The 144,179-nt window shown below is 45.1% G+C and overlaps 5 protein-coding genes across 5 annotated transcripts in view; 3 read left to right on the plus strand and 2 right to left on the minus strand.

The window, feature by feature from the left end:
* Positions 1 to 789: 789 nt before the first annotated feature.
* Positions 790 to 19,912, minus strand: csnk1e (casein kinase 1, epsilon; the record flags this gene model as incomplete). Its single annotated transcript, XM_083634738.1, has 9 exons — positions 790 to 822; positions 1,820 to 1,959; positions 6,885 to 7,077; positions 7,728 to 7,876; positions 9,685 to 9,855; positions 11,662 to 11,890; positions 15,695 to 15,843; positions 17,206 to 17,316; positions 19,837 to 19,912. 9 exons carry the CDS (start codon positions 19,910 to 19,912, stop codon positions 790 to 792), a joined length of 1,251 nt encoding a protein of 416 aa, XP_083490864.1.
* Positions 19,913 to 25,168: 5,256 nt separating this feature from the next.
* aco2 (aconitase 2, mitochondrial) lies at positions 25,169 to 51,648 on the plus strand. The gene is made up of 17 exons (XM_083635236.1): positions 25,169 to 25,208; positions 26,679 to 26,821; positions 27,968 to 28,226; positions 28,855 to 28,947; positions 29,053 to 29,211; positions 30,005 to 30,155; positions 30,637 to 30,741; positions 31,518 to 31,609; positions 33,041 to 33,146; positions 33,659 to 33,816; positions 35,018 to 35,091; positions 38,546 to 38,657; positions 42,014 to 42,292; positions 44,507 to 44,698; positions 46,692 to 46,824; positions 47,415 to 47,536; positions 50,025 to 51,648. The coding sequence occupies exons 1-17, from the start codon at positions 25,173 to 25,175 to the stop codon at positions 50,154 to 50,156; spliced, it is 2,346 nt and encodes a 781-aa protein (XP_083491362.1). The 5' UTR covers positions 25,169 to 25,172; the 3' UTR covers positions 50,157 to 51,648.
* A 6,602-nt stretch (positions 51,649 to 58,250) lies between these two features.
* On the plus strand, positions 58,251 to 106,542 carry tnrc6ba (trinucleotide repeat containing adaptor 6Ba; the record flags this gene model as incomplete). Its single annotated transcript, XM_083636164.1, has 21 exons — positions 58,251 to 58,436; positions 60,823 to 60,909; positions 68,964 to 68,985; positions 70,200 to 70,637; positions 72,611 to 75,730; positions 81,306 to 81,470; positions 82,045 to 82,208; positions 82,442 to 82,516; positions 83,816 to 84,016; positions 84,553 to 84,678; positions 87,812 to 87,967; positions 90,561 to 90,677; positions 91,082 to 91,241; positions 91,455 to 91,622; positions 91,825 to 91,971; positions 94,042 to 94,185; positions 97,120 to 97,212; positions 98,894 to 99,109; positions 99,436 to 99,503; positions 103,443 to 103,582; positions 106,098 to 106,542. Exons 2-21 carry the CDS (start codon positions 60,853 to 60,855, stop codon positions 106,540 to 106,542), a joined length of 6,222 nt encoding a protein of 2,073 aa, XP_083492290.1. The 5' UTR covers positions 58,251 to 58,436; positions 60,823 to 60,852.
* Positions 106,543 to 111,423: 4,881 nt separating this feature from the next.
* On the plus strand, positions 111,424 to 118,915 carry phf5a (PHD finger protein 5A). The gene is made up of 4 exons (XM_083634663.1): positions 111,424 to 111,557; positions 111,897 to 111,920; positions 114,310 to 114,476; positions 118,731 to 118,915. The coding sequence occupies exons 1-4, from the start codon at positions 111,506 to 111,508 to the stop codon at positions 118,818 to 118,820; spliced, it is 333 nt and encodes a 110-aa protein (XP_083490789.1). The 5' UTR covers positions 111,424 to 111,505; the 3' UTR covers positions 118,821 to 118,915.
* Positions 118,916 to 135,301: 16,386 nt separating this feature from the next.
* The window catches only part of fam20cb (FAM20C golgi associated secretory pathway kinase b), a 98,136-nt gene continuing 89,258 nt past the window's right edge, over positions 135,302 to 144,179 (minus strand). Inside the window, exons 7-11 of the mRNA XM_083634622.1 lie at positions 141,430 to 141,539; positions 141,020 to 141,101; positions 140,557 to 140,616; positions 138,813 to 138,963; positions 135,302 to 137,945 (exon numbers count right to left, since the gene is read on the minus strand). Of these exons, the coding sequence (XP_083490748.1) occupies positions 137,829 to 137,945; positions 138,813 to 138,963; positions 140,557 to 140,616; positions 141,020 to 141,101; positions 141,430 to 141,539 (520 nt within the window). The 3' untranslated portion in view covers positions 135,302 to 137,828. The remainder of the gene's footprint in view (positions 137,946 to 138,812; positions 138,964 to 140,556; positions 140,617 to 141,019; positions 141,102 to 141,429; positions 141,540 to 144,179) is intronic.

Here is a 144,179-nt window from a genome sequence, read left to right on the forward strand (position 1 = left end):
CTCCTGCTGGTTTCCATCTCTGGTCACCAGTGTTCACAAAGCATACTGACACTGATGCCTCGATGCCTCTTCAAAGGGCCTGACATACTGACACTGATGCCTGCAGGCCTGCACTCTGGCTTCTTTTCTCTTCGTCCATTCATTCATGTTTTCATCCAAGCGTCCAAGTAGGTGAAGCTGCTGAAGCATAAACAAGGAAACAAGAGAGAGAAACGTCACTTCCCACCTTCCACAAAACAGTGGTGGGCTAAACATGAGACTCAGGGTTCCTTCACATTGTCAGTCAAACTAAATCCAGACCTTGATTTCTTTTCAAGATTTTGTCTGGTGTTCAATATGATTGGAAATATTAGCTGCTTTGCAGGCTCGTTTCTAGCGTGCCTCACACACATCGCTCTGAAGTTGAGCACCTGAGCAATTGTTGAGCAAAAATGATACTAGTGAGATATTATAATGCAGTGTTGGGCAAGTTACTTTCAAAATGTAATATCCGACATATTACTAGTTACTTTCATTTGAAAGTAATAAGTTACTTTACAATATTACTCTCTGTGTAGAGTAACTCGTTACTCATTACACTACTTTTGCATTACTTTTACCAAAACAACAGCAGCAGCAGAATGACATTCGGAACCATCCCGAAAAATTATTTCAACCGCCTTGAAGTCAGTGTAAACAGACAGACCCTTCCAGACTTTCCAGACCTACATAGGAACCCTGTAGACATGTAGACATGTACTGTAGACGTGTCCATACCTGCCAGTGAGCTGCAGGCCAGCCAGGAGGAGCTCACTTGGCCAGATGTTCAAACGGCACACTGACCTGCATGTGGAGGGGAGATGAGAGTGTTAGGAGACAAGGAGGGAAGGAGGCTACCTGGCTGGAGGAGACAGAGAGGGAAGAAGGACACTTCCCCATCCAAACACTGAGTGATACATGTGTGATCATCGGTTTGGTCTTTTATGCAGAAACTCCATCCACCATCAGTGGAGGACAGGGACGTGCAGAGACCTTTAGAGGGGCAGGTGCTCAATGTTAAAAAGGGGCACATGCAGACCTGCCAAACTTGCGAAATTATTTTTCAGTCCCACAATAGTATAAGACTTCGTTCACATGCTTTCACAGCACTTTCGTTAGTTTGAACACGGTCATTATCCCACCATATCATCATGTTATTCAACATATGAAGTGGCTATGAAGAAAACAATACAATCATATATTCTTGAGAAGAATTCCTTTAACCTCTTCTACTCCACCCCTCTGACTCCTTCTACCCTCTTTTTTGTGTGTGGGGGAGGGGGGGTGACTGTTGATCCATAAACATGACTTAATTTACAAAAAGATCAAGATAAAAATTGGCGGCGACCTCAAACTATCCAATCAGAGAAAAGTTGACATTTCCTGGGAAACGGAAGGTCAGATCGCGATGCCTATAAAGGACTATACTGTATGTACTGCGAGTTATGGTTGCGGAGATACGTCCGCCCTGCCTGCAGGACTACAGAAGAGAGAGAGAGAGGACAGTGGGGGGTTGGGGGTTTCAAGTCACTGACCAAATACTCTATTTCAGTGATTGCTGTCAGAATATAGAGCCATTTAACACTTATTTGAACACAAAGACATTGCTGAATGCAGCTTTAGAATTGATGATGATTGGACTATTTGCTCCTCCTTTTTTTCTCTCTTTTACAGGCTTGTTTGTCTCACAACTTGAAATGAACCAATTATTGAGTGAAGAAGACAAAAAAACTCAACTGCATTGAAATCACCCTAGCAACGTAATCTCAGTAAATCTGGACCTCAGTCTTTGTTGACCTACCTGTGATGCAGTGACACGTGATTGGTCGAGCCGTGTGGTGATGTCAGAGGAGGAGACGTTGGCGGGCGCTCCACGGTGCAGCCGCATGGCCACCTTTCTCTCTCGCTCGGCACGGGACGCCGCCTGGGGGGAGCGGTTACCTGCGCACACACACCCACGCACGCGCACACACACACACACACACACACACACACACACACACACACACACACACACACACACCATATGTAAGCCAAAACCCTGCTGAGGACGCGAATAATTATACTTTTCCTCGACTTCCAGTCAAGGATTATTGTTTGTGAATATTTCCAAACTGTCTCACATCAGATTGTGTCATAGCAACATTAGTCCACACTCCACAGCGCAAACAAAACGTAGTTTCACAATAACGGCAGTCAAATTGTTAGATGTTTTTTTTTGCCTACAACCCAGTTGCCAAAATAAAACGTTGGCATTTTACGTTTCTGCAAACCACGGATTATGTAGAATCAACGTAAATTTGAAACAAAACATCAGTTAATTTGTGAATGTCGTGCCTTTCCAATGTTACATTTTAAAACGTTATGCAAATAAAACAACTTTGGTTATGGTTAGGCAACTAAAACAACTTGGTTAAGGTTAGGCAATTAAAACAGCTTGGTTAAGGTTAGGCAACTAAAACAACTTGGTTAAGGTTTAGGCAACTAAAACAACTTGGTTAAGGTTAGGCAACTAAAACAACTTGCTTAAGGTTAGGCAACTAAAACAACTTGGTAAAGGTTAGGCAACTAAAACAACTTGGTAAAGGTTAGGGTTGTGGTTTGGGTTAGGCGAACTGTGGCCGGGGGTGGCGGAAGCCGTAAACATTTGCACTTGGACACCGCAGACCACAGTTCTCCGCTGTGATTTTATGGTAGAAATGTAGACTGGGAAACGCTGGGAATCAAACTGCCCTCCGCCACCGAACGCAAATATTTCCGAGGCGGAGGTTCCGTGTTGAGTCTGAGTTGTCATGAATGCGGTATAAGTGTTGATACACATACACGTGAAAGAAGAGGCCAAAAAACATCAAGGCCATCTAACAATCTTATAGCCGTTGTTTGATTTGATTTGATTAGAAGTTTTGGTCAAAAGAAAACATGAGGAGAGAACACGCCTCTCAGAGGACACGCCTCTCAGAGGACACGCCTCTCAGAAACAACATCAAGGATAAAACACAATCAAGTCAAATACTTGTTTCCATTGTGGTCCTTGGTCTCAGACAGACAAGTCAAATCAACAAAGAACATAAAGTTACAAAGCTACAAAATTAATGACAATACTAAAAACTGTAAGAATTTACAATTTACAATTGGTTATCGGCCAATATCGGCCGATAATATCGGCAAACCGATATATCGGTCGGCTCTAAAGCACACAAACTTTGCTATGCTGTCCCATTTTCTAGGACCCAGGATTTGACCTTTAACTGACTGCTAGTCCTCTTAATGAACATCTTCCAGTTAGCAGCTCCACCAAACCTACACCGTTTTGCACTGTGGACCAACGTTGCTATTGCAACATTTGATGTGAGCATGGACTGATATACCAGCACCAGCACCAGCACCAGCATCAAGGAGCAGGTTTAAAGAGCCTGCCGTCTTTCAGAGGTGGCCTTTGCTTCCACCCCTATGTTCCCACACTTCCTGTGTCTGACTATGTTCCCACACTTCCTGTGTGTCTGACTATGTTCCCACACTTCCTGTGTCTGACTATGTTCCCACACTTCCTGTGTGTCTGACTATGTTCCCACACTTCCTGTGTGTCTGACTATGTTCTGTAGAGATTTGTGATATTGGGGTTACTATAGTAGGCCCTTGGTACTGCTTTTATATGCTAACTCGTTAAACGCTTGTTATGGTCCAAAGTTTAGTTTAAATCAATGCGCCCTACACTTATTTGGTACATGAGAAGAAGAGATATAACCGGGCTTGTTTATCCTTTTGTTCCAATACAATTACTTATTTTATTCTGGTGTGCTATTCGTGCTATGTTTGCTTATAAAAATTGGGCTAAAAGTATAGCATTGGCTTTTATATAATAACCTTCGAATATCATGCTGTATTGGTTTATATCTGCTCCAAACACTGTGGCCTATTACTGTTCAGCTGGGGGAGATGTATTTCAAGTCAAAAAAATGGCATTAGAACTGCTTTGCTGCTCTGCTCTGCTCTGCTCTGCTCTGAGAACGGACAGTGGGTTCCCCTTCTTGCCAAGTGCGGGAAGAGGAAAGAGGTTACTTGAGGTCACTTTCGTTTTCAGCGTTAGTGGGTGCAAGAGATGCTGTAAGGATGAGATCATGGTTCTTGCCTGGGCGCTTTGCTAGGGTGCTTTTCATCTACTGTCCAACCTCTAGGTGTACAACCAGAGGAGGGGGGATGGTGAGATGGGGGGGCACCTATGCGGAGCGACCTAGCACACAATTTAAGAGTATATGCTTGCTTAGGTAATGTTTTTTGAGAAACTACACTGTTTGTTTAGCCTTTGTATTTCTTTGTTTACCCTTATCTTCTGTTGTTCAAAGTAGGTAGAGGAGGGGCGGATAAACAGAGCAGTCCACAAGGCCCTTATACGGGTCTACCGAACACCTGCCCACACTTTTTTAAAGAAAATGTATCGTTGCTTTGCGCTGTTTGTGAGAGAGTCCATTGTATTCCCCCGCTGCACGAAGAGTAATGATGCGACCTGTCAGATAACAGGGGGAGTGACGTGTGTCAATTAAGGTCAAGGCCATATTAGCTATGTACACCAAGGTCCCCGGAGAGATGGATGAACTTAAGAAACCTCAGAATAGGTGGAGTTATAAATCCCGGGCTGGCTATTGGATGAAACAAGTCACATTTCTCTGGGAGGGGGGCAATTAGTCATTATAACCAGAAAAACCCCTAACTAGCTTACTAGTAGGCAGAAAGCCAGAGCTGAACACCTGCTCCAGCCATCATCTGATCAAAATGAGCTCATGGGAAGCCGGCCTCATGTATGGGGAGGGTTTTAGCATATTGGGACGGGGTGAAGCCTGTATAAATATGGGAGAGCCACACAGAGAGACAATTCATCATTCTTGATCACTTTTTGGAACACTCCTTGGGAAGACTGCTTCAGAGCTTTTTCATATTTTAGGACTTCTTGTCTTGAACGAAAAACTTTGTTTTATATCTTGTAAAACTTTTATTTTTTGATTTTGAAATAAATATTTTTTTAAACCTATTTTCACTCCTTTTTCCTGCCGGTACCATTTTGAGGTTCTCCTCGCTTCAAGAGCAGTGAGTATTTCCACCAGAGGCACCTTTTAGCCTTGGGTATAATACCTGGCCCAATAAGGGCCGCGGGCACACGCTAAGCGTGACCCCCTCCCTTGAGTGTGTTGAATGTAATGAGGGTGACTAGTCGCAGTGGAAAAATGGACGTAGCATTTTTCCGCCCGGTTTAAGGTAGAACATCTCTCTAAGGCGTGTGATTGCTTTTGTAACAATTGTGCTTAAGCAGGAGAGAGTGCCCTGGATAGCTGGGACCGGTTGGTGACAGACTTTTTAAGTCTGACACGGCTGGAAGTGGTTATCGTAGCCGGGGTTTGTGTTTGAGTTTTAATCCTGACAAAACAGAGCTCTGGTCTAAATACTGGTGATTGCTAATCGAAGAATATTTGTTGTGTGAATCAGCGGGTATAAAAAGAAGAGTGATTAACCCCTACTATCTGTGAATGATAAATTTATCGATAGAAAGATTAACTATATACTCTGAACTCCGGAGCTTCCATAGGCTAGTAAAAGTGGAAAACCACGTCTGACCGATTCGAGCTAGATTAGAGAAGCCGGAGTCTAAATATAAAGGGTTATAAGGTCAGGACCTGGAGGGACGTAATATATGGTGGCTTGTAGGGAACTCTCGTATACCGGATGAGGGTTTTTCTCCTCAGGCATCAAAAGTGTGTGAGGAGATAATATTTTGGTATCGCTCAGGCTATATTATTACGTTAATATAGTTTGGATATTTTAAAATATTCCATAAGCGACCTGAAAGGTCAGCTCTAGGGGTTTTTCCGCTACAGTTCCCACACTTCCTGTGTCTGACTATGTTCCCACACTTCCTGTGTGTCTGACTATTTTCCCACACTTCCTGTGTCTGACTATGTTCCCACGCTTCCTGTGTGTCTGACTATGTTCCCACACTTCCTGTGTGTCTGATTATGTTCCCACACTTCCTGTGTCTGACTATGTTCCCACACTTCCTGTGTCTGACTATGTTCCCACACTTCCTGTGTGTCTGACTATGTTTCCACACTTCCTGTGTGTCTGACTATGTTCCCACACTTCTGTGTGTCTGACTATGTTCCCACACTTCCTGTGTGTCTGACTATGTTTCCACACTTCCTGTGTGTCTGACTATGTTCCCACACTTCCTGTGTGTCTGACTATGTTCCCACACTTCCTGTCTGTCTGACTATGTTCCCACACTTCCTGTGTGTCTGACTATGTTCCCACACTTCCTGTGTCTGACTATGTTCCCACACTTCCTGTGTCTGACTATGTTCCCACACTTCCTGTGTGTCTGACTATGTTCCCACACTTCCTGTGTCTGACTATGTTCCCATGCTTCCTGTGTGTCTGACTATGTTTCCATACTTCCTGTGTGTCTGACTATGTTCCCACACTTCCTGTCTGTCTGACTATGTTTCCATACTTCCTGTCTGTCTGACTATGTTTCCATACTTCCTGTCTGTCTGACTATGTTTCCATACTTCCTGTCTGTCTGACTATGTTTCCATACTTCCTGTCTGTCTGACTATGTTCCCACGCTTCCTGTGTGTCTGACTGTTTCCACGCTTCCTGTGTGTCTGACTATGTTCCCACACTTCCTGTGTGTCTGACTGTTTCCACGCTTCCTGTGTGTCTGACTATGTTCCCACACTTCCTGTGTGTCTGACTATGTTCCCACACTTCCTGTGTGTCTGACTATGTTTCCACACTTCCTGTGTGTCTGACTGTTTCCACGCTTCCTGTGTGTCTGACTATGTTCCCACACTTCCTGTGTGTCTGACTGGACTGACCTGACGGCTGGACACCGCGGGAGGACGCGTTGGCGGCAGCTTGGTCCGGTCCGTTCCTGACCCTGTTGGCGGGGTTCGGCACGGGAGGCATCGCCCGGCCTCCGCCTCCTCTCTGGCCTCCTCCTGCTCGCTCCTCCCCCTCTTTCCCCTCCCGTCTCTCTCTTTCTCCATCCTCTGCTGTCCTGCTGGCTCCCTGAAACACAGAGGGAGGGTCAAGATGTAAGTGTCCACCCACTTTCTCTAGATACAGGCAGATTATCTCCAGTCACAAAGGTGTTTGGAGGCTCTCCTTTTTCTACAATTTTCTCCCCAATTCTACTTGGCCAATTCTCCCTGCTGTGCTGTCCCGCTCGTTTCTAAGCTAGAAAGCATCAGGAATCTCATCACAAATGGTTTGTTTTCTTTGCTCTGATCCAAAATGGAAAATCAGGCTGAACGAGGGCTTCAAAAGGAAAGTCATATAGTAGCTTTGTTTATTAGAAAACAAATCTGATGAATGAATGAATGAATTAATTTATTTATTCGACAAATTAAACAAATACAATACACCAACAGACATACAGTATCAAATAACTCATCAAGGATATCACAATAAAGTCCTTACACTTTATCTTGACCATTGTGGTCCTGATTTACATGATGTGAATGAACGCATGTGAACGTACCCTTACATGATGTGAACGCACCCTTACATGATGTGAACGCACCCTTACATGATGTGAACGCATGTGAACTTTTTGAAAAAGTATTACTCTCATGGTGTCATGCTGGTTAACTATCACTGTTCACATTGTGCAGGACAGTTTGAGTGTGACAGGAGTGAATTCTAGACAAGCCACTCACAAACTTGAGCATGTTCCAGTCAAACACATAGTCGTAGGAGAAGCCTTGTCGGTGGAACAGGTTCCTGAACAGCTGCCTCAGGTACGAGTAGTCTGGCTTGTCGTCGAACCGCAGCGAGCGACAGAAGTTCAGGTAGGTGGAGAACTCAGCTGGGAGGTGAACACAGACAGGTAAGTTCAGGTAGGTGGAAAACTCAGCTGGGAGGTGAACACAGACAGGTAAGTTGCAGTGTCAAGCCGTATGGGAAGAAAAAACGTATGATACTATATATCATATGATACAATACAATACATAGATACTGTATATCATATATGATACAATACAATGATACTATATCATATATGATACAATACAATACATAGATACTATATATCATATCATATGATACAATACATGATACTATATCATATCATATGATACAATACAATACATAGATACTATATATCATATCATATGATACAATACATATGATACTATTTATCATATCATATGATACAATACAATACTGTAGAAGCCCACAAATTCAAAGCTAAGTTACATGAAAGCAATGAACTGGTCCATAGAGCAGCGGCACCGATGTTACTGTCCACGAGGAAACCAAATCTTCCATCTACTCATCTCATCATCTACTCTCACTTTAATTCATCTACTCTCATTAGTTATTAAGTAGTGGTGGTAGCAGTAGTAGTAGTAGTAGTAATAGTAGTAGTAGTAGTAGTGGTAATACATTGGGCCACATAGGGCCAAAACGTAAAATGGGCTGTTATAGTGCCAAAATCTGGTAGATTGGTGTATTTTCTGAGTAGTTTTTTTGACGGCTGAAATTATAATTATTTTATTATAGCCTAGTTAATTATCAATAGCCTACATATACATATGTAGTCTAATTATTATTGTGTGCATCGTTGTAGGATGCATATTTGGCATTCATAAGCGATTGTGTGTGTGTGTGTGTGTGTGTGTGTGTGTGTGTGTGTGTGTGATGGGGGGTGTAAACCTGAATGTAGGCTATCTGAACAGAGCTCTTTCACACACACCCACTGTCTATCTCTCTGTCCCTCTATCTCTCCGTGCATAATTATGAACAGCTGCAGCGCACGGGTCAAGTCAAGTTTATTTGTGGTCTATTTATTATATGGTCATGAATAGTAAAAGGGACAGTAAAAACAGGGAACAGGGGAATGTGTGTGTGTGTGGGGGGGGGGGGGCAGGGAAAGGAAGAAGGTGGGGAGGGAGCAGGGAAAGAGAGGGCTGGAATGTGGGGGAGGAGAGAGCAGGGAAAGGGAGGAGGTGGGGGGGAGCAGGGGAAGCCGGGAAGAGGAGAGCAGAACAGATAGAATATACAGCAGCTACTCAATCCACCCGGCCATCTCGCTGCAGCGGCACACTGGATCCAGCAGCAGAGCGGCCAGGCCAAATGAGAAGCAGCTCAGACAATCTGACTACTCTAACCATGAACCTGAACTAACTAGCACACAAGGAGTCTAGCTAATCTACAGCCTAGTCTGCCCTGTCTTACTCTACTGTCGTTCACAGCAACCCTTACGGACTGCACCAAAGAGGAAGGTTCAGATAAACCGGACTAAACAAGGCTGGTGTGAACACGACCTTAGCCTGGGGCTAAGAGAGCTGTTAGCCCAGGGCTAAGAAACCCTGGCCCACTCCAAAGTGAGCTAACGCCGACTTCAGCCCCGGCTAGCTGGCCCTGCTCTGGAGCAGGCTTAACCCCGACTTGACTTGAGACTTGTGCCTCAAGACTTGAGACTGACTTGGGACAGCGAAGTTGACTTGGTCACACCTCTGGTTGTGATGGGTTGTGATGGTGTTTAGCAGCTCCCCTTTTGCTCTATTCTTATTCATGTTCTTTTTTGTCTTTATTGCATCTTGCTACTATCTGCTGCAGCAGCCATCAGACTCCCATCACTACAGTCTGATGTGTTCCGGTCTGCTTACTCACATGGGTATCCCTTACACAGCACCTCGATGGGCGTAGACATCTTCTTCTCGCTGATGCGTTCGTACTTCTGTCTCTTGGTGGCGGCCTTCAGGCCCTGCCAGGGCAGAGAGCCCAGGTTGAAGTACATGAGGACGTAACCCAGAGACTCCAGGTCATCCCGCCTGGACTGTTCTGTAGAGAGAGAGGGGGGGGGGGGGAGGGAGAGAGAGGGGGGGGGGATGGAGGGAGAGAGAGGGGGAGGGAGAGAGAGAGTGAGAGGGGGAGGGAGGGAGAGAGAGGGGGAGGGAGAGAGAGAGTGAGAGGGGGAAGGGAGAGAGAGGGGGGAGGGGGGGAGAGAGAGGGGGCAGGGAGAGAGAGTGAGAGGGGGGAGAGAGTGAGAGCGAGGGAGAGAGAGAGTGAGGGGGGGAGGGAGAGAGAGAGGGGGGGAGAGAGAGAGTGAGAGGGGGAGGGAGAGAGAGAGAGGGGGAGGGAGAGAGAGAGTGAGAGGGAGAGAGAGAGAGAGAGAGAGAGAGGGGGGAGGGAGAGAGAGAGAGAGAGAGGGGGAGGGAGAGAGAGAGAGAGGGGGGGAGGGAGAGAGAGAGAGGGGGGAGGGACAGAGGGAAAGGAAAGGAAAATGAAGGCTGCAGCAGTTCTCCAGTCTTGATCAATATATGCAAAAAAGTCAAGTGTATTGACTTTGGAAGACACACACAAGCCAAAATCGGGTTAGAAGAACACACACACACACACACACACACACACACACACACACACACACACACACACACACACACACACACACACACACACACACACACACACACACACACACACACACACACACACACACACACACACACACAACCTCCATGCCAAATTTCAGCCTTCTGCCATCTGTACTGTCTTAGTGAGGACCAGGGTAGGAAATTAACTTCTCTTTTCTTTTCTTTTTTAACAATATTTGGAAATCTTGTGAAATATGTTTCGTGGCATTTTTTGGGATAATTTCCAAGGCAGTTATTTATCAAACTAGCAGAATACCCGTGCAGTGTATACTACTGTATATATATAGTGTAAATGTTGCATTCTCTGCACACCCAACCCGTATGGACTGTGCTGGCAGGCTGGCCAGGCAGTGGGACAGACATTTCCGCATTCCCAAGGCCCATAAATGTCATAGAAATAGTCAAAATTAGCCCACCAACAGATACACAAACATGTTTCATGTTTAAGGTAGGCAACATACAAAGAACTGCAACGATTCGATTCTCTCCCTGGAGCTCGGTCAGCTCTGAGTCCTCAACTATCTCAATGGCTCTGGTCTGGAGCCTGACTGGCTCCACTCCGCCCGGCTAATTCATGCCATTGTGCAGCAAGGCCAAGTTCGCTCATTAATCTGCGCATTCGGCAATTAATCTGCCCTAATGACCTCATTCAAAAATCCCGCTCCGTTAGGTCAGGTGACCCGCAGGAGTGCGCTTTACACTTCAGCACGATCGCAAGTAAAATGGCATAGCTGTGGCCGAACACAATTCTGCTCACTCATTCACTCATAGACACAGACAGATACACAGACAGGCAGACAGACACACACAGACAGACAGACAGACAGACAGACAGACAGACAGACAGACAGACACACACACACACACACACACACACACACACACACACACACACACACACACACACACACACAGACAGACACAGACAGACAGACAGACAGACAGACAGACAGACACACACAGACAGACAGACAGACAGACAGACAGACAGACAGACAGACAGACACCAACAGACAGGACAGACAGACAGACAGACAGACAGACAGACAGACACACACACACACACACACACACACACACACACACACACACACACACAGACAGACAGACAGACAGACACAGACAGACAGACAGACAGACAGACAGGCAGATAGACAGACAGACAGACACACACACACACACACACACACACACACACACACACACGCCTCACCGATGCCCAGGTGTGTGTTGATGGAGGCGTAGCGGGCGGTGCCGGTCAGGTTCTTGTTCTCGCGGTAGGGGATGTGCTGGTGCGTGCGCGCGTCCCGGTACTTCTTGGCCAGGCCAAAGTCAATGATGTAGACCAGGTTGCCCTTCTTGCCCAGCCCCATGAGGAAGTTGTCGGGCTTCACATCTCTGTGGATGAAGTTCTTGGAGTGGATGTACTCGATCCTGCTGATCTGCATCGGACAGACGGTGAGTCGCTTTTAAAGGAGCATTGCGTAATCTAACACAGTGCTCCCCAACTCTTTTCGTCTTATGTAGCCCTTGAGCTGTTTTGCCATGCCAATAGTATCACTCACTTAGAATGATTCTCCTACATTTGTTCTATTAAACTAATATTAATCTTTTATCTGCAGACATACAAGTAAATCCATACAAAACATATTTTTCACTGAACTGCCATGGCCTCTCTTTTCTTTTTGCCACCGAGCTCCCCTAAAGCTGAATCTGAAGTGACAGCATCTGGATGTTTTTGAGCCATCCATCCATCTTTGCTAATGCTAGCTAGCTGGTTTGCGTGCAGTTTTGTAGTGTCATAGTTGACACCTGCGGCGCACATGTACCATTTTAGCAATGGACTTATGAAATGACTTCCATGTACCCCCCTGCATGCTGCTCCAGTACCCACGAGCAGTACGCGTAGTCACGTACCCCTGGCTGGCAATCACTGATCTAATACACCTTTCAGGTGTGTTAAGTAAAGGTAAGATAAGTCATCAGTCATTTTACTTTTACTTACATACGCTTTACTGAAGTATTTACTTTTCTACATTTTACACTCATTTAGAAGTGCACTCAGAGAGTGCAAACCTCCGCCAATACCAACAGTTCTGTCTGCGATATGCAAATTTTGCGAAAATGTAATGGGTTCTTCCTTGGCCCATGCTGCACCCTCCCACCAAGTTTCATGAAAATCGGCCCAGTAGTTTTTCCATAATCCTGCTAATAAACAGACAAACAAACAGACGGCACTGAAAACATAGCCTCCTTGGCGGAGGAGTGAAATAATAGTTATATATAGCAATTTTGTAGAATGAATCATAGATGTTTGTGTGTTTAGAACACACATGGGCAAAATGCGGCCCCAGGGCCGGACCTCGACCTGGCCCCTAGACCATCTCAATCCAGCCCCCAAGGTCCTAAAAGAAAAGCAAAACGACCCCCAAAAACTCAATAAAAGGCAGAATTATGTTCCAAAATCTCATCTGCTACAGCCATTGGATTTGTATCACTATTATATCAGGAGATTAATAAGAAATTACCAATCACAATGGGAGAGAGAGTTAAAAATAGGGAGACTCCAGTGTTGGCAGGTATAGGGCCCTATTCTCCCACAGGCCTTCGGGAAGATATCAACATGGCTTTAGGCCCCCAAATGCGCTTTACGCGAAATAGGCGTGGCACAGTCCCAGAATGGGCGAGAATGGGCGTTTCGGCCTTAAATACCGGCCTAATGATATCTTCCCACCTGCCGTTAATTTAGCGCTTTGCGCTTTTGAAAACCAGGCCTATTCAGTGCGCCGATTGCGCGGAGCGCTCCTCTGCCTCTCCTCTGTCGCCCTTCTCTGTGTCACTCCCTCTCTCTCTTGCTCATCAGTCTGACAGGCACAATACTTGAAAAAAAGTTTGCCGGTTCTCTCTCTCTCTGACTCCCTCGCTCAGACAGACACAACACAAGTCCGATAGAAAGAAGAAGTTGTTATACCGTACATAGTGTAACAACATGACCGTTTTTTCTAACATGACAGTTTTGAGCCCGTGACATTCAGAGGGTGTTGCATCATCCTACCTGTGCAGTGAAGGCGAGAGAAAACGAGATCATTCTGGCCAAACATTCACTGCCTGGCGTCCCTGCAACAGTCACACGTGAAATCTCCCAGCATGCATTGGGCTAATCCATTTCGCTAATAAATAGCAACCAAATGAGCCGAAATAGATATAAAGGTAGATCTAAATAATGTGTAATGTGAACACAACCTGCAATTGTAGAACATTTCAATATTGGAGCAAATAAAACATCGAAATGAAAACACCACCCTATGTGAAACATATATGTCATTTTGGGGCTATATATATCCCTTGTAGATTTAACGTGATTTAGATGAGTGACAGTGTAACGCGGTTCTACTGGCATGTCCTACTGTGATGTCCGCTCCAATAAATTGGCTCTACTTCACATTTTAGTTTTACAATAAAAACACATTTATGCAATGACTTTACATAATGTAGGCTATATTTATGTGCATCATCCTACCTGTGCAGCAGAGGAGAAGAAAAGGTAGCAAAACTATATCTTTCTGGACAAACTTTCACCAATCTAATCATCATAGGGATAGGCTATATTTTTCTAGCTGATGTGTTTAGGACATTCTTTTCACTTTGATCTTGCTATAGTGTAGTGTATTTACATGCTTGCAGTATTTAAACTGCTGTTAGATTGGTTTGAGAATAATATGGAATAATAGCCTATATATGGAGACAGACAGAGGGGATAAAAGGGAGGGGGGGAGATCAGAGCCCTCGGCTTTTCTGAAGCCGGACTGGATCGCTCCGTGGAATTGGAGCTGAAAAGTGAAGCATGTGATTCGTTTACTGCAGTTCCCCAATGAGCAGATAGTGCATAATTTTACGCTTAAAAGGCGTGGTTATAATGATTAAGGCCACCTGTTGCGCCGACACCAAGATATCAAGTGCACTGGTCCACACCTACTAATCTGGGCTGTGCCTGGCTGGCACTAAACGCAGTTTATAGGCCGATGCAATAGAGCCCATAATCTCCAATGTGTGGCCCTTCGCTTACTTGATGTAAGTCAGTGAGACTGCGTTTGGGGATTCTCCTGGTGAAATCTCTTGTAATGTGTGATCCCCTGTCTCAGCTCAGTCATATCACAACTACCCAAAGACTCCTGATTACAAAACAGTAAGTTGTGTAGTGTGAAAAGAACAGAGACTGACGACTGGTAGTGTGTACGAGCCATTAGAGTGAATTGTGACCTCACGCACTCAAGGCTGGATCCATAGGATCCCATTCAGGCCCATAGCCAGGGTTTGAGAAATACCGAGATCATTTTAGCGTGACGTGTGGGGCCCAGGGGGGGCTGTGCCCCCCTGGATAAAAAATGTTGTCCATTTTAAAGTAAAATGCTTCAATCTGGTGCACTTTGAGAGCAAAATTAAGAGGCTAGATATATAAAGAACTACAGACATCATGTTAGATTAATATCCTCTTTACTGTGCTGTTGCTTTAAAATGATACAAAAAATAAATGTCTCCCAATATAATATAATTTATATTCTGCATACAGGTCACATGGCAGAATACTGCTCAATTAAATACAATGGGCCATCTACACAAACATCACTTACAGGGGAGTTACTTACCCATTCACTTCAATAGAACTGTCCCCAAAGTCTAGCCTCAATCTAGCCTCAACGCAAAATCTGAATGTTGTGGTGAGTTATCTCTCTTCCTTCTATAGCACACACAGAGGAAGCAAATTGTTGCATTTCTGATCAACTGTCACATTAGAACATCAATGACAGATGAATAGATCTGGGGGCCGGGGCTATTTAAAAAAAAAAAAAAAAACAACAAAAAAGTAGTCCTCAATGGTAGCTACGTGCCTGATCCCATTGTAAGGTTTGAGAAAAGTATAACTTAAACTGCAATTTCTCCAAAAGTGCAAAATGTATCAAAAAGCTCAATAAGAGTAAATAAAAAAAAAAATTAAATAAAAAGTGTCAAAGAGCAGTTAAAATTCAAAGAGGGCATGTTTTGAACAGTCCTCCCAACGGTACTCAAAAGTTGTGTGCAGCATTCGGTCCTCAAGATGGACCACAACAAAAACGTTGAAAACGTTGAAACCCATGAATAGAGGAACCCTTGTTTCTTTTTCCATAAAGTGTTATTGGCTCTGACAGGATCTCAGAGGAATCTTTGAGGAAGCTTTGGGTTTTTAGGGTGTGATTGATCTGTCTCACCATCTGGTCTGCGAGCAGCAGGACAGTTTTCAGGCTGAACTTGCGGGAGCAGAAGTTGAACAGGTCCTCCAGACTGGGCCCCAGCAGCTCCATCACCATCACGTTGTAGTCGCCCTCCGCTCCGCACCACTTGATGGACGGGATTCCCACTGGAGAGAGAGAGGAGGGGGCGGGAGGGGGGAGGAGGGGCGGGAGGGGGGAGGGTTAGAGGAAACTTGTTTGCCTATTGCTTAATTATGTAGAAAAACAATACATCACCCGTTTTCATTGATGTGCTGTGTTTTCACTGCAATATATAACTGTGTTTGTTTGCTGTCAAATCAAATTAGTTTCATTTTTAACAACCAACATCTCAAAGTAAAACTGCTGCCAAATGGTTTGTTACACAGAACCATCTGCGTCTTTGTCTTTGGAAACAGTTTGGAAAAGCGCAGGCATTTTCAAAAAATACCTGACAGGTGATTGGATGAGCCACCTGTCTATTACCGTCTGTCACGGGCTCGCTTCTCGCAGGCGGCACACCTAAATCCCACCCAGAGCTGCCTCTGGACACTGATTGGTCCGGCCCACTGCTGGGACGGAGTTAAACCAATAGCTTGGAGTGAGACAAGATGGATTTCATGCAGTTGTGACTTTGCGAATCCAGCTGCCTCGCAAGGTTACTCAACGTACCCCACTACCACTAAACGCACCTCAATGCGCCGTCCATACCCTTAAATGTCCCTCAACACCCTTCAACTACGCTCAATGTTCCAGAATGCCACTTAATGCCCCCAAACTAACTAACTTCAAGGTGCATAATAGTCCCTCAACACCCCTCAGTTAACCCCTCTCACCTCCACCCTGCATCATTTTACCCCTCAACACTGCTCAGTTACCCCCTCTCACCTCCACCCTGCGTCATTTTACCCCTCAACACTGCTCAGTTAACCCCTCTCACCTCCACCCTGCGTCATTTTACCCCTCAACACGGCTCAGTTAACCCCTCTCACCTCCACCCTGTATCATTTTACCCCTCAACACCCCTCAGTTAACCCCTCTCACCTCCACCCTGTATCATTTTACCCCTCAACACCCCTCAGTTAACCCCTCTCACCTCCACCCTGTATCATTTTACCCCTCAACACCCCTCAGGTAACCCCTCTCACCTCCACCCTGCATCATTTTACCCCTCAACACCCCTCAGTTAACCCCTCTCACCTCCACCCTGCATCATTTTACCCCTCAACACCCCTCAGTTAACCCCTCTCACCTCCACCCTGCATCATTTTACCCCTCAACACTGCTCAGTTAACCCCTCTCACCTCCACCCTGCATCATTTTACCCCTCAACACCCCTCAGTTAACCCCTCTCACCTCCACCCTGCATCATTTTACCCCTCAACACCCCTCAGTTAACCCCTCTCACCTCCACCCTGCATCATTTTACCCCTCAACACTGCTCAGTTAACCCCTCTCACCTCCATCTCCATCATTTTACCCCTCAACATGGCTCAGTTAACCCCTCTCACCTCCACCCTGCATCATCTTGTAGAACTTGCTCTCGATGTGGAGCTGTGGGTGTTTGGTCTTCACACATTCCAGCTTGATGGCCACTTCCTCTCCTGTAGCGATGTTAGCACCTGAAGACAGCAATACCACACAGCTACAGTGCACCAATCTCTTCAACACAACAGGGATCTCTTTAAGCTTGCAAATGTAAGAGATAAGAGATCTAGGGCCCTTTCGTCGTACGGTGCTATCGTTTGCGCTGCGTTTGCGCGCCTCTTATTGCTATCTTCCCAGCGTCTTAAGCTATCGTCTGCCTCCACCGTCCAGTTTTGCGCTGGGATGACGCAGGTGTAGGCGTGGGCCGTGGGCCTCTAGCCTATCACCTGTCTCGCGCAAGTGTCATTTAGCGCTCTGGCAAGATACCGTCGGTATGTTCTGAGCGCAAAGAGAGGTCTGGGCGTTGCCCGTTCCAAAATAGGCGTTCCAGCGCAATTTGTTAGAAGTAATCGCCTTGGGTGCTCTCAATTTTAACGCCAGGAAATAGCTGGTCTTAGCGCAAACGCAGACGTACGCCTGAGCGCAGACAGTCTCCACATCATCGTGCAGTGCAGGAAATCCTTGCTTGGATCCATTTACGCACAGCATGGATGTCACTCTCCACTCGCGCTTGCACACACTCTTCTCTCCTCGGAATGCCACGTTGATTTTCAACTATAGCCTACATTGCAGAAAAAACACACCTTGATTTAAAAATGAGAATTCGTTTGTCATGGTTTTATTAGGTTACATAATTCCCAACCATACACGTCTGTGGTGTGAGGTAACAATAGATTGCTTTTGAGAAAGTTGTGACGGTGTTGTGCCAAGCTGCCAGGGCAAAACACCCAGGGCACCGACCCACACCCACCCCACCACCAAGCCTGCATACCCGTCCAGCTCCCACCTTCTCGGGGGAGACCCCCCTCCAGCACCCGCCGCACACAGACTCCCGACCCGCCCAAGACCCTTGCAGGGCCGCTGGAAGTCATTTTAAGCAGGGGGTGCTGGGAGGAAGGGACTCTCGGTGGGGCCCGCAAGGGCCCCGCCGAAAAAAATGTGGGCGTTTTTTTTTTACATTTTTTTGCCATATTTAGAGGAATATCTCATTTTAAATCAACATTAGGATACTGTTGTGATGTAATTATTCAGTATTTTCTCCTTTTCTCACTCATTCAGAGCAAAGAGGGAGATATATAGCATGATGATAATGCTCTATATCTCCCTATTTGCTCTGAATACACCAGTTAACATGACACAGACTTAACATGATAGAAATATTATCAGCAAACTTAATGACTAGACTAATTATTCTGATCTGAATGGCATATATCAAGAAACATTGACTCCTCTCTTTGCTGTATAGTGGGAGGTGCATTTTTCAGTAGGCTATTAAAATAGCATGTCAAGTTCACATTTCTTTATTGCCAGATTAAACAATTCGTATTGGTTGTTGGTTGGTTCAACACAACATGTGCGTGCATGCGCGCTTCTTCTTCTTCTCTAGCCTACAAGCATGTAACTTCCTTGATTGTTATTGTTGATAATTCTATTTAAATAGGCTACATTTTCATTTCCCGAAACATTCTTAAACAAGAAAGGAACATAGTGCACTGCAAAATATTTTTAATTACATTTGTAAAAAAAAAAAAATTTTTTTTTTTTTTTTTTGGAAAAAATCTAGGGGGTGCTGCAGCACCTGCAGCACCCCTACTTCCCGCGGGCCTGGACCCTTGTTCCCCTAATCCAATTCAAAACGCATCATTTTTTCGCACAACACCTGTGTCTGGCCAGTACAGTAACCTCTTTCCCTGCAATTGCACGCATGTAAGACCAGCTTCTCCACAGCGCGGATGGCAGCTGAAGTCCCTCTCGCCATCAAGCAGACAGTGACGGAAGCATGTGTCTTTATGTGCGCCAAGGGGACAATGATGGGATTCGATGTATATATATTAATAGAAACTAATAGAAAATAGCTGATTAATAAAATGTGTGCTGATGGAACGAAATTCAACTTCTTCAAAAAGAACAGCATCACTCATCCCGGCTCTCAGTATGCTGCGTAATTACGCATGCAGTATATTACCGCAGCGGAGATAGAAGAGAGATAGAAAGGGATAAGCATACAGACGTTTGGGTAGCAGCCCTTTTACAGCATGTGAAATGGCAATAATACACAGGTGATTCACAGGTGGGCATGAGCACGTTATTTGATTTCTATGCATGACAGCCTCACATCTCTCTCTCCCTCTCTCTCCCTCAGTCCCTCCCTCTCCCCATCTAGGCTATCTTTTCTCTCTCATTCTTTCTCTCTCTCTCACTCTAGTCCCTCTCAGTGAAGGAGGAAGCTGCTGACATGACGCTGTGGTTTCATGGGCATGACCACACCTCCACAATGCTTTTGGGCATAAACACGCCTATACGGAGATGTGCGCCGAGATGACGTGAAGCGCAGCGGGCCGACACACCCACAATTAGGGCTTTGCGCAGCGCTATTCCAGCGCAAAACGGGCGCTAACGCAAAAGTACCGCCGTTGGGAAGATAGAGCCCCTAGTGTTCACAATGTATGGATGCATTTCACAACACAAACCCAAAATAGCCCAAAAAATCTCACCGAGGTAAATGTCTCCAAAGGATCCACTCCCTATCTTCCTCCCGAGGCGGTACTTGTTCCCCACCCTCAACTCCATGACTGCTGGGCTTTTCAACTCACTGACGGGGCAAACAAACACAAGCTGTCATCATCACTGTACTGATCCATGGAGGAGCTGTGGTGCAAAGCTGTCCAGGTCCAACTCAGCTCCGGGCCCTTGGTGCTGCTGTATGGTGGGGAAAAAGAAACTGGAAGCTCAGAGGAAGAAAAGAAAATTGATGAAGTGTTTTCTGACGTGGGTAAGTGTATAGGGGAACAGGTGAGGGCAGAGTATAACAGCATGTGTATGAAGTGTAGGGGAGCAGGTGAGGGCAGAGTATAACAGCGTGTGTATGAAGTGTAGGGGAGCAGGTGAGGGCAGAGTATAACAGCATGTGTATGAAGTGTAGGGGAGCAGGTGAGGGCAGAGTATAACAACGTTAGCCTGGGTAAACCCAGCCCCCACGTGACCTGCTCTCAGACCTGTTCTCAGTCACTACCTTGTGACTAGTGAGCAGGGTCTGTCTGAGAGCAGGTCACTGGGGGCTGGGTTTACCCAGGCTATAACAACGTGTGTATGAAGTGTAGGGGAGCAGGTGAGGGCAGACCAAATAACTGTGTCTATAACTGTGTCACATGATTTATTCAGGGCTGTGAGGGGGTCAGATCAGCCCCTCACATGCTTTTTCAACACACCTGTGTGCAGAGGATTTGCGCAAACTCACAATTTCTCACCGAGTCCCCTGGTTAAAATTAGAATGAGTCACACTTTCCTCCTGCTTCCTCGCTGAGGTTCTATCTGTCCAAGGCATAATGAGTAATAGGTGTTTCATATTAAACATAGAAAAAGCATAATTCAGTCACTTGAGTTTTTTTCTGAATTAACAAGATAATTATCTCAGAATTCTGAGAGGTTTTAATTAAAAAACAAACACTTCTGCTCTGTTTTTCTGAGATAATTAAATTTTTAATTTGGGAAAAACAGGTCAGTCCCCCCCAAGTGAATGCATTACACGTTTGACATTGAATGCAAGTTTGACATGAGTGAAATCATGTTGTCTTCACTGTAGGCAAGACATAATACAGTGTAGGCCTAAATACACACCAGCAATAACACACATACACATACACACCAATAACACACACACACACACACACACACACACACACACACACACACACACACACACACACACACACACACACACACACACACACACACACACACACACACACCAATAACACACATACACACATACACACCAATAACACACATATACACATATACCAGGGTGGGAATTACATGGAGGCCATGGCCTGCGTTGCCCCTCCCTCTGGCCGTGATGCCCTGAGATCCCTACGGCCACCTTGGCAGTGCACTGCTACCAGCCTGCTACTGTCAGCTGCTTTAAAAGCATCAGTGGTCTCAGTTTCTCTATGCAAAGGATGTGTAATTAGCTCATTTTAACACACATTTCAGAAAAATCACTCTTCATGATGTCAATATAGAGCAATGGCCTTTGTGCCTTGAAAAAATCGCGATGCCGAAGGCCACATGGCCTTGCCCCTAAAATGACAAAATTCTCACCCTGATACATACACACCAAAAACACACACACACACACACACACACACACACACACACACACACACACACACACACACACACACACACACACACACACACACACACATACACACCAATAACACACATATACACACACCAATAACACACATATACACACACCAATACCACACATATACACACACCAATAACACACACACACACACACACACACACACACACACACACACACACACACACACACACACACACACACACACACCAATAACACACATATACACACACCAATAACACACATATACACACACCAATAACACAATAACACACATATACACACACCAATAACACACATATACATAACAAACATACACTAACACACAATAAACATACAATGACACATATACACACACATACACACCAATAACACACATACACACACACGCACGCACGCACGCACGCACGCACACACACACACACACACACACACACACACACACACACACACACCCCAATACCACACATGAACGGATAAGCCACTGCTGCAAACAGACTCATCATCACCAAAATGTTTCTCATCTCTCATGCATCTGTCTGTCTCCCTCTCTGTGTCTATCTCTGTCTCTCTCTCTATCTCTCTCTGTCCCTCTCTCTGTCTCTCTCTCTGCCTCTCTCTCTGTCTCTCTCTGTCCCTCTCTCTGTCCCTCTCTCTGTCTCTGTCTCTCTCTGTCCCTCTCTCTGTCTCTCTCTTTGTCTCTTTCTGTCTCTCTCTCTGTCCCTCTCTCTGTCTCTCTCTCTGTCTCTCTCTCTGTCTCTCTCTGTCTCTGTCTCTCTCTGTCCCTCTCTCTGTCTCTCTCTCTCTGTCCCTCTATCTGTCTCTCGCTCTGTCTCTGTCTCTCTCTGTCCCTCTATCTGTCTCTCTCTCTCTCTGTCTCTCTCTGTCCCTCTCTCTGTCTCTGTCTCTCTCTGTCCCTCTCTCTGTCTCTCTCTGTCCCTCTCTCTGTCCCTCTCTCTGTCTCTCTCTGTCCCTCTCTCTGTCTGTCTCTCTCTCTGTCCCTCTCTCTGTCTCTCTCTGTCCCTCTCTCTGTCTGTCTCTCTCTCTGTCTCTCTCTCTGTCTGTCTCTGTCTGTGTCTCTCTCTGTCCCTCTCTCTGTCTCTCTCTGTCTCTCTCTGTCCCTCTCTCTGTCTCTCTCTCTGTCTCTCTCTCTGTCTCTCTCTGTCCCTCTCTCTGTCTCTCTCTCTGTCTCTCTCTCTACTAACAGTAGGCTATAAGAGAAGAGCTCCATGCAGCTCCTGTAATCTGGGTCTCACTCTTGCTGCAGGGTTGCAAACACACACACACACACACACACACACACACACACACACACGCACACACGCACACACGCACACACACGCACGCACGCACGCACGCACACACACGCGCACACACACACACACACACACACACACACACACACACACACACACACACACACACACACACACACACACACACACACACACATACACACACAGGGGCAAAAACGTGATGTTTTCAAATGGAATAGTCTACAGCAGCTATACGCAGCTGCCCCAATTAGGCCTACTCGACCTACCGTAGCCTACATATATATCGCTGTGTAGCACAAGAGGCAAGAGGGGTGGATTGCATGCGTTACGCGTAACCACACCCTCGTACGGTACGGTACGGGAGCTCTCTCCCCATCCAAACCTTACCGCCCTTCGTTTAGCCACCCCCCCCCCCCCCCCCCCCCCCAAATCCCGACTCTCGACTGCTTGTCTACCCCATCGACGAACGAGCCCCCCGCCTCCTCACCAGTTTTTGTGAGGCCTCGGTCCGGGCTGGCTCTCACTCAGGACCCTGGACAGCGACGCACCGACGCGGGTCTGGGCGGCTCATCACCTCGGTAAATTTGACCTGAAACTGAAACGCACCCCCCAAAACGCAGCCGAGCGCCGGTCGGAGATCCGAGTTGAGCCGAACCGAACCGATGAAACTCTGGAGGATTGTCAATGACACAATTTCTTCTTCTTTTTTTGTGGTTGGAAAAACGGTGAAACCCTGCTGAGGTCTTCTCTCCTCTCTCTTCCCCTCCTCGCAGTTTACACTTGACAATATCAATGATGTCATCCGCAGACTTGCAGAGATGCCCGGATTGCCTTAAAGGGGAATGCCCCCCCCCCACCAAAACAATCACAGTGCTGATAAGGATGAGGACTGCTAGCCTGGCTACACCCCGGCCGTTAAGTTTTTGCACAATTTATTCGGCTCCAATATGTTTTTAAATTTAGATTATTTGATTTCTGTTGCACGAAAAGTCTATAAATAAAGCGTCAAATTGCGCAGAACTCGAGTGTTTTTCATAACACTAGGCACTATAGCCGAGATCAGGGGCGGGCAATTATTTTTCCTGGGGGGCTATTGAAAGGCCCCCCCCCCCCATGCCATGACCTCTAATTTTACCACATGATTATAGAAAACATACTCACTTATTCAGGAAGTATAGGCCTAGCACACAGTCATGACACACACACTTCTTTCAAAATAAAAGCCAATTAAGTCATCTCATTTGATTTTTCTAGCTTCATAAAATAGTGTGGTTAGACCTCCCGGGCCGGGCAGAGCCATCATGAGGGCCACATCTGGCCCCTGGGCGGCATTAACGTTGGGGAATTAGGGTTGCTTTAGAATACAGCCCGTGCCCCTGTAGTACCGAAAGTTATGGAATAACTACAGTATAAGTTATCCTAAATTTAAATTAAATTTAAATGATTATTTCTCACAGGTCATACATACCCTGTAACAACAGAATAGGGTACCCAGTAGTTTAAGAATTTGTAGGCTACGGTATAAGTAGGCCTAGCTACTTTATAAGTTTCCTTATTCCATAAATTCAGATTTTGTACCCTACTAAGGGGTATGTACAGATTTTGTTACCCTACCCTGTAAATTCAGATTTTGTTACCCTGTAGGCTACTTAGGCCTACATTGTAAATTGCGGGCTGTATTCTAAATAGCGGGGCAGATTAAAGAAAAATATTTAACTTCTGGAAAGAAGCACCAAAATTGGCACAAATACTCCTTGTGGATTGTTATAGACCCTTCTCACGGGGGCGATTTTGTGTCGAAAAGGCAGGGTAAACACAGGTGCTAGCAAAACACATAAAGTGGCCAAGATTGTGATTTTTGCATGGCTAATAGCTTTTATTATAACAATCCAAAACAAGGAGTATTTTGCCAATTGTGGTGCTTCTTTCCGGAAGTGAACAATTTTACATTAAACGTACTGTAACATATCGCTGATACACCAAGGAACGGAGAGTTGTAGTTGGTACAGGGTCTTTATTCACAGGCTCCTTTAGCTCCTAGCAGCTAGCTTCACACCGCTAGCTCTACACACAGCAACCGTCTCAGCTCGCTCCATAGCTAGACTGACATCCGGCCCACGGCCGCTGGTCCTATATACCCCGTTTCCCCTAGGAACACACCCACACACATTAGTTCCTAGCTGCAGTTGAGACACTTCTATTGCACATCACATTACAGGTAATACCTGGATTACCTGGAACGCTACAGTACATTTAATCTGCCCCACTAAAAGCACCACAAAATCATTATTGATTATTATTTGATTTTCTCCTGCGAGGACTTATGTTTTCCTCCTGCAAGGACCTGCGGCTACTACAAAATATGACGTCACCATTGCGCGACACATCTTTGTCAGTGAACAAAATGGCAACCTACTGTCTGACTGTCGCCCGGCTTCAGGTGAGAGACAAACTCGTCATTTTTACGCATATGTATACACAGTTGAATAATGACATTTAGTATATTGGTTATTTAAGGTCAGTTTGATGTGAAGCTAATGTAATTAAATCGTTTGTCGCGGTTGCGACTGTTAAAAGACACGCTAAACAGTAGTTGACCGGCCAGGTCATCGTGTCCCGACTTCAGGCTCAGCGCATCCAGTGGGCAGAGTTGGTCATAATGCCTCACAAAAGACGGTTTGACCCCTAATGTACAAAGTGTCAACACAGAAAACCATTACCGTCCTTTATATTATAAGGTCAGATCTGTGTGCTTTAAATCAGGCGTTTGAAATATATTAGCAAGGTTAACACAAGGTTAGAGCTGCTCACAGCAACCACACAGTATGACAGGCGACGTTAGCTTTAATAATTCCATGATGCAGACACTGAGACATAGGACTCATTGATCACTGTGCTGTGTCAGTTGTTTATATTGTTGACATTGGAGTGACTGACTGGAAGGTTGCCTGTTCAAATCCCTAACTGCTGTCCAGGTGCCCTTGAATTACATTATCATTACATGCAGTAATGTAGCCTCGACAAGACTCATCAGTCATTCTTCCTTCTTCGTCTCGGATCTGGACCCCCTATATCCACTGCAAGTTCGGCTAAATGGCTGCACGTGATATACATGTTATCAATCACAATAAAGCTGTACTAACCCCCGAGACAATGTTGTTATCCAAGTTTTGGGTGCCATGGCACTCCCAAATAGTGCGTAGTTTCCAATACCGAGCCCTTATTCACATGCCAGTCCCGAAGTTTAGAGCTAAAACACAGCCTTCTTCCGCTCATTGGCTGTCATTTTGGGTTTCAACTGCTCCACAACGCCGGATGTATCGGTTCAGTGCTCAGTGGTTGTGAGTGAGGGTGTACTGCAGTTTACAATTTTGAGCATCGGCTCCCGGCATGTGAGGCTGGCTCAGACTACCCACTATTTGGGAGGTTAAGTGCCTTGCTCAAGGGCACCTGGGCAGTAGTAGCTGATTCCAGGGATTGGAACCGGCAGCCCTTCAGTTCATTCACAAGCTGTTGCCTCTCCATGTCTCTCTCCTAAACTTCTTTCTCTTGTTCATGTTTATTCCAATCAGATTCTAGCCTAGCAGTGGCCAAGTCCAGACACACACTCTCTCTCTCTCTCTCTCACTCACTCACACACACACACACACACACACACACACACACACACACACACACACACACACACACACACACACACACACACTCACTCACTCACTCACTCACTCACTCACTCACTCACACACACTCACAAACACTTTCTCTTTGATATGATATGAATATTTCACATGACTTTCCTTTTGGCAGGAAATGTGCACTACATATATAAAAGGCTGTAAACTGTGTGGATTTGACCACTGTTAGCTGACAGAAGTAACGAGCCTGTGCTGTGTGTTGCCTCTCTCTCCAGATGGCCCTGGGCCACGGCGCACGGCGCCTGCATGTATCAGCAGCGTTCAGTGCTAAAGCCAAAGTGTCTATGAGCCGCTTCGAGCCGTCTTCCTACATCAACTATGAGAGAATGCATTCAAATGTGGAGATTGTACGCAAAAGGTCAGTGCTCCTCTAATCCAGTGGTTCTTCTCAACTGGTCTAGCCTCAGGAGGACACACATTTTTCTTTAGGCATTAAATAAGTCATGACCCAAATTTTTGATTTTTTTCATACCACTAGCAAAACATAGTGCAGTGTACACAATGCTTTCATGCACTGTTAAAACCATGAAGTGCAACAAAATTGCAACTAGCGCTAGCTCTTCCTACCTCGCCACCCCCCCTTTTCTCCACCTCCCTCTCTTCTGTCTGGCCCCTGTCCCTCCCACACACTCCCTCCTTCCCCTCTGTTTCCATATATCCCTGATCCATGTGTTAATTGTTACCTGTAGCCTGTCATTATCTTGTTTTCTATGTACTGTGTCAGCGTCTTTTGGTCATTGAAAAGCGCTTTATAGAATAAATGAATTATTATTATTATTATTATTATTATTAAAACTCAAATTAAATGAAAAGGCAGACTTCTTTTGAATTACAGGCCTATATGTTTTTTCTTAACAAGTTGAAATGGTGATGCTCATCAATTTTTAATTTAATCTGGATTTCTTTCCCCCACGGGCGTCCGCGGCCCACTCTAAAACGCTCCCGACCCACCAGTTGAGAAACCCTGCTCTAATCTAATCCAGTGTTTATTTTTTTACTTTGGCTCACATCACTGTGGCCTCCAGCTAACTCCAATGCTTCCTTATCCCTCTGAATGTTTGAGGTTCTGCGTTTGTTAAATTCCACAAACTAAGGAATCCATCAACTCTAAATCTAAACAATACAATTACTGTTAAGAGATAAAAGAGTAGTGTTTTTATTTTGAAAATAAATTTGAGATTTAGAATGTAAATTGTCTATAAAATATAAATTTTAATGTAACGTAATTTCATAATAACATCAACATTTATTTTTGGCCCTCTACTGTACATCAAACATTTAGGAACAAATAAACACACACACACAGGCAACATGAGGGACATCACATCACACCACACGCAGGTCTGTAACTATTTGCCAGGCTATCTCTTTCTTGTCCCCTGCTGACTCGTCTTTTTCTGCTGCAGTGACCTCATTTACCCACAGGGATCAATAAAGTAATAAATGGATAAAGTAATAATAAATAATAATGATGATAAAGTTTCCTCTTCTCTTCACCCTCCAGACTGAAGCGGCCGCTCACCCTGTCGGAGAAGATCGTGTACGGACACCTGGACGATCCTCACACCCAGGAGATCGAGCGCGGGCGCACCTACCTGCGTCTGCGGCCTGACCGCGTGGCCATGCAGGATGCCACGGCCCAGATGGCCATGCTGCAGTTCATCAGCAGCGGCCTGCCCAAGGTGGCCGTGCCCTCCACCATCCACTGTGACCACCTGATCGAGGCCCAGGCCGGCGGGCCCAGTGACCTTGCCAGGGCCAAGGTGAGGGGTCACAGAGGGGCTGACCCGAGGGTTGATCTACTGATGCTAAAATGCTACATGTTGCACCTTTAAAGGGATAGTTTGCATTTTTTGATGTGGGGTTGTATGAAGCACTTGTTGCCGACAGTCAATGTACTACATGACAGTCGGTGTACTACATGCAGTAGAATGTAGAGCTGTCTGCTGAGTGTGAACAGGGTCATGAGCAAAAACAGAAAAACAACAGAAAAAAAAACACAAGCCCTGAGATGCCAAATCGAATTGAAAAGATGTCACCCACTGTACTTACTGTACTTACTGTAGCCAGGTACTCAAATCATGTGTTATGTTAGCCTGCTACGGGTGTAAGTGACATCTTTTTAAGTCAACTTGGTATCTCAGGGCTTCTGGAGATTTGCAGGTGAGCAGTATGGACTCGGAGGCATTCATGTGTTGTTTTTTTACATTTTTGCTTGTGACCTGTCCACAGCAACAGACAGCTCTACTTGCCTGATGCGGCTGGTCTCCATTTCTCCAAACTGGGACTTCGCCGGCTGCATTCTACTGCATGTAGTACACTGACTGCCGCTGCCACAAAAAAAAGTCAGAACTATCCCTTTAACTGGCCTTTTCATGCTTCTCGTCGTAGGAAGTTAACCAGGAGGTCTACAACTTCCTGGCCAGTGCTGGGGCAAAATACGGAGTTGGCTTCTGGAAACCCGGCTCCGGAATCATCCATCAGGTACAATAGTTAAATCATATTTGGTTTTGATTTTGGCCTGGCTAGTCGTAACAAATGTTACTGTTAATTTTAACATGCTCATGTACGGTTGTCTTATCTAATCAGATCATTCTGGAGAACTACGCCTACCCAGGAGTGATGCTGATCGGCACAGACTCACACACACCCAACGGTGGCGGCCTGGGCTCCATCTGCATCGGAGTGGGAGGAGCCGACGCTGTGGATGTCATGGCGAATATCCCCTGGGAGCTCAAGTGTCCCAAGGTTAGCAGAACACCCAGCTTTCCACATATGAAATGTTGCAGGAGTTAACTGGAATGAAAATAGACGTTTTCTATGTGGATTGTGCACCGATATGACTATGCAAAGGTACGCAGAAGGCTGCTGTTTGAACAAATAACTTTATTAAAGAATATTTTCACATTCACTTATCAACACATCGGCGCAATGCTGCAATTACAAATGACAGAAATCTACAGAGTGCAACGCTTGTTAGAAAATAGTGTTTTCCATGAAATTACCTGTCAGAGCAGCCCAGTCTCATGGAATGCATATGTATGACACGCGGGGTGTTATCTCGTGTCATACATACGCAGAAACGCGTTTTGGCGTGCAGTTTGGCGGCAACAATGGCGGCAAGTAATGTTAACAAACTCGCAACCACTAACCCTAACCCTTAACCTAACCCTGACCCTAACCATAACCCTAAACCTAACCCCCATAACTTCCACGTAAAGTTATTATGCATGTTAGATTTCTAATGTAAGTGGACGAGGCCAAGTTGCGTCTGAACACCCGCGTGTCATACATACGCTCTCCCATGAGACCGGGTTGGTCAGAGAGTGTCAAAAGCTGGATTTTGTACCAATTATGACGGGGGTGGCCGCCTCCAAATTCTCTATGCAGGAGAAACCATGCTTACCTCAGCACGCACTTCTTCTGTGGTCCATGCTTACCTCAGCAAGCTCTTCTTCTGTGGTCCATGCTTACCTCAGCAAGCTCTTCTTCTGTGGTCCATGCTTACCTCAGCAAGCTCTTCTTCTGTGGTCCATGACAGGTGATTGGGGTGAAGCTGACCGGCTCCCTGTCTGGCTGGACGTCTCCTAAAGACGTCATCTTGAAGGTGGCCGGCATCCTGACGGTGAAGGGAGGCACCGGAGCCATCGTAGAGTACCATGGGCCCGGGGTCGACTCCATCTCCTGCACCGGTCAGTGGAAATAACAAGTGTTTGTAAATCTTGTTTGATGTTAGGTAGTGGGATGCATGTGCGGTTAGTATTCAGGGCTTTGGCACTAACAGGATTATGACTCTACTCCAAACAACATCTGTAATGAAGCAGTGATTATTTGTTGCCTCCTTCTTACAATATCAATCTAAACAACCAGAAGCTTATAAAGTCACAGCCAGTGTGGCTTGAAAGACTTGTGATTTTGTAATGAAACACGCTTGTATGGCTTTGCCTTTGTTTAGAACTCACTTTTTTTTAAGTCTAAGTTTGTATGTTTTTATTCTGGCTCCAGGAAACTTGGGCTTGCATAGTTTTTGGGCTGTAAGCTCTTGGGTCACATTTAACGCTCCGCGATGCCGACTTTAAAAGCTGTTATACTTATTTGCAGTATGGTGTCAGAGCCAACGTGTAGAAACGATGTGACAGTGAGCACCGTTGATGTGTCAGTCTTGTGCTTCAGGAATGGCCACCATCTGCAACATGGGAGCTGAGATCGGAGCCACAACCTCCGTGTTTCCCTACAACCACCGCATGAGAACATACCTGGAGAAGACGGGGCGAGGACGTATGTTCAGCCCTCAGAATGCAACATGTCAATGCGTTCTTACTTCCTTTCATTGCTTTGCACGGTGATAGAGGTGAAGTGATGAAGACACAATGATCAAATACAAGGATAAACATGAACACGAGCTATTCACTCTCTGCTAAACATCCATGTCCTGCATTAGAAAAGTACACAGTTAAAACAACCAAAGAGTTGATAGAACAACGGCCGAGCATCAGGGAGAAGAAAACACTGAATTTATCAGAAATAAGCATAATAAGTATAATAGTTAAACAATAAATAATAGAGAATTGTATAAAATGTTCCTAAAAATATCAGGAAAACTAATCTCTGTTGCAATATTCAAATAATATTCTCAATATTAATCCAAATTGCTCATTTTACACAAACTTCCTGCAGTTATTGCCCATTGGGTTAATTGTACAGGTATCAGTTGTTCTGTGCTGTAATTGTTATGAATTGAATATATTATGAAATATATATAAAATATGTCACTTTGTCAGGGTCGTCGGTTTACTCAGTGATAGAACAGGCATCTCTTCAGGAAAAAGGTTGAACCAGTGTCTTATAATCATAACCTGTGCTACATAATGCATTTCACCCATCTCTGGAAGTCTTGCATGCAAAATACCTTTTTTGTACAGTAGGTGGATCCCAAACAAGTAGGTGTGTGGTTTCTATGGGAAGGATCCAGTGTGATGGGGCTTGCTTGCTGAAGATGGGTGCTCACTGCTCATTATGTGTTTTCCTCATGGCTCTGCCTCTGCTCTCCTCAGAGATCTCTGCCCTGGCTGATCAATACTCTGACTTGCTGGTCCCAGACGAAGGCTGCGAGTACGACCAGGTCATCGAGCTCAACCTGGATCAGGTCAGTCTCTCTAGTCTAAACTGTGTTGGTGTTATTCAGCTGTATTACAGATGGGGAAATTCGGGGGATTTGATCAACAGTTTGAGAAAGTTCATTAAATGATGGTTTTCAACCCAGCTGGAAACTAGACGGTTGACCCCTTTAGAAAACAACATTAACAAACGAAGAAGCAATATAATCATTAGGTCATTAAAAGTATACTACGCAATTTCTTAGGGCCCTTCAAACTAGAGCCCGACCAATACTGCATTTTTGAGGCCGATACCGATATTAGGGAGTAAAGAAAATCTGATATCGATATATCGGCCGATATTATATTATATATACACATTAGATTACACAATTTATTTTGCAATGATCCCTCAAATATCAAACACTTGACAAAGATATGACTTGACATGACTTAAGATATGTAATGTAGGCAGGATATTTTTCAGCTTATCAATAAACTTTATTGTCCAAATTGACATCAATGCAATGAAACAGTAAACTTCACTGGGAATTTAATAATGATAAATAACTAGAAATACAAAAACCCAAATAGAACAAATATATATATAACTTGAGTTAAGAAAAACGATCAAATATACACAACATGCTGTCTATAACTTAAAAAAAAAAAAAAAAAAAAAAAAAATATATATATATATATATATATATATATATATATATATATATATATATCGGCCGATGCCGATATATCGGATATCAACCGATAATATCGGTGGACCGATATATCGGTCGGGCTCTACTTCAAACGTAAACAAAAGCCATGAAATGGATTGTTCACGTTTGTAACCATTGGAGCATAACAGGCTTGTGTTTTGAGCTATGGTGAAACAATTAAGAGCACTTCGTCCATCCAGAAGTCCTACTCTTCAAGAATGACTTTGAGATGTCAAAAAAGAAAAATGTTTGTTTACGTTTGAAGGGCCCTAAAAAGTAGCATAGTGTACCGTAATGAACTTTGACATCAGGTCACAGCTGGGAAGCTCATATAGAGTGTAAGGATTTTAACAGAGTTCTTGGGGGCCGCTGTAGCTCAGGAGGTAGAGCGGGTTGTCCACTAATCAGAAGGTTGGTGGTTCACTCCCTGGCTCCTCCAGTCCGCATGTTGAAGTGTCCTTGGGCAAGATACTGAACTCCAAATTGCTCCCAATGGCTGTGCCAGCACCCTGCGTGCTAGCTTGCCACCATCGGTGTGTGGATGTGTGTGAATGGATGGGGCCATGGTAGGCATGTGTTGTAAAGCACTTTGAGTGGTCGGTCAACTATATAAATGCAGTCCATTTAATATGTATTAAACGTAACTGTTATTAGCCATACTGTTATTGCAGATTGTGTGTGAGAGCGGGAGAGCAAAGTTCACAGCATGTACGACGTGTTTGTATTTGCCAACAGTTGATTTACGCTCTGCTGTTTCTTCTCTAGCTGAAGCCGCACATCAACGGACCGTTCACCCCTGACCTGGCCCACCCGGTGTCTGACGTCGGTGCCGTGGCTGAGAAGGCTGGCTGGCCGTTGGAGGTCAAAGTCGGTGAGATCACTCTGCTGCACAGCTGCCTTAATACATAGTTATTACCGAGATGAAATTTAGAATAGAGAAGAGACTTCCAGCTATTGGTTCTCAAGGAGACAGATTAGATATGTCACCTTCAAGTAGTTGATTATTGGTTGCGTAGATCAAGGGTTCCCAAACCTTTCAGCAACCCGACCCCCAAAATAACAGTGCCAGAGGCTCGTGACCCCCACTCTCCCCGGAGGTGGTTGAAGCATACAAACGGTCCACATTTCGTAAACAAAACAAACAATTACGGTTAAAATGTGCTCTATTTAATAGTTTTTAAATGGTATTTCATGACAATGTTTTTTCAAAATCTAGTTTTTCCTCGTAGTTTTAGTTTACTATGATGATAACACACTGTTTGATTTAATTGACAGGTGATGAAACACCACAATAAGTGCTTGGCACCAGAAATGTCCACAAAATCTAAAAGCTAGAAAGTCCTTGATTCCCACTTTAAATCTCGGGCTTCTTTCTCCTCTCAGGTCTGATTGGCAGCTGTACAAACTCCAGCTATGAGGACATGGGCCGGGCCGCTTCTCTGGCCAAGCAGGCTCTGGATAAAGGCCTGAAGTGCAAGGCCCAGTTCACGGTCACCCCCGGCTCGGAGCAGATCCGCGCCACCATTGAGAGAGACGGATACGTGAGTGCCGGCACACTAAAGCCACTTTCAGACGTCTGGACTATTATGTCCTTTCAATCAGGTTTTCGCTGGAGTTGTTCTTGTTTCATACAAGAGGCAATTTTTTCGTGTCATCTGTTTGAGCACATGAGGAAATCCTCAACAGTAGTAGGGGTGGGGGGGGGGGGGGCGGGGTGGAAGGGCATGATGCAGTAAATTGTGTTTAAATATTTTTTCAGAAAGCAATTCTCCACTCCATGAAAAAACCTTCACATTATTCTGATGATAGCGTTAGGAAACATGGGCTAAAACGCTGCCTGCGATGTACTAAAAAGTGGGCTCCCAAATAGTGGCCGCGGCGCGAGACGCGTCAGCTGACGTAATTCATGGGCGTAATTAGCTTTTAGCAGCTGCTAGCTCACTAACCAGCTGGTTAGCTCTGCTATCAGACATTACAGTGTTGTACAACAAGCAAAGAGTGATCAGCTATTTCCAATATGTCCAGTATAATCCATAGTACTGCATTATGATCGCTGTTGCGGTAACGGAAATCCACTGTTACAACGTCCAACTTCTCCACTTTCACGTTATCCATGTTGTTGCCTCTTGCTATGGAAAACAAGCAGTGTCTCTGTCTGTGGTCGTAGCTAACGACTCGTATTGTCTCCAATCCATCACCTTGACCCCACGGCTGAGTTTTAAATGTTTGTTTTGTGCAGTGTATAGCATCACACAATGCGCGCTATGCATACTTGAACAAAGCCGTTATGTAAACAAAGCATAAAACAGAACAGACACTTTTCCTCTCTCCCCTTCTCTGCCTGCCTCAGACCTCAGACCAGCTGACAGACACACACCCCTGCCTCATGCTCCAGAAGATTACTGTAAAAAACTGTGAATTCAGTCTGAGTGCAACACAAAAACATACATGGCTCCTACGTTGTTCTCACCCATTACCCGCCTGCATTTAGTTCATTTAGTTCATTTATTTCCCGTGCTGGACTCTAGTCTGGATATCTTCGACCCGGTGCAGGACTCTAGTCTGGATATCTTCGACCCGGTGCAGGACTCTAATCTGGATATCTTCGACCCGGTGCAGGACTCTAATCTGGATATCTTCGGGAGTTCAATGCATGTCTGAAATCAGTTTATGAGACAGTCACACATCCTTATACAGGTGATTTAGCTTGATAGAAGCTAAAATGTGCTTGTATTTTTCCAGTCAAAGATCTTTAATGATGTTGGAGGTGTGGTCCTGGCTAACGCATGTGGACCCTGCATCGGACAGTGGGACAGGTAACAACACACAACATGCCACACATTTTATATATACCGTAATCTACTTTAATGCCATTTGTTGCAGACTTGTATGTACCATGAAATTAAGCAATAAGCCCCAAGAGGCTGTGGTTTACAGTGATTTGACAACAGCTAAGGCAGTGGTTCCCAACCTTAGGGTCGCGACTTTAAGTGGGGTCGCCTGGAATTCAAATAGGGTTACCTGATTTTTAGATTTTTTTTTTACACCACACACAATTTAAAACTAGCGAAGATGATTTTAAAGTGAAAGTGCTAATCTCTAAGACTTCAGTTTTGTTCTCTTGGGTGACACCTATGGCGATGAGTGGCAATTGCAGGTGAGATCCAAACTGTCAATGGGCTCACTATCAGATAGATGGTGACTTTAAAGTCGAGCTGAACCCAAAAATAATAATAATAATAATAATAAACTTTATTTATATAGCACAATTCAAACATAAGATGCCATTCAAAGTGCTTTACAGAAAGATAAAACAGTTGGATAAAGATAGAACAGTAAAGTAAACAGTTAAAAAAATGAGAACAAATGGGGCCCAGGATAGATATAATAAAACAGGATACAGATTAAAATAAAAAGAAGATAAATGTTAAGAAAATGCCCTTGTAAAAAGATAGCTCTTAAGATTTTTCTTAAAAGCATTAGTGGAAGAGGAGTTCTGCAACTCTAGGGGAAGGGTATTCCACAATTTAGGGGCATAAGAGCTAAAAGCGGCCTCTCCGTATCTTTTTGTTCTAGACCGCGGAATGTGAAGTTGTGACAACTCTGAGGACCTAAGGGCTCTGACAGGAGCGTAAACTGATAAAAGGTCATTAAGATACGGGGGGGCAAGTCCATGTAAAACTTTAAAAACCACTAAGAGCACCTTAAAATCGATTCTAAAATCAACCGGTAGCCAGTGGAGAGACTTTAAAACAGGAGTTATGTGGTCAAATTTCTTAGTGTTTGTCAGCACTCTGGCAGCTGCATTTTGAACCAGTTTCAGCTTATTAATGACTTTTTTTGAAACACCGGTGAGAAGTCCATTGCAGTAGTCTAGACGACTAGAAACAAATGCATGAATTAGTCTCTCGGCATCTTCATGAGAGAGGAAAGGTTTGACTTTGGCAATGTTCTTAAGGTGGTAGAAAGCAGTTTTTGTTACATTTCGTATATGGGCATCAAAGTTTAATTCTGTGTCAAATATGACACCCAGGTTCCTGGCCTGGGAGGTGACATGAAGCCCTCTGCTTTTTAAGTGGGTAACAATGGTTTCCCTTTTTTTCTTGTCACCAATTACCAGGATTTCAGTCTTGTCCTGATTGAGTTGCAGGAAATTATGGCTCATCCACTGATTAATTTCGGAGATGCAGTTCAGGAGGTTGTCGATGGGTATAAGGTTGGGGGGAGTGACGGATAAATAAATCTGCGTGTCGTCAGCATAGCAGTGAAAGTCAATGTTAAATTTTCTAATAATGGCACCTAAAGGAAGGAGATACAGATTGAAGAGGATAGGACCCAGGATGGATCCCTGGGGCACACCACAGGGACTTTGAATTCCCATTGAGGAAAATTCATTTATATAGACTGAGTATTCACGGCCACAGAGATAGGTTCTGAACCAGTTCAGGGTAGTGGGGGAGAGACCAACCCATGAACTGAGCCTAGATAGAAGGATCTGATGATCAATCGTATCAAAGGCGGCGGAGAGGTCTAACAGGACTAGGATAGAGAGGTTGCCTTTATCAAGGTTAACTCTAATGTCATTTACCACTTTTATCAGGGCAGTCTCAGTACTGTGCATGGCACGGAAGCCAGACTGGAATTCATCAAGGATGGAGAATGTGGAGAGATAATCCGATAGTTGCCAGAAAACGAGCTTTTCGATGATTTTACCTAAGAACATAAGGTTAGAGATAGGCCTGTAGTTGTTGAGAATAGAAGGGTCTAGGGTGCTCTTTTTAAGAAGGGGCTTGACTATGGCGCTTTTAAAGGTAGAAGGAAAAATGCCCGTTTGAAGGGAGTGGTTGATTAGAGTTAATAATTCACCAGAAAAACATGTAAAAACATTTTTAAAGAAGCTAGTCGGGATTGGATCAAGAGCACAGGTAGATGATTTAAGACTGTTGATTGCTTTGTTTAATAGCATTTCATCTATAAGGTTAAAAGAACTAAAAGAGCTTGTCGGAGGAGAGACAGGGACTTTTAAAATGACTTTTATTTTATTTTAGTTCAAATACCTGGGTATGCAGTGCACCTATTTAATAATGTATGCCAAAAAAAATCACAACAATCTAATTTCTTTAGTTTTTCACTCTTTTTCACATCAAAAGTTCATTTGTCAAGATTTCATTCATAACAGTAATCTACAGTTTGCTGACGTCACCTAGTACTATCAAATTTCTACCCCATTTCAACCAATCATATCACGACATGCAGCTGTCAATCAAATCTTCATTTTGGGATAATTTTCTCTTCCAAATGAAGGAGAAAATGGCACCTAGTGCCTGTCATCTGGCAGAATTCCTATCCCATAAACTGACTACTAACTTGGCCAATTGTATGTTGATATACACAATAAAGAAAACGGTAACGCCTAAGAATGCAAAGAAATGTAACTGGCTCGTTAAAACTCGCATTCCAGGAATGTTGTGCTTACCGCAATAGCGTTAATGGCGCGTGCCTGAGAGCCTGGTTGTCAGGGGTAGCACCTCGGAGATTCCAGGCCGACGGGCTGCACTCTCCGCTCCGGCAGCTGGCTGCCTGCGGCTCGCCGAGCTCCACTCAGCCACTAAACCTCACGTCACCGGGCTCTTCCCAAGGAGAGTGCCACATGCTGAATCCCACTCGATTTGGGGGTGGAACACGCCAGGATTGGCCAAAGCCCAATCCAGTCCCCAGAATTGTCAAATAAAATCATCAACATGCTACTATGACCCGCCTCTCAACCTGTCATCTCAGACAAGTTATGTTTTCAGTCTGAAACGGACTCCGACCCACGCGCCACCTGGGCTCCGAACGGGTTCAGTTCGACTTTAATTATTTTTTTAGATGAAAATGTTTGAGATTATAACTTTAAATCATGATTCTGCGAATAAAGTCAGAATTCTGAAAATAAAGTCAGAATTTTTAGATTAAAGTCAGAATTCTCAGATTAAAGTCAGAATTCTGAGGGGAAAAAGAAGCATACTGTTACATTTAACATCACTGCGATCACAGATGTGTGTTTATAGAGTCTTTTACAACGGCTTCGAATGCGGCTCAGCCAATCACAATCAAGGACCGGACCTATCCATTTGATAAGAATGTAGAATGTATTTTAACCCCTATGTGTTGGTGCCATCCTCAACACATTTAGCCATACAAAAGAAGTCATACAAATGTGCATGTGTTTATGTAGGTGATGAAGTTGCTGTGCGAGGTTCTCATCAGTGTGGCTGTGTCTGTGTTCAGGCGCGATGTGAAAAAGGGAGAGAAGAACACCATCGTCACTTCCTTCAACAGGAACTTCACTGCCAGGAACGATGCTAACCCCGCAACACACGCCTTCGTTACCTCACCGGAGGTAAACACACACATTCAAAACTATGCCTCTCTGTTATGTTTAACACAACTGTCAAATACAACCTCACCTGAGGTAAACACACACATTCAAAACTATGCCTCTCTGTTATGTTTAACACAACTGTCAAATACAACCTCACCTGAGGTAAACACACACATTCAAAACTATGCCTCTCTGTTATGTTTAACAAAACTGTCAAATACAACCTCACCTGAGGTAAACGCACACATTCAAAACTATGCCTCTGTTATGTTTAACACAACTGTCAAATATAACCTCACCTGAGGTAAACACACACATTCAAAACTATGCCTCTCTGTTATGTTTAACACAACTGTCAAATACAACCTCACCTGAGGTAAACGCTCACATTCAAAACTATGCCTGTTATGTTTAACACAACTGTCAAATACAACCTCACCTGAGGTAAACACACACATTCAAAACTATGCCTCTCTGTTATGTTTAACACAACTGTCAAATACAACCTCACCTGAGGTAAACACACACATTCAAAACTATGCCTCTCTGTTATGTTTAACACAACTGTCAAATACAACCTCACCTGAGGTAAACACACATTCAAAACTATGCCTCTGTTATGTTTAACACAACTGTCAAATACAACCTCACCTGAGGTAAACACACATTCAAAACTATGCCTCTGTTATGTTTAACACAACTGTCAAATACAACCTCACCTGAGGTAAACACACACATTCAAAACTATGCCTCTCTGTTATGTTTAACACAACTGTCAAATACAACCTCACCTGAGGTAAACACACATTCAAAACTATGCCTCTCTGTTATGTTTAACACAACTGTCAAATACAACCTCACCTGAGGTAAACACACATTCAAAACTATGCCTCTGTTATGTTTAACACAACTGTCAAATACAACCTCACCTGAGGTAAACACACACATTCAAAACTATGCCTCTCTGTTATGTTTAACACAACTGTCAAATACAACCTCACCTGAGGTAAACACACATTCAAAACTATGCCTCTGTTATGTTTAACACAACTGTCAAATACAACCTCACCTGAGGTAAACACACATACTTTAAAAACTATGCCTCTCTGTTATGTTTAACACAACTGTCAAATACAACCTCACCTGATGTAAACACACACATTCAAAACAATGCCTCTCTGTTATGTTTAACACAACTGTCAAATACAACCTCACCTGAGGTAAACACAGACATTCAAAACTATGCCTGTTATGTTTAACACAACTGTCAAATACAACCTCACCTGAGGTAAACGCACACATTCAAAACTATGCCTGTTATGTTTAACACAACTGTCAAATACAACCTCACCTGAGGTAAACACACATACATTCAAAACTATGCCTCTCTCTCTGTTACGTTTAACACAACTGTCAAATACAACCTCACCTGAGGTAAACACACACATTCAAAACTATGCCTCTCTGTTACGTTTAACACAACTGTCAAATACACACAAAGGATAGAAGTCCGCTCACTGGAGGCTCCAAGTCAAGGCTTTTATTCTCTATTTTTAGCAACATTTCAATCACTAGGATCTTTTTCAAGCAAGTGTCAGAAGAGAGAAAATGCATGACTTAAATACAGGCACTCATGCGGGTGGTGTAGCGGTAGATTCCCTGCCTACCAACACGAGGGTTCGCGCCCCCACGTTACCTCCGGCTTGGTCGGGCGTCCATACAGGCATGATTGGCTGTGTCTGCGCCTCTGCGGGTGGGAAACGGGATTAGGGGTATGTGTCCTGGTCGCTGATGTGGCACATGCTCATTGCAGCAACACAGTCTGGTGCGTTTGCCCTTGTGCACTTCATTTGTTTGTCCTAGAGTTTGTGTTTTTAAGGTGGATTTGATCAGTTGTATTTTGTATACACAGTTTTAGGAATACTTTGTGCACAAGATGAGGGGGATTACAGCAGCTCTCCTTCTGTTTTTAATTGCACATTTGATGGACGACACAATGCAGGCTGCTGGGCTTTCCACTGGACCACAGCTCAATCAGGTCTGCAACCACACCTCTCCTTCAGGACGCTTTTATTTCCACAACACCACCGACCTCCATGTCGTCAAATTGACACGTTAACCAGAACAAGGAAACATGGTAAGAGAGGAGGTGCCCGGACTCGGTTTAAGAAGCAGCCTTTTAGGCAACCACGTCCATCCAGTCAATAGGAGTGGTGTCTGGGAAATTGGGGAAATCTGAATGAATACCACAGACAAAACTACGGATTTGCAAGTATCTGTGGAAATGTGGCTGTAAAAGTGAATATGTTCACGGTCCCCTCCCTGACCGGCGTTTCCTATATATACAGTAAATCACTGAAAGTTCTGCTGCCCAGAGTGGGCCAGGAGAGAAAGCCTCAGTGCATCAGGGAGAGGGGAGACAGGGTTTGCTGCAATTGGAGCCAAAAATATATATACATTTTTTAAATGTATATATTCTTTTATTTTTACATGTATTACATTTTAAATAAATGTCTGGTAGATACATTTATTTTCAAATGATACACAGGCAAAAAGAAGCCTATACTGTAAGTAGATCATGAAATTTCCAATCAGGAAACTTCCATCTTTAAAAATATAAATAACAATACGTAAATATTCTTTAACCCCCCCCAAAATACACACAATACAGCAAAACAAGTGGGAACAATACTATAGGGTGGGATGGGGGGAATATATAATGTGACAAAACAGCAGCAATGTAAAAACATGCAAACATCCTATAATAAAATTGCCTAAGTGAACAGGTGGGTGGACAGGCGGGTGGGTAGCGGTGTCTATCAGTCACCATTTGCATCACGTTCTGTGCGGCCCGATGTCAATTTTGTGACGTCGGCCGGGCCGACTTCAAACTTAGGGAGTGTGCTTAGGGGGACCTGATGGAGTGCAGTGCTGAATTTCGGGCAATTCGGCATAGGGCCACCTACTGGCAAACACAAAAAGTGGTTTATCTCAAGAACCATTCGCCGGATCGACGTCAAACTCCGGGAGTGCGATTAGGGGGATCTGACAGTGTTCAGTGCCCAATTTCATGCTATTCGTCATAGCGCCACCTACTGGCAAACACAAAAAGCGGTTTATCTTCAGAACCATTTGTCCTATCAACTTCAAACTAAGGAGTGTGCTTAGGGGGACCTGATGGAGTGCAGTGTCAAATTTTGTGCAATTTGCATAGCGCCACCTTCCAATACCTAACACACACAACACAATACCAGGCTGCAGTCCCAGCAAATTAGATTTTAAGGCCGCGTAGCGGCCTGATAACCTAGTCGAGAAAAGGGGCCAAATACACACAAACACAGTTTCAAGCTAAATGTCCCCTTCCTCTTCCTCAGATCGTCACAGCTCTGGCCATCGCCGGCACCCTGAGCTTCAACCCGGAGACCGACTACCTTACGGCCCCCAACGGCGAGAAGTTCAAGCTGGAGCCCCCCAGCGGAGACGAGCTGCCAGCCAAGGACTTCGACCCGGGCCAGGACACCTACCAGCACCCCCCTGCCGACGGCAGCAGCCTCAAGGTGGACGTCAGTCCTGACAGCAACCGGCTGCAACTGCTGGAGCCTTTTGACAAGTGGAGCGGAGGAGATCTGGAGAACCTTCAGGTCCTCATCAAGGTCAGTGGGGCGAGACCTCAAGGCCATGCCAATGTGGCTGGTAGAGTAAACAAATATCCCGAGCACATTCAAAGATTAACCAGCATTAGGGGTGTCACGGTACGGTACGTACCTCGGTTTTGGGGTCACGGTTCGGTACGAATACGGTACGGTACGAAAACGGGGAAAAAAAGCAACAAATCCCGAATTCTGTTTTTTTCCCTTTGAATTTTTCTGAATTCTGCTTTTTACGCTAATTTTACCATCAGAAATAGTGTCTAATAAGTGGGAATGAATAAATGTTTTACTCTAGAGCAGTGATTTCCAAAGTGTGGGGTGCACCGCCCTCTCAGATGTCTGTATTCCAGCTGTTTGACAGGGCAAAGGCATTTCCCCCCACTTTAAATCTTTATTGTACACAAGTTTGTAAGCAGAGCGCATGTGTGGAATAGCCTAATACTCCCACCAACCCCTCCCCCTGTTGTATTTGTTTTATGTAGCATTTGCTATTGATGTGTTTGATTTAAGCACTAATTTGGAATCCTATCTAAAAGTGGCCACTAGGCGGCAGTATTTCTTTAGTCAATGTCAAAATACCTACATGTTCAGTAGAAGAAGAATAAAACGGCAGAAGAAGAACGACGTTAACACGTTCACTGCCATTGACGAGATATCTCGGCTTACAGAATCCAACGGTTCACTGCCAATGACGAGATATCTCGGCTTAAAAAAAAAAAAAAAATTTTGACGGTGGGACGTGGATCAACGCTCCCCACGTCTCCTATAAAAATATTGAAGCCAGCGAACGTGTACAACCCATTCCACGGACCCACTAAGTGGCGACAGTGCTCTCCCAGACTAGAGGAAGGCAAGCAAAAAGCAGTTTGAGGAAGCCATTCTCATGAAAATGGATTGGCGAAAACGCTTTCGTTTTCGCGCTGATTGCTGGCGGTGCGGGATTGCAAATTTGCATAATAGATTACGGGTGGAACACACTTTGAAACACGCAGCATAAATAAGACCAGAATCGCAAAAGCTTCATCAAAGCTCTCAACCGAAATCACAAGAAACGAGCGAGCCCATATCCAGACTTGCCGAGCGGCCGCCAGCAGACAGGCAGCAGCAGCAGAAGCAGTGAGCCTGGTGACGCGAGGTTACAGCAGCAGCAGCAACGAGCTTGTGACATGCCCGCTGCAGCCAAGAAGAACACACACGGAGGGAGGAGTTTGAAGCAGAGGGGTGTTTCCTGCTGTTATGGAGGAAATTACTGTTCAAAACTATTGTTTAGATGTCTGACGTCTTACTGATGCCAAAAATGAATGGTTAAAGTGACTGTTCTATCGAATTTCACAAAAAGCCGTTTATCTCAGAATAATTTTCCAGACGCTGAAACCATGCTGTATTCAACTGCTAATGCTTACATAACTACTAACTCTACAAACTAACTCTTTTAGACAGAGAAAGCACACATTCTATTAGTTCTTTTGAGATATTGTGTGTTCACAAAATCTTAGCAGAAAAGAATCCTCGGGTCTTGAAAGATGAGCCAGAATCCTCAAAAAAACCCTCTGGCAGAACCCACCTACAGTAAAAAAAAAACGGCTGGCAGTGAATGTGTTAAGATTGACAGCAAGCCTGTTACTAGCCTGTTAGCCTACTAGCCTTTTGTTTACCATAATGATTACGTTCGGTCATCTAATGGATTATTGGAACATGACAAGGAGTCATCCCCTCTTCCTCACCGCATCTTGCTTGTCATCCCACGCGATGTAAGTTGCTTGTTTACAAGTTAACAGCTTTGTCAGTGTTATGTAACGTTTAGCCGCTTCTTCTGTGGTATTTAATTCAATTCAATTCAATGGCATTCAAACAGCGTTTAGGTGCTTCTGGATTTTACGTATTCGTCGTGTCGTTTCGTGATGCCCGTACCGTGAACTCACGGGACGAATACATGTACCGTGACACCCCTAATATATAGGTATATAGGTGTATGTATATATATAGGTATATATATATGTGTGTGTGTGTATACACACACACACACACACACACACACATATATATATATATATATATATATATATATATATATATATATATGCCGCACGTCCAGAAACATGAGCTTGCAGGTTCGCAGGCTAATATTGCCCTGTTGCAGTTCCTCAACTTCTCCACTGCTTCTGTGGCAACAGTGGAGATGTATTGACCTCTCTCTCACCGGACCTCTCCTTGCAGGTGAAGGGTAAATGCACCACAGACCACATCAGTGCGGCCGGGCCGTGGCTGAAGTTCCGCGGTCACCTGGACAACATCTCCAACAACATGCTGATCGGCGCGGTCAACATCGAGAACGACGCTGTCAACAAGATCAAGAACCAGCTGACAGGCCAGTTTGGAGGAGTGCCTGATGTCGCCCGTCACTACAAGGTGACCAACCGCATCCATTTTCAACCAGGATTTGTTCATGTGTGCAAAATGGGTCCATTTTGACGAGCATTTTGAGGTCTTATACTATCACAAGACACATTTCCTGTCTGTCTCATTCAACTTGCTCCAATATGATCGTATCTTGTGCTCATTAAAAAATCACACCCGCAGGTTTGCGCAGGTCGTACCCTCCAGTGGCTCCCAAATGGTGTGCCGTGAGGCAAGGCCAGTTGTGCCGTGGGATTTTGTGACAAATTGAGCTGATTAACTAAAAGGGGACTCAGACAGCTATTGGTTTATTATGAAACATATAAAATTGGGTCAGTATTCGATAGATAGATGGATGGATAGATAGATGGATAGATGGATGGATAGATAGATGGATGGATGGATAGATAGATAGATAGATATCAGATGTCATAGATTGGAAATTATTTTTTGTAAGTGTTTTAGACCCTTTTACACATAATTTCGTGGTCTAATCAGTTAGAATCGTTAGTTGTTGTTTAATCAGTTAGAATTGTTAGTTGTTGTCGTTGATATTGCTGCTGTAACGCCAGAATTTCCCCTCTGGGATAAATACAGTATCTATCTATCCCTCTATCGTCATAGATTCATCAGAATATCAGCAAATCTGATATTTGCAGATTAATTTTCTGTTGGTCAACAATGGAGTAATCATCCACTACCTCTTTCCTTTATATTTATTTTCCTTTACTCATCATTCTGGGTCACAGGGTCATTTTTGTGGTTCTGACCCGCCTTGCTCTCCTTTTTGTCAGATGCTTGGAGACGTAAGCAAGCATTGAGGGTTAAGACCCAATTATACTCTACGTTAAAGACTGAGACAGACAGACCCTTCTGTCTGTACTCTGAAGACGGAGACAGACAGTCTTCTGTCTGTACTCTGAAGATGGAGACAGACAGTCTTCTGTCTGTACTCTGAAGACGGAGACAGACAGTCTTCTGTCCGTACTCTGCGTTAAAGACGGAGACAGACAGCCTTCTGTCTGTACTCTGAAGACGGAGACAGACAGTCTTCTGTCCGTACTCTATGTTAAAGACGGAGACAGACAGAGCCTTCTGTCTGTACTCTGAAGACGGAGACAGACAGTCTTCTGTCCGTACTCTACGTTAAAGACGGAGACAGACAGAGCCTTCTGTCTGTACTCTGAAGACAGAGACAGACAGTCTTCTGTCTGTACTCTGAAGATGGAGACAGACAGTCTTCTGTCTGTACTCTGAAGACGGAGACAGACAGTCTTCTGTCCGTACTCTGCGTTAAAGACGGAGACAGACAGCCTTCTGTCTGTACTCTGAAGACGGAGACAGACAGTCTTCCGTCCGTACTCTACGTTAAAGACGGAGACAGACAGAGCCTTCTGTCTGTACTCTGAAGACGGAGACAGACAGTCTTCTGTCCGTACTCTACGTTAAAGACGGAGACAGACAGAGCCTTCTGTCTGTACTCTGAAGACGGAGACAGACAGTCTTCTGTCCGTACTCTACGTTAAAGACGGAGACAGACAGTCTTCTGTCCGTACTCTACGTTAAAGACGGAGACAGACAGAGCCTTCTGTCTGTACTCTGAAGACGGAGACAGACAGAGCCTTCTGTCCGTGCTCTGCGTTCATTTCATGTGTATTTCTGTCCGTCATCTGAAAGCTTACATGAAATGCAGCATGAAACAGCACTCACACATTTGACTCTCTACTGCCCACTGGTGGATGTATTGCTTAAAATGATACCAACGTGAAAGACACATGGAAGTATGTGGGCAGTGACGATTACGCCGCTTGAAATTGACGCATTTATTCTCGTAGGAAAATGGAGTATAAATGAGCCTTTAGTCTGCTTTAGTGAATATATTGCCTCCCGTCTCCTAAGCGTCTTTCCCTGGCAGTGTGCGGTGCGCAGGCTAACTGTGTGTGTGTGTGTGTGGGTGTGTGTGTCGTGGGTGTGTGTGTGTGTGTCGTGGGTGTGCGGCGCGCAGGCTAACGGTGTGTCGTGGGTGGTGGTGGGAGATGACAACTACGGTGAGGGCTCCAGCAGAGAGCACGCCGCCCTGGAGCCCAGGCACCTGGGAGGCAGAGCCATCATCGTCAAGAGCTTCGCCAGGATCCACGGTATGCACCAACACTGCAGAGGAGGGGGGACTGTCTGTCAGTGGTCTTTGCCATGTGACACGGTATGCACCAACACTGCAGAGGAGGGGGGACTGTCTGTCAGTGGTCTTTGCCATGTGATTCCTCATGTCTTCTGTTTATTAAAGGATGGCTTTACCGGTAATCAGCCCACTTTGTATCATATATAATCTCGGTAAATAAGCACATGGCCAGTGTTTTGCAAGTCATTAGGGCTTGTTAAGGCTCTCCATGCAGTGTGCACATACTTAAAAAATAAAGATAAACAATAACAGTTGCCCTCGGAGCAGATTCTGCCTCTCCAGCAGGACTTCAGCAGCTTGCGTCACAACGGAGCGCTTTGGCAGAGGAGGAAATGGGAGATCTCCGTGAGGTAAACACAGAGAGAAGGTAAACACTGCTCATGTGTTTATATTACCCAGATTATTAATGAGACAAAGTGGGTTGATTACCGGTAAAGCCATCCTTTAAGTGAAAATTGGACATCAGCATTTACAAATGTCTTCATACTTATTTCTACACTTTCAGACGTCTTCTCAACTAACAGCTGTTTGTCTCCTTCCTGCTCTCAGAAACCAACCTGAAGAAGCAGGGTGTGCTGCCACTGACCTTCAACAACCCATCAGACTACGACAAGATCCGCCCTGACGACAAGATCTCCGTCAGAGGACTCAAAAGCTTCACTCCTGGAAAGGTGGGTGGCAATCGATTGGCGGGGTCAAACGTATCTAGCCTACGTGGGAGCACAAGAATGAATAAATATAAAAACATAATCCAAAGTGGTAAGCAGGGCTTAATTTAATTATGTAGCCTGCAACAAGTGCAAGGCTTCAGTCCTCGATTAATTCAACAGGAGCAATATGTTTTTTTTCCCTTTTGAGAGTTTTTCATTTGAATGCAATGTATTTTTCATCTGGGGATCCTATATGAATGGTGACTCACTGTTTCCAGAGAGCTGATTGGTCAGATCATGGGTTTTGATCTTATCCTCTGAACTTAACCTGCTCCGGAGCAGGTTAGCCATAGAGCATAAGTTGCTATGGTGATCTATCTCGGTAAGAAGTGAACTAGCGTCGTAGCATGGCAAACCTAGGGTTAAACCTGAAGTGACCTGGCTAAGCCACTAGTCTTGCTTGGTGGTATACGTAGGGTGCAGGGCTCACTGGTCAGGTGGTATATGTAGGGTGCAGGGCTCACTGGTCAGGTGGTATACGTAGGGTGCAGGGCTCACCGGTCAGGTGGTATACGTAGGGTGCAGGGCTCACTGGTCAGGTGGTATATGTAGGGTGCAGGGCTCACCGGTCAGGTGGTATACGTAGGGTGCAGGGCTCACCGGTCAGGTGGTATATGTAGGGTGCAGGGCTCACTGGTCAGGTGGTATACGTAGGTTGCAGGGCTCACTGGTCAGGTGGTATATGTAGGGTGCAGGGCTCACTGGTCAGGTGGTGGTATATGTAGGGTGCAGGGCTCACCGGTCAGGTGGTATACGTAGGGTGCAGGGCTCACCGGTCAGGTGGTATATGTAGGGTGCAGGGCTCACTGGTCAGGTGGTATACGTAGGTTGCAGGGCTCACTGGTCAGGTGGTATATGTAGGGTGCAGGGCTCACTGGTCAGGTGGTATACGTAGGGTGCAGGGCTCACCGGTCAGGTGGTATACGTAGGGTGCAGGGCTCACCGGTCAGGTGGTATACGTAGGGTGCAGGGCTCACCGGTCAGGTGGTATACGTAGGGTGCAGGGCTCACTGGTCAGGTGGTATACGTAGGGTGCAGGGCTCACTGGTCAGGTGGTATACGTAGGGTGCAGGACTCACTGGTCAGGTGGTATACGTAGGGTGCAGGACTCACTGGTCAGGTGGTATACGTAGGGTGCAGGGCTCACTGGTCAGGTGGTATACGTAGGGTGCAGGGCTCACTGGTCAGGTGGTATATGTAGGGTGCAGGGCTCACCGGTCAGGTGGTATATGTAGGGTGCAGGGCTCACTGGTCAGGTGGTATACGTAGGGTGCAGGGCTCACTGGTCAGGTGGTATATGTAGGGTGCAGGGCTCACTGGTCAGGTGGTATATGTAGGGTGCAGGGCTCACTGGTCAGGTGGTATATGTAGGGTGCAGGGCTCACTGGTCAGGTGGTGGTATATGTAGGGTGCAGGGCTCACTGGTCAGGTGGTATATGTAGGGTGCAGGGCTCACTGGTCAGGTGGTATATGTAGGGTGCAGGGCTCACTGGTCAGGTGGTGGTATATGTAGGGTGCAGGGCTCACTGGTCAGGTGGTATATGTAGGGTGCAGGGCTCACTGGTCAGGTGGTATATGTAGGGTGCAGGGCTCACTGGTCAGGTGGTATATGTAGGGTGCAGGGCTCACTGGTCAGGTGGTATATGTAGGGTGCAGGGCTCACTGGTCAGGTGGTATATGTAGGGTGCAGGGCTCACTGGTCAGGTGGTGGTATATGTAGGGTGCAGGGCTCACTGGTCAGGTGGTATATGTAGGGTGCAGGGCTCACTGGTCAGGTGGTATATGTAGGGTGCAGGGCTCACTGGTCAGGTGGTATATGTAGGGTGCAGGGCTCACTGGTCAGGTGGTATATGTAGGGTGCAGGGCTCACTGGTCAGGTGGTGGTATATGTAGGGTGCAGGGCTCACTGGTCAGGTGGTATATGTAGGGTGCAGGGCTCACTGGTCAGGTGGTATATGTAGGGTGCAGGGCTCACTGGTCAGGTGGTGGTATATGTAGGGTGCAGGGCTCACTGGTCAGGTGGTATATGTAGGGTGCAGGGCTCACTGGTCAGGTGGTGGTATATGTAGGGTGCAGGGCTCACTGGTCAGGTGGTGGTATATGTAGGGTGCAGGGCTCACTGGTCAGGTGGTATACGTAGGGTGCAGGGCTCACTGGTCAGGTTGTCCCTCACTCTGGACTCAGAACAAAAGGTGATGGGGCCTGCTCTTCCACTGGACTTGAAAGCAGCTAAAGACACACCTGTTCAGACTGGCCTTTGTCTGTATTTCTGTGTTATGTCCTCTGCTTTTATGTTTTATCGTTTCTTACTAGTAAATTGTGTTCCATTAACAATTCTACTCTTGTGAAGGACTTTGTGGCTCTGCTCTGTGAAAGGTGCTATAAAAATAAACTTTACTTACGTACTCTTCCCCCCCCCCCCCCCCCCCCCCCCCCCCCCCCCCCGCAGCCTCTGACTGCTGTAGTGTGTCACAGCGATGGCAGCGAGGACTCCCTGCAGCTCAACCACACTTTCAACGAGACACAGATCCAATGGTTCCAGGCAGGCTCCGCCCTCAACAGGATGAAGTCAATGCAGTGAGGAAGAGGAAGAGGGGAATGGTGGGGGGGAAGAATGTAGAAGCTGTTGATGATTATTCCATCATGGACAGGGCATACGACTTGGACTGAAGTGCTGCGTCTCCTGTATAAATAATTGTTATATTGCTTCAGACTAAGTGGTAAGCTAGTGTTGATGATGGAACACGTCCACTGCTCTGTGGTCAGATGTTTCTGATAGCCTTCAAACAATCGGTGTGTGTGAGGTTCTGGATCCTGAAACTGGGACTGGGTGAGAGAGTTGGGCATTAGACAAAGGGGATTTTTTGTGTGTGTGTGTGTGTGTGTGTATGAGGTTTCTGCGCTGAAATAACAATGACGCACTATCCATGTAGGTTTAACCCTCCTAGTAGGGATGCACCATATTGGATTTTTTTCTTTTTTCCGATATCGGCAGAAATGTTAGCTTTGGGCCGATGTTGATATTCAATTTGAAAGCCTTTCTTCGCCGATATTGATGGCGTGCAGATATCCTCTTGCATCCCTACCCCCTAGTCTCATTCAGTCCAGTGCAACTCAATCCTCAGCTGCTGTATATGACATTCAGAGATTCATGCTGTGTAGCTGGCCTGCAGACACAAACCTTGTGTTGCTGTGTAAGGAAATATGGGACAGGAAGTCAGCCCAGTACAAAATGGATTCCAGAACAGTCAAATGAGCTGTTGAACATACTGTAAGCTAGTGTTTCAGAGTCAAACAGTCCTAACCAGCGCCGGCCCTGAGCTCAGACTCTGTTGTGAAAAGAAAAGAAAGGACATGGACACACAACACTCATGTTGGAGTGGAGAGCGGTGGCGCGGCGCGGCGCTTCAGCAGCTGCTCAAACACATCAAACTGACCTCATAGCAGAGCTCAGCCAGCTCCACGTAGCCAATCACCTGCTCAGCCAGCTCCATGTAGCCAATCACCTGCTCAGCCAGCTCCACGTAGCCAATCACCTGCTCAGCCAGCTCCACGTAGCCAATCACCTGCTCAGCCAGCTCCACGTAGCTAGCCAATCACCTGCTCAGCCAGCTCCACGTAGCTAGCCAATCACCTGCTCAGCCAGCTCCACATAGCCGATCACCTTGTTGCTTCAGCTCTGCATTTGAGACTGCATGGCAAAACATCTGCTTTAGTCATTTACTGTCATTCAACCTGCCTTTTGTGTGTTTTAGAAAAATACACCTCACTGTTGAACAAAACGGCTATTGGTGTGATATATGTTGCATTTCTGGGCCACCACTCAATTCTAGTAAATTAATGATCACAAAATAACTCTTGGAATGTGTTGAACATCACAGATTGATGGTATCTAACAGTGTGAGAGGATCTGAGTTAGATTTCCATCCATACAGTATCCCATAGGGCAGCATGTTCTCGTCCATCACAATGTCTATAGCTTTGATTATTACAGTGTATCACTGACCCTCTCCTTCCCTGTCTGTCAATGTAAACCTCTTCACACACTGTTATTTATTTTCATAAATCATAAACAATAAGCATGTTTTTCTTTTGTCACGGTGTTCTCTAGACACGGCAGTGATCTCCTGCTTTCCACCTGTATTTTGTCACGGTGTTCTCCAGACACGGTAGTGAACTCCTGCTTTCCACCTGTATTTTGTCACTGTGTTCTCCAGACACGGTAGTGAACTCCTGCTTTCCACCTGTATTTTGTCACGGTGTTCTCCAGACACGGTAGTGAACTCCTGCTTTCCACCTGTATTTTGTCACGGTGTTCTCCAGACACGGTAGTGAACTCCTGCTTTCCACCTGTATTTTGTCACGGTGTTCTCCAGACATGGTAGTGATCTCCTGCTTTCCACCTGTATTTTGTCACGGTGTTCTCTAGACACGGCAGTGAACTCCTGCTTTCCACCTGTATTTTGTCAGTGTTCTCCAGACACGGTAGTGATCTCCTGCTTTCCACCTGTATTTTGTCACGGTGTTCTCTAGACACGGCAGTGAACTCCTGCTTTCCACCTGTATTTTGTCACGGTGTTCTCTAGACACTAGGGGTGTCACAATATATCGTCCCACGAAATTTCGCGATAGTAAAACGTCACGATATGTATCGTTGAGATGAAATCTCATATCGCAAATTTTTTTTTTTTTTTTTTTTTTTTTTTTTTTTTTAATAGACTAAGAAACGTCTTTGTTTGTTGAAGTTCAATGTGTGGAAAGTAGTTCAGTTGAACAAGTCTCTGAAGAGACACATGAGAAGTTATACAGGAGAGAAACCATTCAATTGAGTTTCTGGCAAAACTGTTTACTTGACAGGAAAAACTGAAGATGCATAAAAAATAGATTAAGAAAAGTCTTGTTGTTTGAGTTTGAAGAAAAACTGAAGATGCATAATGAGAATTTATACTGCTGAGAAACCTTTTAGTTCAAAGTAAATCTAAGTGACGGTGTAACTCATTCTATTTCAAGATAAGCCTTATCTCCAATCTCATGTTTTTTCTAGTTGTTATTGTAATAACAATTTCCCACAACAGCATGTTTTGTATTTGTGCATTTCAAATAAAATACTACTTTTCCAGTCATATATTGTCATTATTCAAGTTTAAAAAAATATTGTTAAAATCGTATCGTATCGTATCGTTATCGTGAACCCAGTATCGTGATACGTATCGTATCGTGAACTGAGTGTATCGTGACACCCCTACTAGACACGGCAGTGAACTCCTGCTTTCCACCTGTATTTTGTCAGTGTTCTCCAGACACGGCAGTGATCTCCTGCTTTCCACCTGTATTTTGTCACGGTGTTCTCTAGACACGGCAGTGAACTCCTGCTTTCCACCTGTATTTTGTCACGGTGTTCTCTAGACACGGTAGTGAACTCCTGCTTTCCACCTGTATTTTGTCACGGTGTTCTCTAGACACGGCAGTGAACTCCTGCTTTCCACCTGTATTTTGTCACGGTGTTCTCCAGACATGGTAGTGATCTCCTGCTTTCCACCTGTATTTTGTCACGGTGTTCTCTAGACACGGCAGTGAACTCCTGCTTTCCACCTGTATTTTGTCAGTGTTCTCCAGACACGGTAGTGATCTCCTGCGTTCCACCTGCATTTTGTCACGGTGTTCTCCAGACACGGCAGTGAACTCCTGCTTTCCACCTGTATTTTGTCACGGTGTTCTCCAGACACGGTGAACTCCTGCTTTCCACCTGTATTTTGTCACGGTGTTCTCCAGACACGGCAGTGAACTCCTGCTTTCCACCTGTATTTTGTCACGGTGTTCTCCAGACACGGTAGTGAACTCCTGCTTTCCACCTGTATTTTGTCACGGTGTTCTCCAGACATGGTAGTGATCTCCTGCTTTCCACCTGTATTTTGTCAGTGTTCTCCAGACACGGTGAACTCCTGCTTTCCACCTGTATTTTGTCACGGTGTTCTCCAGACACGGCAGTGAACTCATGCTTTCCACCTGTATTTTGTCACGGTGTTCTCCAGACACGGTAGTGATCTCCTGCTTTCCACCTGTATTTTGTCACGGTGTTCTCCAGACACGGTAGTGAACTCCTGCTTTCCACCTGTATTTTGTCACGGTGTTCTCCAGACACGGTAGTGAACTCCTGCTTTCCACCTGTATTTTGTCACGGTGTTCTCCAGACACGGTAGTGAACTCCTGCTTTCCACCTGTATTTTGTCACAGTGTTCTCCAGACACGGTAGTGATCTCCTGCTTTCCACCTGTATTGTGTCAGTGTTCTCCAGACACGGTAGTGATCTCCTGCTTTCCACCTGTATTTTGTCACGGTGTTCTCCAGACACGGTAGTGATCTCCTGCTTTCCACCTGTATTTTGTCACGGTGTTCTCCAGACACGGTAGTGAACTCCTGCTTTCCACCTGTATTTTGTCACTGTGTTCTCCAGACACGGTAGTGAACTCCTGCTTTCCACCTGTATTTTGTCACGGTGTTCTCCAGACACGGTAGTGATCTCCTGCTTTCCACCTGTATTTTGTCACGGTGTTCTCCAGACACGGTAGTGAACTCCTGCTTTCCACCTGTATTTTGTCACGGTGTTCTCCAGACACGGTAGTGAACTCCTGCTTTCCACCTGTATTTTGTCACGGTGTTCTCCAGACATGGTAGTGATCTCCTGCTTTCCACCTGTATTTTGTCACGGTGTTCTCCAGACACGGCAGTGAACTCCTGCTTTCCACCTGTATTTTTTCAGCAGTGCCCTTTTTTGTGGGGTAATCTTACTTTTCTTTTTTCTCTTCCATATTTAAAACTCCAGTTGCACAGCAGTGATACTCAACTAAATACTGTAGCTAATATGAAATACTTTATGTGTTGATTTTTAATGAGTACACTGTCAGATAATTTTTTTAAAGTAATAGCTCACAATCACAAAACGAATAAGTAGTATTATCTTAACTTGTTACAGCCATTAGTCCATCTTTAGTCAGTGTTTTGCAACCGGAGTAAAGATGCCATGTATATCTTTATTTATTTTTTCTCTCACCCCTCAAAGCACTCTCCAAGAGTTTCAATCACTACATGAAGTTATATATTTCAGACTCAAACCGCTCTCTAACTCTGACACGCTGTATGGTTCTGTGTATATTTAAATGTTTTTGTTCCCTTTTTTTCTTCAGTCGCCAATGGGTTGTAAAATAAAACTTCACAGATCTCATTTGTTTACATGGGCTCTTGTGTCTGGAGTGTGTCATAGGTTGGATTATATAGAAATAGAATAGATTGAGTTAGTTACAGGGGTTTGCAAACGTTTCTATGCCAAGGCCCCGAAATAGCATTAGCCTTTGGCCACGGCCCCCCTCTTGCAAGATGTCTTTAAAAACAGACAATATTGAAAATGCCAAAAATCACTTCCATACAACCTCAGAATATATTTCCTTACTTTTAATAATGTAATAACCTAATAATTACATTTGTATCTCAAATATTTTCTTCTCTGCTTTCCATTCCATTGTTTCACAGTCAGATTACTATATTACCCACATCAGACAGATGGGCATTGCAAATATGATTTTTATGTGTAAGGAAAGGATTCAATTATATTTGTTAATACTACACTAAATATAATTAAAAAAATATATTATTTCTTTATTATACTGTTAACACATATAACTGAATCATTTCCTTCCCCATAAAGTTTTTTTTTTAAAGCATTTCCATGAATTTGCTGAGGCCCCCCTAGCGATCCCCCAGGGGGCCCCGGCCCCCACTTTGAAAATCACTGGGCGAGTCGATTATACCAGTGGTTCTCAAATGGGGGTCCGCGGACCCCCAGGGGTCCGTGGCACTTTGCCAGGGGATCCGCGAAAAGTTTGCAAGTAATTTTTTTTTTTTTTTTTTTTTTTTTTTTTATTAAATGCTACATGTTACTTATTCCTTCTCAAACTACTTCCTACATGGTGCTAGTCTATCAAAATATCTTGGCTGTCATTGATTGTGTTGCATAGTGGTTTTCTGTACTGTTGACAAATTGTGATATTGTAAGTCGCTTTGGACAAAACAAAAGTGTCTGCTAAATGACGTAATGTAAATGTAATGTAATAAAAAAATATATATATATTTTTTTTTGCAAAATCTTCATAGTTCAACGAAAATAGTTTATGCTTTAAATCTAAAATGGTTCATGGATTACATTCTAATAACAAACCTATCAAAATAAAAGTCAAGCACGTTACCGTGGAAACAATTAAGCTTAGCCCAAAATCACAAATCAGAATGAGGGGGTCCCCGGTATATTTTCTATCTTGTAAGGGGTCCTTGGCTGAAAAACATTTGAGAACCTCTGGATTATACTATTAATGAAGGCCTACACAATCCCAGGACACTTTCCATGAAGTAAGTAGTAGGCAAACAGTGTTGGGTGTAACTCATTACATGTACTTTTAGCAGTAACTCTATAACTTATTACCATTAGGATTTCAGTAATATTATACCAGTTGCTTTGTCAAGTAACAAATTACAAATTGAGTTTTTTTTTTTTAAATCAAAGCACATTTAAATAAAGACAATCATTTCTTAATCAAATTGTGCATTTTTATGCAAATAACCACTAACAACAAAGGAAAATTATAACATTTCGAATTTTGGACGGTTTACACTGACTTCAAGACGGTTTAAGTTATTATCCGGGATGGTTCCGGTGGCCGGTGCAGCAAAGACATTCTGCTACTGCTGTTATTTTGGTGAAGGTAATGCAAAAGTAGTGTAATAATAAGTAACGAGTTACTCTACATAGACAGTAATATTATAAAGTAATGTATTACTTTCAAATGAAAGTAACTAGTAATATGTAGTAGCCTATATTATATTTTGAAAGTAACTTGCCCAACACTGTAAGCAAAGTTTATTTATATAGCACCTTTCACAGAGCAAAGTCACAAAGTGCTTCACAAGAGCAATACAGTTAAAACAAGTAGGCTACATAAAATCAAGTACATAAACAACACACACACACACACACACACGCACATGCACACGCACACACACACACACACACACACACACACACACACACATACACACACACGCACACACACACACAGACTGAAATACACAAGAGGCTAGCCAAAGGCCAGTTTGTACAGATCAGTCTTCAGCTTCCAGGTGTGAATGTGAACAGGGCGCTCCTGAAGAAGAGAGCATTGCTCTCAGTGAGACTCCCCTGCATAAAGGTCAAAAGAAACATGTCAACAGAGGCAGCAGATGGTTATAGGACCAGTGGAAGCCAGGGTGTTCCATCCTTTGGGTGTCATAGATTCAAAGCATTTCACCTTTTGTTTTGAGCCTATAGAACGAAGAATAGCTATGTAAGCTCTGTGGTCCAAGACCCCAAGTGACCTGCTGGTGATGTAAACAGGTGCCTGACCATGCGGGACTCTATAAAGTGAAATAACGAATACAAGAACTTTAAAATTTATCCTAAATTTGATTGGAAACCAATGTAGGTGGTGTAAGATGGGAGTGATGAGACATTTCCTACTGGGGAGGCTGGGGCTCAGGAGGTAGAGCACGTTGTCCACCAACCAGAAGGTCGGTGGTTCGATCCCCGACTCCTCCGCATGTCGAAGTGTCCTTGGGCAAGACACTGAACCCCAAATTGCTCCCGATGGCTGTGCCAGCACCCTCCGTGGCAACTGGCCGCCTTCGGTGTGTGAATGGGTGAATGTAGGCACATTGTAAAGCGCTATATAAATGCAGTCCATTTACCATTTACTGGACCTATTCAACAGCGTTGCAGCAGCATTCTGGACCATTTGTAGACTGTCCAGGGATATGAGGTGAAATCAGGTAAAAGCCATTATCCTTCTTGATTTCCTTCATTAAATATATCACTAAGGATTTAGATGAAGAGAAGCAGAAGTTAGGGAAGGATTTTGAAGCTTTGAGAGAACTGAGATGTGGAGTGGACTGCAACTCGATGTCAGTTAGATGTCCCTATTATAGGCTACACATTGTGTGTTTTAGATATACAACACATAGGGTACAAGACGCACAAAGACATGCCTACAATATGGCTCAGCCAGGGTACAGGCAATAAATAACTAATCAATCAGTCTTGTGATGTCACACACTTTTTTATTGAGAATAATTAAACATAGGCCTACAGACAATCAGCTGATACATACAGACATAGCCTACATGGGGAATGTAATGGGCACATTCAAGATTGCAGTGTGCAAATAAAATAATACCTGAAAGAAAGAAAGAAAGAAAGAAAATAATAAAAACACAATAATAAATTATAACATCAATAAAGTCATTACCTTATTCGGGGACTACAGAAAATTATTCTTCATAATATAATTAGTGTGCGATCACTTTTTTGTTCGTCATAAGGGCTTTATGTGACATTTGCCAAGTAAAAGTATAAGATTTGTTATGTAAAATAAACATTTATTGTTAGATTCAAATGTAGTAATAATGATGAACACTTTCTCTCTCCAAAACCCGTCATGTAAACTCCTTTTCTGTGCTGACGTAAGACGTAGGGTCTGACCACGTGAGATTAGCGACGCTTCATGTTGAGCAGCAAAATGGCCGACCGTCAACCGACTTCACAGCGCTTTGAAATTCAAATTCTTCTGCACATTTAGGGTTTACACTATCACAACGTTAGTACTTATTTACAAGGCAGAGTAGCTTATTAGGAGTGTATTTCATTATCTGCCACTTACTTGATTATTCGCTCAGGCGTCGCTGTTCTTGTAGCCTCGACGAATGCCTCAAAAAGCTAAAAAGACAAATTGGCACTGAAGCACTTTAGCAGACTAGCTATTCTTCATATGTGATTCCTGAGGTGAGTAGCCGACCTTTGCGATACGCGGAATAGTTGGCAAGTTTTTCACATGGTGTTGTCATTTAATTGTTTATGCATAACGTACATTGGCGGAAGATCTGTGCTAATGTAACGTCCGCTAATGCAATGAAAAATGTCACTGCGCTAGCTAAGCTAACGCCGTTAGCCAGCAGTAGCTAACGTTGCTTGCCAGTGAATAACGTTAACTAGCTAACGTTAGCACTGTGATAGCAGAATTTGTGGTTGTGCATTAGGTGGGCTAGGGCTCGCTATATTTGCTGTGAATGAACCGATTTGTTACCAAACTCGCTGACAGTTGATGTAACGTAAACGTTAGGATCATAAAGCTTTGTTTTCGTATGCGTATAATGTAACGCTACCTGCTTTTCGGTGCAAGTGATGTTACTACATTAAGGTAACGTTAACTATTTGCACTGCAGACATCAGATGTAACGTTAGCTAACGTGGTAAACAGAACTGCCTGTGCTTGCTAATGTTAACGGTGAAACTGATCATTTCAGTTTGTACGCAGTGCAATTTCAACGTTCATAAGCACGTATGTGGCATCTGATCTGACACATAACGTTAACTAGTTGTAACATAATGTTACCGTGCAGGTTATACTATTGACAAGAGAACAGATAGCTATCTGCAGTGTTTTGAAGGGCAGCCTGGGTCTGACAGCTCGTAACGCTGCTGTGTATCAATGGTTTTCTGATGCGCCAGGCCTGAGCTGAGGTTAGAACATGGCAGCTTCGTTTTCCCTCAATCCTGTCTGAAGCCAAACTGTGCAACAAGACACAGCCACTGTCAGCTACGTGTTTAAAATGTCTGGCCTCTTCGAGGCTTAGAAATCAACATTTTAGTTCTCACAAGCTTTGTTAGGGCTTACTGCACATTTATAAATGATATTGGGTATCCTAATGACGACAGTGCACTATTTTCTGCCATAGGTGTGTTTGTGCTTGTTCCACAGTTCTCATAGCTGATAAATACCCCAGTTCTCAAATATGCTCACCCTCCATTTCAGAAAAAAGAGATGATTAGGTTTCAAAAGTTTAATTTGTGCTTGTTTTGTTTTATATAACTGTATACAGTCAGTCAGTGTGTTGACAATATAAGTTATCTGACCAAAGCGCCCCCACCCCCCATGTAAACTGCCTAAAAGGGTTGAAATAGAGGGTGATCACTAGCTTACATTTTTCTGCATGCTTATAATGAGGATAATTACAGTGTTTGTTGCCGTCATCATGTCCAGCAATACTCTTAGCTGTAGCACCTGATGGCTGGTTCATCCTGTCAAGCATGCAGTCCTTTATAGCTCAAGGAAGCTCAGATCATGGCCACATAGTGACTGTGATGTTGCCTTTTGTTGTCCTAATTTCTGCTGCTTTGCTATGAGTGCTGTTGCCCTGTGTTGTGTGACTGAACAGTGTTTTATGTTGCTAAATGGACTGTATTTATAGAGCGCATTTTTATATAGTCTATCGACTACCCAAAGCGCTTTCACATTCACCCATTCACACTCACACCGATGGCGTCTGCAGCCATGAAAGGCGCTAACTGCTCGTTGACTGCTCAAGGACACTTCGACACACTACCGGGAGGAGCCAGCCTCGAACCGGGAACCTTCTAATTCCCAGGCGACAGCTAGGGATGCCACAGTGTGGACATTTTCCCACCGGGAAATGCTAACTATTACATCAATGTTAGCAGTGGTTTAGCTAACCTATTAGCATCAATGCTAGCGGAGATTTAGCTCTGTTAAAACCACATTTTAGAGATGGCAGTGGCAAGAGAATACACACAGGCTTAGATAAGGGTCTTGCCTACATGTGTATGAGGGGGGATTGTGTTCACAACATGTACAACTAACGTTACTTGCTGGTCTGTCTAACCAGAGATATGATGCACTCAGACAGCCAGGATAGAGGGAGCGCTTGTAATATACACCAGCGCAGCTGCCCGCATGCTGAAACTGTCACGAGCGGGTGGAGTGGAAGGTGTTACTGGTGGGCATGTTATTTAATCGGTGTATGCCTCAACACCGTTTAACACCGGTAACACCTAAGACCGCGGCAAGCCTAGCGACAGCTCTACCTCCTGAACTAATGTTGCACATTAATACTATGTTCAAGACAACTTGGAACGCAGGGAAAAAACAGGCTCTGATCTGTAAAAAATTAATTTAATGGTTGTCGAGGTCGGAATTACAGGTTGGAAATTCGGGTATCATTTCAGAGTCGGAAAAAAATCAGAATTGAAAGTTGTGCTCTGAGTTGTCTTGAATGCAGTATAAGACCATCGGCTATCCAGGATATGCTCAATGATTAAAGGGTGAATGTGTGACCAACTGTTGAAATGTCTGTCTTTTCTCCGCCTCTAGAAAGCAGTATCAGGACAGGAGCAGTAGTTCATGGAAGACAAGAAAAGGAAAAAAGACGACAAAAGGAAAAGGGAAACCTCTCAGAAGGTGAGCATGTTTGGTGTTCATTTGTTTATTGATTAGACTGCCTCAGTAAAAGTCTTCATTTTAGGTGTGCTACTTAACACGTTCACTGCCATTGGCGAGTCAACTCGTCAAGCAGAAACCAACGGTTGACTGCCAATGGCGAGTCAACTCGTCAAAAAAAAAAAAAAATTTGACGGTGGGACGTTGATCTAATCCTTTTACATCTCCTATATAAATATGGGAGCCACCGAACGTGTACAACCCATTCCACCGACCCACTAAGTGGCGACAGTGCTCTCCAGACTAGAAAAAGCCGAGCCAAAACTGCAGGGGAACGCGCGAGGAAACCATTCTCATACTGTAAAATGGATTGGCGAAAACGCTTTCGCTTTCGCGCATTATCGCGCGGGAGCTGGCGGTGGGGGATTGCAAATTTGCATAATAGATTATGGGTGCAACACACTTTGAAACACCGGCAGAAAGCCCACAATCGCACGCAGCTTCATCCCAGCTGAGCTCACAACCGAAACGAACGAGCCCCATGCAGACTCGCCCAAAGAGCAGCCGCCAGCAGCCAGGCAGCACAGACAGGCAGAGCCTCGCTTGTACCGCTGCAGCCACAGAGGGAGAACACACACGGAGGGAGGAGTTTGAAGGAGAGGGGGGTTTCCTGCTGCTATGGAGGAAATTACTGTTCAAAACTATTGTTTAGATGTCTGACGTCTTATGCCAAAAATAAATAGTTAAAGTGACTGTTCTATCGAATTTCACAAAAAGCCATTTATCTCAGCTTAAATTTTCAGACGCTGAAACCATGCTGTATTCTACTGCTAATGCCTACATAACTACTAACTCTACAAACTAACTCTTTTAGACAGAGAAAGCACACATTCTTCTATTAGTTCTTTTGAGATAATTTGTGTTCACAAAATCTTAGCAGAAAAGAATCCTCGGCTCTTGAAAGATGAGCCAGAATCCTCAAAAAAAAACGTTGGCAGAAGCTACCTACAGTATTGAAAAAACGGCTGGAAGTGAATGTGTTAAAGTTGAGCTGAAATGAAAAAATACTTTTTTTCTATTTTAGATCACATCGCGGGTTATACAGTGCACCTATTTAAAAATATATATTTAAAAAGAAAATCAAATTTCTTGGGTTTTTCAAAAATGTTCACATCAAAAGTTCATTCATAACAGTTATCTACAGTTTGCTGACGTCAGGTAGTACTATCAAACTTTTACCCAATTTCAACCTATCATGACAGCTGTCCATCAATCTTCATGCCTCAGAGAAAATTCTGTGCAGGCAAGATGGCTGCCCAGTGCCTACATGGGCAGACTTTTCTAGCCTGTAAATGTTGGCCAATAAGCATGTAACATACAAAATAAAACAAACTGTAATGTCTTCATTTAATGTAGAATAAAAAAAGGACATGTAACTGGCTTGTTAACTTGCATTCCAGGAATATTGTTATTTACCGCGGCTCGTTGAACATTTCAAGGCGGGCAGCTGGCTCTCCCCCTCCGGAAAAAGCACTCTCCCTCCAGCAGAGTGCTGCTGCTGCTCCCGGAGGCAGCCAGCCGCCCTGGAGGCTCACGCAGCCATGTTGGCGGGTGGGGCTTTTTTTTCCCATTAGTGTGCGGCAAGTAATTTAAATGATTTAACTTAGAAAAGTGACTAACGTTATATTAACAAACGTGTTGATACGTTGTGATCACGTGATCACGTTGTGACCACGTGTTGATAATCCTAATATGCGTGATCAAAAAGTGCATTAAAAACCATGGTTAAAAGAGGACTGACTGGTGCTGTCTGTTGCAAATCAACAGGATGCGCGCTCCGTGTGTACATAACATTACGTTTACCTAATTTCCAATTTGCGGAGTTTAACGTTACAGAGCAGCACATTGTTGGGTCTCAGTCTAAAATACTCCCACACTTTAGATGATCGTGGACGATGTTTTGTAGCTTGTCCTGTCCCTGTCACTTGAGAGTTGGGAATAACAAATCCATGTCATAGACGGAGCCAACTTCATTCTACCCGTCGGCCATAATAAATCCATGTGATAGACGGCGCCAACTTCACTTTCACTACCGAAGGTTAGCCGCCTCCGCTACCCGACAACAACAATATGACTTCCTGTCTGATTTCCCCCGAAATTAAAGCCATTCTAATACACACAGAAGCCATTAAAAACTTTTATTTTGAAATCTGATATTGGAGTACATCAGATCGGCAATTAGGCCCCGCCCCCTTTTAGGGCGAAAACACAAGCCTTTCCCCGTTGACTTTAATGTAAAATAGCACTACCCCAGAAAATTCTAGAAAAATAACAGAATCAATCTCGTTTATTAATGACCCCAAAACACCATGACATGACAATATATTACAACTTGCCTGGCCATAGAATGGGCAAGATACATCGGACTTATGTCACATTTACATTACAGCCCTGGCTGGTCGTCATAGCGACCGCACTCCTGCCCTCCCCCCATAGCCCAAGTAGGCTATAACGTTAAAATGTAATCCATACACGGAACTTTTAAACTGGTTAGGAAATCCTGTTGCCTCTATATGACCTACATGGGCAATGAGACCATCGGCCAGGAGAATGGATATCAATTTGTTGTTATTTAGCCTACATGCATACGCTACGGGCAGAAGGGAAGCCACCACCCTGGCTTGCGCTGTGCGGGGACGGGGATTACGCTACGGGGAGAAGGGAAGCCACTATCCCGGCCGCCACTCACCAGGCAAGACCGCGGCTTCACTAAACCCCCGCCTCCGGCCAAGCGGAGCCGACGTTGCACACAACTATAACGGGTTCCTGAGCAGCTGACTTTCTCTCTCTCAAAACAATTGAAAACCGTCATGTTAAGGCTGAGGAAGGAGATCGATTTTATTTCACCAGAGTCGAAGGCAGCAACACAAAATACTGGAAATAACAGAAGAGAATTAGCAACAGGCGGACACTGGAAGTAGGTCAGAGACAGAGATATTTCCGATGTATCTTGCCCATTCTATGGCCAGGCGAGTTGTAATATATTGTCATGTCATGGTTTTTTGGGGTAATTAATAAAGGAGATTGATTGTTATTTTTCTATACTTTTGTTTTGTTTTGGTTGTGCTATTTTACATTCAACGGGGAGAGCCTTGTGTTTTCCCCCTATAAGGGGGCGGGAACATGTGGCGCCTACAAAATGACTACGATCCGCCTACGATCTGACGTAGAGGTTTGTGTTTTCTTGTGATCAGACATAGGTTTATAGATGTTATTTATTTACCTTGACAGTTTCGACAAGTCAACTCTCGTCTTCTTCAGAAGCAGTCGCACTGACAGCTGGGTATGACGTGTCAACCAGTTGCTTTTCAGCAACTGGCGGTGTGCCCAGCTGAGCCGTCAGGTCTGCCAGGCCGGCCACACCCACTATGACGTGTCGTGGCCGGACCGACAGACCCAACAGCCCCGCCGGGCACATCGCGCGGCCCGCCGCCCGTTGTTCTCTGGAGTAGAGTCTCCCAGGTGCGGGAGAGCATGTAGGCCCCCTCGTCCCTGTTGATGGTGCCCTCGGCACGTCTCCTAATTTCCATAGCCTCCTTGACAACAAACAAGCGTTGGATCCGGCCAAAATCACTGGATTGGATATCTGAGGGGAAAAAGAAGTAGAATCCGATCTGATTCATTAGCCTAAACTATCACGTAAATGCTTCACTAAACTTTGAGCAACGCACCGTCACGGTGAAGAGAGATGTGAATGCAGATGATCAACTCTGCAGCATGTGAACAGTGGGTGAGACCTGCGCTAATATTGGTCATGTCAGCTGTGTGTTAAGGATGTTAGATCGTCCCTATTTTCATATCGTCCAATCGTGGTCAATAGAGATTGGTGATAGACGATCAAATCGCCATAATCTATTAACACATTCACTGCCAGCCTTTTTTTTTTTTTACTGTAGGTAGCTTTTGCCAGAGGGTTTTTTTGAGGATTCTGGCTCATTTTACAAGAGCCAAGGATAATTTTCTGCTTGGACTTTGTGAACACAAAGTTCACAAAAGTACTAATAGAATGTGTGCTTTCTCTGTCTAAAAGAGTTCGTTTGTAGAGTTAGTAGTTATGTAGATATTAGCCGTTGAGTACAGCATGGTTTCAGCGTCTGAGACAAAAAGCTGAGATAATCGCAGTTTTGTGAAATTCAATCAAATAGTCACTTTAACCATTTATTTTTGGCATCAGTGAGACATCAGACATAAACAATATAGTTCTGAACAGTAATTTCCTCCATAGCAGCACCCGCACCCCCTCTCCTTACAACTCCTCCCTCCGTGGGCGTGTCTGGTGGATTTCAGCAGCGTTTGTCAGTCACAAGCCAGTCTCTCCTGCCTGTCTGAGCAGTGAGCAGCAGCCCCCCTCTCTGGCGGCCCCTCGTCGGCGAGCGTGGATGTGGCTTAATCCGTTCTTGGATTTTCGGTTGAGAGCTTTGACGAAGCCGTGTGTGACTCTAGGCTTTATGCTGCGCGCTTCAAAGTGTGCTTTCCACCCAGTCCACCTTTGGAACCGCCGTGCGCCCGTGTGAAAGGTTTTCGCCTACAGTATGAGAATGAGGCTCGTTCGCTTCTGGGTCCTCGGTTGAGCTCAGCTGGAATGCGTGCGTTTCTGGCCAAACAACACTCAATAGTCTGAGCACCGTCGCCACTCAGTGGGTCGGCGGAATGGATTGCACACGCCCGGCGGCTCTAACAGTATAATAGAAGATGCAAAAGGGCCAGATCAACGATCCACCGTCAAAAAAAAAAAATCGATTCTGAAAACGTGTTAACACGTTGTTGGCAGTCAACAGCTGGATTCTGAAAACGTGTTTACACGTTGTTGGCAGTGAATGTGTTAATTGGCCATCATTTCAATTTTTCTTTTTAATAAAGAGACATATTCCTATTTATATTTTGGAGGGGGGAAACAATCGATCATAATATTATTGAATCCAGCCTGTAGAAGAACAAAACATAATGTTAGATTATGCATTTCGGATGATTTAACACCGGCAGTAAGGTAATGTAATGGCTGCACTGTTGCACCCTTCATAGAAAGTATCAACACGGAGGCTGCGGAGTAAGAGTCCATACAGAAGTAAAAAGCCATTAGATGAAACAACAATTAGTTATTCAATTAAAAAGAAAGTACTGAATGTAAAGTACTGAATATAATATAACAACTTGCAATTGAAATATATATATAAATAAAAAAATTATTTTTACATTCACCAGTGATTAGTCCTCTGCATCCTAACTATATAGGAGTAGTTATTTGTCTAATTAAAACATTGGTAAAGGGCAGGGCAGTTTGTGTTCTTGCTCCTGCCTGGCACTGCATTTTCTTTCCCGCAAGGTCTTGTCTTATGCTGGCATCTGAAGTCCACCTTAAAAGGACAATACAGGTGTTATTTTACATCAGCTCTTAGGCCTTATAATAGAATACCTACATTTCCCCCACTAAAAATGTGACTTTTCCTCCACCAAAATAGATATATTTTTTATACTAGAACATTAACCTGTAAAAATAGGATTGTAGGATGTTCAATGCAAAGTGTCTTACCTTGTAAAGAACTCTCTTGCCCTTTACTGGATGCGTTGGGTCCACCCTCCAGGTCACTGTGTGAGACCCTTTACTGGACGTGTTGGGTCCACCCTCCAGGTGACTGTGTGAGACCCTTTACTGGACGTGTTGGGTCCACCCTCCAGGTGACTGTGTGAGACCCTTTACTGGACGTGTTGGGTCCACCCTCCAGGTGACTGTGTAAGACACTTTACTGCATGCGTTGGGTCCACCCTCCAGGTGACTGTGTGAGACCCTTTACTGGACGTGTTGGGTCCACCCTCCAGGTGACTGTGTGAGACCCTTTACTGGACGTGTTGGGTCCACCCTCCAGGTGACTGTGTGAGACCCTTTACTGGACATGTTGGGTCCACCCTCCAGGTGACTGTGTGAGACCCTTTACTGGACGTGTTGGGTCCACCCTCCAGGTGACTGTGTGAGACCCTTTACTGGATGTGTTGGGTCCACCCTCCAGGGGACTGTGTGACCCTTTACTGCATGTGTTGGGTCCACCCTCCAGGTGACTGTGTGAGACCCTTTACTGGACATGTTGGGTCCACCCTCCAGGTGACTGTGTGAGACCCTTTACTGGACGTGTTGGGTCCACCCTCCAGGTGACTGTGTGAGACCCTTTACTGGACGTGTTGGGTCCACCCTCCAGGTGACTGTGTGAGACCCTTTACTGGACGTGTTGGGTCCACCCTCCAGGTGACTGTGTGAGACCCTTTACTGCATGTGTTAGGTCCACCCTCCAGGTGACTGTGTGAGACCCTTTACTGGACGTGTTGGGTCCACCCTCCAGGTGACTGTGTGAGACCCTTTACTGGACGTGTTGGGTCCACCCTCCAGGTGACTGTGTGAGACCCTTTACTGGACGTGTTGGGTCCACCCTCCAGGTGACTGTGTGAGACCCTTTGTTGACGAGGCCATCCGAAGAGTGGCCCTGAAGTTCACATGATCAGCTGTCTCACTAAGGGTGTCGTAATTGCAGACGTGATAAAAATAGCCATCTGGCATGGAGGCCTATGAAACACAAGAGTCAAATTTAATCAAATGAAGTCAAATGAAGCATGTGGAAAGACAGGCGTAAACGTCTGTGTACTGTATACCATAATGCAACCTAAGATCTTCTAAATGACATTTAAAATGTATTTACTTCATATTGTGTAATATCAATATTAAAATCAGGCTATTATAGACTATTAGCCTTTTTCACTTCCCACCCAATATACCCATTTTGTGTCTAAGATGCAGGAAGTAACACAGGTCCAAGCAAAACTAAGAGGGCCCTGGCCCTGGACCACCAAATCGATTGTTCTTCTTGCACCTGTGTTACTTCCTGCCTTTTAGACACAAAATGGGTGAATTGGATGGGAATACACGATTGGCTGTATCTGTGCGGGTGGGAAGCCGGATTGAGGGTATGTGTCCTGGTCGCTGCACTAGCGACTCGTCTGGTCTGCCTGTTCAGGGCAGAAGGGAACTGGTGGGAATAGCGTGATCCTCCCATGTGCTACGTCCTGCCGGTGAAGCTCCCTGCAGTCAGGTGAAAAGAAGCGGCTGGCAACTGCGCATGTGTCGGAGGAAGCATGGTGCTACTCTACGGCTCTCCAGATCGGCAGAGGGGGTGGAGCAGCGATGGGGCCGCAGGGGGAAATTGGTCAAGTACAATTGGGGGGGGAAATCTGAAAAAAAGGTGGACAGTATGGATGTAACGATAACCGGTTTTAATGATAACCGTGATAAAATTACTTGCGATAACCGTACCGTTTCAAATTTTCATTATTAAAACCGTGGTACCGTGATTACAGTGCTTTGAAAAACATGGTAAATACTGTCCATCATCAACCAAAGTTGGCAACCGTCTCCCAGATGCAGACACGCAGGCTTGGAGAAATTAGTGTATTCAGTGAGTGTATCAATCCTTTTTGGTGTCTGACTTTTCAATATAAAACTTTGTGAAATGATTTCTGTGAGTGTATTTTTGAAAATTTTCAGCACATTTTAACAAACCGTGATAATACTGATAACTGATCATTTTGGTCACTATAATCGTGATATGAAACTTTCATATCGTTCCATCTCTAGTGGACAGTTTAAAGGTAATATCAGAAATTTGATACCACCCAACCCTACCCAGGACCTTTTTGCTGTGAGACGAGAGTGCCAGGCAAGAACGCTACCACTGCGCCACCGCCGCCCACCGTGCCCCCAATTATGGATCTGGTCTCTGGGTTAGCAGTGAGTCTCGGTAGCTAAGGGATCTTGAATAGAGGACTGATTATTTATTGTACCTGGCTGGCACACCTAGACCACAGATTTTGTCTTTTCTAAACACCATCATGGATTCCTTCCTGTCGTTCTACAATGTTTTACAGAGGTTTGATGTTTTGGATGTACGACATGTCACTTATTCATGCCATTCTGACTTTGATGTCTTAAATGGTGAATTGACAACTGGTGTTTTTTTTCCTGTTCATTTTAGGTTGCAGAGCAAAAAAACAAAGGTAAGCAGCATAGTGATGTCTGTGTTTGCTTGTTGAGTTTGCTGGTTGCTATGTTAACAAAAGCTCTGCTGCCTGTCTACTCATATTTGACTCAATTGCGTTAGTTTGTTGGCTGTGGTGATTGTTGAATTTTGTGCACTGCCACTCCTGTAACATGCTATATATCACTCTTCACGATGCTGTGGCATCGTGAATATCACTCTTCACGAGCTGTGGCCTCGGCTCATGGCTCTTTCCTGGACAGCAGCAGCTCTCTCTCCGCGGCCGAGAAGCAGCTGTCTGCCCGGGGGGAAGCATGCGCCGGTTCCCTGCTCTGGGGCTGCTGCGCGTCGTGAGCCAGCAGGCACTATAACCTGGCTTATATTCAGGGATTCCACTAGACTTTCGATCGATTGGTTGATGAGTAGATCGAATTTCGTTCGAGTCAAGATTTTCTTTGGTAGGAGGACGTGTCGTGAATCAAAATGCTTATCAGATAAAGCCAAATAGGAGCCTACTCCATGGAGGAGCGAGTGAGGAGACTGAAGCCCCTTTTAGATTGTCCAAAAAAGCCACTAATTATCCACAGACTATACTGTCTTTTTCTTCAGTGTAAAATACCTTCTTTACATCAAAAGTACCACTTATAAACATTTTTTTTGTTAGCCAGGAAAGCAGCAGGGGGTGATCGGCTTTTCAACTTTTCGATCGCATCTCAACCCGTTGAGATGCTCCCTCGCACTCTCTCTTCCCCTCCCTTCTCCTGAGCAGTTTGCTCACACGGCTGCAGTGTCAGGTCAGCCAAAACAAAATGGCCGCTCAGCTGGCAGAAAACGGACAGCATTACTGACGGATAACATTAGATTCGTGTAGGCGGTGCTGTTTTGTTAAGGAGAGATAGAAACACGTGTTTCAATCTATCTCAGCAGCCTATGTAATGGAGCGACTTGGGAAACAGGCGAGTTGAATTCACAGTTGAAGACCTGTCATTTGACTCACATTGGGTTGAAAATAGGGAAGAATGTAAAGTTTCTTCTTTCTGAACATTTTCAGTGTTTCCCCTAGGATGGGGTTGTAGGATGGAGTTGTAGGATGGAGTTGTAGGATGGAGTTGTAGCAGCTCTTGCCATGTACCAGGTTATATGGTTCTGATTTGATCCTCTCCCTTCCGCTCTCTGCCCTGCCCTTCCTTCCACGCTCTGCCTTGCCATCTCCCTGCCTTGCCCTTCCGACAGTGCCAGACTTGACCAAGCCGACGTCAGTGCAGCCTCCTGCCACCCAGAGCAGCTCTGCCTCCCCCAGCCCTGGACCCCCCCCCTCTGCCTCCCCCTCCCCAGCCACCCCGGGCACCGGCAGTGCTGCCACCCCATCACAGGGCGGCAACAATGCCAAGCGCCTGGCGGTGGCCAACGGACAGCCCCCCTCCACCCCTGGTCCTTCCTCCACCGCTGGCAGTGCCAGTGCCACTGGGAACGGCAGCACGATCAGCGGTGGCAGTGCCCAGGCGTCTCCGCAGCAGCGCTACATGCCCAGAGAAGTGCCGCCGCGATTCCGCTGCCAGCAGGACCATAAAGTGCTACTGAAGAGGGGGCAGCCACCTCTGTCCTCCATGCTGCTGGGAGGGGGGGGAGGAGGAGGGGATGGCCCCAATGCAAACATGGCTGCTGCCTCAGGTAAATGTCAGGGTTAGTCAATTACATAGTCATAGGTCACATTCACCATACATCAGGCGCGTCGGCAAGGGAGGAGGGGGGGAGGGGGGGGGGGGGGCGCTAAAGGGCGCTCGAGCTATTGCACTCGAGCGCACCCCCTGCAATTCTATTTGGAGAAAAATAATAATTAAAACTTAGGATACATAATGAATATAACACGGCTAATTTACCGGTATATGAAAATATAAAAGTTTATTATTGTTTGCCTCTTGATGAACATTACCAGGGTTCCATACTAACTTTTCCACTAGTAGCACTGGTGCAACCAACTTATTCAGTTGATTTGGTCGCACCATTTTTATGTATTTATTTTAATTTTATTTTATTTGGGGGGGGGGGGGTATCCTTGTATTGTCTTAAATTGTCAATATTTCTTCTAATAAAAGATATGAATATTTTTATTTTAACATAATGGGCATTTGTACACACACACATTTAAATGATTTATTTATGTCCACATAGATACAGCTACTATATAAGCTACCTGTGTCTTGTAATTTATGTGATAGCATTAAATTAACATTAAATTATATAGATTCAGATTCATTCATTTATTATTATTATAAATGCACAACAAAGTCGGCAGAATTTGCTTTCGGTACAGCATATTACAGCACATTAGTTACTGTGTCAGCAACAGCAACATGGACAGTACAGATATGAAACAATACACAGACAGTACAGGTAGCATATAAAGACAAATACAGGACATTCAACATGAACAGAAATTGTGGATGGGGTGAGTGGAGTTCAGTGACCTGATGGCTGTGGGGAAAAGCTGTTTTTAAACCGGGTTGTTTTGGTGGATATAGGCAATTATAATTAACTTATAGAGCATTGTTATTTATCATTTGGCTATAAACAGAAATGAGAATCACGCCTTACATGGGTGTGTTCAACCTCAATATGTCCAATTAGGATATTGGACGTTCTTCCTTTATCAATGACACGGCCATAGAGAGACAATCTCGCATTCTTTGGTGGATACGTCGGTGGCCCTAAAATGGCATTTTTCAGACCGACAGATCAGGAGAAAATTAAACTTGTTCAAGACCTGTCTCTATGCCAGCAACACACTCTCGTGAGATTTGGCAACAGGAACTCATGTTAGCAGGGAGCGATTAGCTAAAGCTACATGTGAGGTTTGTTGATAGTAGCTAAATCTGTGTCTAGAAAAAATATGTTTTTAATGGAATATCTTAAAGTTAAACCTAGGGGTGTCACGATACACTCAGTTCACGATACGATACGTATCACGATACTGGGTTCACGATAACGATACGATACGATACGATTTTAACAATATTTTTTTAAACTTGAATAATGACAATATATGACTGGAAAAGTAGTATTTTATTTGAAATGCACAAATACAAAACATGCTGTTGTGGGAAATTGTTATTACAATAACAACTAGAAAAAACATGAGATTGGAGATAAGGCTTATCTTGAAATAGAATGAGTTACACCGTCACTTAGATTTACTTTGAACTAAAAGGTTTCTCAGCAGTATAAATTCTCATTATGCATCTTCAGTTTTTCTTCAAACTCAAACAACAAGACTTTTCTTAATCTATTTTTTATGCATCTTCAGTTTTTCCTGTCAAGTAAACAGTTTTGCCAGAAACTCAATTGAATGGTTTCTCTCCTGTATAACTTCTCATGTGTCTCTTCAGAGACTTGTTCAACTGAACTACTTTCCACACATTGAACTTCAACAAACAAAGACGTTTCTTAGTCTTTTTTTTTTTTTTTGCGATATGAGATTTCATCTCAACGATACATATCGTGACGTTTTACTATCGCGAAATTTCGTGGGACGATATATTGTGACACCCCTAGTTAAACCTGATGTTGACATGTTAGCATTTTTGGGGGCGGAAGTGCCGCCTTCTTGACCCTTATTGTCTGTGTGTTGTGGGATTTCTTCTCAGATTGCGGTGCAGCTGCCTCTTCACTAGCCCTCACCTCATCATCAGTCGCTGCTTCTACTACTACTTCTAATTATGCAAATTCCATGTGGGGGGCGGGCTCAGGCAGCCAGGCCTCCTCTCAGGGCAGGGAGAAGGTGATTGTCGATGGCAACGACCTGGAGGAGTGGCCTAGCATCGCTGGCGGTGATGGGGGAGGAGCTTCGGTCACCATGGCCAGTGGGGGCAGCGGTAACAACGGAATGCCTGTGAACAGCAGCGTCAGTGCCTCTGGCAACCAATCCTCGCCCACTTCCTCGTTCTCTTTGCCCAATGAATGTATGCAGTTGTCGGGTGGCGTGCCGTGGGGGACGGCTGCCTCCCAGGGTCATCTTGGAGGAGGGAATGCAGCAGCTGCAGCAGCCGGGCCGTTGGTGCAGCAGCAGCAGCCCTCCTCACTTTCCAAAGCCCCCGCTGTGCCAGGGAGCCATGACGCCGGTGGCCCCATCGACGGCGGCAGTGGGATTCCAGGTGCCAACTTCAACCCAAATGCCAACCCTTCAGCCTGGCCAGCCCTGGTGCAGCAGGATGGGCCCGCTGTGGTAGGGGAAGGAAGTCCGTCCTTCCATCACCCGGGCCCTGGAGGGTCTTTGCCTGCCAACAACCCTGCCTCCCTGGGCCTGGGGGTGGGGGTGGGGGTGGGAGCCGGGGCGGTTGGAGTGCTGGGGGGTCACCCACCTTTATCTGTGAATCAATCAAGTGCCCATCAGCACCAACTTCACCAAATGCAATCCAGAGACAGAGAAATGGGAGGGGCAAAGTGGGAGAGCAGATCAGCAGGACCAAAAATGGCAGAGGGGGAGGGGATCGGAGGAGGAATGGACTGTGGTGTTGAAGGAGGTGGGGTCAGCGGGGGAGACCAGACCCTCGCCTCCTCATGGGGAGGCCAGCCTTCTTACCCTGCTGCTAAGTCTAAAACGGGTGCCTCAAGGACTGATGGAGGATGGGAGGAGGGAGGAGGTGGCACAGGGGTACCTGGAGCTGCTGACGGGGATAACGGGACCTCAGGGTGGGGCCAACACATCCAGGGTTCCACGAGTGGGGTCAATGCGTGGGGAGGTGCTGGAAGTGGGGGAAGCAGTGGTCAAACCTCCGGGGTATCTCAGGGAGGGTGGGGGTCATCGGGAGCAGGAGGAGGTAGAGGGGTGTCTCCTGGAGACTGGGGTGGGAACTCCACTGGTATGGGTGGAGCTAATACAGGAGGGGAAGGATTGGGTGGCGCCTGCAGCAGTAACAGCAGCAGTAGTGGGGGGAGCACCGCTGGCAACCCCCCTGCCACCTCCTCTTCGTCCCCGACAGCCACCACTATGACCAGAGCATGGGACAATCAGAAGGCAGAGGGAGAAGCGGGGGAGTGGGGCGGGGGAGCAGGAGGACAGGGAGGAAGAGGAAGATCTTCGTCCAGCGGAGGGAATTCCAGAAGTGGGAGCGGCCCTCAGAACGGTGAACGGACCCAACGGCCGCCACCTAACGCTGAAGCTGCCTTACAGACCCTGCTCAGCCGGTCCGATCTGGACCCCCGGGTCTTGTCCAACACGGGCTGGGGCCAGACCCAGATCCGACAAAACACGTCCTGGGACCTCGACGCGAATGCAGGAGGAAGTAGAGGTGGATCATCATCCGCTACATCCAAACACCCATCTTCTGCCGGTTCCTCTTCTCAGTATTCTGGTAGTCCCAGGGCCCCAATCACTGATCCTGTGGGTCCAAGGGCCAATCCCTCCCTGGCTCCCTCTGGTGGTTTGTCTGGAGAGGGTTGGGAGAGCAGCAGCAACAGTAGCAGTAGCGGGGCCTCTCTGTCCGGGAGGCCCCCGCCGCCTTCAGCCCCCAACACCAGGAATCTTGGCGTCTCACAATCTGGCCCAGTAAGCTCCACTGGATCAGCTCACAGCCAGCAGGGAGCAGGGATGGGATCAGCTCACAGCCAGCAGGGGGCAGCGATGGGATCAGCTCACAGCCAGCAAGGAAAGGCCACAGGCTGGGGAGGACGCATGGGGACTGGGGAAGGCCAGCAGGCCAAAGGGTGGGAGAATGAGGAGTGGAGAGACAATAGAGGAGGAAACGGAGGAGGTTGGAGTGAAGTTGGACAACAGGGTAACTCGACAAGCGGAGGCTGGGCAGGCAGTCAGGAGGAGAAAGGGACGGGGGGGATGAAGGAGAGGGGAAGGGATGGAGGAGGGAGCGGGTGGAGTTCAGGACAGAGACCAGGGGGAGGCGGGAACTGGGGAGAGCAAGAGTCCAAATCAAACAGTGGAGGGGGATGGGAGGATGAGAGGAAAGGTGGAGGAGGAAACTCAGGTGGGGATTCAGATGTGGGTGCATGGGGGAGCTGGGATGAGGGCGCCCCCCGGAGGACTTGGGGGGCAGGAGGCACAGGGGGAGGGGGGAGCGGAGGAGGAGGGGGGATGGGTGGAGTCGGCGACATGGGGTCCAAACCCCATCAGAGTTGGACTGGAGGGAATGGGGGCGGAAACAAAATGCACCAGATGCCAAACAGCCAGTCGGGCTCCATCAAAGGCCCGCCGGCACAACTGCAACAGCAACAATCACAGCCCCGAAATCAGCATCCGCAGCAGCAGCAAGCACTGGACCAAGGGGCTATGCAAGGGAGCTGGGGGCGGAAACCCGTCTCCCAAGCCCAGAATCAGAACCAAAGCTCAGGCTGGACAGCAGGGCCCATCCCCAGCGGCCCTGCAGGAAGTGCAAGTGGATCTGAAGCAAGCGGCTGGGAAGAACCGTCGCCACAGTCCATAAGCAGGAAGAACGAGATCGATGACGGGACGTCAGCATGGGGAGACCCAACCCATTACAACTACAAGCCGGTCAACCTGTGGGATAAGAACAGTGCCCCCACTGGCCAGCAGCCGCATGGCCAGGGTCAAGCTCCACAGCCACAGCCATCGCCGCAGCAGCAGCAGCAGCAGCAGCAGCAGCAGCAGCAGCCGCAGCAGCAGCAGCAGCAGCAGCAGCAGCAGCAGCAGGGACCTCCAGTACAGCAGCAGCCCAGCAGACAGGCTTCAGGACTTGTCGGGAACAGAGACATCAACACTGGGCATGGATCTGGGAAAGCACCTCCAGCTATGGGTAAGAGACATTAAGATGAACCGTTCAATTATTTGTTTCAGTATTTCACAAAATGGAGGAAAAGGACACCTCAAGGTCAAAACCCAGGATCATAGGCCATGTTCACATTACAGGCAAATCCAATTGGCTGATAAAGTCATTAATCATCATTATCTTGATTAGTTTCCCAAATCTGATTTGGGAGTGTGTCGGCACTGCCACAAATCTGATTTTCAAGTCGGATCTGTGTGTCCAGACCTAAACAGCCTATCTGCATGGGTTGCTATGGTAACGACGTGGGCATCAGTAAATACTTACGTTGGTGACGTGGTTTTCCTGCGCAGAAGCATTTGATGACGAGTTGTAGGGCTGGGTTAAAAAAAACGATTCTCCGATTTTTAATCTATTTTTATTTTAATCCTTTCATATCGATTAATATAGCCTATAAACATAGGCTATACTATTATAGGCTGTATGTGGTAGTTGAAACAGTTTCAAGTTAACGTTTATGTTTGTAGTTGAAACAAAAACATAAATATTGTAGGCTACATTAATGGAAATGTTTGATCATTAATATCTACTTTTAGAAATTATATAGGCTGAAATCAAATCACTGTGCATAATTGTGAAAGTGTCTTTATTGACAGATGAAAAGGCTGTTATTTACCCTTTGTTACTACCTGGTGAGTAAATATAATTACGGTATGTGTAACTAAAACCATTAAAATTGACAACCGGTCCGCAACTTTTTTCCCCATGTATCTACCGGTCCTTGGGGCAAAAAAGGTTGGGAACCCCTCTGTTAGATAACTGGACAGTCATGTAATTCAGGTTACAGCAAAAAAAAAATGTTTTAGTATCACTAACCAAATCGATATTGGAATTAATCGAATCGGAATCGAATCGAATCAGGATTAATCGATTCGGAACCTTGTGAATCGGAATCGAATCGATTCTTGAAATTTGAACCAATACCCAGCCCTAACGAGTTGTGAGTGACGTTCAAATCAGATGTGGTGGATCTGCGCGTCCGCACTGATGCACATTTGAAGCAGATTAGAAACTACCGGTACCTCCATATGTGGTTTGGGACAAGTGACACAAATCAGACTTGGAGCGTCCAGACTCATAAAACCAATCTGCATAATGTCATTAATAGGTCACTAAAGTTCACAAATCGGATTTGGCCTCCTAGTCTGAACATGGCCTTAGAGCAGGGGTGTCAGACTCATATTAGGTAGAGGGCCGGATTTGTTCAACTGAGACCTCATGGGGGCCGGATCTTTTTTTTTACTAAAATCAATTCGACTCATTTATCCATTTACTTCACAAAAGAAATACTGCTCTTTCCATTTCTCTTGAAACTGCCTGCATTCCGTGTCAACCTTTCTCTTTTTCGACAGCATCTTGTTGATTCCTTTGTTTTTTGGTAGGTAGCCGAATGCGCGATTCAATTCCAGCGTGGCATCATGGCGGCTTTGTTTACACCTGATGACCTACTGACATACTTCCTTGTAGTGCAGGTTAATTAACTTATGAATGAACTCTTAGCTTGCTTATTAGCCACACGTAGTTCATGATAATGGGGTGCGAATTTAATAATATATATATATATATATATATTTTTTTTTAATATTCCAAAACATCTCGCGGGCCGGATGAAACGATCCGGCCCGCGGGCCGTATCTCTGACATCCCTGCCTTACACATTAACACATTCAGTGCCAGCGACGCCATATGGCGTCATTAGAAATTTACCGTAGAGTGCCAGCGACGCCAAATGGCGTCAGTAAATCCAAATTGTTTTTTTGACGGGGGGGTGTCGATCTAAGCTTCTTACGTCGCCTCTAACAATATTGTAGCTATTGGAGGTCGATAACCTATTTTACAAACCCATTAGGTGGCGACAGCACTCTCCTGATCAGAGAAAAAGGAGCCAAACACACAGAAATAGTCACTGGGGAAAATGAGGAAATCGCATCGCATCCGTCCGTATGCATCGACGTGCCTCCATAAACGAGCACAACGCCAGCTGTGCCCCCAGCAGCAGCATCCGCTGTCACAACTGAGCACCTCCATGTACGCTGCAACAGCACATTCACATAATCAGCCTTATTATTCCGAACTGGAAGCATGCAAGCCCGTGACAAACACACGCGGAACCAAAAAGCTGAATGTCGCGCACCATTCACTGTGTGCGCAGCAAACTCAGCAGAGACTGAGAGCCACCAGACACATAAGACACACCCAGGAGGCGTGTGCAGTTGAGGGGGGGGGGGGGGGGAGCACGGAGAGCAGCAGAGCAGCATACACTTCACCCAGACAGACCCAGACATCAGAAAATTAGCTTCAGAGTCAGTGATGTGCTTGAAATGTTTAATTTCACAAAAGGCTCATTATCTCAGCTCGTAGAAAAAAAGGGATGTTTTTGCTTCAATCAAGCTATCTTCTCCGGCTCATAACTAAAGAACGGAAAATGGGATCAATAAACTTTTTTTTGCAGGTGATAGAAGAGAGTCTCATCGTTATTTGTGCGTGTTCAGTGTTTACATAGTAATTATTAAAAAAATTATATGACTGTTTTAAAATGCATTGCGGCCTATGTGGCACAGCAAGCAACCTTTTGCCCAAGGGCCGTGGCACTGAAAGTGTTAAACGTCCCACATCTTCCCAAAAAGGTTGAATACTTGGACATGTCTTTTTCCCCAGCACTGTCTGACATAGTCTGTTGAGTTTTTGTTGATTGAAGTAATAGCAGTATATCATTTGCCTATATTTTTTCTTTTTTCTTTTTCTTTTCACCATTATAAATAAGCCTCTATAAAAATCTGGGTCATTTTGGAAAAAGTTTCAGGTTTGGGCCCTCGATCTAAAGAAACAAAATGGCGAACCTGTAAATATCTATAGAGTCCTGTCTATAGAGAGCCGCAGGGATGATGTATTTTTGTAGTCAGAAGGCGGAAGTCCCGGACTTCCTGGTTCTTCACTGTTTCTGCCTATGGGATTTTTGAATGGGTTTTTGCCGCGATGCTTCAAATAAGGTCTCTGTGCAACGCAAGCCTAATCAAACGCGAACCAGTGTTCAGCCGGATAATCTTCACACATGAAGACCACTTTCATGAGTTTTGAAGCGTAAATGCGAGCCCTAGAAGTAAAAAGCTTGTGCTAAGCTAATCCAGAACTACACACAGTGTCGCATAGGCTTCCCCGTCACGTCACCACTCAACCTGGACTGTTGTTGATGTGTACGCTGCTGTGCACTGATTACCCCGGGCTGAACCAGGTGAGGGAAAGAGAATTTCCGTGTTCGTTCTTTGAAGTGATGACGTTATTGACGTATAATATCCCCGTCGACTCAACAGTGTAGTCGTTTAGCCGTTTGCTAGCTAGCTGCCCTTTTAACAACACGTAAAAGCTTCAAAACTCATAAAAGTGGTCCTCATGTGTGAAGATGATATTACTAAACACTGGTTTGCATTTGATTAAGCTTGCGTTGCCCAGAGACCTTATTAGAAGCATCGCGCCAAAAACCCATTCAAAAATCCCATAGCGAAAACAGTGAAAAACTAGGAGTGTTAGCATCGATCATTTCCGGACTCGTTCCTGCGGCTCTCTATTGAGTTCTAATGATTGGCTTAGGTTCTCAAAACTATCAATTTCCCCATCTATCTTCTATCGCTGCCTCGCCCAGGAATCTCGCACTCTACACAGTACACATAGTATATAAAAGGGAGCTAGGACTCTGTCTCTCCGTCCCACTGATGACATCATCAGTGATGTCATAAATTCACACACACACACACACACTAGGGATGTTCATCAATTATCGAAAATCGATAATTGATCGTTAAGGATTGGAATCGATCCTGTGGCATTTGGATCGATTTTTTAATTATAAAAAAAAAAAAAAAAAAAAAAAAAAATGGGACTAGGTTTGGGTGGAATTCGTTCCTCCTCGCCCCACTCCATTGCACAGCCGACTAACGTGAGGTGGAGCTTCATATAATATAGTCTCTAGTTTTCTGGCTGGGCACGGGCCTTTGTGCCAACAAAACTGTTTTAAACATGGGAAATTCACACCGGCATGCGCCGGGGACAGCAGTGTTGGAGAGGAGACACATTGAAATAAAGAGTTCATTGAGGAGAACACGTTGTCTTTCGTATTTTCTGCCATAGGCATTCATTTTGTAAAAAAAAAATATATATATATATTTATATATATTGAAAATTTTCTAAGTATTAATATGATCGATAATCGATAATTGATCGTTAATTTTCACCGATTATCGATTTTGGAAAATTTTCAAAATGAACATCCCTAACACACCCACACACACACAGAGACTATCAATTTCCCCATCTATCTATCTATCTTCTATCGATGCCTCGCCCAGGAATCTCGCGCTCTACACATAGTATATAAAAGGGAGCTAGGGACTCTGTCTCTCCGTCCCACTGATGACATCATCAGTGATGTCATGAATTCACACACACACACACACACACACACAGTGATGTCATAAAAGTTCCACTGATGACATCATCAGTGATGTCATAAATTATCACGCACACACAAGAGACAGACACACACAAAGTCCCAGTGATGATGTCATCAGTGATGTCATAAATGGTGACATCATCCAGTCATAAATTTACTCTCTCACTCACACACACACACACACACACAGACACAGACACAAACTCCCAGTGATGATGTCATCAGTGATCTCACACACACACACACACACACACACACACACACACACACACACACACACACACACACACACACACACACACAAGAAACAGACAGGCACACACATGCACACACAGAGACAGAGTGATGATGTCATCAGTGATGTCATAAATTGTGACATCAGTGATGTCAGAGGCATTGTGACATCAGTGATGCACACATACACACACACGAGAGAGACACAAACACACACTTGTGTGCGCGCACACACACACACACACACACAGACACACACACACAGACACACAAGAGACAGACAGGCACACACATGCACACACAAACACACAAGAGACAGACACACACTGATGCATCAGTCTGAGGCTCACGAGAGAGACTGAGGGAGAGGGAAAGAGACAGAGCGAGAGAGAGAGAGAGGGAGACATTGTGCGCGCGCCAATAGGGCAGGCAAGTCCACACAGCAGCCGAGCTGCGGTCAAGGCCGTGCAGCAGCCAGTTCGGCGAGCTGCAATCTTGACCCCAACTGGGAAATTCTGTACATTTGAAAGTAAAATGCATTAATCTGGTGCACTCTGAGAGCAACATCTGTGGTAGAATTAATTTATGGACACAAAAGGAGTATTTTAATTTTTCTTAATTGGCCTCATGAAGGCAGGAAACGGCCGATTATCTCAAAATTCCAGTAATAGGCCCGCTTAATTTGTCAACCTCTAAACGTCTTGACTACGTGAACGCAAGTTTGTGAGGCCTCAGTCTAGAGTCTGGACTTTGGGATTCAGCCTTTATCATGCTCAAGTCCCGGCCCCCTAGATGTCCCCATCGATTGGGTTTCTATCTGTTCTCCCTGTTCTTCTAAGCACTTGTGTCTCTGGGTTTGTTCAGCTCCGGCAGGTTGGGGCGGTACCTCTCCTGCCAGCCCTACAGTAGATAACGGCACGGCAGCCTGGGGAAAGCCCACTGAAGCCCCGACCAACTGGGGAGACCCTGATGATGCTGCAGGAAAGACCACGGGCTGGGGCAACCCCTCTCCCAACCCCATCAAATCTGGTTAGGACACGCTGTAGCAGATGTTCTCCATGGGCGAGAGACAACTGGAAATGAGTTGACCTTGAATTGCATTTGTTTTCTTCATGATCACAATAAAACAGGGCTCCCACAGGCATTGAGAATCCTTTGTAGAGTTGGGTTTTTTTTTAAAGCCTTGACGAGTTTTCGAAAATCAATCAAAAACATTGAACCCAAATTCATCAACATGCCTCCTCTCTCTTCATCCGAGGATCAACTAAACACATAACATCACATCCCAATTGTGTTGATTCAGCTGCAGTTTTAAAATTGGCCTAGAAATGAATGATTTTCCCAGGAGTAGTAATAAATGATGTCTAATTTTAACTACAAATGTCATGTTATGTCTTTAAAAAAATCCCAGTTTTCAATCTTGATTTTTACCAACCTACATTGAAAAAAGTATTTGAATTTGCTGTACAGGCGAGATAAAATGTGGTTGCTTTGAGTCAGGAGTTGTGTTGGTCCATGGAGATCTGATTCTTCTGCCATTCTTGGAAACAATTTTGGATCTACTTAATGTTTATGAAACATGCCTCCGCCCCTCCACCCGCAGGTTCAAAGTCTATGCAAGATGGCTGGGGGGAGAACGAGCGCTCTGTGGCCGCCACCCGTCACTCCAGCTGGGAGGAGGAGGAGGAGGGAGGCGGCGGCATGTGGAACAGCAACGGGGGCTGGGCACAGGGGGGCCACCCTGGGAAGAAGCCTATCAACAACAAGGTGGGTTCATTTGGGGGGAAATCAGCTGGATTACTTGACTATCACTCTTTTCATTGGTTTCCCGTTTACTTGAAAAAAGACCAAGAATAATTGATTGATTTAATGACATAAAAGAGAGAGAGCTTTAGTTTGTGTTGGGTAAATTAATATGTACTAGATGGACAGTTTTGCATTTGTTTCGGTCAACAAAAACAAAAATGATATCATTGCCTCTACTTCTGTTTGTCCATCAGGGTCCACTGAAACCTGCAGGAGGAGAGTCGTGGATGACCCCCATCAACAGACAGTTCTCTAACATGGGACTGCTGGTGATTTTCTTATTGTTTTACTAATTACCTCAGTGCTATTACGCAGAGCAAGGTAAGGATATTTCACCAGCCAAATGTTGGTACATTTTGCCTGTGGCTGGTCAGTTCATCATCTCTTCCAGCCAGCAGATCATCTACCTCCTGCAGATTTACCAACCACAATAATACCAACCGAGTTATTCACGACAGCGCCGCTGAGCAAGTTGTCGATAGTCTTAAAGGCACTGCAAACATCCATCTGTTAAGTTAGCTTACGAAAATGTAGCAAAACGAACTGTTAGCTTGGGAGAGGCTAACGTTAGCTAAATGCCGTAGGCCCTGCAAAGACATACCGGTCGGCCACATTAAAACATGTTTAACACGGATGTTTTTCAATGACCAAACCCTAAACAAGTTGTGTCACTTGCCTAACCCACAGCGCTGTCTGTCTGTCTCCCTCCCACTCTGTGTGCTGTGTTCGTTCGTTCATTCTCTCTCTCTCTCTCTCTCTCTCTCTCTCTCTCTCTGGACTAGTGAGAGAGAGAGAGAGAGAGAGAGAGAGAGAACGAACGAACACAGCACACGGTGGGAGGGAGACAGAAGCGCTGTGCACTCGAAGTGGCAGAGCAGAGATTAGTCTCGTCGGCGGTGTGTAGAAACCTCTCCTCTGCCTGCTGTGGCGCTGCTGTGTGTGTGTGTGTGTGTGTGTGCGCGCGTGCAGACAGATAGACAGATGACCGTCAGTACGCTATGCGCGCAGCAACACGCGAACACACACACACACACACAAACCATCTCTCTCTCTCTCCCTCTCCGAGGAGAGGAGAGAGGTCTGACAGAGAGGGAAATTTCCCTGCTGTAGACGGGACACGCCCACACAGTCCGCGGGAGAAAATACACTCTAAAAAATAATTGGTTCTCATGACTTTTGCCAGGACTGTCAAAGCTAAATTTATATACTTTGCGACGTTCATCATCGTTCAAATTTGGCTGGTGGCTTATTAACATAGGCTCCTGTGATGTGATGAACTCAAAATGCTAAATAATAAAGAAATATTTCTGGTTTCCAGGGACTTTAAGCTAAATATCTTTCAGACAATAGGTGCTATAATCAGCCAGTCTCTTAATTTTGGTATGGATGAGATATTTGGCATTGTCAGCCTATTCTGCAGCCCTACCCCAATTCGCTAGGCTGGTATTACTGTGGTTGGTAAATCTGCGGTAGGTAGATGATCTGCTGCCTGGACTCTCGGGCTCTGCAGAGGTTCATAGTGGAGTGATGCCATGATGATGATGATGATGATGATATCTGCTGCACAGGGTGATGATCCCAGCGGCCGGAACATGGACATGGCTGCGGGTTCCCTCCAGGAAAAGAAGATGGATGCAGAGAAGAGATGCATGGGAATGAGTGATTACAATGGAGACATGAGAAAGGGAGGAAGAGGAGTGGGGATGGCTTATCGTTCACCTGCTTCCAAAGAGGCGGGACCTGGGGATGCTGGATCCTACTATGACAAGGTGGAGCCTTACTGCCGCGTTAGCAGCAGTCTGTCTTTGTCCGTTATGTGTTTCTCATGTCTCGTTAACTCTTTTGTCTTTTTCTTCTTTGCTTCTACCATTCTCTTCCTTTGCCTTTCTCTTATCTTTCTGGTCTGCACCCTTTCTCCCCACCCCTCTCCACTACCACCACTACTACTACTCAATTGGGCAACTTCCATTGGCTGTCGCTCTGACAGACCTTGCCTTTCACCAATCAGGATGGGTGCCTTGGGGAGGAGGGTCCTTGCTCTCTGTACTCTCCACCCACTGTGTACAAGTCCCATCCCCTCTTCAACCACACTATTCCCCTTAGACAAGTAAGACTGCAGCTCCTCTTGTTTCCGTCCTGCCATCTTTACCCCATAGAAATCCGTTCTCGTAGATTTCCATTCTCTCATAAGATAATTATACAAATTTACCTCAGAATTATCATCCTCTATTTCCATGTTGTCTTGTGTATCAGTGTGTTTTTCAATGTCTTTCTCCTTGTTTTTAATATTCGCCTTCGATCTCAGGGCGGTCACAATATGTTTGGCAGTGGTGGAGGGATTCCCCAGTCAAGACACCAGCCAAGTGTCCCACCCATGAACCAGTCCCCAGGGATACGAGCGCAAGTGCCTCATCAGTTCCTGTCAGCACAGGTACTAATGCTTATGTTTATCAAATCAAAAATCAGTATGTAAGAAAACCCTAGAAAATTATTTAATTATCAAATAATTATCAAATTTAATTTAATAAAACATTTTATTATAATACTCACATTCATACACAATAACTTTGTTTGGGGTGTGTATATTCTAATAATATAAAAGCTGTGTACTTTTTTGCAATAAAAGGACCCCACCCCTCTCTATAGCCTCACAGTGTCTTTTCTTCAACTTCTATTGTTCTAATTACATCTCTCCCAGTTCACACTAGGGCTGTGAATCTTCACTGGCCTCACGATTCGATTCGATTACGATTCAGAGGGCTACAATTCGATTACGATTATCGATGCATCTCGATGCATCTTAAATCGATGCAGCAATACATGATTTATTTTTTCTCACTTTCTTTTTTCTCACTGTGTGGCTACTTTTAAAATAAAAGTGCATTTGGAATTGCATTGTATTATGATCCATAATTAAAATAAACAACTGCATGTACTTCCATTATATTCTATTTGATTATAAAAAATAATAATTAAATAATCGATTTTTGACATTTGTGAATCGATGCAGAATCGTGCACGTCCGCATCGCAATGCATCTTATAATCGATTATTTTTGACACCACTAGTTCACACTATCCCAAAATCATCATGAAATAGCCGACGCTGTCCCCTTAAACATTTTGATAAATATATAATTCGATATTTTCCTTTTTCTCTTTTTTGTGCTGCTGATTTCTGCTTCTACGTCCAAGAACTTAAAATACACCTGTAGATTACTGTCAAAAGTGCCACAACTGGCAATTGTCAGACCATACATTTTACTTTTCAGCTTATTTTGAAAAAACATTGACGGAGAAGAACATTCTCAATGTTATTATTGTCATACAGAAACATCATTTGTATTGTATAGCTTCGTTTTAATGCATACTTTATTGTTTTTAATGGGCAAAATAATTTCTCAGTGGCTTCTGTGTGCGCTCTGCTTATGCAGAATCATTCTTTTACTTTGAAAATCATCCACAGGAAGTCTATTTGCTAGTGGTGACTGACTACAAGCAGTAGCTCTCTGGCCCGTTGTTTTCACTAAACTCCTGTACCGGACAGGTGGACACCGCTGTTTACATGTCTCGGTGGCTGTCATGCACGCACACACTTACACATGTTATTTACTCGGTGCTGGCTAATGTTTACTACAGTAACATTAGCTTAGCTGTGCAGTTAGCTTCCACTGTCACTTCGGCAGTGGAGGCTAACTGGACAGCTAAGCTAACGTTACTGGTCTATGAAACAGACAGTGAGCTCCTCATTCCACTACCATTAACTTAATGCTAGTTTCACCGTCGCTTTGGCAGTTTTCTCTGTGTTTTCCAGAGGGCAAACTCTCTTCACTGCTCAAACAATAATATGCGGTATGGGGAGCCCCCACACAGATTCAGCTCCAGCAGGCAGCGATCTCTCTGCCACACCTTTCCTTGTTCCAGTCCGCATTTCTGATTGGCTGAGCCTTGCTGCGTGTTCTGATTGGCTGAGTACCGCAGCGTCCCACCCAAAGCCTTGATGTGGGTCCTAGGATTGGCGTGCAGCTGACATCACTCAACAGAAGTGTCACGCAAATTGGCCCCCAGATTGGACCTGGACAAAGGCAGATACAGGGCCCGCGCTCTGCATGCGCTGGCCAAAAACTGTGGGGTCTTATTTTATTTTATTCTTATTAGTGCCCCAATATCATAGATATAAATAAATATATATATATATATATATATATATATATATATATATATATATATATTTTTTTTTTTTCTACTTGTATTTAGATAGCTTTTTTCTTGAAGAGGACATTAACTCATTGAGTGCCAGCCACTTTTGGAGGACGGATGCTCCCAGTGCCAGAGTTTCAGAGCGTTTTCAGTGATTTCTCGAGGCCCACAGAATATTGTGTGATATTACTATGTAAACACTGAACACGCACAAAGAACGATGAGACTCTATTCTATCATCTGCAAAAAAAAGTTTATTGATCCCATTTTCCGTTCTTTAGTTATGAGCCGGAGAAGATAGCTTGATTCATCCAGAAACAGCAATTTTTTTCTAGAAGCTGAGATAATTGGCCTTTTGTGAAATTAAACATTTCAAGCACATCACTGACTCTGAAGCTAATCTTTTCTAATGTAGTCACACCTCAAAAATAATTTCCTTCAATAAAACAGTGAAGGCCAGGGAATTCTGTTTGGCAGAATAATATTTTTTAGCTACAACCAGCAGCGCTGGCCCCTGCGTGCGCTGCTGGTTGCAGCTTCTTGCTGGTCTTCATTTGTGCTGGTGGGCATCGGATATTCTGGCTTGCGTTTGTCAATCCTGTCCTGCTGCCTGGGTCTGTCTGGGTGTTGTGTGTGTGCTGCTCTGCGTGCCCCCTCCCCCCCCCCCCGCCTCGCCTCAACTGCACACTCCTCCTCCTGTCTGTGGTGGCTCTCTGCTGAGTTTGCTGTGCGCACAGTGAAGGGTGCTAGACATCCTGCTTTTTTACAGCGTTCCGCGTGTGTTTGTCACCGGCAACGATGCTTCCAGTTGAATAATAACAACTCCACGGTGTGGATGTGCGGATTTGCTGTCGCAACCGACACGGAGCGGCTCAATTGTGGGAGCAGATTGGCTGCTGCAGGCACAGCTGCAGTAACGTGCTTCAGCATATCGATGCATACGGATGCGATGCGATTTCCGTTTCCATAACGACTTCTTCTTTGTTTTTTCCTTGCCTTTCTGTTATGTGGAGAGCACTGTCGCCACCTAAGGGTTCTGTAAAATAGGTTAGACACATCCAATAGCTATAATATTTGTACATCAGAGGCAGAAGGCTTTGATCGACGCCCCACCGTCAAAAAACGCAATTGACGAACATGTCCGTCCTTGGCACTCTACGTTACTAATTGAAATGACGAACATGTCCGTCCTTGGCACTCAATGAGTTAAAGGGGCCGTTAAAGACCTCATAGTCGCTTACCGGTCTAAATGAAAATCTGTCAACAAAAGGTGATGGGTTCGAAGAGTTCTCAGCTACCGGGGTCATGAGTGTGACCCGGGGTTTGGGTGGTAACAGGAATGACTTTTGTTGCGTCTGTCCCCAGGTGCCAGGCTCCATGCTGAAGCAGATGCCCCCTCCCACTGGCAGTGTAGGCGGTGTAGGAGGAGGGGCAGGGGGAGGCGTTTTCCCTCCACAGCTGTCCCCCCAACACATCGCCATGCTGAGCAGCATCTACCCACCACACATCCAGTTTCAACTGGTGAGCAGCAGCTCAATACACTTCACTCAATACAGGGTTCCTACACGGGCATGAAAAGCGTTGAAATGTATGTGGGGAAAATTGACAATTTCTACTGTAGGTCTCGGAGGTTTGGAAGTTGCACAATAAGGTTTCCCCTCACATATTCTCATATTTGTTGCTTTAAAGAATAATCTTAATGGATAGAGTGATATGGCATAGTTAGTAGGGCTATAAGTAATATGACAAATGAATAAATCACACAATAAATCACACTGAACAAAACAGAACAAAATCTTTAAATCAAGAAATCGATCTAATAATTGCGGGAGCGTCTGTCTCTCTCTCTGTCTCTCTGTCCTTCGCGTATCTCGAGAACCGTTGGTCGGATCGACTTGAAACTCGGAGAGTGCGCTGACGGCGACCCAGCGGAGTGCAGTGCCCTGTTTTCGTGCGATTCGGATGCGAAACACGTTCGATAGTTGAACACACAGGGTCGTCACTGAGTCCTTGAGATTGAATGGGGGAGGGGGGGGGGGGGGGTTAAGTAAACATGAGAGAGAGGGCAGCATGAAAGAAGGAGAGAATGGTATTAGAACATGTATTTGTAAGCTGAATAAGCAGCATTAATATTCAAGTCTGTCATGAATAAAATCAAGGGGAAATAATCAGTAGAGCTCAGTGATCTTAGTTAAGTGAGATTTCGAAGAGATTTTTACGTGGCTATAATGGTAGGCTATAATGAGTCACGCATTCAGAAATAATATCCTCTAGGCAACACCACTTCCGGGAACCCCCATCCTGTGTAAGTAGGGTTCCCAGAGTAAAACCTGGCCATTTCCACCACTGCTTAGGGATGAGCATCATCTGCTGCATGCCATCGAGAACTGTTGGTCGGATCGACTTCAAACTTTGGGAGTGTGCCCTATTGTGCAGTGCAGTGCCCTGTCTTCGTGCAATTCGGCATAGCGTCACCTACTGGCAACATAGAAAATGTGGTTTATCTCAAGAACCGTTAGTCCGATCAACTTCAACTTTGGGGAGTGCGCTGATGGGAACTCGACACAGTGCAGTGCCGAATTTCGTGCAATTTGGCACAGCACCACCTATTGGCCACACAAAAAGTGGTTTATCTTGAGAACCGTTCGTCCGATCAACTTCAAACTCGAGGAGTGCGCTTAGGGGGACTCAAGGAAGTGCAGGGAGCTGAATTCTGTGCAGTTTGGCATAGCGCCACCTACTGGCAAGACAAAACGCGCTTTATCTCCATAGCCATTCATCTGATCGACTTCAAACTTCAAACTCGGGGAGTGCGCTTAGGGGGACTCAACCGAGTGCAGGGAGCACACAATTCATTCTGTGCAATTTGGCATAGCGCCACCTACTGGCAACACAAAAAGTGGTTTATCTTGAGAACCGTTCATCCGATTACGTTGAAACTTGGGGAGTGTGCTCCTGGGAACTCGAAGTAGTGTGGTGCTGATTTCTTGCAATTTGACATAGTGCCACCTACTGGCAACACAAAAAGCAGTTTATCTCGGGAAACATTTGTCCGATTGTGACTTCAAACTTGGGGAGTGCGCTGCTCGGACCCCGATGGAGTGCGGTGCTGCATTTCATGCAATTTGGACTTATTCCAGGACTGTCTGTATGTCTGTCCTTCGCGTCTGATCGACTTCAAACTTACACTGCACTAGTTATGAAAAAGTGTGGAATTCACAAGTTGAAGTTGTGCAGGAACACTGCTGTTATCAGATGTTTTAAGAATTGTAATGTCAGGATCACATCAAAATGCATTCACAAACTGCATCTGCAAACACAAATGTGTGCATCCTGTGACACCATGTATTGAGATTAAACTGATAAGAGATTGTTCTATTAATTGTAGAATTAAAACATAAACCTTTGTGGTCTTGAATACTTTCCAGAGAGGCAAAAAGAAATGGGGTAAAATGACATTAGCTTTAGTTTTAGCACATTGCGACACTATTATCGCAACTGTGCATCTGCAACAGAGTGATGCAGCAGTAACGAATTCTCTACTTCTCTCAATTACGGTGGAAACACACTGGGTTCGCAAGTTGGGCTGTGTGTAAATGTCACAACTTGTACTGACTTCATGCCTGGCTGGAGTGATGACCAAACAAGGCTTTCTGGAGCTTTGAGGCTTTACAGCCGATCGTGTTGGAAATGGGTTCAGTGCTGGAAGCTTCAAATAACGTGTCAATAATGTGTGTGTGTGTGTGTGTGTGTGTGTGTGTGTGTGTGGCACCACGCACGAGATTCCTAGGCTCGCCCGCCCTGCTGCTCGCATATATGCCCTCAGCTGCTGCGTGGCCTCGCCTGCTCTATTGGCATGCACATTTGCTCAACTTTGCATCACTGATGACATCACAATGATGTCACAATGTCTATGACATCTTCAGTGATGTTACAATTTGCCAAGTGTAACCAAAATCCACAATTGCTCACGTGACATCATATAGTGTTGGTTATCTTTCCTCATTGTACATAGTGCATACAATTTTCTCTCTGGCTGCCTCACCCTTTCTTTCTTTCTCTTTCTTTCTTTCTCTTTCTTGCTTTCTTTCCCTTTCTCACTTTTTTCCTTTAGGCGTGCCAGCTCCTCCTCCAGCAGCAGCAGCAGCAGCCTCAGCAGCAGCAACAGCAGCTCCTGCAAAACCAGAGGAAATTCACGCCGAACGTACGGCAGCAGGCTGACCCTCAACAGGTACACAAACACACAAACACACACTACTGATCCAGGTACTGGTAGATTTACCCTGCTGACTCATGTTGTGGTCCGTCTGACTCATGTTGTGGTCTGTCACCCTGCTGACTCATGTTCTGGTCCGTCTGACTCATGTTGTGGTCCGTCTGACTCATGTTCTGGTCCGTCTGACTCATGTTCTGGTCCGTCTGACTCATGTTGTGGTCCGTCACCCTGCTGACTCATGTTCTGGTCCGTCTGACTCATGTTGTGGTCCGTCACCCTGCTGACTCATGTTGTGGTCCGTCTGACTCATGTTGTGGTCCATCTGACTCATGTTGTGGTCCGTCTGACTCATGTTGTGGTCCGTCTGACTCATGTTGTGGTCCGTCACCCTGCTGACTCATGTTGTGGTCCATCCCCAGCTGGCGCGCATCATGGCGGTGCTCCAGCAGCAGAGGCAGCAGCAGCAGCAGGGCGGGAGTGTTGGCGGAGGAGGCGGAGGGGGTCCCAAACTGCCCGGTGCTGAGTCCCTGCCCCACCCCGTAGCCGACCTGCACCACAAAACCCACGGGCCGTACTCTGGTGAGCAAGAAGCCCTGTGGGAGAGATGTGGGTTTAGAACAACAGATGCAAAAGCTTTCATCGCCTGGATATAGACATTTATTTATATAAAAATGTTACAGATTATTACTTTAAATAGTTAGGATTTGACATGATAAAAACTTGAATGATTTTAAGTCTACTTTACAAAGCCCCCTCCCTGCTTCTGTCTCTCTTTCTCTCTCTCTCCCACAGGGTTTAGTTCGGGCGTCAACCTGTCGGGTCTGGACCTCGGGGGTCCCGTAGTGGGGGGCCCTGGGGGCATAAAGGACCTGGGGGTGCAACAGTCCCGTTTCAAATGGATGATGGAGGGACACTCGCCGCCAGACCCCTCCCCACCTGAGAGCGCACTCCACAAAAATGGTAAGATATCTTTTTTATTTCAATTTTTCTGACTCACTTGGTGAGAGTGAGGCAGATCACTTGTTATTGAGATGATATGAGAAGTCACATATCATCTGTTGTTCCTTGATGTCACATATCATCTGTTGTTCCTTGATGTCACACATCCTTGATGTCACACATCCTTGATGTCACACATCCTTGCCTTCCGACACCCTCCCAGGTCCCGTGACCCCCATGAAGATGCCGGGGGCGTCGCCGTACTCTCAGTACGACATGATGGTTGGAGACGGGTTGGGAGATCATTGGCATCGCACCCCCGGCAACAAGATGAGCTCCAAGGCTACGAGCGCGCCCAGCTGGCCCCCTGGTGAGTGGCTCAGGGTAACGCACCAACAGAAGAAATCTCATTTTGTTTGACCTTCATTCAACAAATTAGGAAGATTTTCACATTTCAAAGTGGGTGGCGACATTCTTAAGTTTGGGCATGGCTGGTCTAGGAATTCAATGCAAACGTAGTCTCGCTTGCCAGACTCTCTCCCTGCACAGGGAGAGAGTCTGGCTGCTTGTTTCACAACGGCGGAGGCATTTGAGAGCGACCGATTTGAGCGGAAAGGAAATCCATAAATGGTCGCAGCCGGTCAGTCAGAGCGGGTGGGAGCCAATGGCAGAGCTTGCAGGGAGCAGAAAGGGATTTTCTTCCACTGCCGACTGAAATGGTCGGCAGCAATGGCAGAGCTTCTACCAGCAGCCTGCTTCCATGCAGTCAGACTAATGCAAACGTGATCAAATCATGTCAGCTGTTGCTTTTCCTCCTAAGTGATATTAACTTATTACATTTAAAATGTAGGTATTAGGAGCTCAGGTCTCTCTGCTAGGGATGTCGACCGATAACCGATAATCGACCGTTTCAACATTAACCGATTTAAAACTATCAGTTAAACGGTTTTAAAAAATGTTGCACGTCCCCTAAACACGTACCATGCCATGTGGGTAGGTTTTACTTGAGAGAGAGAGAGAGAGGGGGAGAGGGAGAGCATCAATTAACGTTAGTCTTTACTGTCCAACACATGCCACTTCAGAGAAATTGTTTCACGAGAGACTGATTGTTTGTAGACTGCATTGACACTGACAGCTGCGTGCGGACTGGCCGCTCGTCTTTATAATGTTGTGGACCCCAGCAAGACACACAGAGAAGCACAGCCCTCGTCGCGTGTGGGAAGAGAGAGGGAGAAGGGGTGAGAGAGAAGCAAACTATTTTTTGCAGATCTCAAAAGCAGGTAAACCACTGTGGGATTAATGAGACTATTGCTAAAAGGAGAAGATACTGTAGTGATGCGCGCTTTGTCAGTGTGCCCTGCAGCCTGGGCTGTCATCCGCTCAAACACGTACTTCAGGGGGCGGCTGCGTGTCAATTGATGTGCACTTAATATGCAATTCGTGCAGCTCTAAAGCTTAATTTATACTTATTATAAAGTGTCGCACAGCACTTGGTCGCAGACGAAAAATAAAGTGTCGCTCATGGTGTTGCATTTATACTTCAGTGAATGTTCGCCTCGTTCAACGGTCACGTGACACTCGAACGCTATAAGTGCAGACAGCCAAGAGAAGAGAGGGAATGGAATGCACAGTGAAACCACCTCGGAGGCAAGATGTAACGTACTTGGCTGCAGCCACATATAAACAACACACAACTCACCTCCTCTCGCTCTGGGAAATGCACAATGTTCTTTGTGATTTTCACGAAGTCATACATCAAGGACAGGCTGATAAAAATAGCGGAGACACGTTCATTCATTTCAATCGAGTGAAAATACACAAGGAAGTCAAGCGCGTGCCGTCAATATAGCCAATCAGACTTGCGCGATACTATGACGTAGTCAGCGACACTAGACATTTCACCAGGTAGCAAACACTGCTCGCCGACGCTTGAAAGTGTCGACTCAAGTCCTCATTTCTGTCGGTGACCGTTTCAAAAGTGTCGGCAGACAAAGCATAAATTGGGCTTAAGCAGTATAGCCTATCAGAGGAATGTTTTTGTTTAGATGGCTGGAGGATTCAACTTGTCTTTTCGTTTTGTTTTTCTGCTTGTAGATGTAAAAATAAACGCTTTCTAATGGGCGGAAAAGCAAGCATTTGTTGTGGTAATGTTTTAATGGGGCACAGACAGTCAAATAGCGCATTTTAATCTTTTCGGTTAACTGACCAATAATCGGCTAATGAGGGTCGGTTGCCGGTCAAGAAAAATTATGATTTTCGACATCCCCACTCTCTGCCTGTTTAATGTTTACGGGCCAGACATGAAATGATGCACTGTGGAATGTCTTGTTTCCCCTCTTTGCAGTTGATGAAGTGTAGAGCTGCAGCGTGTCATATTTACTCTGTAGCCTTGACAAACTGGCCTCAGGCTCAGCATAGCGCATGTCTGTGTCCTTCCCAGAGTTCCAGCCCGGCGTTCCCTGGAAAGGAATCGACCGTGTCGACCCCGAGTCTGACCCCTACATGACCCCAGGGAGCATGATGGGAAACACGGGCTCGCCCAGCCTCAATGACACTGAGCACCAGTTGCTACAAGATAATACTGGTAAGCAGCGGAGAAACATGGGTGGGTCTTAACCGCTCTACTACCCTGTATGCAGGATGTGATTTGACTTGTTATTTTATGTGTCCTGGTATCACTCTTGACTCTTGCTTGTTATGCCTCCGCCGGAGGCCGGAGGCATTATGGATCCGGGTTGTCCGTCCGTACGGCCGTCCGTACGGCCGTACGTCCGTACGAGGTTCGTTAACGCGATATCTGAGGAATGCCTGGATGGAATTTCATCAAATTTGCCTCAAACATCGACTTAGACTCAAGGATGATCTGATTAGATTTTGGTGGTCAAAGGTCAAGGTCACTGTGACCTCTCGAACGCTATTTTCAAGCTTGTTAACGCGATATCTCAGGAATGCCTTGACGGAATTTAATCAAACTTGTCTCAAACATCGACTTGGACTCAAGGATGAACTGATTAGATTTTGGTGGTCAAAGGTAGGGATGGGTACCGAACTCGGTACTTTTACAGGCACCGACCGAAATACGTCGGTACTCCCCCGTACCAGTTCACATAAAAACGAACGGTACCTAATTTCGGTACTTGAACGCATCTGAGTAATAGAAAGAGAGTGGGTAAAATAGAAATTCCGACGGAACCTTAAGGCAACACGCGAGAGCGCGTTACGTCAGTACGTCACTCTACCTGAAGGTCCTGAAAGCAAAACAGGCCCAGCCGAAAGCGGTCCAAAAATGTGGCTACACTTTACCAAGATAGACTCAGACAACACTGGTTGCAACATTTGTGATGTGAATTGCAAAGCTGACTAGTAGGGAAACACCTCAAACTTGAGGAAGCATGGTCAAACACAAGATGTATTTAGCTAAATGCTGAAGACTGTAACGTCTTAGATAGGCTGAGGGTGAATGAAGCAGGCAGCGCACCACAGCTAACGTTAGCAGCACCTCCTCAGCTGTAACGTTGAGAGAGGCATCGACTTATACAACATCAGGTAACGTTATTTAATTAGCTAGCGTTAGCTGGATAAGTTGTTTCACTGCCGTTGTGGTTGTTAGATAACGGGGCTTTTCACTGTCTTCACAACGACTGCAAACGTTACTACGTTAAACGTTAAACGCTAACGTTACTCTTGCTGCAGTAATTGTCAAGGGTTCAACATAACGTATTTCCTCAGCCTGTATAGTAGCTATCAACATGAAATAAAAAGCATTTGAGAGCTTAAACCCGTGGCTTTTTATTTGGAAGGGTTACATTTGCCATAATCTTTATTAACATTTCTTAAAATGCATTAGAATATTTTTTATTTTTAGGGGTTAAAGATAAAACATTTTTTTAATGAACATTAGGGCAAATATAATACGAAAAGCCAAAGGGTTAAGCTCTCAAATGCTTTTTATTTTATGTTTCTATGTGCTACAGAGCCTGAGATATGAAGGCTTTAGTGATTACCGACCGCTCTCTCTGAGAAGTTTGGATTATTATTTTTTTACAACTGTAATTTTTTTTGTTATTAGAGCGTGTAAAGTACCGAAAATTGTACCGTTTTGGGTACCGTACCGAATTCCAGGTACCGGTATCGTACCGGTATCGGTTCAAATGTGAACGGTACCCATCCCTAGTCAAAGGTCAAAGGTCAAGGTGAGCTCTCAAACGCCATTTTCAAGCTTGTTAACGCGATATCTCAGGAATGCCTTGACGGAATTTAATCAAACTTGTCTCAAACATCGACTTGGACTCAAGGATGAACTGATTACATTTTGGTGGTCAAAGTTCAAGCTCACTGTGACCTCTCACACACCCAATTTCCAAGCTCTGTAACGCAACATCACAGGAGCGCCTTGACGGAATCTCTTCCAATTTGCCTCAAATGGCGATTTGGACTCCAGAATGAACTAATGCGGAGGCATAAGTCCGCGTTGCGGTCATTCTAGTTTCTTTCTTTTGTTTTGGGGTGAAATCTTTCTCTAAATCCCTTCAAGGTGTTTAGAGAAGTAATTTGTCTTCTTCCAATGTTTTTTTAACCATTGTATTTTATCGCTTCCTACTTCTATGTTCACTTTGCAAAGGAGCTAAATTAAGCCAAGGTAAAACAGAATTAACAGTAATGAGGTGCAGCCTCAGTCACATTCAGAGCTATGAGGTGCAGCCTCAGTCACATTCAGAGCTCTGAGGTGCAGCCTCAGTCACATTCAGAGCTATGAGGTGCAGCCTCAGTCACATTCAGAGCTCTGAGGTGCAGCCTCAGTCACATTCAGAGCTATGAGGTGCAGCCTCAGTCACATTCATAGCTATGAGGTGCAGCCTCAGTCACATTCAGAGCTATGAGGTGCAGCCTCAGTCACATTCAGAGCTATGAGGTGCAGCCTCAGTCACATTCAGAGCTCTGAGGTGCAGCCTCAGTCACATTCAGAGCTATGAGGTGCAGCCTCAGTCACATTCAGAGCTATGAGGTGCAACCTCAGTCACATTCAGAGCTATGAGGTGCAACCTCAGTCACATTCAGAGCTATGAGGTGCAACCTCAGTCACATTCAGAGCTCTGAGGTGCAGCCTCAGTCACATTCAGAGCTATGAGGTGCAGCCTCAGTCACATTCAGAGCTATGAGGTGCAACCTCAGTCACATTCAGAGCTATGAGGTGCAACCTCAGTCACATTCAGAGCTCTGATGTGCAGCCTGAGTCACATTTAGAGCTATGAGGTGCAGCCTCAGTCACATTCAGAGCTATGAGGTGCAGCCTCAGTCACATTCAGAGCTGTGCGAATAGCAAAAAGCTGTTGGAAAGTAGAGCGGTTTAGCCAAGCAACACATCTATACTTTAATATGGATCACAATATTGTGTTATTATGACAAATGTATTAGCATTGTAGAGTGGACCTAATGGTTTTCATGGTGTTCAGAATATGTTGTAGTTACTAAATGAAGAATTGATGATACATGTGATCTGTTGGTGCCTCTGCTGCAGATTCCACCCCTCCCCTCAACACCTTGCTGCCTTCACCTGGTGCCTGGCCCTACAGTGCCTCAGACAGCCCCCTCAACAACGCACACAACTCAGGTAACCTCACCACACGCACACACCAGCCCATTCAGAAACTCTGGTAACCTCGCCACACGCACACACACCAGCCCATTCAGAAACTCACTCCTCACCACATGCACACACACCAGCCCATTCAGAAACTCACTCCTCACCACACGCACACTAGGGATGCAGCGGTATACCGTTAGAAGGTATACCGCGGTTTGAAAACGTCACGGTATCAAAACCACTAAGATTTGCCATCATACCTTCCCCACAGTATCAGCTGTTTCCCCAAAACAAAGTGCCCAGGTCGCTTGCAGAGTGCAGCTTACGTGGCCCCTTCCCCTGGCTGCATGCCTACCTAGACTAGAGCACAGAGAGGAGCTGGCCCCTCCCCCTGGCTGCATGCATAGCTAGACTAGAGCACAGTAGAGAGGAGCTGTCCCTGACTTTGTTTACAACCCTGTGTGTGATAATGGCTGAAGCAGGAGAACACAAGGACCCCCCTGAACTTTCCCCCTATCTAAAAAGACGACGTCGGCTGTATGGGAATATTTCGGCTATTTTAAAAACACAAATGGTCAGCACATAAAGGTCCGCAATACCGTGAAACCGTGGTATTTTTGTCCAAGGTTATCATACCGTCAAAAACTCATACCGCTGCATCCCTAACGCACACACACCAGCCCATTCAGAAACTCACTCCTCACCACACACACACCAGTCCATACAGAAACTCTGGTAACCTCAGCACATGCACACACCAGTCCATACAGAAACTCTGGTAACCTCAGCACATGCACACACCAGTCCATACAGAAACTCTGGTAAACTCGCCACACGCACACACACCAGCCCATTCAGAAACTCACTCCTCACCACACGCACACACACCAGCCCATTCAGAAACTCACTCCTCACCACACACACACACACCAGTCCATACAGAAACTCACTCCTCACCACACGCACACACACCAGTCCATTCAGAAACTCACTCCTCACCACATGCACACACACCAGCCCATTCAGAAACTCACTCCTCACCACACGCACACACACCAGCCCATTCAGAAACTCACTCCTCACCACACGCACACACACCAGCCCATTCAGAAACTCACTCCTCACCACACGCACACACACCAGCCCATTCAGAAACTCACTCCAAGTAACACCTTGCGCTTGCTTTCTCTCACTCTCTTGTTGTTGTAGGTACAGTGCACGAAATGATTCTTTGATCCCTTGCCGATTTTGTAAGTTTGCCCACTTACAAAGAAACAGTGTATCATTTTAAGGGTGGGTGTATTTTAAAAGTGAGAGGCAGAATATAAAAAAATATCCAGAATATCATGTGCTTTGCTCCGGGCCGGTCACCAAGCCAACTCTCTCTCTCTCTCTCTCGTGTGCGTACCTGCTCATCTCCTTTCTGTGTGTGGCGGAGCGTCACTCCGGTGCATTTTGGCAGCACTACACCCCTGGATATGACATCTTTTTGATCACTCTGCACACATTTACTCTGCCTTTTCAGCATTGTGTTTTATCAATACATAGGATTTGATGTTGTAATCCCTTGTGCCATGATCAATGACAATGTACTAGAGTCTAGTAGTACATTGTCGTCCAGTAACTAGATGACATCAGACAAGCAGCACCACTCACCAACCGCAGAATCTCAGTATGTTTGTCTCATGTATTTCCTGTCTTCCTGCAGCAAAGTATCCAGACTACAAGACCAGCTGGCCCCCGGAGCCCATTGGCCACAACAAGTCCTGGAAAGCCAGTCGCGGCAGCAGTCAGACCCACCTGCCCCGCCCACCTCCAGGACTACCCGGGCAGAAGCAGCCGTCGCCCTCTCCTTGGTCGGGAGGAGCCCCGCGATTGGCTGCCAGGGGGCCCCAGGGCTGGGGCGGTGGCTCGGGCTCCACCGGTAAGGCCTGAAGGCGTTTCTCCTGTTGTTTAGGCCGCGAGCTGCCTGGTGCTTTCCCCTTGTCCGGCCGGCCGTGCTACCTGTCAGCTGAGAAAACACAGCTGCTTCTGCCAATCTGCTTCTATTCGATTTGGAGGAGCAGCCGAGCTACAGGGAAACATATTAATTGATAGCATTCGAGAATCCGCGGGTAATACACAGATAGGGATTGTGTTTACATCAAATATAGAAAACTGATGCTCCTCCCCGCCCCTCCATTTCTCTCTCTCTCTGTCTCTCCTCTGTTTGCTCTCTCTCTCTCTCTCTCTCTCTCCCTCTCTCCACAGGCTCTACCTGGAGTGATGGCAGCTCCCGGGGAAGCTGCTGGTTGGTGCTCAGCAATCTAACACCACAGGTACACACACACACATACTGTACACACACACACACACACACACACACACACACACACACACACAGACTCACATTACAAGATTACATCATACGTTTTCTTTCAGCTCAGTCAAGTCAAAAAGTTAAGTTAAGTATATATATATATATATATATATATATATATATATATATATATATATATATATACATACAGTACAAACAGAAAAAAAGCATCATTAGTTAGTAATGCTCCATTTTGCTTTTATAAGACACCAAGACAATACAGCCAACATTCACAACCTAATAAAACTAACCTAATCTCACTACATACATTTACACACTGTAAACACATGGGCCAAATCTGCTTTGGTTCAGGGGGTTCACTCAACCCCTTAGTGGCCGTAGGCAAAAATACATGTAGGGATTTAAATATTTATCTATATTTTTTAATTAGCCTATGAATGTCCAAAATCAGCAATAGCGAGCACACTCAATCAATCAAAGTTTTATTTAGAGTGCGAAATCACACCAAGGTGTCTCAATACACTTTCCAATAAACAACAGAAGAACAAAGTATTCAGTTAAAAGGCAATGAACAGTCAATAGTGAATAATACAATGAACATAGCAAAAACAAGTCAATACAGGAAAAAAGATAGACAGAAAGCCAGGCACAGACAGACAGAAAGCCAGGCACACAGACAGATAGACAGACAGAAAGCCAGGCACACAGATAGACAGACAGAAAGCCAGGCACACAGACAGATAGACAGACAGAAAGCCAGGCACACAGACAGATAGAAGCCAGGCACACAGACAGATAGACAGAAAGCCAGGCACACAGACAGACAGAAAGCCAGGCACACAGACAGACAGACAGACAGAAAGCCAGGCACACAGACAGACAGAAAGCCAGGCACACAGACAGACAGACAGACAGACAGAAAGCCAGGCACACAGACAGACAGACAGAAAGCCAGGCACACAGACAGAAAGCCAGGCACACAGACAGACAGAAAGCCAGGCACACAGACAGATAGACAGAAAGCCAGGAACACAGACAGATAGAAGCCAGGCACACAGACAGATAGACAGAAAGCCAGGCACACAGACAGATAGACAGAAAGCCAGGCACACAGACAGACAGACAGAAAGCCAGGCACACAGACAGAAAGCCAGGCACACAGACAGACAGAAAGCCAGGCACACAGACAGACAGAAAGCCAGGCACACAGACAGACAGACAGACAGAAAGCCAGGAACACAGACAGATAGACAGAAAGCCAGGAACACAGACAGATAGAAGCCAGGCACACAGACAGATAGACAGAAAGCCAGGCACACAGACAGATAGACAGAAAGCCAGGTACACAGACAGATAGAAGCCAGGTACACAGACAGATAGACAGAAAGCCAGGTACACAGACAGATAGACAGAAAGCCAGGTACACAGACAGATAGAAGCCAGGTACACAGACAGATAGACAGAAAGCCAGGTACACAGACAGATAGAAGCCAGGCACACAGACAGATAGACAGAAAGCCAGGTACACAGACAGATAGAAGCCAGGCACACAGACAGACAGACAGAAAGCCAGGCACACAGACAGATAGACAGAAAGCCAGGTACACAGACAGATAGACAGAAAGCCAGGCACACAGACAGATAGACAGAAAGCCAGGCACACAGACAGATAGACAGAAAGCCAGGCACACAGACAGATAGAAGCCAGGCACACAGACAGATAGACAGAAAGCCAGGTACACAGACAGATAGAAGCCAGGCACACAGACAGACAGACAGAAAGCCAGGCACACAGACAGATAGACAGAAAGCCAGGTACACAGACAGATAGACAGAAAGCCAGGCACACAGACAGATAGACAGAAAGCCAGGCACACAGACAGATAGACAGAAAGCCAGGCACACAGACAGATAGAAGCCAGGAACACAGACAGACAGACAGACAGAAAGCCAGGCACACAGACAGATAGAAAGCCAGGCACACAGACAGACAGAAAGCCAGGCACACAGACAGATAGACAGAAAGCCAGGCACACAGACAGATAGAAAGCCAGGCACACAGACAGATAGAAGCCAGGCACACAGACAGATAGACAGAAAGCCAGGCACACAGACAGATAGACAGAAAGCCAGGAACACAGACAGATAGAAGCCAGGAACACAGACAGATAGACAGAAAGCCAGGCACACAGACAGATAGACAGAAAGCCAGGAACACAGACAGATAGACAGAAAGCCAGGCACACAGACAGATAGACAGAAAGCCAGGCACACAGACAGATAGACAGAAAGCCAGGAACACAGACAGATAGACAGAAAGCCAGGTACACAGACAGATAGACAGAAAGCCAGGAACACAGACAGATAGACAGAAAGCCAGGCACACAGACAGATAGACAGAAAGCCAGGAACACAGACAGATAGACAGAAAGCCAGGAACACAGACAGATAGACAGAAAGCCAGGCACACAGACAGATAGACAGAAAGCCAGGCACACAGACAGATAGAAAGCCAGGCACACAGACAGATAGAAAGCCAGGAACACAGACGGATAGAAAGCCAGGCACACAGACAGATAGAAAGCCAGGAACACAGACGGATAGAAAGCCAGGAACACAGACGGATAGACAGAAAGCCAGGAACACAGATAGACAGACAGAAAGCCAGGCACACAGACAGATAGAAGCCAGGCACACAGACAGATAGACAGAAAGCCAGGCACACAGACAGATAGACAGAAAGCCAGGAACACAGACAGATAGACAGAAAGCCAGGTACACAGACGGATAGACAGAAAGCCAGGTACACAGACAGATAGACAGAAAGCCAGGAACACAGACAGATAGACAGAAAGCCAGGCACACAGACAGATAGAAAGCCAGGCACACAGACAGATAGAAGCCAGGCACACAGACAGATAGACAGAAAGCCAGGCACACAGACAGATAGACAGAAAGCCAGGCACACAGACAGATAGAAGCCAGGCACACAGACAGATAGACAGAAAGCCAGGCACACAGACAGATAGACAGAAAGCCAGGAACACAGACAGATAGACAGAAAGCCAGGTACACAGACGGATAGACAGAAAGCCAGGTACACAGACAGATAGACAGAAAGCCAGGAACACAGACAGATAGACAGAAAGCCAGGCACACAGACAGATAGAAAGCCAGGCACACAGACAGATAGAAGCCAGGCACACAGACAGATAGACAGAAAGCCAGGCACACAGACAGATAGACAGAAAGCCAGGCACACAGACAGATAGAAGCCAGGCACACAGACAGATAGACAGAAAGCCAGGCACACAGACAGACAGACAGAAAGCCAGGAACACAGACAGACAGACAGAAAGCCAGGCACACAGACAGATAGACAGAAAGCCAGGCACACAGACAGATAGACAGAAAGCCAGGCACACAGACAGATAGAAGCCAGGCACACAGACAGATAGACAGAAAGCCAGGCACACAGACAGATAGAAGCCAGGCACACAGACAGATAGACAGAAAGCCAGGCACACAGACAGATAGACAGAAAGCCAGGCACACAGACAGACAGACAGAAAGCCAGGCACACAGACGGCCAGGCACACAGACTCAGTCAGACAGCAACGAAGGGACATATTATTTCCAGAACTTCCCACTCAGTCCAATATCCTTGCTAACTTTTTTACCTGCCACTGCGAGCCACACCGCTCATGTTAGCAGCCACACAGCTAATGTTAGCAGCCACACAGCTAATGTTAGCAGCTCCATGGCAGACAGCTGCTGAATGACACCATGTATGCACGAGCATCATCTCAGGCTGGGGAGGGGGGAGTTGTCGTTGAGCTGGCTTCAAGTGCATTTTAAGTATCTCAGCTCTCAAGCTCAGAAGAGGGGGTTTAGTTCTGCTTTAAACTCCTGTCGGCCATCTTGTCTCTCCCTGCAGATCGATGGCTCCACTCTGAGGACCATCTGCATGCAGCACGGCCCCCTGCTCACCTTTCACCTCGGCCTGACCCAGGGCAGCGCTCTGATTCGCTACAGCTCCAAACAGGAAGCAGCCAAGGCCCAGAGCGCACTCCACATGTAAGATTTACTCATCTACAAATGTTTGTTTTTGAGCTGTCTGTCACACGTGTTTTCTCAGCTGATTTGGATCAGCTGATGCGTCTTTGAACTGTTCCACTGTTTACAAAAAAGTTCAGGTTTTGGCCTAATGTGTGCGTTCTAATTAGAGGCAAAGTTTTCTAACTTTTTCCTAAGTGCACTATAAAGGCCCAGACACACCAACCCCACCTCAAAGAACTTGGGGCAAGAAAGGCAGACTGTTGCGTCGCCTGTGTCGGGACAAAAAGTTGCACTTGAATACACTAGGGCTGTGAAGCTTCACTGGCCTCACGATTTGATTCGATTACGATTCAGAGGGCTACGATTCGATTATAAAACGATTATCGACGCATCACTTTTTTTCCCCAATACATGATTTATTTTGTCTCACTTTCTTTTTCTCACTGTGTGGCTACTTTTAAAACAAAGTGCATTTGGAGTTTCATTGTATTATGATCCATAATTAAAATAAACAAATGCATGTACTTCCATTATATTTTATTAATACAAATGGTGCCCTCTGTTACAAGAGTTAGCCAACAGGTGGCAGTCAGGGTTCCAAGAATGCAGGAAAGCCACAGTAAAAGCGGAGAGTGCAGAAGAAGAAGAACAAGCTTCACTGACGTTAAGCTTTACTCATGTTAACACATTGACTGCCAGCCGTTTTTTTCTTGCTGTAGGTAGCTTCTGCCAAGCCGTTTTTTGAGGATTGTGGCTCATTTTACAAGCGCCGAGGATTATTTTCTGCTTGGAGTTTGTGAACATACAATATCTCAAAAGTACTAATAGAATGTGTACTTTCTCTGTCTAAAAGAGTTAGTTTGTAGAGTTAGTAGTTATGTAAGCATTAGCAGTTGAATACAGCATGGTTTTAGCATTAGAAAAAATATTCAGAGATAAACGGCTTTTTGTGAAATTCGATAGAGCTGTCACTTTAACCATTCATTTTTGGCTCTCTCTCTCTCTCTCTCTCTCTCCCTCCCCCTCTCGCTCTCTCTCTCTCTCTCTCTCTCTCCCTTCCCCTCGCTCTCCCTTCCTCTCTCTCTCTCTCTCTCTCTCTCTCTCCCTCCCTCTCGCTCTCCCTCCCTCTCTCTCTCTCTCCCTCCCTCTCGGGAGGGAGACGCACTAGGTTTAATCCTAGTGAGAGGGGGAGAGGGAGAGAGAGAGAGAGAGAGAGGGAGGGAGGGAGAGAGAGAGAGCGAGAGAGAGAGAGAGAGAGAGAGGGAGAGAGCGAGAGGCAGAGTTGCTTCAACTCCTCCCTCTTCTTGGCTGGAGCGGCCGTCACAGTCTCAGTGCTTTTGCTGCTCCTGTGCCTGTCTGCAGGCTGCTGTTTGAGGAAGTCGGCATGGACTCGCTCGCTTCTTGGGAGTTTTGGTTGAGAGAAGCTTTTGCGATTCTGGTCATATTTATGCTGCATGTTTCAAAGTGTGTTCCACCTGTAATGTATTATGTAAATTTGCAATCCCGCATCGCCAGCAATCAGCGCGAAAACGAGAGCGTTTTCCCCCAACCATTTTCATGAGAATGTAATACTGTAAAATCGCCTCGCCATTTCCTTGAATGGCTTGCTCCCTTTTTCTTTGATTTCGCTCGTCTGGGGGAGCACTGTCAACACTTAGTGGGTCGGTAAAATAGATTATACACATTCAATACCTCCAATAATTGTATAGGAGACGTAAAAGGGATTGATCAACGCCCCACCGTCAAAAAAAAAAAACGATTTTTTTGACGTATCCATACGTCGCTGGCAGTCAAGCGCTGGATTTTTTTTGACGTATGCATACGTCGCTGGCAGTTAACGTGTTAAGTTGCAATAAAGAACGAGTCAAAACATATCACCTGACTGGGCATCCATCATATAAACATGCATGGTGCCAGAAGCAGAACCTTGATGATGCGACAGGACACAAAATAACAGGCTGGACACCATTCCACCAGAGCGTTCAACATTTGATAAGCAAAAGAGTGCTAAAGCTAGCTGCTAGCCGACGAACGGCTTGACACTACTTTGTCTGCAGTCTCTCTTTTGTAGCCCTGCATGCAGGGCGGACATATCTCCGTAACCGTAACTCGTAGAGACTCGTGGGTGGCAGCGTTAGATTCGGGGTGAAAAAATGCATATAGTCCTTTATATCCACCGCGATTTGACCTTCCGTTTCCCAGAAAATGTATAATGTAATCGTTTTTTTTGTTTTTTTTGTAACGTTATTTAAGAGACAACGCTTCCCCGCCTTTACCGTAATGGAACGTCAATAGGTGTTTTCCCATCATTTGATAGATGGCTTCTTACTCACCTTGTGAAATAGAGTGATTTATCTCACCAGCAGCACGACGCCCATTCAACATGTAGAATTAACATGTAGAATCGCAAAGTCTAGGGCGAAAGACGCTTGGTGTGTCTGGGGACAACGACGACATGTTTACTTCTTCTGTGTTTTGTTATGTTTTTACCCCAAGATCTCAATGTCTTGACTGAGTGTTTTGTCCTGACCAGGTGTGTTCTTGGTAACACCACCATCTTGGCGGAGTTTGTGAGTGAGGAGGAAGTGGCTCGCTACATTGCACATTCCCAGGCAGGGGGAGGAGGGAGTGGAGGGGCGGTGGCCGGCTCCTCGGCGGCGGGAGGGAGCGGCGAGAGAGGAGGAGCAGACGCAGGTTCTACCAGCGGGGGAGCGGGGAGCAGCTGGCAGAGCCTGGAGGGGACAGGAGGCTCCTCGGACCCGGCCGCCGCCCAGGGGCCCGGCCTGGGAGTCTTCACCCAGTGGAGCAACGGGGCTGGGGGGGTGGAGCCTGGGAGGCAGGGTCTGTGGGGGGGCATGGGGGGAGCGGGGTACCCCAGCAGTAGCCTTTGGGGGTCTCCTGCACTGGAGGATCGCCACCAGATGGGCAGTCCTGCCTCACTGCTGCCAGGGGACCTGCTGGGTGGAGGGGCCGACTGAAACACTTACACACACACACACAGGTTAAACCCATAACACAGTGGTTCTCAAAGTTGGGTCCGGGGACCGGCATGGGCATAGTGGAGGGTAAATGCAGTTTACCCACCTCTTTGAAATGAGGCAGAGTTTACTCACCTATTTTCAGACCAACTGTATCAATCAATGAGGGGAAACAAGGTGGGTAAACTACTCACCTTGGATAGTTTACCCACCTCTGTATTTACCACTACAGCCCTGGTCAGCTGATCACTACAGCCCTGATCAGCTGATCAGCCGTCCTTGAGGAGGTTCCAGGGGGTCCCCAGCAAATTGATGAATTGTTCAACTTCAGCATTATTTCATTTACAAGAAGTTGACATAATTAGAGACTGTAGAAGAATGACTGTTCTGGTCATAGTTTCACTGTTATCTCTCAATATAGACAGTCATGGAATTCTGAACAAAATCATATCTGACAATAAAAACAATAGGGAGACAAAATCTCATCATGTGGGGGTCTGTGGATCTAATGTGGACTCAATTTGAGGTTGATATGAAAAAGGTTGAGAATCACTGTCGTAACACTCTGTATTTACTTACACATAGAGGTGACATGAATTCCAATGACACTGATCATCAACATGTAGACACACACAGAGTAAATGCACACATGATTTTCACACACACACACACACACACACACACACACACACACACACACACACACACACACACACACACATTCCCCCGTTAAACTTTAAATGAAGACGACAGCAAAACTTGAATCGGGGGAAAAAGGTGAAATCCATCAAACTGTTCGGTCTCAACTGGATAGCTCTTGTCTTTTGACTCCAAACCCCACCATCCGCATTCAGAGACCCCATCACTCAGGCATGCACTGCAGACAGGCTCAGCCAGAGTCCTACATGAACAAGTTTAGCTATTGCTGTTTTTAGTGTGCCACAATGTTGTTAATATTTTTTGTATTACTATTTAATGGTTGAATCTCAAAAAATTCTGACTTGCGGACTGAGCCCCCATAGACCTGGCTGGCGTTCTGAGTTCTCAAAGTTTCGGAAAGGCCTAAGAGCGGGGGGGTAAAGGGTCTGAGAGAAGAGTTTGGAGAAAACTAGGGACTGCCACACACACTACTGAGTCGAAGAGGAACATCAGCAAAAATGGCGAGATCTGGAAACGGAGAGCGTTTTTGCTCGGTACCCACAGCTCTGCCTTGGTAGACACGCCATCAATATGGCACCCAGGGTAAAAAACAAAACAACATTAGCCAGACTTGCACTATATATGCCTCTGGGTTTGTTGACACACCCTCCGGATATCCCTCCAGTTTTGACACACAGCTCCGACACAACTCTGCTACACACAGACTCTGCTACACACAGACTCTTACAGGACAACAAAATGTTACACAACAGCAGAGGCCTTGGCCAGAATCGCACCCTCCTCACCAGTTAACACACTGCTCTTATATTTGACAAGCAAAATCCTATCTCCTTGTCGTATGTATGTCAGTTTCTTTTTTTTCTGTTTTAAAATTCAAAAAAAGAGGAAAAAATGCGTGGAACATTGTGGAAAAATCTGGAGATGTCCCCTTTTTTGCCCCTGGAAACACGGAAACACTGACCTCGTTATTGTCTTTTTTTCTTACAGGAGAAATCAAGTTGGTTCTTGTATATTGTGACAAGGATAATGACTTATTTACTGGCTGTGCAAGTTTCCCTCCTGCCTGCCTGTGTGTACATGAAAGGAGTGGTGACAGTATGACGTGATGAAGACTATAGGTGGGTTTCCATCCACCTGTTTGTATGCAAATTTTCAATTTGCACATAAAAAACCTGAGTGGAAACGGTGGAAAATTACACACACAAAAGATGGGGGGGGGGGGGAAGTTGCCGTATCGATAAAAGGTAAATGCGAGTAACTGGAAACGGATTAAGTGAATCTTCTGTTGTCTCTCGGTTAACCTCTCGTGTAACCAAACTCCATTCAAAATCCATGCAATTTCATGTTGCCTTGCTTACTGGCAAAAGTTAACACCCCGACCGTACTGTAAAACATGACCATAGCTTGTTACGAATAGGTAGGGTGCACTCTACATGTCTGCATCTACTAAATACACTTGTAAGGTAAATAGGCTGCACGTACAGTATTTATGCACAATTTGAAGGTTTAGACCGCCTGCCATGGTGTGTGGAAGACTGCTGGATTAGCACATTTTATTCACTTACAGTAAATGCTCAGTGCATTGAAGAGGGGCACCTGGTATTTTATGGTGTAGCTTTGTGATAACCAAGAAACTTTAAATTAAATTATGTTTTTCAGAGAGCTCAGTTGGTGCCTGAATAGTCTCTCGAGCCAGACTGTCTCTTCTACATTCTGCGAATGCACCATGAGACAGTCTGTAATTCACGCCCACAGAACATGGACAAAGGAAGTTGGGGGGGGGGGGGGGGTTCAAACCGATTCAGTTGATTCATTCTCCAATCATCTGCCTTTAGGCGGGACATCCGGGACATCTCCCTATCATCGCTCATTATTTCCTGAGTTTCCCTTTCCGTTTTGACCAAGTTTTCCCAGCTCGACGTTCAGGCGGAAGTATTTGAAAATTGTGAGAGCCAACCGTCTGTTTTAAGAGACTAGCAAGACAATGGCACGTAGCTATCTTCTGTAATCAGCAGAGGCCCTCATCACTAATATTTGCATAACCATAACGGATGGAAAAGCAACAAATTTCTCATTTTCTTTTGCCCATTTTCTGGAAATTCTGTTAAAATTTGTGATACATTTGGATGGAAACCCAATTTAACTCGGGAGTGTCTGTGTTGTTGCTACAATGGTGAATGTTTTTTGTTTTCTGTCTTGTCCATGAGAGATTCATGAGTGGTGTGCGTGCGTGTTTGCTTTTGAACACTTATTACCCCCAGTCAGGGAAGTGAATAAATGTTAATCTGACAGCTTGCATTAGGTATGACTGTTTTGATGAAAGGTTCAAGAACGTTGGCACTAATGCATATGTCTCTTAAGTTGTTTTTAGCGCATCTCGTTCTTTTGTTTGTTTTTTCATTTCTTTTTTGTCCAAATGCAATAAGAGAATGATTTTTTTCTTAAGACTTAGCAACCAACTGAAGGCATTTTTGTATTAAGATGCCAAATCCTACCCATACCAAGCTGAGCTGGAACAGTGTTTTACAGACACGTTAAAAGACGTTTGCTGTTTTTCCTTTTGCCTTTTTATTTTATTACTATGTATCAATTTAAATTAAGTCTGTCTTTATTATCACTCCTTTCAGGATGTTTTTGTTTATTTCAGATGCTACAAAAAAAGGTGAGGAAAGTAATTTAAGGCAGAAAAGAACAAGATAATAAAGGTTGAATTGAAGTGTGTGGTGACTTAGTCATTTTGTCTGATTTCTTTAACCTAGGCTGCAACCTGGTTAAGCTGTCTACAACTGAACCCCCCTATTTATAATACATACAAGCAACCAAATGTATGGCACTTTACTTTGCCTGAGAGCAGAGCCTGTTAGTCCACCTCTAAAACACTTCTCTTTTATAGGCCGGGAGCCAGCCATACCCCTGAGTAACACACGTGACCAAACCAGAGAGGAGCCAGCCATACCCCTGAGTAACACAACATGTGACCAAACCAGAGAGGAACCAGCCATACCCCTGATTAACACAACATGTGACCAAACCAGAGAGGAGCCAGCCATACCCCTGAGTAACACAACATGTGACCAAACCAGAGAGGAACCAGCCATACCCCTGAGGATTATTTCTGCTACCTTTTTTTCCACTATGATGATTGTTATCATATACCTTGAGCCATCTCAAAAGCATAGGGGCCACGTTCAACTCAGGGCCGTTTGGTCTCAGGGGCCCCCCCAAAAAACATTTTGGGACCAAAAAGTATGTAAATGAAATGAATAAGGTACTGATGGCATAAATAGTCATCATGCATGAAATTCTGCAGGAGGTATGTTAGGACATAGGGGGAAGTTGGAAGTAGCAAAATAAGATTCTTGGGCTTGCAATTATATTTTATAATTTCACCCACAAAAATACTGACCGTTTTACAAATTCTCCTCAAAAATCATTATTTTCTAGCACTTTATGGTGAATATCACTTCCTCACTTGTATTTAAAAAACATTTATAAGCTTCAATCTGAGCCCAAGATGAACTTCCTACCTAAAGAATTACACTTCCTGTGGCCTCAAATCAAAGAAAACAGCATTTTCAGTCAGTGCTCGTGCTTGTCCAGGTGATGTGAAAATGTTAACTTTTTCATAAAAGCATGAAACTTTGTGTACTTGTACAGTTTGGGGCTCTGAACATTTTCAGAATGGGAGCCATGTGGCCAATGTCTTGTGGTGGCCATGGCAGCCATTTTACTTTCCGCCCTAACCAAATTATGCATTTTGCATCATATCTCCTGAACCACATATGATAATACAGAAAAGGTGATGTCTACCCCTATGTTTTGATGGTCAAGGATTACAATGAAACTATATATAACATAAACTATTCAGGTAAATAGTTAATGGTGAATTCAATGACACTGTGGGAAGGAAATCACAGTAGCCTATCTGAGAATAGTCTATTTGCCAGCCCTATTGTGAACCCGTAAATGTTGAGTAGCCCCAACGTTTAAATGTTAGAAATGTACAGTATGGGAACCCCAAAATTTAAAAACTGTTGGATGCTAACTTGCATCTGGAGTGGGGTGTCTTATCTGTTAAAGTTTAATAGAGACACCCCACTCCAGGCTCCGCCATACTCTTCCGGTCTCCTAAGTGGGCGTGGCAGTGGCGAAATCTCTTGTGGCACAGAATCAGGAAGTGACGAAGTTGGGATGTCTCTGAGAAGAACCGCTGCAGTAGAAGAAGAAGAAGAGGTCAAAGGTAATACAGTAGCGTTCGCCTTGCGTTTACATCCATGATACCGGTAGATACGGTTTGCTGACAATGGCAAAGCATCATCCAGATTTGATCTTTTGCAGAAAACAAGCCGGTGTTGGTAGGTTGTTTTTATTTAAGGTCACGTGAAAAACAGCTTGACTCTTTTAACATCAACCAGATTTGCTTTTCCGCCTTTCCTCTAGCTTTTGTTTGAGGTAACGTTAGCTAACATGCTAACATGCTTGCTTGGATTTTATTCATAGTGTGGTAACCCAGACTTGTCTGTGAGCAAACATAAGGTTGACTGATTGTTAGTTTGCAGAATATAATTGTAATAGTGTATTGTGAGATCGTGGTAATCTCGTTAGCAGTGCTACTGCTACCTGGTAACGTTATAATATAAGGTTATATAAATGTTGGCTCGCGGAGGCTCTGACCGGTTGCTCTCTCTTTTCAGCTATCGGGAGACTTTGCGAGAAATGTGAGTATAAGATCACCTAAGTTACTACAAACAACCCCATGCTTTAGTGCAACTTAAATTTAACAGAGGCTGCTATCATACTAACTATCCCAAATTCACAGTTTGTTTAGTTTAGTTTCACAAGGTGTGTGCTGTATACCTTTGTATGGGAGAGAACGTAGTAGCGTCACGTCAATATATATTATATATATATATGAGGGGGTTACATGCTGCCACTCCGACGTTCTGCCACTCCGAAATATCGGCACTCAGAAAGGGGGTCTATATTCCCCGTTTTTCACTAACCTCTCCCAGCCCCCACGCCAAACCTAACCTCCCCCCATGCCTAAACCTAACCTCCCCCAGACCCTAACCCAAAACCTAACCTCTCCCACCCCCACGCCTAAACCTAAGGTCGGCATTGCGGCTTCTACGACCGCCAGTCCGAATAATGGAAGTTAACGTTCGGAGTGGCAGCATGTCGGAAAGGCAAAGGAACCCCATATGGGTTGAACTTCATATATGAACTTCTTGAAATGGAAATAAGGAACGGGGGGGGGGGGGGTCGGTAGTGGACTTAAATATAACAATCACATGACTGCAATTGCTTCAGCTTCAACCATTTACACATTATTATTAACACAAGCAAACACCTCTGGCATAGCCTATTCCTAGATTATCATCAAATAATTTTATTTGGGCGTTGCAAAACAAAAGTTTCTCATTCTTAATAATGACAGCTGTATTAAAAAACAAACAGTAGGCTAGTGCAAACAGTATTTTGATATAGGTCTAAATAGCCTACTTCACATTTGCATGTAGGCCTACTTATTCAATTTTCTTTTAACAGTGCAAACAGCAACGTTACATAGGCTATTCTTTTGAACAGAACAAACGTGGTATGAAAGTTTAAATCATTAGTGCAAAAACATTTTAGATTTCAACTGAAATCGTCTGAACACAACAAAAACAAATGGCATGCGACATTTGTATAGGTACAATGTAGTAAATAGTCTACTCAATGTGCTGTCTTCAGAGTTTAGTTGAATCTAGCAACGCTGACAGATTGGTCGTGACTCACAACAAACAGAATGAGAGAGGCGCTGAACCTCCAGACAGGGTGAGGGGCAGAGCAGCAGCGGCTGCGGGGTTTACTCGCTCAATACAAATAGCCCTCCACTCTTTGCACTCCGTGTTTCTCCAATACGAAACAAAGCGCGTCCGGTATAAGTTCAATACGGAACACGTCCTTTTGTTTACAAATATGAGACGATTCCGTATTTTAAGGGACGGTTGGCAACCCTAGAGGGGACCCACAATTAGGCTACATGTTAAGCCCTGACATTGTCAGAGATTGCTGAAGACCTTTTTTTTTTACCCACACACAGGAGAAATTGCAAATCTTTGTCCGCAGCAATGAAGTTAAGCACCAGGATGAGAAACAGCTGAACGTAACTGGAACTATGTACAGTTAGGATGAACTGTCTGTAGCCTACATGGATGAGTCGCCAAAATCATGGAAAACCAGCCCAAATTCTGTCCTCATGCCCAAGCCCATTTCCCCCCACACAACCAGCCCAATTGGGCGGAAAACCCACCAATCTGGCAACACTGATGTTGACGTGCAGCTGGGATCAGAGACTAGTTCAGCAGCAGCTTAAAAAATATCACTATAGCAGCAGCTTTTGAAAGGGTTTTGAAAGGATATCACAAAGATTGATTGATTGATTGAAACGATTTATTTCAAACAGTTAAAACAATACATAAAGTGAAAAAACAGTAAACATAACAGTCTAATAGACTTCATCAAAAGGAAAATACGTAAACGCAAACATAAAAAAGGTGAACTGTTTGAAAAGGGGCAGGAAGAAGCCTAGGCTTATCGAGTCCAGCCCCCCAATCATTCATAAACAAAATCATACATCCCTATATTATATGCCTATCCCACCTCTTACGCTCCTCCCCACATGCTCATGCACATACATACATATATATGCATGTATATACACAAATGTACACAAACTTACCCATACACATGTGTACACAATGAACAAAGACATTGTCTTTGTGATATCTTTTCAAAACCCTTTCCACTTGTCACAAGGGGGTCCCGATTTCACCAAATGATGAAGGTAGCAGTGATGGACGTGTCAGGACGACTACGCACACAAGGCTCACACCATGGATGTATACAGTCGATGATTTAGAGCAGCTGTGAAGCGGAGGGATATATACACACAGTGAAGTGCCAGTGCTGTTATCGTGAAATATCAGCACTGCTAGGATCCCTCTTGTCCAATAAAATTGCTTGGCCGGAACTAACTGTTGTATAAATGTTGCATATCTCTCATTTTGGCCTCTTCCTTCCTTCCTTCTCACTCCTTCCTCTCATCCCTCCCTCTCCTCCCAGGCGACGGAAAGTGTGTGATCTGTGACTCCTATGTGAGGCCTTGCACTCTGGTGCGTATCTGTGACGAGTGCAACTACGGCTCGTATCAGGGCCGCTGTGTCATCTGCGGAGGGCCCGGCGTGTCCGACGCCTACTACTGTAAAGAGTGCACCATCCAGGAGAAAGATGTACGTTTCCCCATGCAGTGGTGGTGTTCAGTTAAGGGCTCTTGTGTTTGTGCGTCGACGGGCCGGGGGTTGTGGAGTATCCTGGTTGAGGTGGGCTGGTCTGGGTAGAAAAGTCCAGGGCCGTTTTCTAGTCCCAGTCCGGCCCTGCATGGTGACGTTTTATTTTGATGACATAGCATTGCCAGCATTATCAAACAAAAAACGTTTGGTAATGGTAACATGTATTTCAGGGTTGTTTAACATTAACATTAGGTGATTCAGTGAATGAGCTGCCTCGCATTCTGCAAAGTAACATTGCAGACGTCCGCATTTGTGAAATCGGTGTGTAACGTTGATGTCCCGGTCACACAAGACAGGGCTCCAGACTAACTTTTTACACTAGGTGCACTGGTGCACCTTACCCCGCTAGCCGGGCACTTCTCACTCATACTGAGCATTACCACCCGGCGAACGTCAACGCATTTCCCATCAAACAATCGTTCCACTCACGTCTAGGTATAAAAATTAACCCTTACCTGAGCCAAAAACGTGAAGTGAAGACGCTATCCGATGGCCAACATCCTCTTCTTTTAAATACATATAGTTGCCTCTTCCAAATTGTTGCATAAAATCCACTTTTCTGTCTTTGAAAAACCGAAAATGTAGGTGCAATACCATTCCGGAAGTGTGGGGGGCATTAGTGAGTAAACAGTGAGTCGTTGTTCCGGGTTGCTCCAGATGAATCATTTTCATGTGACTCCGATTCCGGTACGAGCAAGTCTGGTAATGGATGGCTGGCTGCGGACTGTCCTGTCTGTGTTTTACTAGCGATAAGGACGATACGACTTCCAATCAGATTTTCAAAGTAAAACGATTCGGTCCAAGTCTAAAGCACTCGGAAGCAATTGAAAAGGTTTTATTTTTGTATTTCCCCTGTCTTTCTATGTGAGAGATTTAGCTTGACCGCGCCGCACGCTGTGGGACAAGAGTGGGGTGAGAGAGAGAGAAAGACGCTACAAATTCCAAGGTGCACGCAACAGTGCGTGTTATGAAAATATTTATGCGCACTGGATTTTACGGTGGGAAGCTGCGGAGCGCCGGCGATTTCGCGTGAGCATAATTTGCGCTTAACAATTTCCTCTACGTCTTCTCCCCCCACACTTCCTTCTGTGTTTGTTGCTGTTTCACGTCTGGTGGTGTGATGCGGTGCAGGGGTGAGGCCAAACGTGCTGTTCGCGTCACTAGCACTGCCCATTGTCAAGGGATATGATTGGCTGTTTAGGAGCTGGGGCGGTTGCACACTCAGGGTTTGTCTGACCTGTCAAGTGATTGGCTGTTTCTGTGTCACTCGTAGCACGCTCCATTAACAAGGGACATTTTTTCATGCAGCCGTGCTATCGAACGCCCTATCAAACCATTTTTTTATTGTATTGATGATGTCTCTATCGCGATATATATTGCTATCGTTTTATCGCCCGGCCCTAGCGCAATAAACATCGCAAAGACTGCCTGAATAACAACAATGGTTTTATGTACACGCGTCATGCATTCATACTCAGCATGTGATTGTTTTGTCTTGTGTTGTAAATCCAGCGCACACATTTCCCTTGCACCTCCGCCAAAGCCCAAACATGCTGTGTGTAGTTTCAGCTTGAGTCAAACACACTGTGTGTAGTTTCAGCTTGAGTCAAACACACTGTGTGTAGTTTCAGCTTGAGTCAAACACACTGTGTGTAGTTTCAGCTTGAGTCAAACACACTGTGTGTAGTTTCAGCTTGAGTCAAACACACTGTGTGTAGTTTCAGCTTGAGTCAAACACACTGTGTAGTTTCAGCTTGAGTCCAGACAAGCTGTGTGTAGTTTCAGCTTGAGTCAAACACACTGTGTGTAGTTTCAGCTTGAGTCAAACACACTGTGTGTAGTTTCAGCTTGAGTCAAACACACGGTGTGTAGTTTCAGCTTGAGTCAGACAAGCTGTGTGTAGTTTCAGTTTGAGTCAAACACACTGTGTGTAGTTTCAGTTTGAGTCAAACACACTGTGTGTAGTTTCAGCTTGAGTCAAACACACTGTGTAGTTTCAGTTTGAGTCAAACACGCTGTGTGTAGTTTCAGTTTGAGTCAAACACGCTGTGTGTAGTTTCAGTTTGAGTCAAACACACTGTGTGTAGTTTCAGTTTGAGTCAAACACGCTGTGTGTAGTTTCAGCTTGAGTCAAACACGCTGTGTGTAGTTTCAGTTTGAGTCAAACACACTGTGTAGTTTCAGCTTGAGTCAAACACGCTGTGTGTAGTTTCAGTTTGAGTCAAACACTGTGTGTAGTTTCAGCTTGAGTCAAACGTGCTGTGTGTAGTTTCAGCTTGAGTCTCCAACAGAGAGCCATGCTTGTGAGCATAGGCTATTCAATGTTTGCGGTCTATGTTGGCAGTATTAAAGCAGAAAGACGTAGGAACTGTATAGCTAATATGCATGCTTCAATATTTGTTTATTTATCGCAAGTCTTATCGTCATCGCAATATTGACCGTTATCACACATCACAGATTTTCCTCATATCGTGCAGGTCTAATAATACGTTAGATTGGAGCCCGTCTTTAGCTCTAAGATTAGATGAGACGTAACGGGGTTGCTAGGAATGTTTTTGACAAATGGCTAGCTTAGTTTGGCCGTCACATCATACACAGGGTCATACACATCACACAGGGTCTTGAAATGCTTGAATTTAAAAAATAATAATTAAGTACTTGAAAGCTTGGATTTATAAAGAGGTCGTTAAAAGTGCTTTAATTTAGCCTACCGGAATCTCTTGAGTTTGAGCCTTGAGCTCAGTCATCTCAAAATTGCTGGGCCAAGATTGATACACTTTCTTCCTATCTATCTACAGCAGGGGTTTTCAAAGTGGGAGGTTGGCTTTCCCAGGGGAGCTCCAAGCAGTTTCAGGGGAGGCTCAGTGAATGGAAGTGAAAAAAAAAAAGATTACATATTTTACTTCCCAGAGTCAGAAACAAATAAATGCTTACATAATAATGTCTAAAGACGGATGTTATTATTATGTATTCGGTGTAGTCTGAAGTATGTTAAACAGCAATAGAGAGCCGCAGGGATGACGTACAGTATTTTTGTAGTCAGAAGGCAGAAGTCCCGGACTTCCTGGTTCTTCACTGTTTCTGTCTATGGGATTTTTGAATGGGTTTTTGCCGCGATGCTTCAAATAAGGTCTCTGGGCAAGGCAAGCTTAATCAAACGCGAACCAGAGTTCAGTCGGATAATCTTCACACATGAGGACCACTTTCATGAGTTTTGTAGCGTAAATGCGAGCCCTAGAAGTAAAAAGCTCGAGCTAAGCTAATCCAGAACTACACACTGTCGCATAGGCTTCCACGTCACGTCAGCGCTCAACCTGGACTGTTGTTGATGTGTGCGCTGCTGTGCACTGATTACCCCGGACTGAACGGGCTGAACCAGGTGAGGGAAAGATAATTTCCGTGTTCGTCCTTTGAAGTGGTGACGTTATTGACGTATATATATCCCCATCGACTCAACAGTGTAGTCTCATTTAGCCGTTTGCTAGCTAGCCGCCCTTTTAACGGCACGTAAAAGCTTCAAAACTCATAAAAGTGGTCCTCATGTGTGAAGATGACATTACTAAACACTGGTTCGCGTTTGATTAAGCCAGCGTTGCCCAGGGAGATTTTTAGAAGCATCGCGCCAAAAACCCATTCAAAACTCCCATAGGCGAAAACAGTGAAGAACCAGGACTGTTAGCATCGATGATTTCCGGACTCGTTCCTGCGGCTCTTTATTGAGTTCAAATGATTGGCTTAGGTTCTCAAAACTATCAATTTCCCCATCTATCTATCTTCTATCGCTGCCTCGCCCAGGAATCTCGCGCTCTACACATAGTATAGTAGATAATAGTATATAAAAGGGAGCTAGGACTCTGTCTCTCCGTCCCACTGATGACATCATCAGTGATGTCATAAATTCACACACACACACAGAGTCCCAGTGATGTCATAAAAGTCCCACTGATGACATCTTCAGTGATGTCATAAATTCTCACGCACACACAAGAGACAGACACACCAGGCTAAAGGCTCGGACAGTCGAGCGAGGCAGATCGTACGCCAGGTCTGCGCAGGCACCGAGGCATTCATGGTCCAAGCTGCAGCCACGTGATCATCATGTTACATTGTACAGTGAGAAGTGATCATCATGTTACATTGTACAGTGAGAAGTGAGAAAGTGAAACATCTCCTCCCTCTGTCTTGTCTTCACAGCGGGACGGCTGTCCCAAGATCGTCAACCTGGGCAGCTCCAAAACAGACCTGTTTTATGAAAGGAAGAAGTACGGCTTCAAGAAGAGGTGAAGACAGCCAGCCTGGCCCCTCCTGCAGCTTCTCTCTGAAACACTTTTTTTAAGGAACATTGCTTGATTTATTAATAAAGCTCTCTTTTATATTGCTTCAATGTTACTTTGTATCTATTGCTTCAGTGTTACTTTGTATCTATTGTTTCAGTGTTACATTATGTAAGCCTTGTTCACACAATGCTAATAACACCAAGAATTAAAGCTGCAAGCAGCATTGAACGAGCCCTCACAGTTTGTGCACGTTGGGGCGTGTTGCAGCCGCCGCGGCCTCTTGGCGATACCTCTGAATTTGCATGTAGGTAGGGAGGCTAGAGAGAGGACAGGACAGAAAAGAGGACGACAGTAGCAGATAACTGTCCCCCACCCAAGGCAGAACACACCTGTCCTCCCCATCCTCTCCTCCTCCACCCTCCCCCGCCTGACCTTCTCTCTAACAAAATCCCCTCCTCTGCCATCTATCTATGTATCGCCCAGCCTCCTTCCTCTCACCCTGTTCGCACTCAACCACTCTACCATCTCTGCAGGGACTGACCCGCAGAGGAGAGCAGGCACAGTCCCTGCAGAGATGGTGAGAGTGGTTGAGTGAGAACAGGGTGAAGGAGGGAGGCTGGGAGATGGCGGGGGAGGGAGGTGGGGGGAGCAGGGTGAGGGAGGGAGGCCAGGGGATGGCAGAGGGGGGGGGGGGACAGGGTGAAGGAAGGAGGCCAGGAGATGGCAGAGGGGAGTACAGGGTGAATGAAGGAGGCCAGGAGATGGCAGGGGGGAGAGGGGGAGGGAGGGGACAGGGAGAGAACTTCAAATCCCCTGCAGGAATCGAACCTGCACTTCTCCGCATACGGTTGTTAAGGTGACCTGACCGCCTTAACCCCTAGACCATCAGCCTAGGTAACTTATAGTGGATCTCTAGGCAGTTTTGTTATGGCTTTCCCAATGAAAGACTTGAAAAGGTTTTAGTGTCCGTACCGGGATTCAAACCACAAACCTTTGGCTTGGAAGGCATGGTCTTTCACCACTGGACTACAGCCTAGCTCAAACACACAGCACATGCAACAAGTAAAATAGATGTGGTTAAGACGAGGGTTTTCTCTTAACCACCACCATACCCTAACCCAATTGATAGGAAGGGGGGGAGGGTGTCAAACTAGAAAAACAGATTCAAACATAAGCAGAATGGTTCCAGGTCCATGTTTATCATACCAGAATGTTAGCACAATAATACAAAACTCACAGCAACAAGTAGACCAGTGGTTTATTGATAGTATTCTGTGACATCACCACACAGACATCTTGGTCTGATTGTAATCAATTAACAGGTGATTAACAATCTAATTACACACACAGCCAATGAGCTGTGTGTAGTGTAAAGTGCCATATTGGTCGGAAATGCATGTGACATCATGGGAATACTATGAATAGACAGTCTAAGTGAATCAGTTGTTATTAAGCTTTATGAAGGCTACTTAAACAAGATAATTTAGGATAGATATAAATGTACCAAATGTTATAGCTATGTTATAGCAGACGTTTTGTCATTTCTAAAAAAATAGATTTTTCAGGTTCGCACAACATAGTATTGCATAAGGAGTTGCTCATAATAACTCTTTTTAAATCTTTAAAGTATTTTAGTTGCTGTTCTGGGTATGGCATTGCATCCCTGAGAAGGCTACATCGGTACAGCTAGGTTTCATTCAGGTTCATGTGTAAGGATACTCATTCTACAGTGGGTGTTTATATGATATACTGTGCAAATCTATATTTTTTAATCTCTTGAATGACATCATATTCCTTTGGTTTCTTCAGTGCGGTTTGCTGATATGTCAAAGAGATAGTTATACAAATAAATTACAAACTCATAAGCAAACAGAAATGGTGAAGTGCTGCTCATTTCAAAGAGATACCGTATTGCACAGACAGATGAGATCATCTTCGCGGTGGAAGAGGTTTCTCCTGCTCGAGCAGGAGTGAGGTCATCTGCCAGGGTTAAACAAGGTTGTGTGCCAGGGCTGAGTGAGGTCGTGTGCCAGGGGGGTGAGAGGTCGTGAGCCAGGGGGGTGAGTGAGGTCGTGTGCCAGGGGGGTGAGTGAGGTTGTGTGCCAGAGGGGTGAGAGGTCGTGAGCCAGGGGGGTGAGTGAGGTCGTGAGCCAGGAGTGAGTGAGGTCGTGTGCCAGGAGTGAGTGAGGTTGTGTGCCAGGGGGGTGAGTGAGGTCGTGAGCCAGGAGTGAGTGAGGTCGTGTGCCAGGAGTGAGGTCGTGTGCCAGGAGTGAGTGAGGTCGTGAGCCAGGAGTGAGTGAGGTCGTGTGCCAGGGGTGAGCGAGGTCGTGTGCCAGGAGTGAGCGAGGTGAGGTTGTGTGCCAGGGGTGAGTGAGGTTGTGTGCCAGGGGTGAGTGAGGTTGTGTGCCAGGGGTGAGTGAGGTGAGGTCGTGTGCCAGGGGTGAGCGAGGTGAGGTTGTGTGCCAGGGGTGAGTGAGGTGAGGTTGTGTGCCAGGGGTGAGTGAGGTGAGGTTGTGTGCCAGGGGTGAGTGAGGTGAGGTCGTGTGCCAGGGGTGAGTGAGGTGAGGTCGTGTGCCAGGGGTGAGTGAGGTGAGGTTGTGTGCCAGGGGTGAGCGAGGTCGTGAGCCAGGGGTGAGTGAGGTGAGGTTGTGTGCCAGGGGTGAGCGAGGTCGTGAGCCAGGGGTGAGTGAGGTGAGGTCGTGAGCCAGGGGTGAGCGAGGTGAGGTCGTGTGCCAGGGGTGAGTGAGGTGAGGTTGTGTGCCAGGGGTGAGTGAGGTCATCTGCCAGGGGTGAGTGAGGTCGTCTGCCAGGGGTGAGTGAGGTCGTGAGCCAGGGGTGAGTGAGGTCGTTTGCCAGGGGTGAGTGAGGTTGTGTGCCAGGGGTGAGTGAGGTCGTCTGCCAGGGGTGAGTGAGGTTGCGTGCCAGGGGTGAGTGAGGTCGTGAGCCAGGGGTGAGTGAGGTCGTCTGCCAGGGGTGAGTGAGGTCGTTTGCCAGGGGTGAGTGAGGTTGTGTGCCAGGGGTGAGTGAGGTCGTCTGCCAGGGGTGAGTGAGGTTGTGTGCCAGGGGTGAGTGAGGTTGTGAGCCAGGGGTGAGTGAGGTTGTGTGCCAGGGGTGAGTGAGGTTGTGTGCCAGGGGTGAGTGAGGTCGTGAGCCAGGGGTGAGTGAGGTCGTCTGCCAGGGGTGAGTGAGGTCGTGAGCCAGGGGTGAGTGAGGTCGTCTGCCAGGGGTGAGCGAGGTCATGTGCCAGGGTGGATGGGGGCAGATCAGGGCATGGTGGGGCAGGGCAGCAGGATCAGCAGCATCAGCATGAGACAGAGGACTGGGGCTCAGTGCCAGCCCCGATGAGTCTCTCCCTGCACGCACACGCACACGCACACACACACACACACAGCGGTCAAACCAATAGAACTGGAAAATAGAATGCCCATTGGTCACACTGTATTTGGGCGTGTCACAAACAAAAGGCAAAGTAAACAGAGTTCCAGTTTAGATGATGCCATCACACTTAGTTTCTGTTGCTCCATTAAGACTGAATGGGAGAGCTGCTTTGTAAGAGTCAAGCTAAGGGATATTTTCTCTACACAATCAGAAAATATCCCTTAGCTTGACTGTCCACCACTGCATGTCTGTCACTGGTCACTTCCGGTTGCAACCAGCTTACCTCCCCCGCCCCGTCAATTCAGATTAGTTCCGCCCCGCGGCCAGGTAAATCTATGGATAAACTGCATTGTATTGCTGCTATCAGTCCGCACTTAACACGCCTGTCCCGTCATAGATCTAGGCCAAATGGAATTACATATAATAATCTGGTCCATATTACTATACAACCACCTATACATGGATCCCATAACAATAATCTACTACCCACCCCATCAATCTAAGTAATCCATACATTTCTAAAGAACGAAAGGGTTTAGGTTTGATTCACTTAAACATAAGAAGTATATTACAACATCAAGAATTAGACCATTTAAAAATCCTGGTTTCCCAAGCTAACCCAGACATATTAGTATTGACAGAATCCTGGCTGAAGAAGTCAGACAGTGATTCATCCATATAGCCCTGGACCATTTTACTATATTTAGAACAGATCGAGTTGGGCGAGGCGGTGGAGTTGCTGTATATGTAAAATCTTCTCTCTCAGTTACTGTTGTGAAATCTATCACTATTCCAAAATGCTTTGAATTCCTTATGTTAACTCATTCTCTGCCAGGGTCATTTCGGTCTGTGTGCTCCCAGTGCCAGGATTTTGAGCATATTTCCTGATCTTCCAGGACCCACAGAATATTCTGTGCTAGGAATAAAATTACACAACATATCTCACAATAAAGCAGAGACTCTCTTCTTACCCCTTGTAAAAAACTGAAACTCTACCATGTTTCCTTGTTTAGTTACAAGCAGTGGAAGTTAGCTTGTTTTCACTAAAAATGCCCTCCTTGGGAGAGAAATAGGAGAAAAGGAGGTTTTTAGTGAAGGACACCGTTTCAAGCAGAACTCTCTTTTGAGCCTTTTATTTTTTGCCTCAGTGACACATCAGACATATACAGTATTTGTTTTCCCAAAAAAATAAAAAAATAAGAGAATGTATTTGAGGGAGCTGTGTCGGTCCATCCCGCCCAGTGAGCGGCTACAGAGAGAGAGAGAGAGAGAGTCTGGCCCCTGGGGTTTCTTGACAGATGAGGCTTGGCCGCAGCCTCCTTGCTACAGTATTGTCAGTAAAATGGAAGAACCTCAGAATAAGTTGGAACCTATTTCGAGACATGGTCTTTCCGAAATAGGTGGTGTAGGACTACACACAGGACTGGGACTAGGACTGGACTGCGCCTCCATCGACTCAGAGTCTGAAAACACAAAATATCAAAGTATGATAAATATGTGCACAAAATCAAATAAATAATTTACTTTTACAGTTGCCATGTGGATTTTTAGCTTAGCTTGATAAAAGCATAAACAAATGGAACGAACCCTTATGTGGTCACACTCACACACTCTCTCTCTCTCTCTCACACACACACACTCACACACACACACACACACACACAGAACGGCACAGAACGCCATTGTTAAAAGTACGTCCGGGTACGTCTTTGGCAGAGAATGAGTTAAGGATAGAACTAGGACCAAATAACTTTTTCTATTTGATAGGGATTTATAGACCTCCATCTGCTGATAGTAGCTCAATCGATAAAATAGCAGACTTACTTTCTCAGTATTCTAATACAGAGATGATTGTAATGGGAGATTTCAATCTCGATTGGCTGAGTACTAAATCCCATTATCTTAAGGAGGTAAGTGGTAACCTTAATTTGTCCCAGTTGATTACAGAACCAACTAGACCAAACCTAAAAAATATCACTAAGTCCACCTTAATTGATTTGATTTTCTCCAACAGGAATGATAAAATTCTGAGCTGTGGTGTCTTTGACCTAGGAATTAGTGATCACTGTCCTGTAGCGTGCATCAGAAATTCTAAATTAAGAAAATCACAATCCCATATACGTAATCATTAAAAGAAATTTAAAATGTTTTAATGACCAAGCATTTCTAGCAGATCTCCATCTTAGTGACATTCAATATACATCTGAAATCCCTGATGTAGAAATGGCTTTAGACTTTTTCATTTTTTTTTTTTACTGCTATTATAGATAGACATGCCCCATGGAAAAAACATAGGGTTAAAGACAGATCTTCACCTTGGTTTACACCAGAACTTGCAGCTTTATTCAGAGAAAGAAACAAAGCCTGGACAACTGCTAGACACTCGGGAGACCCTTCCAATTGGAATCTGTTCAGGCAGTTTAGAAATAAATGTACATCTGCAGTGTACATCTGCAAATAAGGGCACTACCTCCTTACCCAGAGATGTAAAATTTAATGATTGTTTACTTTCAGGACAAAATAAGATACACCAAGCCTTCAATATGCATTTTGCAAATGCTGGTTATGTTTGAAAATAATTATGCGGGGCCCCCTCCTGGTGATGAGAAATACATACGGGTAAGACATGATCATGATCACCAATTCCATTTCCAGCCCCTCACAAATAATGTTGTTTTAGAAGCTCTACAATCAATTGATACCAGGAAATCAACAGGAGAGGATGGCCTCTCACCCTCACCCCCCCTCTCAGCCACCCCCCCCCCCACCACCCCCCTCCTCTGTCCCCCACCTCTCCTCCCCCTCTCCACCACCTCTCCTCTCCCCCCCACCTCCCCCCCTCCTCTCCTCCCCCTCTCCACCGCCTCCCCACCCCCCCACCCCCCCCCCTATCCGCTCCGCCACCTCCCCCCCCCCCACCACCCCCCCCTCCTCCTCCTCTCCTCCCCCTCACACCCCCCCCCCCCACTCCCACCTAACCTCCAACCCCCTCTCCCAACCACAACCCCCACCCCCCACAGATCCGGACCGCCCTCTCATCATCACTGAGGATGAGGTGCGCCGGTCGTTCTTGCGCATCAATCTACGCAAGGCGGCCGGCCCGGACGGCATCCCCGGGCGGGTCCTTAAAGGATGGGTTTTCCGTGGGGAATATGAATATATATTAAATCTCACGCCCCTAAGGTTTTCGAATCCGTTGAAATTTTTGAAATTGGAGGTTTACTCACAGAGATATCAACCGAAATCCACTCTGTGTGTGGGGGGGGGGTGGTGGGGGGGAGGTGCGGGTGCGGGGACTCGAAATACTACATTTCCCACAATGCACTGGGCTCGCGTGGCCTTCGTTTTTATGCCCACCCCTCAGGCATTTGGCTGATATCAAACTCCAGTAGGTGGCGGTAATGCACATATATGTTTGCCAACCGCCATAAAACTCAAAGAAGAAGAAGAAGAAGGCTTCGACAATGAAATATACAAAGAACAAGAAATAAATCGAAAATAAAATTGCCTCCAAATTGCACCAAATGTAAACGGTAGTATATATGTCGGGAGATGTCTTCATAAAAAAAATTTCATGCATTTTAAGGCATTTTCGTAGGAGTTACGCGCATCTGATGTTGTAACTATTTTCTGTAAAAATGTGTAAAAACGGGTACATTGCTCAGCGTTGATTTCGTTACTTCAACCCACCTACTACTAGATGTAAAATTTGACGAGCTTTCCAATGCCGCCAGTCCCGTGTCGATTAGTGCTTCCGTTCCCGAGATAATGGTCTCTTTGCAAGGAACTATGGGAAGCTAATATTAGCTACAGCAGGCTAGGCGGTTGACAAGATGGCTGCGTTTTTGTTTTGGTCAAGGCCTCTGAAGGGGCGTGGAGGACCTCTAGAGGCGGGACCATGGCCAACAACAGTTGTAGTTCATAGGTGCACGAGTTCCGCAAGGCGGACTTAGGCCAGATGACGCGAAACGCGTCGGCTGGCCCAAAAAATATGTGAGAGATGCTTGATATCTCTGGCAGTGAATATCCAATTTCAAAAATTTCAACGGATTCGAAAACCTTAGGGGCGTGAGATTTAATATATATTCATATTCCCCACGGAAAACCCATCCTTTAAGGCCTGCGCCCACCAGCTGGCAGGCGTATACACAGACATTTTCAACCAGTCCCTCTCCCTCCGGCAAGTTCCCTCCTGCTTCAAAGTGGCAACGATCATCCCCATCCCCAAACAGCAGAAAGTGACCAGCCTAAACGACTGGTGCCCAATAGCCCTCACGCCCATAGCCAGCAAGTGCTTTGAAAAACTGGTTATATCACAGATCCGCCCCAGACTCCCCCCGGACCACGACCCGCTACAATTTGCATACCGCCCCAACAGGAGCACGGCGGATGCAATAGCACACGTACTCCACACCGCCCTCTCACACCTGGTCCTGGAGGGGAAGGACACCTATGTGAGAATGCTGTTCGTGGACTACAGCTCAGCATTCAACACCATAGTACCCTCCAGGCTGGTAAGCAAGCTCGTCGCCCCTGGGACTTAACACAGCAATGTGTGACTGGATCCTGGACTTTCTGACAGACCGCCGCCAGGTGGTGAGAGTGGGCAACCTCACCTCCTCCCCACTGACAATCAGCATAGGAGCACCCCAGGGATGCGTCTCCAGCCCCTTCTGGTACGACCTCTACACCCACGACTGCGTGGCGACTCAAATCTCTAACACCATCGTGAAGTTTGCAGACGACACAGCAGTCGTGGGGCTGATCTCCAGGGGCGACGAGACGGCCTACAGAGAGGAGGTGAAGGCCCTAGAACAGTGGTGCCAGGACAACTACCTCTCTCTGAACGTCTCCAAGACCAAGGAGATCATTGTAGACTACAGGAGGGGGGGGGGGGGGGGGGGGGGGGGGTGCACCCCCCCAATCACCATCAACGGCACAGTGGTGGAAAGGGTGGACAGCTTCAAGTACCTGGGAGTCAACATCCACCAGGACCTGACATGGGCCGGTCACACCGCCACTGTTGTCAAAAAGGCCCAACAGCGACTACAGAAAGAAAAACTGCAAATGCTGGTTATCTGTTTGAAAATAATTATGCGGGGCCCCCTCCTGGTGATGAGAAATACATATGGGTAAGACATGATCATGATCACCAATTCCATTTCCAGCCCCTCACAAATAATGTTGTTTTAGAAGCTCTACAATCAATTGATACCAGGAAATCAACAGGAGAGGATGGCCTCTCCCACCCCCACCACCCCCACCACCCCCCCCCCCTCCCCCTCTCCGCCCCCCCCCCCCCCCCCCACCACCACCACCACCCCGCTCCTCTCCCCCCCACCTCTCCTCCCCCTCTCCACCACCTCTCCTCTCTACTAAAGAAATTTGGGCTAAGGCCAGAAATCCTTAGGGACTTCTACAGAGGACACAGTTCCTGTGAGAAGCAACAACACCAAGCGAGGCTGCAATGAGGATATTGAAAGACAAAATCCTACATCGCACCAAAGCATACAATGTATTTTAATGTTATTTGACTTTCTGACCACCCGCCTCAGTGCTTATTATGAGGCCAGAATAACAGATGCTGCTGGCCATTGGGAAGGCTAACCCTTTACTTTTGGTTTTATTTATTGTGTATGATTCAACTTTTTATCTTTGATTTTATATTATTGCATGTTTTTGTAGATTGTTGGAACTTCACTGGCCTGGAACAAACGGCTGGACTGGGTGGGGGGGGGGGGCTAGGCCTATTGTATTTTTAATTTGATATTTTTTATAGTTTTCATTTGCAGGTTAAACTGTCAGCTGAGCTCTGTTCCTGTGAGAAGCAACAACACCAAGCGAGGCTGCAATGAGGATATTGAAAGACAAAATCCTACATCGCACCAAAGCATACAATGTATTTTAATGTTATTTGACTTTCTGACCACCCGCCTCAGTGCTTATTATGAGGCCAGAATAACAGATGCTGCTGGCCATTGGGAAGGCTAACCCTTTACTTTTGGTTTTATTTATTGTGTATGATTCAACTTTTTATCTTTGATTTTATATTATTGCATGTTTTTGTAGATTGTTGGAACTTCACTGGCCTGGAACAAACGGCTGGACTGGGTGGGGGGGGGGGGGCTAGGCCCATTGTATTTTTAATTTGATATTTTTTATAGTTTTCATTTGCAGGTTAAACTGTCAGCTGAGCTCTGTTATTGAAGCTTTGGCTAAAGGCCTGAATTTTACAATGATGTTTTGAAATAAATGTTTAAAAATCGATTGTGTGTTAAAAGCTCGTGTTACGTTTTCATTGGCGTTAATACACTAATAATTAATTTCAATGTCCCCTATCAAGAGCAATTCAGTTGGTTCATGAAATCGCTGGGCTGCGTGCCCAGCGATTTGTGGTGTGAGAGATTCCAGCTGTCAAAAGAAGACAAAAGACTTGCTCCTGGCCAATCCCGGTGCTTGACTGCTGCGTAGGCGGGCACAGGGTGTGGTTTTTGCGTAACCTATGTGCGATTCGAAATCACGCGTCGCTACCAGCAGCGGGAACATTTGTTTGTGTGCTGTCTCTGCCTTTACTTTCTGTGGAAAATAACTTTGCTGTATTCACATCGGTGAAATGGAATAAATGAATGGGTTCCGAACATCAAGGACAAGCCTTCTTCGTCGTTCTTATGCAGCACTCAATGCAAATGTTATCGTATGTATTCAGGGGCGGATATAGAGAAATATTCATGGGGTGGCATGAAGATTTTAAGGGGTGGCAGAAATATATATTGCTGATTTAATCACATATATCAATATTTGCTTGGAAAAGCCCCAAACTGAAGATATTTTAACTCAAAAACATTGTATTACTTTGGCACGAGTGAAGCATTGAATAGACATTTCGAAGGTGGTATTAGAAATAATTGAATGAATTGTAACTTAATCATCTGTGTATAAAATCCACTGTATAAAAAAGCTGACTTGCCTTACCACAACATTTTTCACTTTTAGACCAGCAGGGGCGACCAAAGCTATGCAATGACTGTTGCAATAGAGCTCAACAGTCAGGTGACTTTTCTTGTCCCAGAAGCGAATTCCCCATTCTCTCCATAGACATTTAGAAAAATCCTTATACGAGTTTTTAGGCTGAACCAAGCCAACCAGTCTTCCAGAGAATCGTGAGTGACCAAACATGTTACTTTCAGCAAAAAAAACAAAAAATAAATGTGTGTGTGTGTGTGTGTGTGTGTGTGTGTGTGTGTGGGGAGGGGGGGGTTGGGGGGCAATCGATTTTTTTTTTCTCCCCTGCAGTTATTTTTTGTTTTTGCTGAAAGTGAAATGTTTTATGGTTACTCACGGTTCTCTGGAAGACTTGGTTCATTGTATTTGTCAGCTGATTGTACCCCTATCAGTGGTCTCTTCTTCATTTTTACAAGTCTCTCCTACAAGAGTCAAAGTGACTTTACTACATTTTTCCTTCAATAGTAATCATCATTATTATCATTGGGTGTTAAACTTAAAGGGATAGTTCAGTTTGTTTGAAGTGGGGTCCTATGAGGTACTCTCATACAGTCAGTGCACTGGGTAAAGCACTCTGGACGCATCGCCCACCGAGATAGGAGAACTGCACTCCAGCTGCAACAGGCACAGAGAGCTGTCTGCTGAGTGTGATGGGGGCCAAGAGCAAAAACATACCAAACAACAGAAAGAATACATAAAGTGCTTCCATACTGCAAGTCTCCCACAAGCCCTGAGATGCCAAGTTGACTTGAAAAGATGTCATTTACACCCTGTTTTTAGCTGAAATCGTCACTATAGCAAGGTTGTACCCTAGTTGTTGAACTTTCAGCTGCTAGCTCCAGTGACGATTTCAGCTAAAAACTTACTTAAATTACATATTTTCAAGTCAACTTGGCATCACAGGGCTTGTGGAGACTTGCATTATGCCAGGTGAGCAGTATGGAAGCACTTTATGTATTCTTTCTGTTGTTTTGTATGTTTTTGCTCTTGGCCCCCATCACAGTCAGCAGACAGCTCTCTGTGCCTGCCACAGCTGGAGTGCAGTTCTCCTATCTCGGTGGGCGATGCGTCCAGAGTGCTTTACCCAGTGCACTGACTGTATGAGAGTACCTCATAGGACCCCACTTCAAACAAACTGAACTATCCCTTTAACACTGACTGTTGTGTGTTGTGTTTTCACTTACTGTCTGTTTCAACCTCCTGCCCCCAATATGTTCCAAATAAGTTTATGAAATAAGATTCAAAGTGATGATCAGTGATTATCTAATTATCAAAACAAGCTTTCCTTAACGGTTTAATAATTTTGTTGAGCCTTTATAGGTAGACTCGCACTTTGACTGCATATTTGAGCATGCATGACACACCTTGTCGTAGCTTCTTTTCATGAACACCATTTAGCCACTATACGCCGTGTTTAATTTCCAACGCGCGGGCTACTCACTGTTTGAAGTTGGTCTTGTGTCGTCTTGGCCTTGTTCTTCTGTGTTGAATGCGAACTCAAATAAACTCAAAAGCATTCATAAATAAAACCGGCCTTTCAGTGAAATGAAATCAAAGAACAAAGTTCAAATAAAAGGTTCGTTTTCTAATAACCTACTGGTTTCGTTAGATATATATTCTTTTTCGTTTATCGTGTTGCGGTTGAAAAACTGTCTCGACGGTGTCTTTCCGCACTGCTTGCACACCTGATTCAGGTTCAATCAAAACTGGCTGGGGGGCGTAGCCATTTCCTACTATACCGCCCTTGCCAACCCTTCACCTATAGGTGGCGCACCGTCCTCATACTAAACTGGCTCTAACACACCTTTAATCAATACTAGTAGAGCCGCTGCCTTCTGCATGCAGTGTTTGTTTGCTATGCTAAGTAACGTTAGCTAGTAGTGGGGATACCACCATCGTCGATGATGTAAACAAACACAACGCGCTGCATCACATGTGTGGCTGAAGACTCGCTGAAACACTAGTAAACAAACACCGCAAACTATGGACTGTGCACTTTTCTTTCTTCATAGATTAGCAGTAGGTATTACCTCATTCTTTCACTGTGAAGAAGACTGATTCCTTCTCTAGCCGCAACACACAGGTCGCAAATTAACACACACACACGCAGACAGACAGACAGACAGACAGACAGACAGTCACCTGCTGAGGGGAGGTACCAGTGGGAGGTACTACGTAGCTCGTGCTGCATTCACTTGCTGTGGGAAATCAGAGCTCTGCTGTTGTAATGTCCGACGAGCAAATACTTTTGCGTTAGAATTTGATTGTCCACAACAGGGGTGGCAAGGCCTCTTTTAGGGGCCGCCCCATGCCACCCCGGTAGATCCGCCCCTAATGTATACATCAGCTGTAGCGAGCGCGTCAGCCAGGTCATCTGCGGTTTAAGCACCTCAGTAGCCTACAGTATTAAGACTGGGCACCTTTAACAGTTATTGTCAGTGTGAATACAGCCTGTAGAAATCAGAAGCCAATAGCTCAGTCGGCTGAACAGCAGTGTCACTGTCTCTGTCTGACACGTAGACTGTTGGTTCGATTCCCGATGGAGGAGACATATTACAGCACTGCCCCGTCTTTAACATCACCAGTGTAGCGCCTCCTACAGGCAGATACACAGAGCGGCACAGCGCCTCCTACAGATCCACAGAAATGTACACTGTGGACAGACTGCAAAGAGATCCAGACATGTCATATACTGAGTCTAGAGCAGTTTTTCAAAAAGTTCTTTTTACACCTAGTGGCAGCCAGGCGTAAAGTAAAAGCTACTTCCGATGTCAGTCAAATTTCAGCTCTCTGTGGTTTGCTGTCTCATAACCCTCAGCTCATGTCTCTGCAGGGGTCAGGGGGGAGAACAGCCCCAGGTAGTGGCAGAAGAGCGGGATTCAAACCCACAACCTCTGGCCCCAGTGTCTCTGTGTGTATTATTCCTTCACACCACCAGCTGCCCTTCACACTCACAGCTCTTCTCCGGGCGCTCTTGTTTCTTCCCTCTGCCTGTCACCATTCAAAACTGACTGAGGCTGGAACCTACAACCGCAAAAGTGGCTGAGGCCTCAATATTGCCGGGCAGCAAGCCTACTCTCTGTGCCACCAAGTCAGACTGATTGAAAGAGGTTTTCTCAGGGCTTTAAATTATTCTTTCCTCTGGCTGTCGCCATTCAAAACTGACTGAGGATCGAACCCACAACCTCAAAACTCACTGAGGCTCAATCCAACTCTCTGAGCTAGTGGGTCATAGTGATTAAGACTAGAAGATTAAAGTATAGTCTTTATGCATCTTAAAAGATGTTTTGAAGGGACCTTTTAAGTTGAGTAGTATTTGAATTATATTAATATGACGTGAGTTTCTATTCGCCTTGCACAGAAAACCTTTTACTTTTATACTTGAGTACATTTCAGAGCCTGTACTTTTTTCCTTTTACTTGAGTAATTAAGTTGAATCAGTACTTCTGCTTTACCAGTCTTTTATTACACAAATAACTGTACTTCTACTTAATCAGAGCAACAATGTGATTAAATTTGGAATGACAAGAAAAAATTACATGTCTGTGCAATAGGCTAAGTAGGCCTAAATAACTCAGATATAGGGTTTGCAATTGTAACGTTCCATAATGAAGTATCTCATGCTTGTTGATTTAATGATTGTTTTGCACCTGCTGCTCACGTTTGAGATACTTCTGGCTCGCCTGGAAAGAAGGTGGGAGCAGCCGAGTACAGTCAGCCAATCAGAGGCAGAGAGGGGCGGGTCATGCATTCGCCTAGCCTTCGCCATCATGGGGAAAAAAATATCGCGTACTGTGCAGCCATCCTCACTGTACTGTGCAGCATCCTCACTGTAGGCTACTGTGTGCAGACATCCTCACTGTACTGTGCAGACATCCTCACTGTACTGTGCAGACATCCTCACTGTGCTGTGTGTGCAGACATCCTCACTGTACTGTGCAGCCATCCTCACTGTACTGTGTGTGCAGACATCCCCACTGTACTGTGTGTGCAGACATCCTCACTGTACTGTGTGTGCAGACATCCTCACTGTACTGTGTGTGCAGACATCCTCACTGTACTGTGTGTGCAGACATCCTCACTGTACTGTGCAGACATCCTCACTGTACTGTGCAGACATCCTCACTGTACTGTGTGTGCACTCATCCTCAATGTACTGTGTGTGCAGACATCCTCACTGTACTGTGCAGACATCCTCACTCTACTGTGTGTGCAGCCATCCTCACTGTACTGTGCAGCCATCCTCACTGTACTGTGCAGACATCATCACTGTACTGTGCAGCCATCCTCACTGTACTGTGCAGACATCCTCACTCTACTGTGTGTGCAGCCATCCTCACTGTACTGTGCAGACATCATCACTGTACTGTGCAGACATCCTCACTCTACTGTGTGTGCAGCCATCCTCACTGTACTGTGCAGCCATCCTCACTGTAAGGTGCAGACATCCTCACTGTACTGTGCAGACATCCTCACTGTACTCAGGGATGCAAACTCATGTATGGTGAAAAAGAGAGAGAGGGAGAAAGAAAGATATCTATGTCTGCTCTGGATCTCTGCAGGAGGCACTACGCTGCTCTGTCAGCTGGTGATGTTAAAGACAGGGCAGTGCTGTTATATGTCTCCTCCATCGGGAATCTAACCAACAGTCTACCTGTCAGGTAGAGACAGTGACACAGCCACTCATCCTGCTGAGCTATGAGCTGTTTGGAGTGCAGCTTCTGATTTCTCCACGCACTGACACTAACACACAGAGCAAAAAGAGTGAAACAGGTGAGATTTGCACCAGTGAGCTGAGCTAAAGTCAGGGACTGACTAGCCTCCTTCATCAGCTTATTTCTATCAGTGTTCAAACTACTGATGATGATAAAGAAGGATCAATGCTGCAGCTTTTAATGTGACCACTTGTTAAGCCATTGCCTGAGATTGGGATTGAAGCAACAACCTTCACACATGACGCAACATCCACATGTTTATCTGAGTGAGCTATAGCCCACTTCCTCTTGTAAGGTTTTCATATTGTAGCTTTAAACTTTGATCTGTGACTGTTGAAGTAGGATAAGAGAGAAATGAGCGTGTGATTTGAAAAAGAAAGTTGCACTTCACATTAGGATTTTCGGAATTAAGAGCCTCAAAATCTTCAGGAAAGTATCCTGTAGTCTTTGATGTCTTTGATCTTTCCAGGTACTAAATCGGCTGGGATCCAGTAGATCTGGATGCTGATTGAGCTGTATGAGGCCACCAAACAGGTTTCCTCAAGTCAGGGAGTGGTGTGTGTGGTGAACAGGTCATTGTTCAGAGGGCAGAACGAGAAAAGCTCTGTTCCATCTGTGAGCTTCTGGCAGCTGTTTTTCCTCTGATGGTTTTGGCTCCAGTTTGACATGACGGGCCCCTGGGACTGGACACATAACCCCCCCTTCCCCCGCCGACAGAGCACAATTAGAGGCCAGAATAATAACTAAGACAGCCATTCACCTGACTCTCAACAGGATTTACAGCACAGCCACCTGAACACTCAAAGCCAATAGCAAGCAATCAACTCACATATATGTCAATAACACAGCATTTACAGTGCAGGTCAATTAAAGCCAAAAGTGAAATAACCCTCTAATTGTCGATAAACGTATGGAACATGTAAAAAATAAAGGGTTTTGGGGTATCATTTGGTCCATGCAGGCCCGGGAAAAGATACACAGTGGGCCTGTGAAGAACTTCTCTGTGAAGAAGCTCTTGGGCCCGGTGGGCCTGTTCGGTAATACATCCCTGAATAGAATAAAAAAAAAATGATTTGAGGACTGCGCGTGGAGCCACTTTCAGCCATGCTTGTTGTTGCTGTGTACGTCACACTGTTACGCAGTGTAACAGTGTGACATCATTCCATTAACAAGTGGGAATATTGTCGTTATCACCGTATGAACTTTTGACAATATGAATATTAACTGTAACGATAATCGGTAGCGATATGATATGGCACCGCACACCCGTATCACATAGGACTGAAGCGAAAACAGACACAGTACTCTGCACATTTTGTTTTATTGCACTTTTACCATGATGCAAAGGAATGGGGAAAAAAATCCACAGAAACAATGTGTTGAATGAAAAAAAAAAGGTATTTTCACTTGAGAGACACATAAGGTCATGGATCCATGGATCATCCACCCATAGCCCCATATACAGACCATACATCCAGCCATACCTCCAGACACACCATACTGACACATGACTATGGAAACTTAGATGGAATAGATGAGAGTCAGCATACATACATGTAGACCTCTGTTATCTTATCTACAGTATAGCTCGTACCTGGAGTAGTTTGACCTTAATCCTTTCAGACATTCAAGTATTTCTATCATTGCACAGGCACTAGATTTTCCTACTGTATATATTAACTTTCAGCCAATGAGCCAATCATCGACTCCAACATTTTCAGCTATCAGCTGTTTGGAAATTAATGAAATGTACATCCCAAACAAAAAATAATCTCTCCACAACAGCAACATCTGGACATCAAATATATTACAAAGAAACAATAATATATAAAACTATTAGTGTCACATTTTGCTTTTGGTACCATAAGTCTAACCTCAAAATCTGTCACGTGAAAAAGAAATAAGAAGAAGAGCAACAACAGTTGGAAAGGGATTAAATGTTGTAAACACAGGTGTACATCTGTTTACGCTAACCAAGACATATGTGTATTCAAACAGTTGGATTATTGTTATATGACGATAAGATGGCAGCTGTAAACCAATGATAAAGCAGGTTTAATACTTAGCATGGGCTGGAATATGGAGGAGAGGCATGGACCTAGCAGCTACTTTTGCACATGCTTGTTTTGCCCTCTTCTGGACAGATGAAGAAGTGCACATCTGTAATGTAACAGTAACTCAATAATCATAACACAGGGGCGTCCTAACTTTTTTTGAATGGCGGCCAGATTAGACAATGGGGAAATACCTGGGGGCTAGTGGCTTGTCGCATTGGGTCACACACACACACACACACACACACACACACACACACACACACACACACACACACACACACACACACAATTGTCAGTGCCAAACTTTTGTCCTGTAATAAACATGGTGTTTTGGTTAGGTATCCATTCAAATGTTGAAGTTAAATTAGTTTAAAAATAATCCGTCCAAATTGTGGTTGTAACGTTTCATGAGGCTGTGATGCTAGAGGTCACAATAGGTCAGTGAGGTCAAGTTTAAAAAGAAAATGGTCTCACTACAATGAAAGGGCTACTACATGGACTAACATCATCATCACACATGAATTCAAAAAACCAGTGGGCTCAATGAATCCACAAGAGTCTCATCTTTCCAGTCATATAGTACCCAATTTATGCAATTCCAAGACTGTTTAGGGACCCCAGTAATAGTATGTAGAATATTCAAATAGAATGGGGTGGAAATAACACATTTATACTGCATGTAAAAAACTGTTATTTATTTATTTATTTGACCAAAAACTGCATGGGATTAGCATAAAGTGGGCATGTCTGTAAAGGGGAAACTTGTGGATACCCATAGAACCCCTTCTCATTCAGATATACCATGCCAGTTTTTCGCTTGCCAAAATCGAGCCTAAATTTGGAACATTATTTAGCCAACTTGCCGACAAGCTAACACGCCAGGTTGGTAGTGATGGATGCCTCAGGTGTCATACGATACCAGTATCTTCACTCCACCTTTAAAACCCACACAAGCCACGGGCCGTTTCAAATGCTCTGCGGCCGTAATTGGCCCACGGGCCGGACTTTGGACATGCCTGTCGTAACAGAAAAAAGGTGTGGTTTGTGGTCGGTGATTACTATTCTTTGAAAACAATAAATATGAATTTCAATAAATACTCTCTTCAGTGACATTTGATGGGCAAAATTAACTGATAAATCCAGGAGTAAACCTGCACTCCAATCTTATATTTCCATCTTGAAGACAGCAGAAGAAGAAAAAAAAGACATTATGCAAAAAAAACATTTAGCAGTAAACCAATCAAAGTTCTTTTTGTTCAATTAAGACAACAGGAAGTCGGCCTCCTCTTCCTCCACGACGAAGGTTCAACCGAAACACTCGCAACACCGACAATACACAGAAACATCTAATTCAGCTGTGAAGAAGAGGAGAGGGGGGGCCTGTGAGAAGAGGAGGCGGGACCGGGAGAGTCTTTACAAGTCGCTTGGAATTCACTGAATTCAAAAAGAGTCCTAAAGGAGACGAGGAGAAGGTGTCTCTTGCCAGACCTTCAGGTTTGGTAGTGCTGCGGTGGGTCGGTGGTTTGGTAGGAGGCGGAGCCTACAGTAGTGTCGGAATGGGGTATTTTAAGGAGTCTAGGTGACGTGGGAGGGGCTGGTTCAGGTCCGTTTCAACACCATGCCTCTCCATCGTCAGCACAGCTCAAGTCATTGCACTGTTCTGCCTGCAGCGTTTGGTCCGGTCCTATCCAGCAGGCTCCCAGTTTCAGACAGCTTAGTCCACCTCAGTCAACACATGGTCCTCTGTGAATTGAAGTCCATCTGTTTATTCCGTTATAGAGGATACCAACACAGTTTAAGACAACGACTGGATCCAGTAAAGTCCAGTCTCCGTCCTGTCCAGCTGCCGGCCCCCCCAGCCAGCTACCTCCGCCGCGGGCCTGTGTGGGTGTGCTCCGTCCCCTGGGTCGCCTGAAGGTCCTCCTCCACCACATAGCTGTAGCCCTCCTTTTCAATGCAGTCAGCCAGCACCTTCAGCACCTAGAGAGCATGACAGTGATGTTCAAACTAAGGTTGTCATAATACTCGCATTTCTAACTTCGATACCAAGGATAATAATACTCGATACCATGGGCGGGAAATGACAACACAAGAGGCGTAAAAATAAATGAAGACAGACGCATGCTTCTCCATAATCATTAAATACTTTGCACTTACACAGCAGATTAGCCCTGCTCTAGTCATCAGCCTATCAGAACACAGCAGATTACCCCTGCTCTAGTCATCAGCCTATCAGAACACAGCAGATTACCCCTGCTCTAGTCATCAGCCTATCGGAACACTTTGAGCTTGTTGAATCAACAGCCGTTTTCACACATGCATACAGGAAAATTACCTGTAAATCAATATCGGCCATTTCCCGGAATTTCCCTTCACACCTGAGCACTCGCATGTGTGAATATAGTCGTCAAATAGCCTGTATCTTGGGCAATAGTTACTTAATACCCCTTTAAAAACACAGTGAATACATTTTTGACCTGGATGTTTGAAGATGCAAATTAATAAAGAGGCAGTTCCAACAAAGCAATAATGTACACCCTGCAAAAGCCAACACATGAACCCGCGTTGGATAGTCCCCCGCAGCTGGGACTCGAACTCAGAACCTCTGGCATGGGAGAACTCAAACTCACAACCTCATGGGAGGCGGATGCTCTAGCAAGGAGGCTGAAACCCACAGGCCTCTATACGTCTTGAGGCATCAGGGAGTGAGGTTTACTCACTGCACAGCACGGCCACTGGCTACTGTTAGACACACGCACACACACGCACACGCACACACACACACACGCACACACGCACGCACACACACACACGCACACACACACACACACACACACAGGCAGTGACCTGGCGTAGGCGTCGGTCCATGGCGTGCAGGTGTGGCGTGATGAGGACGGGGTTGAGCTGGTCTCTCAGCAGGGCTTCGGCCATCAGGACGGACAGCTGGTACTCCTCCTTAGCCAGCAGCTGCAGGCGCATGTGGGTCGACTTCCTCACCCTGCACACACAGCAGCACTGTGCTTTTTTCCTCTCAAGACTATTTTTATTCGATTTTACACAAATACAAGTTAGGGAATGTGTAAAGTGCATGTCAGGGGTTTTCAAAGTCTGAGACTATGGGCCTCCCCTCAGAAAAAGCTTGGGGACAAAGCCCCTTTACTTGCTTGCCGTAGTTTTGCTAAATTCCTGGATGCCTATGGGATCATTATGATGTTATTTGATCCCATAGACCAGGGATACTCAACTTGCTTTGCCCAGGGGCCACTTTCGTGAAATGATAGAAGGCCAGGGGCCAGTTAATAAACAATCAATATACATTTTTCTGTAGCGGATTGTAGGTTTTTGGGGTGTCAGCCGGAGTTTAGTCTGACAATGTTGTGCACACCGGATAGTTAGTTAGGTTAAGTACATACATAAGTGCCTGGGTAGCGAGCAGACGGCGGTATTTGACAATTTAGCAGCTAAATCATAGATTATTGAAAGATATTTCATATTCCAGACTGAAATGCTATAAGTATTGGGCAGGAGTATTGGCCAGAATGACATGAACATTTGGACACTTATTCAGCGGGTATCTTGCATGTTGCGTTCAGGTGCACTGTACTTTTTTTTTTTTTTGCAATTCCATCGCGGGCCACACAGGCCCGCGGGCCGCCAGTTGAGTATCACTGCCATAGACACTCAACAATTGAACCAATATAGCCTGATATTGTAGTTTGACATACTGTACATCAGACTAAATAGATAATAAAAAAGTCTGTCTAAAGGCATTTACTTGTTTCTGACTCTGGGAAAGTGAAAAACAGTACAATTACTGTATCTCTGAACTATCTCTTTAACCACACACACATTTAGGCTATTCTTCTATGTGATCTCCTTTTGATAACTAATGTAATGGCTAATGTCTTATTTTTTCCACTTCCATTCACTGAGGCTCCCCTGAAACTGTTTGGAGCGCTCCTGGGGAGGCTCGCCTCCCACTTTGAAAACCTCTGGCATAGCGGATATATCAAGTTTAGACAGTACATCAAGCAACGTCAACCTTACAGGACACATGCAGGGGAGAAGAGCACATAATGCAAACTTTTGAGTGATTTGGTTACTTTCATCTCTGTAATACATCATGGTGAATAATGATTTTCATAAAACAAAAGGGAAAGTATTTATTTTTTATGATTTTGGTGGAATGCCACTGTAGAAAATAGAATGTTCTGCAATGTTTAAAGTTGTTTTCTTGTGTTTTACTTTTAGACACATAACATTAAATATATGTTACTCGTAACCTTTTATCTGAGAGAGCTATCTCACTCATTCAAGAAGTTATAGGGAAGAGTTTATAATTTATGGAAATATAAAAAAAAATCTAAATGTCAAATTTTCACTACGTGAAGGGTTTTTGTAGGCCATCACACACACACACACACACACACACACACACACACACACCATCCGTGTAGCCTAATCAAGACGCTCCACCTTCACAGTTTTTTGACAGTATTTTTCATTTCCAGCGGCAATGACCCCGTTCCTCCACCGGGGATCAATAAAGCTTTTCTGATCTGATCAAGCTGCATATTAAAGGAAGCCTTACCTGCAGCACTGGGTTAACGGCACCAGAATGGACATCTCGTCATGTGAGTGCTTTCCGAATCTACCGTGACAAATACAAGCATGGGAGTTATTACATCAGATAATTTGAATTAATTTCCTTCGGTTGTTGTGTTTTGCTATTTTTGCGTTCTCCTTGTCAAGTTTTTAGTTTTATTTTGGCTTCCTTTACCCAATTCACCTGTGGCTTTATCATCTGACATCTTTATGTTTATTTTCTTTCTGGGGGGTGAGACATTTCTATAAGCTGTTCTGCATTTCTTTTTCTCACCTAGCAAGTTGGTATACTTATTTCTTCTCTCTTATTTAAGTGTATCCTTTTGTATGATGTGTTAACAAACAAAATCTAAACTGATTATGGGGTTATGAAAGCAGCAATAATATGGGAATATATGAATCCTAAATTTCACATTTCAACAGTATTCTATTATCAAGCAGTGTCTTACCCTCTGCCATTGTCCAGATGTATGATGAAAGTCTCATTCCCAAATTTCTCAAACGTCTCATAATGGTGGCGATCCATATTTCCTGTGTTTGACAATGTGTAAATAAATCAGAGACAGAGAGGGGCAGAGAGAGAACGCTTGTATGGGTGTTTTAGGGATGGGACAATATATCGAAATTCTATATATTGTAATCCAAAAAAGTGACGATATACGTATTGTGGGGAAAAGACTTTAATGAGATTTGAAAATTGTTGTTTACATTCTAGCAAGCTAATGACATTGCTAGAAAGTTTGAAGTCCCAGAAATAAACAGAAATCTGCACAGTCAGTCGTGTAACTTTTTATTACTTTTATTTATTACATGGTATTGTGGTTGTATTGAATCACGAGTGTCAGACACGCCAACTCACCCATGAGGAAGTCGAAAATGGTCATGTCCATGATGTCCAGCAGGCGTGTTCCGCTGTCGTAAGGTGGAGTCTGCTTGACTTCCTCGCAGTAGTCTGGGTCCACCTCCCATCTGAACACGCGTTACACAAACAACACTGATCATCTGCTCAAATTTGTGCATCTGCTTCTCAAAATGAGGGGTGTAAGTAACAAACATGAAATCGATGCTAAAAATCGATGCGATGAAATGCATGTGAATTGAAAAACTGAGTGATAAACTGTGATTAAGTGATTTGATAAAAACGTTATTTTCATCATTTACCACATTCACATTGCCATTCATCCCTACAGTAACATCACACAGAAGTAACAACAATTAACTGATATATTTAGAGGTGATGAAAACAAAAGTGAATTGAAGAGCAATGTGATGAAATTGCATGTGAACAGAAAAAGACAGTGATAAATTGTCAAGTGAATTGATCAATTCAGTCAAAAGATATTGGATTAAATAGCTCACTATTCACTAGCTCACATACTCATGGACATTTCGGACCCACATATACACATTCACAAACACACACGCACATCCCACCCCATCCACGATCCTCTTCCCCCCACCCAAACCCCCCGCCTTGTTAGACCCTATAGCTTTCTTGCATCCTCCCCCCCCCCTTTTTCCTCAGATACATCCATCTGGCGCTGTATTGACAGCGAGCCACTTGCGTTTGTTGACGAGCTAGTTTGCAACGGGGCGCTGCGCACGCGGCGACTCGGCAGAAGGGAGCAGATGGTCTTTTGGAATCTGTACATATTGCAACAAATGGATATGTATTGTATAATATTGAAGTGTGCCTTTATTACTTTTCAAACTAGTAATAATGTTACTATAATTCTGAAGTGTGCCTTTATTACTACTCTCAAACTAGTAATGATGTTGTAATAACCACTACTGCCTGATGTTAACCAAAGTGCCCTTCTGGGACATGTATTAAACTGATTGATTGATACTCAAAAGCCTCTCAATGCTAAAATCCCATTTGTTTACCCCCTTTAAGATACTTGTTCCAATTTATTCTCATGCTAAGATGATTTATTTATTCTCATGCTAAGGTGATTTATTTATTCTCATGCTAAGATGATTTATTTATTCTCATGCTAAGATGATTTATTTATTCTCATGCTAAAATGATTTATTTATTCTCATGCTAAGATTATTTATTTATTCTCATGCTAAGATGATTTATTTATTCTCATGCTAAGGTGATTTATTTATTCTCATGCTAAAATGATTTATTTATTCTCATGCTAAGATGATTTATTTATTCTCATGCTAAAATGATTTATTTATTCTCATGCTAAGATGATTTATTTATTCTCATGCTAAGATGATTTATTTATTCTCATGCTAAGGTGATTTATTTATTCTCATGCTAAGATGATTTATTTATTCTCATGCTAAGATGATTTATTTATTCTCATGCTAAAATTATTTATTTATTCTCATGCTAAGATGATTTATTTATTCTCATGCTAAGATGATTTATTTATTCTCATGCTAAGATGATTTATTTATTCTCATGCTAAAATGATTTATTTATTCTCATGCTAAGATGATTTATTTATTCTCATGCTAAAATGATTTATTTATTCTCATGCTAAGGTGATTTATTTATTCTCATGCTAAGATGATTTATTTATTCTCATGCTAAAATGATTTATTTATTCTCATGCTAAGGTGATTTATTTATTCTCATGCTAAGATGATTTATTTATTCTCATGCTAAAATGATTTATTTATTCTCATGCTAAGATGATTTATTTATTCTCATGCTAAAATGATTTATTTATTCTCATGCTAAGATGATTTATTTATTCTCATGCTAAAATAATTTATTTATTCTCATTTTAAGATGATTTATTTTCATGCTAAGATGATTTTGGGAAACAAAGACTGCCCTCCTCCTTTATTATCTTAACACAATTGCATGAAGTGATTCCTTGCATGAAAAGATCCTGAATGTTTGTTTCTTTTGGGTGCCAGCCTGTGACGCATGCTGTACTGAATTTCTTACACATACGTAGAGATGAAACGATACAAACATTTCATATCACGATTATAGTGACCAGAATTTGCACGGTTATCAGTATTATCGCGGTATTGTTCAAACATGCTGAAAATGTTCAAGAACTGAAATCACTGAAATCACATGACCAAGGTTGCCCGTCTGTGTCTGGGAGAGTTTGCTAACTTTGGTTGTTGATGGACAGTATTTACTGTAGTTTTTCAAAGCGCTATAAACATGGTAACAGGGTAATCACGGTAACATGATTTTAATGATAATGAAGATTTGAAGCGGTACGATTACAGAAAGGTAGTTTTGATCATGGTGTATCATTAAACCGGTTTACGGTTCATCCATATGAGGATCTGTTGCTCAGCCCTGGTCTGTTATTGTCACTGGCCTCTGACAGGAGGTGTAGTAAATATGCTGTGATAGTGGGCCCTGTTGTGTGGCTCTGTGGTGTGGCTCTGTGATAGTGGGCCCTGTGGTATGGCTCTGTGATAGTGGGCTCTGTGGTGTGGCTCTGTGATAGTGGGCTCTGTGGTGTGGCTCTGTGATAGTGGGCTCTGTGGTATGGCTCTGTGATAGTGGGCTCTGTGGTGTGGCTCTGTGATAGTGGGCTCTGTGGAGTGGCTTTGTGGTGTGGCTCTGTGATAGTGGGATCTGTGGTGTGGCTCTGTGATAGTGGGCTCTGTGGTGTGGCT

This window comes from Poromitra crassiceps (assembly GCF_964638095.1).
Source record: "Poromitra crassiceps genome assembly, chromosome: 4".
NCBI lineage: Eukaryota > Metazoa > Chordata > Actinopteri > Beryciformes > Melamphaidae > Poromitra > Poromitra crassiceps.

Bases quoted from the DNA above. Each gene is read 5' to 3' on its own strand.
- phf5a (XM_083634663.1), top strand. From the start codon at position 111,506: ATGGCAAAGCATCATCCAGATTTGATCTTTTGCAGAAAACAAGCCGGT. The intron at 111,921-114,309 runs GTGAGTATAAGA...CTCTCCTCCCAG, and splicing joins CGGGAGACTTTGCGAGAAAT to GCGACGGAAAGTGTGTGATC. The intron at 114,477-118,730 runs GTACGTTTCCCC...TTGTCTTCACAG, and splicing joins GCACCATCCAGGAGAAAGAT to CGGGACGGCTGTCCCAAGAT.
- aco2 (XM_083635236.1), top strand. From the start codon at position 25,173: ATGGCAACCTACTGTCTGACTGTCGCCCGGCTTCAG. The intron at 28,227-28,854 runs GTGAGGGGTCAC...TTCTCGTCGTAG, and splicing joins GTGACCTTGCCAGGGCCAAG to GAAGTTAACCAGGAGGTCTA. The intron at 31,610-33,040 runs GTCAGTCTCTCT...TTTCTTCTCTAG, and splicing joins TCGAGCTCAACCTGGATCAG to CTGAAGCCGCACATCAACGG.